Source organism: Lacerta agilis, chromosome 4, assembly GCF_009819535.1.
Source record: "Lacerta agilis isolate rLacAgi1 chromosome 4, rLacAgi1.pri, whole genome shotgun sequence".
Taxonomy (NCBI): Eukaryota; Metazoa; Chordata; class Lepidosauria; order Squamata; family Lacertidae; genus Lacerta; species Lacerta agilis.
The window spans coordinates 72590812-72712707 of NC_046315.1; the positions used below are offsets into that span (position 1 = coordinate 72590812).

At 41.6% G+C, this 121896-nt stretch overlaps 3 protein-coding genes across 5 annotated transcripts; 2 read left to right on the forward strand and 1 right to left on the reverse strand.

Moving 5' to 3' along the window:
- The first annotated feature begins 815 nt into the window (after positions 1 to 815).
- Positions 816 to 54234, forward strand: NPAS2 (neuronal PAS domain protein 2). Of its 2 annotated transcripts, none has more exons than XM_033147597.1 (20): positions 816 to 1272; positions 18166 to 18219; positions 22495 to 22643; positions 22939 to 23030; positions 26096 to 26185; positions 26510 to 26630; positions 27937 to 28050; positions 30735 to 30853; positions 32170 to 32252; positions 33684 to 33790; positions 39011 to 39158; positions 40829 to 40910; positions 43114 to 43255; positions 43679 to 43776; positions 44787 to 44933; positions 47911 to 48105; positions 48601 to 48788; positions 49827 to 49919; positions 50887 to 51064; positions 53756 to 54234. In XM_033147597.1, the coding sequence occupies exons 1-20, from the start codon at positions 941 to 943 to the stop codon at positions 53936 to 53938; spliced, it is 2715 nt and encodes a 904-aa protein (XP_033003488.1). In that variant the 5' UTR covers positions 816 to 940; the 3' UTR covers positions 53939 to 54234. The 2 variants fall into 2 exon arrangements, with proteins under 2 accessions (XP_033003488.1, XP_033003489.1); XM_033147598.1 differs by having other exon boundaries at positions 50887 to 51098; positions 53756 to 53858.
- Positions 54235 to 58013: 3779 nt separating this feature from the next.
- RPL31 (ribosomal protein L31) lies at positions 58014 to 63903 on the forward strand. Its single transcript, XM_033147601.1, has 5 exons — positions 58014 to 58128; positions 60316 to 60422; positions 62292 to 62417; positions 63363 to 63475; positions 63836 to 63903. The coding sequence occupies exons 2-5, from the start codon at positions 60316 to 60318 to the stop codon at positions 63865 to 63867; spliced, it is 378 nt and encodes a 125-aa protein (XP_033003492.1). The 5' UTR covers positions 58014 to 58128; the 3' UTR covers positions 63868 to 63903.
- A 221-nt stretch (positions 63904 to 64124) lies between these two features.
- On the reverse strand, positions 64125 to 121685 carry TBC1D8 (TBC1 domain family member 8). Of its 2 annotated transcripts, none has more exons than XM_033147600.1 (20): positions 121482 to 121685; positions 104498 to 104608; positions 97029 to 97147; positions 96130 to 96358; positions 90611 to 90851; positions 85440 to 85647; positions 83072 to 83266; positions 82031 to 82201; positions 79919 to 80069; positions 78877 to 79091; positions 77222 to 77339; positions 76233 to 76518; positions 75665 to 75794; positions 75359 to 75457; positions 74589 to 74657; positions 68397 to 68640; positions 67672 to 67737; positions 67216 to 67305; positions 66560 to 66660; positions 64125 to 65030 (listed from the first exon to the last, which is right to left on the reverse strand). In XM_033147600.1, the coding sequence occupies exons 1-20, from the start codon at positions 121606 to 121608 to the stop codon at positions 64581 to 64583; spliced, it is 3420 nt and encodes a 1139-aa protein (XP_033003491.1). In that variant the 5' UTR covers positions 121609 to 121685; the 3' UTR covers positions 64125 to 64580. The 2 variants fall into 2 exon arrangements, with proteins under 2 accessions (XP_033003491.1, XP_033003490.1); XM_033147599.1 differs by having other exon boundaries at positions 104453 to 104608.
- Positions 121686 to 121896: the final 211 nt, after the last annotated feature.

The window sequence follows — 121896 nt, forward strand, 5'->3', positions numbered from 1 at the left end:
ACCTTCCCTCCGGTCTTCCCATGTCTCCTCCTCTTCCTCCTAGACTCGGGTGGGGGGTGGGGGCAGGTCACGTATAATGTTTGCTAAAATATGTAGGTCAGTGGAACATTTCCTGCACTTGTGCAAAAACAAGAGGAGGGAGTGCTCTTTCTCTCTTCCCCCCCCCCCAGCTTTCTCTCTCTTTCTATCTCCCCACCCGCCTCCAAAAATCTAAGCCCACCCACTTTTTCCGAAAGTGTGGGAGGAAGGCTGGGTGCGAGCACGGGAGGCGGCGATCCGAGAGTCCCTTTCCACCTCCCTGACCCATTTTGCAGCTTGGCTCTCTGCTGCTGCTCACCGGCGACTCCCGCTCTCCTTTTGCTAGAGCCTGGTTTATTTCTCTCTCTCTCTCTCTCTCTCTCTCTCTCTCTCTCTCTCTCTCTCTCTCTCTCTCTCTCTCTCTCTCTCTCGAACAGCAGCAGCAGCAGTAGCAGGGACCTCCCCTGCTCCCCGCCCTACTAAAACGGGAAGCGCACGCTTCCTACTCTCACTGGAGACGCCGGCGAGGGAGCGCGAGCAGGTCTCCCCCGATGGTCTGAGGGGCGGCGGAAGCCGCCTAGCGGCGCCCCAGCAGCCCCCCCCCTCTCGGCTGAGAGCGGGCGCGGATGAGGCGCTGCTGGGGAGGATGCCCCGCTCTTGCCCCCGGGGCAGCAACTTCCCGCCCAGGGAGCCCTTGCTGCAGCTGGCGCGCTCGCAACTTCATGCCCCGAGAGAAGCCCGCGCTAGCAGCAGCAGCAGCAGCAGCAGCAGCTACCCAGGCGCCCTCCGTTTGCGTCTCCCTCTTCGGGAGGCTCCCGGTCGCTTTCGCGCCTTTGCCGAGCCGCTTTCCCCGCCAGTCTCGAGGCTGGGCCGGCGCTGAGGGGGAAGCGGGAGCCCGGCATGCGGAGTCTCCCGTCACACCATGAGATACAGCCGGCGGAGGTGCCACAACAGCAGAGACACCGCCGCTAGCAGCAGCAGCCCCGGTCGAGAAGTGGAGCCGCAGCCGCCTTCTCCCGCCGCTTTGGCGTGCGCCACGAAGACTTGGTCCGGAGACCTCTGGCACGAGTGGAAGAGCAGCAGAGGCGACGGCCCCGGGGAAAGTGGCCGTCGTAGCAAGGTCTGCAGCGGCGGCAACCCGCGCGCACAGGTCGCCACCGCGGACAGCAGCAGCAGCAGCTGCGACAGCAGCAGCAGCAGCATCTGGCGCGTGCTGGCTGCGCGCGCCCACCTCTCCCAGTACAGGCACTTCAGGTAAGCCCAAGCAGGTGGCGCCTGACACAGTGACACAGATAAACAGCAGGAGCAGCGGGTCACTCCGGCCGCCTCTTCGCGCGGTGAGCGTTGGGGGGCGCCCTCCCTTTCTTTCAGGGGGGCGCGCGCGCACAGGTGGCGGCAGCTCAAGTCAGGTGCAAGGGTATGGGAGGAGCTGGCCTGGCAACTTGGCCCCTCCGCCGCGCGCACTGAAATCGAGGGTCGTGCGTGAGACAGACACGCAGACAGAGAATAGCACCCAAAGCTGATAAAGATGCTTTGCCAAGTCAATGGTACAGGCAAATTGATGATGATAATTCTTGAGGGGTGCTGAGTCAGGCTAATTTTCACCAGTGGCTGTGAATTTGGTTGTGGTTTTTTCCTGGCAGCTGCAATTCAGATGTAATTCCCAGATTGGCCAGAACACACTTTGTATGAAATACAACTCTCTCTCTCTCTCATAATCATAAGATTAGCATTCAAATGGGTACACTGCATTAGATGATCTTCAGGGTACCTCCCAACTCTGCAGATCTATGTTCCACAAACAACGCAGTGAGACTGAGAGGCGATTTCAAAATGCAGTTGTGAAAATGTTCTGAGGCTGTGAGAGTTAATTTTGTGTGTGATGGTATTTTAAAAATAACACCTCGGTGTAATTTTTTAAGAAAGATCATCATAATACATACGTATATCTATTTATCTTTTTGTGATTCCCATATATTATCTCAGCAGACCTAACAGCAGTGCTGGAAGGTAGGCCAATATTGGTGTATCATGTTGTCAGTGGAAGGCTGAGACATGACCACTCAGTGATGCCACTTAGTCTGTGCAGGAAAAGAAGCGAAAAGGACACCAAGGACTCAGGCCAAAATAACGATTTGATAGACACTATCAAATACAAATGAGATGACGACGCTACTGGCTGAGGAAGAATACCAAAACAAGTCCTGGCGTTGTCATCTCATTTGTATTACAAACCTCAAGGAATAAAACTTACAAGAGACTTGAATAATTTATATCTATCAAATCGTTATTTTGGCCTGAGTCCTTGGTGTCCTTTTCACTTCTTTTCCTGCATTATTCTACCAAGAACTCCAATTTCTTCACTTAGTGAGTCTGTGGCAAAGATTACAGTTGAGGGAAGGACTTTTTGGTTCCTAAATCTTAGCTCTCATCGTACATTGACTCCTTGGAAGCTAAATAGTGCTTGGATCGCGGGTGGCACTGTGGTCTAAAACACTGAGCCTCTTGGCCTTGCTGATCAGAAGGTTGGCGGTTCAAATCGGGGTTAGCTCCTGTTGCTCTGTCCCAGCTCCTGCCAACCTTGCAGTTTGAAAGCACACCAGTGCAAGTAGATAAATAGGTACTGCTGTGCTGGGAAGGTAAACGGTGTTTCTGTGCACTCTGGTTTCTGTCATGGTGTTTCGTTGCGCCAGAAGCGGTTTAGTCATGCTAGCCAGATGACCCGGAAAGCTGTCTGTGGACAAACGCCAGCTCCCTTGGCCTGAAAGCGACATGAGCGCCCAAACCCATAGTCGCCTTTGATTGGACTTAACTGTCCAGGGGTCCTTAGTGCTTGGATCTATGACTGGCTCTGGAAATGGTGTGTTCTAAATAAAGGCTGTCTGTTTCATTTTGGCCTAGGCCTGTGTAATTGTTATGAAAAAATATATGTTAACATTGTTTCAGGGGGTTCATATTAAGGAATAAGGATCAATCCTTTCCAAAAGCAAATGGATCTCTGTTACTAAGAGACAATCCTGCATCACAGCAATGGATTTGGCCGAATTATGTTATTGTCCCATTGTGTCCCATTTTTGTCCCATTTTCAGATATGTGTGGTAAAAACATTTCCACCCATAGAGGACACCCTAAACATCCAACTGTTGGGGGTGGGGTTTGAAATGTGAGTAGTATTGACTTTGCATTACATTTACCAGTGAGAGTGCATTTGATATTCTAGAAATGCATTTTGGGTGTTGTAGATTCTGAGAATTCTATATTTCCAAAACAACATTTCTGAAAGGACGGTGCACATGCAATCTCATCTCTAGTTACTGTTTTGTAATAGATTGTTGGGTCTCTGGACCATAATAAAGATTGATGTTGTAGTTACTTGCTTATACTATGACAGTATGCAACTTTGCATTTTGTTGCATTTGCCTCTAACAGGGAAGGCTTTTTTTTTATAAGTACACCTGTCAATAAAATGATTCAGCTTATCAGTTACTCTGCCATTAAAACAAAAACAAAACAAAACCATCTTCATGTATTTTCAGCTCACGGTTGCTATAGCTTCTTGGCTACTTTGCTTATGCTTGAATAGCCAACAGGTTAAGCACTTACATTCTCCTCACTTCAGAAGCTTTGATGTAATTTGCTGTCATCAAGCAGAAACTGAGGGTCAGAGACAGAAGCTGTAGTCACAGAGGGGTTAAATACTGAGGCAGGTTGGGTGTGGGGCAAGGATTGAAAAAATGTCTTACAATATGCTTTACAGTACTGTAAAGTATATTTTAAGATATTTGTATAAGATAATGCTTAATAAGTTTTCCTTTAAAATTCATTTCATGTTGATATTTATTATATTGTTACATTGTAGGTAAGTCCACAGATATTACTAGTTTTTATTACAGTATTAGATTGTCTTGTCTATATGTATCTACATCCTTAGTGGCCCAAGAAAAACAAACAAAGGTTCCCATATGGAGGTAGAAAATAGCTGCAGACCATGAATAATTGAAAATAAATCCTATTTTATGTTTGGGATCACTATGCCAAAGTTAAAAGAAGCATTACAGTATTTCAGTGGTCTGGAGTTTTCTGTATGCTTTGTCAAAAAGGGAGAAAATATAACTGTTTTTTGCAATTCTCATATGTGTAACTTTGCAAAGTGCACATGTTTAGGTTTTAAAAGAAGTTCAGTTTGACAGAGCAATTGCAAAAGTCCTCTGTAACAGCTTGGTCTGAAAATATGCAGGTTGCTTATTATTTACACTGAACAGCCTTCAAATCTTTTTTTGTGAGCTTTAAAGAAAATCATCTCCTCCCTCATGTGATGTGTGTGGAAGACACAATGTAGCATGAACAGTTCTGTCTGCAATGCTTAAATTGATTCAGGCTCTGAAATTATTATTTTTAAACATTTTGTAACAAGATGAGTTAGACTCTAGATCAGGGGTCAGCAAACTTTTTCAGCAGGGGGCCGGTCCACTGTCCCTCAGACCTTGTGGGGGGGCCGGACTATATTTTGAAAAAATATATGAACGAATTCCTGTGCCCCCAAAATAACCCAGAGATGAATTTTAAATAAAAGCACATATTCTACTCATGTAAAAACACCAGGCAGGCCCCACAAATAACCCAGAGATGCATTTTAAATAAAAGGACACATTCTACTCATGTAAAAACACACTGATTCCCGAACCATCCACGGGCTGCATTTAGAAGGCGATTGGGCCGCATCCGGCCCCCGGACCTTAGTTTGGGGACCCCTGCTCTAGATGTGTATTTTGCTGCGTGAAGAGGGAAATAATTTAAATGACTTTTTAAAAGATAGTTAGAAATGTCTTCTATGCACTAGCTCATTGTAAATAGAACAGGTAGGAAAAAATTCTGCCTTCAGCACATATTCTGTGTAATATAACAGTTGTTTGTACTCTCACGTTTATTAAGGGCAGAGTTTACAGAGAGATCTGTGGTTCTTTGAAGTTCTGTGCCACACTAGATAGAATAATTATGCTTTAAATAATCATGCTTTTTTACATAGTGTGCTTTTGTAAATAGCAGTTTGTAGTTGTCTATAGGCCTACCTTCACGCGGACGCGGGTGGTGCTGTGGGTTAAACCACAGAGCCTAGGGCTTGCCGATCAGAAGGTCGGTAGTTCGAATCCCCGTGACGGGGTGAGCTCCCGTTGCTCGGTCCTTTCTCCTGCTAACCTAGCAGTTCGAAAGCACATCAAAGTGCAAGTAGATAAATATACCGTAGGTACCGCTCCGGCGGGAAGGTAAACGGCGTTTCCGAGTGCTGCTCTGGTTTCGCCAGAAGCGGCTTAGTCATGCTGGCCACATAACCCAGAAGCTGTACGCCGGCTCCCTCGGCCAATAAAGCAAGATTAGCGCCGCAACCCCAGAGTCGTCCGCGACTGGACCTAATGGTCAGGGGTCCCTTTACCTTTACCTTTATACCTTCACGCAGTAAGAGGCAAAGGGGATTCTCTATTCCTCTCTCGACAATTAGTGTTCCCACAGGTCTCTCCCCCCCCAAAAAAAACAGTTTTCACCCTCTTTAGAAAAAGAGAGTCTGGAAACCTATGTGCTGATTGATACACCGATGTACTTATGTATTGGTATATGGAAGTGACAAAGTTACTACCGGTACTGTACTGCTTCCCATTTTTACCCATTTCATTCATAAACAAGTTAAGTACTGTATGGCGAAGGAGAGTGGCACAGTGCTGCAACATCCGTAGGCCTGCTGCAGTAGGAGGAGATTGGAGAAAGTGCTCTCTGTGTACGCAGAGTTTGGGCTTGGGTTCAGCTGGCTTAGCTGAAACCTGTTCAGCCAAGACCAGGGTGTTCTGGTGGGATGGGACGCTGGGACACTTGCCACTACTCTAGATTCTGTTCATCTCAGTCACATCATCTAGCGGCCCTATTTAAAAGGCTTGTTTCCCCCCTGCCAGGCTCAGTTGGCAGTAGCCCTGTTGCTGAACAGAGTTTAGGGATATGGCTAGATTATACTGGCATAATTTAACCCCAGTGTAACTTGTGCTGGCTTCCTGTAATTTGGAGTGCTCTGCCAATCTGTTCCTTTCCTTACATCTAGTTGCACCTTGGTCAGGGACAGGGTTGGGAAACCTGATTTCCTCCAGAAGGTGTTGGACTATAGATCCCATCCAGTAATCAAGGATGATGGGATATGTAGTACAGTACAACATTCCTGGTCTTGGTGCAGTTTTATTTTGATACATAGTTTTGCATTGTTTGCTATCTCGGTTTTTTCTAGTTTTTTTTTATTTAAAGGAAATTGATCTGAATAGTGTTGTTGTACTTTTATTGTTTTTCTGTATAAGCCACATAGAGATTTTTTTATTACTGTATTTTTCCATGTATAAGACTAGGTTTCCCCCCTAAAAATAATGTAAAAAATTAGGGGGGGCATCTTATACACGGATATATCTTTTCCCATTTTCTTAAATCTGAGTTCCCAAAGATAGGGGCGTCTTATACATGGGGGCGTCTTATAGACAGAAAAATATGGTGTATAAAGAAGTATAATCTTTTATTAAAATAAATAATAAATATTGTTTGCTTTTGCTGTTTGCTTGCAGTACACAATTTGACCAAATTCGGCAGAAGCTATGGCCAGAAACAAACTTGGTGAGAGTGCTTTAGAAGAACACGATTGCTTGTCTAATGTTACTGTTTTGGAAGAGCTAAGAGTTTCAAGCTGAGAATAACGAGCCAACCAGGGACCTTGAGGTTCCTTACTGCATCACACATTGACTTGGTTTGCACACCTGTGTTTGGATAACATGAAACCCCAGTTTCCGGCTTAATTCCTGGAATGAGTGGGGCAGGAATGGAATAAGGGCTTTCCAAGCAGCATGCACCAGTATGATGCATGTTCACCTTAAACCACAATTGTTTTTTAACTATGGCTGAATGTGGCGTGTGAACAGAGCTGGTGAGATTTCCTGAGGATTCCGTATTTGCTACAAAGATTATTTTACTTAAAACTACATTGAAGTTAGTTGAAATTTCCTACTGAAGAGCTGGGAATATTTGGAATTCTTTGTTTAATTATTCGGCCAAGAGTTTTATTTGGTGAGCAGAAGCCTGAACAAGAAGACTAGTTAACATTTTGTGAAGTGCAGCAGCTGCAACATATGTCAGTTCATTGTTGTCATGGTAATATATTCAGTGGCATAGGAAGGGGGGTACGGTGGGTGTGGACAGCCCCTCGTGTCATTACTGGGGTGTGTGTGTGACAAAATGACAAAAATATGTGTTGGGTTTTTTTAATTAAAAAATTGGGCTCACGACTTTTTTTTTTGAAACAATAAATCCCGCACCCACCACACACCCCTTCCTACACCACTGGTAGCTAGGTGAGGCGGGGGGCACTGAGTGCCACACTGCAGGGCCTGCAGCATGCCAGAGCCACGTGTCTCTCCTGAGGGGGAGGCGGTGGGCGGACTGCCTGCAAGCTCCGCACTGCTTTTTCGAGCAGCACGGGGCTTGCGTTGGCCCACCGCCTCAGCTGCCCTACAGAGGCTCCACACAGCGCATCCTACCTTGGCTTGCCCCACCCCCATGGGCAGGTTGCCCTGCCCCCAGCTGCAGGATGTGCGTGCCGCCCCAGGCACCCGAGCGGCTAGCTACGCTGCTGAATACATTGGTCAGAAATCTGAAGGGGGTCAAGAATCTCCCTGTATCTCTGTTCTTTGTAAAAGGAAAAGTCCCACCTTGGATCTAAAATGGAAGAACAGATACGTACTTAGTTGGTTTTGTGTCTGCATAGAAACACACTTGAGCTGTTGATTTTTAAGCTGCTTTAAGTATTATATAAATATATATGCAAATGAAGGGCCAGTCTCTGTGTAATGCTGAGTCATGTTTATTTTGTGTTGTATTACAAAAAGCATCTGCGCATGCTGTTTGGAAGGATCTGTATTTCATTGGGAGTAGGTGGGGATTTTTTTAATAGGGCTGAGCTAAAGAAGAAGGGGGAGGGCTTTTGTGGGAGGTTGCAAGATTTTACAAAAGGCCATCCCTCTGCTCACCTTTTTGTTTATGATCTTAGCAATGGAATTGACCTTGCTGCACACTGCTGCTTGACTAATCTGACGGGTTTAATTCTTCCATATCCATTTCCATTTAGAAATAAATATATTATAGATCACATTCCCATTTATGTATATACAATTATATGATCAGTAATTTAAATTAAGGAAAAGTAGATATATTTTCATAATTGGACCTTTTATATCCTTAGAGGTTAATAGTAGTTGCTCCTCGAATAGGAGTGCATTTCTGTAGATGAGCATTAACAATATTCCTTCCTTGAAAGTGTTGAAGTTATAGAGGTCTAATGATTTCCTATTTCTTTAACGAATTCACATCAGTCTTATGAAAATTCATAGTGTAGAGTTCATGGATAAGCCGCAATGATATATCTCAGTAATGTTCATCTGAAAACTATCAAGATAATAATTCCCACTCGCAGAATAAAGAGCTCATAACCCAGCTCCTCTCAGCAACCAGAAACAACATAGACAGGCACTAGAGAGACCTGTCAGGAGTAAACATGGACCACTGGTATCACATTGTGTGTGAAACAGCCTTACTAAAAAAGTTAACTAATAGACTGAAGCTGACATGGGGACAAATAGAAGAGGACACCTTCACTATGGTTTGGCTCCTCTTTTTTCACATACACGGCCCAACAAGACAACAACAATAATCCACCCACAGCATACAAATCAATATGGCTAACTTGACCCCCCCCTCTATCTCACTGCAGCCAACTAAAGACAACCAACCATGCCCTAGACCCCCAAAACTCTTTCACTACCAAGGAAATATAACAAGCGAATAGAAAGAGAACCTACCCAAGTGATGCTGACACAAAACCCCACACATACACTAAAATGACATAAGTTTTACCACTCTACCCCCTACCACCCTATTTTCTTCCACAACCTTATAGATAGTAGTTACAATCTTTTACCTACTTACCTGGGAGTATGCCCCATTGGGCTCAGTGGGACTTAGTTATGAGTATACATAGATTAAGTATTTGGATATACAGTAAATATTTCCCATGTATTTTTCTCTACCTGGGATAATAACTTCACAGCAAATGAAGTCTGTAATTCTGACAGTAATTCTGAGGATAATGGGGAAGCATCCCAAAGGAGAAGAACATGAACATATTCATTCACACATCAAGCCTCACACCACAGGAATTCCCGATGTGATTTTTAAGGAACCTTAATTACTGTCTGTTGTTATCTTGACAGATGATCTCTTCGTAGTATTAAAAATACTTCTGAGTTGTAGGGAAAACCACTTCTTGCATTGAACCTGACATTTTTCTACAGAAATAGTAGTTTTGGCAATGCCTCCGCGCTATTTCATACTTTATTCAGGGCTCTCTGCTTTGGGACATAGACCTGAGATATTTCAAACTAAAAAAAGGGTGGTTGACATACGCATTGAAGTACCAGAGGTGAGCAGTGGCTCAATTTGTGTGCGTAAGTGTGCTTGGCAGGCTGTGTGCAGTGCGCTCAGACACATGGCGAGGCATGTGACTAGAATCTAGCCCCTCCATAAGAGGATCACAATGCCTAAGGGAAGTGCTTTTTTCCTAGAAAAATAGGTGCCGGTACTCACCGTGAAGTCGTTACAGTAAATGCCACACTTTTTAACAACAATAAAAAAGTGAAGGTACTGTGTACCTTTGAGTACCCCCTTTTAAAAAAAAAAAAAACCCCGCTGGCTAAGGGCACTATTGGAAATCTGTTATGTCATCATGTACTGTACAGTGGTACCTCTGGTTACGTACTTAATTCGTTCCGGAGGTTCTTAACCTGAAACTGTTCTTAACCTGAAGCACCACTTTAGCTAATGGGGCCTCCCGCTGCCGCTGCACCGCCAGAGCACGGTTTTTGTTCTTATCCTGAAGCAAAGTTCTTAACCTGAAGCGTTATTTCTAGGTTAGCGGAGTATGTAACCTGAAGTGTATGTAACCTGAAGCATATGTAACCCGAGGTACCACTGTATTTCCTCAAGGTTCCACTGTACGACTGTAGTGATAATGGGTCATGTTAATGTTCTTTTCCTGTTGTTGCACAGTCATTGCATCAAAGATTTCAGAGACACCTTTAGCAGTCAACAAAATTCCCATCCTTTGCCATAAAGGATGGAATGAAATCATCATCATCTTCATCATCATGTTTTATTATGTATACCCTGCCCTTCTGGCTGTATATAAAAAAATAGATTCCATAAATATCAGGCTAAATATATTAGTGTCAACAATCCCCCATCCCTTCTAGTAATTTAATTAATCTGTTTTTGAATTTTGTAAGATGATTTATAATAATAAAAGAACCATCCAATCACCCGAAATCTTATTAATCTACAAAACAGTAGTTGGGGCTCAATTTTTGTTCATTGGGAATTTGGCCCAATTATGAAGTTGAAAATTAATTAGATATTGCACAAGTGAACCCAGAGCAAAACCCAAAGATTTGTATAGATATATAAAGCCAATTTTGTGGTAGACACAATAACCCTTTCCTGCACAGTGATGACACCAACCCATCTCTGAGAAAACAAATGCTTCCTTATGCTGCTGTATGCAACCCAGTCGGATGGGCATGGTACAAATAAATAAAAATAATATTTAGTAGTAAGTGAGATAAGTTTGAGAGAATAGGGAAACATTGCAGGTCTGATGCAATGGCTCTTACAAATTCACTTTCTGCTGCTGTTTACAGACGAATAAAGGAATAAATATACTATACTAAAGAGATCATCCCATTTGATCCTGGCAGATAATGTGGTTCTACTAAAGCAGGTCACTGCACATTCTCACTTGCAGTTTCTTTGGGACAATGCAAACTTACTGTTGAATGAAAAAGTGCATTGCTGAATATGGCATCTAGAAGATGATATATGTCATTGTGGCAACTTCTATTATGCCTACTTTAGTACTCAGCTTTGTTTGTTTGTTTGTTTGTTTGTTTTAAAGGCACTTACATGGAACAGTAGCCTTACTTCACACATTTCAGTAGTTTGTGAAAGAATATCTAGGGCAGGACTACTGAAAACTTTCGTGTTGTTTTTCTAGGTGTAGACAAGGTTGAACCTACCACCCCGAATGAGCCAGTACTGCAGTTATTTCATGTGCCCCCCTCTTATTTTCTGCCTTTTGCAGAAGAGTTTTGTGAAGAATAAGGGTGATACCCAGTTCAATCGCACTTGCAGACCAACTGAAATTAATGGACTTCAGCCAGTTATGTCCATTGCTTTCAATGGGTCTACTCCTGAGTATGGTTTTTGTCTTGTGTCTTTTACACTTTAAGCCTGTGGACACGAACTGTCTTGCTTTTAATCTGTGTACAGCATTTAGTAAATGTTAGTGCTGTATAAAACCCTAATGTCTAATAATTAAGATAAAAATTAGGGATGGAGGAATCTGCAAATTTCATACAGTTTTTAAGAGAACTCTAGAAATCATTTTCCGTTTTTATTCTGCTGCTCGCTACCAAAATGCCAGCCACCATTTTCCAGGAGACTTTTTACTGCAGATCTGCATGAAATGCATTACTGTTGGGTTCCAGTTACAGGTAGGTAGCCATGTTGGTCTGCCATAGTCAAAACAAAATAAAAAATCAAAAAATCCTTCCAGTAGCACCTTAGAGACCAACTAAGTTTGTTCTTGGTATGAGCTTTTGTGTGCATGCACACTTCTTCAGATAGACACTTCTTCAGAGGGGTGTGTGTGTGTGTGTTTAAATGTGCAACCTCAGGATTACTCTTTTGTCTTCAACCTTTGTGGTACTACGTGATAACATGACTCACCTTCTTTGGCCTTCCACACAGCCACAAAACTTACACGCCTCAGTTTTTATTTCATTTCTCATTTGGTCACATAAACACCATCAGCACTATGTTGCAATTCCAAACAAGCCATTGCAGAGGGATGATATTTCTGTAGACAGAGCTCAGTAGACAAATTACTTAATGAATGATGGGAGAACTGGAACAGCTACTAAACCACCTGTACACACTCTTGCTAGGAGAAGAGAAATCTTTCTCATTCTATCAGCAAAAAACATGGAATGATATGCACATTCCATGACATTACTGGCAGTAGTCTACAAAGACAGGTCATTTCCTTTCTGCAGTGTTTGTTTATGGACTCATAATGACTATCCCAGTTATCTATCAAATGAAATGCATGTCACAACATATCTTGTGTTACCTTGAAATAATCAGTATCTCCAGCTGTGTCAGGAGTTTGATGGCATGCTTACAATATGCAAGTGTGAAGTGCTTTGCTACCAAAAGTCACAGGTATGCGCTTTCAGAAATTACATGTTATTAATACTTACTTTAATGCTTGTATTTTATTGTATTGCAGTTTGCATTTCACAGAATTCAAATTGTAATGCGAAGAAATGCAATATAAATAATCAAATAAGCAACTGAAATGCATTTAAAAACAAATCCACAGAGACGCCATGGACAGTGTTTGAAATTCCCCAGGTGCATTTTGCTACTGGCACGGGTCCAATTGCGACCACGTTGAGATTTCTTGGTGCCAAGGTTGGCAACCACAGTTTAAGAACCTCTACCTTAGTCCATAATGTATATCATTTCCATTGTGTGTGCTTCTCCTTCTTGCATACTGGGACAAGTGAATTGTTGTAAGAGCAAGCTGCAGTCAAGCAATGTAGTTGAATCATAGCATCGTAGTGTTGAAAGGGACCCCAAGTCCAACCCCTTGGTGAATAGATACTCTGTTCTGGTGAGCATAACCGACAGTTAAGGTGGCATTTGGCTTATATATCTAACACTACCACAAACCACTTGAATCAAGCGTGTGGACCATGGACCAGTTTTGGAACCCTGTGGTAGATAATCATAATTAGGAACCTCCTGCCCATGGGCCTAAGTCAGCCCTCTACAGGACCCAGTTTGACCCACAAGACAGTTTTCTGCAAAACATGCCCACTTGCCCACCTGTCCTCACATGTGACTACTACTACTACTACTACTAATAAAATTATTTATACCCCGCCCATCTGGCTGGGTTTCCCAGCCATTCTGGGTGGCTTCCAACAGAATATTAAAATACAATAGTCGATTAAAGATTTAAAGCTTTCCTAAACAGGGCTGCCTTCAGATGTCTTCTAAAAGCATGGTAGTTATTTTTCTCTTTGACATCTGGTGGGAGGGCATTCCACAGGAGCGGGTACCACTACCGAGAAAGCCCTCTGGTTCCCTATAACTTGGCTTCTCGCAGTGAGGAAACCGCCAGAAGGCCCTCAGCACTGGACCTCAGGGTCTGGGCAGAACGATCGGGTGGAGATTCTCCTTCACGTATACTGGACCGAGGCCATTTAGGACTTTAATGGTCAGCACCAACACTTTGAATTGTGCTTGGAAACATACTGGGAGCCAATGTAGGAATTTATGAGGGTGGAACATGAATTTAACAGGAAATGGGATCAATAGGCAGACTTTAAACTCGACTGGCTTGTTTGACATTAGAAATACACAGAGAAGAGACAATGATATCACTGAATGGAGAGAAGAAGGAGCGATACAGCAGAAAGTTTGAAGTAACTCATAGGCACCTTCATTATGTGAGAGAGATGCAGGCTAGGGTTTCGCCTTCTGGAATATAACGATTTCGTATGCAGTCTAGGCTTCCATTGTCCTCTAGTAGTTTGTGTTATCAGTTCAGTTCATTACAATTGCATCATCAAATAAACTCTTTCTTAGTTTCCCACAATTGCTTCCCACCCTCCGTGTTATATAGCCATTGGATGGGATAAACTAGTCAATATTGGGAGTTCCCCTGGTTCCTTCTAGAAGTGATGATCAGACCAGATCAGATTGTTAGAGGCCTGGGTGGAGCTTACTTTTGTTTCAGATCAAGAACGGTCAGAGGGCAGATGCCTAAAGAGAGGGTGAGTGTTGGTTTGGGGCAGGGGGAAGGGCCAGTCTAAATCTGGGGTAGTAGATCAGGGGCCTTCTAAATCAGGATTAGCCCTCCAGGTCTTGTTTGACCACAGATCTCATAATCCCTGACCATTGACTATGCTGGATAGGGCCGATGGAGTTGAACAAAATCTGGAAGACACTATGTTGGCCACCCTTGATCCAAATAACAGTTCCACGTCACTGATACTTCTCCAGGTATTATTACTACTCTTGGTGTTTTCACCCGATGGATATGGCAGTTGTTTACCAGTGAAAGGTGCCTTTTGGTAGTGGCATCTAGTTATCAATTTCCCTCCGAAGAAAACTGCCTGCTGGCGGCTCAGATGTTCTTTCAGTGCCAGGCAAGCACGTTTTTATTTCCCCAGGCATTTCAACTCTTCCTGAACCCTTACGAAACCTGCTTTTGCTCGTATGCTTCCCCAGTCTTTGATCTGGAGCTTAATTTTAAGCATGTATCATATTGTATTATATTATTCACTTTACTGTTTTCATCCTCTAAGCCTTCCTGAGAACAACTATAACAGTTATAGGGTGGCACATAAATAAATCTCTCTTCTCTTTTCTTCTCCTTTTCATAATCCAAACTTCATATTAGCTTTTCTTTTTGCAGTATAGTCAGACCTTACATTGCATTAGTTATCTCCAATAAGCTATACGAACTACAGAACTAGCTCCCACAGTCTGTATTATATCTACAAATCATCACTACTGATGATTCAGAGAAAGTGTACAAAAATCTACAGGGCAGTTGTGGGAGTTATTCATGTCATGTCAACTGCTTTCAGCTTCAAGCAGTTATTTTAAGACGCGTGCCCTTTGTATGTACAAAGTGCCACATTATAATTTTATTAACCTAGCAACAGAAGTTAACATCCATCCACAACCCACTGGCAATGTCTCTTGCATTGTTATACACCAGAGTTCACTGAAACAAAAGCACCTAACAGTGCCTTTTCATATTTTCATACAGTTTTTGAGAGAACTCTAGAAATCATTTCCCGTTTTTATTCTGCTGCTTGCTACCAAAATGCCAGCCACCATTTTCCAGGAGACTTTTTACTGCAGATCTGCATGAAATGTATTACTGTTGGGTTCCAGTTACAGGTAGGTAGCCATGTTGGTCTGCCATAGTAAAAATAAAATAAAAAAAATCCTTCCAGTAGCACCTTAGAGACCAACTAAGTTTGTTCTTGGTATGAGCTTTCGTGTGCATGTATCTGAAGATGTGTGCATGCACATGAAAGCTCATACCAAGAACAAACTTAGTTGGTCTCCAAGGTGCTACTGGAAGGATTTTTTATTTTTTATTTTATTATTGTTGGGTGTAAACTTTCAGCCAAACTGCTCTTGGGCGATTTACAGTGTGGCATTTGTTCTAGAAACCAAGAACCCAGCAGCACCCAATTATGAAAATCAAACAGGGACAAGATAGGGCGAAGACAGATGTAATACTAAGGAGAGAGAGGGAGAGCTCACAGCAGGTTCTTCAGTGTAACCACCTTCTGCTCCATTTCACAATTAAAATGGGAGACATACCTATCAGTGAACCTAGCGCTATTATAGCTATCAGCGTTGCCCTTCTCCCATGCTTCAAGTGGGTTACTGCTTTTTTGTATTTTTTATTTTTTGAAGCACTGCAAGTGCTTTTATCTATTCATTTGTAGATTTCTTTTTTAGGGAAATGGGAAACCTTTTTTTAATGCAAATTCTGGGGATTTCTGATGAGCTATTTTAGTGAAATCATGGCTGCTAGCCAATTAGCTCCATCCACAGCCAGCTCCTGCTGCAAACTTGCAGAACCATTTAAAATTTACTTTATTTGAGGAAAGGTTTGTTATTTAATTGAGCACAGTGAGTTCATTTCCAAATTGGCTCTACTGCTCTCAAAATGTTGTGACTGTTTGCACATGAATAGGTGGCAAAACGAAGGTTTTGTGAATGTATTGGAGATCGTTTGAATCTACTGTATTATACTTGGGCTCAATAGTGTAAATTATCTTAATAATCCAGATGGTTTTGCCTAGGGCTGCAGAATAGCTTAGTTCAGGTATCTGAGTCCCCATTTTTATTTAACTAAGTAATGGTGGCTTCCAGCATGGAGATGTTCCTCTTTGGCTGGGTGCACCCTCATCCAGTAGGTTCCATTACTGGTTTGGGAAGCAGTATACACACAACATTAGTTGCAATCCATACCTATCCTGTTTTCTATGCTCTAGTTTGATAGGAAATACTGTTTTGATGCAACCCCCCCTAAAAAAAAACCAGTTTCAAACTGAATAGAGAAAAAGAAAAATCTAGCTGTGTTTTAAGCAGGTAATGTGTAGACAGCCTTGGAAAATAGCCATATATGCACCCAGTACAGGGTTGTTCTCTTGAATTTGGTCATGGTTATTCCGTCATGCCCAGAAAATGCTGTAATCCTAACACGTGGTTGATCCCATGCCCATGATTCAGTTTATTTGGGTTTTCATCTTTCATAAGGTAGGGCAGAATGAAAGGATATGCATTGTTTTACCAACAAGTGGAGCGTCAGAAGTCAACCAGGAACCTGCAGGACCCGCATTCTGAACATGGAAAGTCCTCCTATTTCTCATCCTTTTACCAAACTTTGCCCATAAAATTTTAATCAGCTGTTATGTAGGCTTAACACATGCTTGTTTTTATTTGTTTATTTATTTTAAATCAGAACACCAGGTGCCACTTGTATTACAAGCTCATGAATGTGTGGAGCACATGCAACCTTTATAAAGCCATCTATGACGTATCTTTCTATGGTCCTTCAGTTAACTGCAGTCAGCTGAGAAAGAGAGATGACTGTGAGCAGACCATTACAATCGCATCATCAATTTATCACATGGAACAGTGTTGCTGAAGTGACCTACTTTTTCCTGTTTTGCGTTCAGAAGGCTAATCCTGTTTACCATTGCTGGGAGAGGGAACGGGCACACACCAAAGAGTTCTTTTGAGTTGTGCAGATGGCAGTCTTCACCGATGAATGTTCGTTTAAATTTGTTCTCTCTTTTTTTTCTATACCATTTATAAAGTTAAGTGCAGAGGGTTATCTCAGATGGCTGAAGCAGCCCATTTGTACAGGGCTTGCTTGCAGCAGAAGCATCCGTTCATAGATTTTGCACCATACTGTAACTTTATTTGAGAGAGAGTTCCCCAAACTATTGGGCAGGAAGGTGTAAGTAAGCAGACAAGCAGACTTCTATGCTTCTTCTGCTTCTTCTTTTTCCTCAGGGCTTAATTTTGCATCACTGATAAGGGATAGGCAGCAGCTTGATTTGCTACTGAAAAATATTCAGGGAGAGTGCAGTGGTCATTTAATAGCTCAAAACAATAGCAGTTATGGTGGATGTATTTATCGTGGATGTATTTATCGTGTTTTAAATATTCTATTGGGAGCCGCCCAGAGTGACTGGTGGGCAGGGTAATAATAATAATAATAATAATAATAATAATAATAATAATGGCAATAATAATAATTATTATTATTCCAGGCTGGTATAAAACACTGTTTCTGGCTTGTCTTAGGGCTTATCCACACTTCTGCTGCTTCTCCCACTCTTTAGTGCTCAATTGGAGCAAATGGCAATTCTGGTTTCCCCCCAGATTTATTCTGATTTAATGCTAAAGAGCGGCTTTTCCTGGGGAAATGAGTGGACCAAAGGGGAAACCTCTTAGAGCGTTACCTAGATGGTGCAGGTAAATCAGAAAACGACTCAATCACGTTCATGGTTTCTAGACACGGGGCAAGTGCCAGTTTTGGGAAGCCAAGGCTCACTAGCACCTCACTTTAAGTTAACCAGGAGCTTGTTCTTTCCTGGTGCTCAGGTGGCCTCACTCCTGCTGTGTTGCAAGCAGCTTTTGTGTTGGGACCCTTGAGAAGAAGCCAGCTGATGGGAATGCTTCAAGATGCTGATGCGGAGTCCCTCTGCACCCTGTTCGCTTGCAGAGGATTGCAGTCCAAATGTTGGCCAAAACAAGCAGAGAGAATGATGAATCATAGAGCCACTGGCTTAAAATACATTTAGGTGTCGTGATGAATTAAGTGAAGCAACAATGATTCTGTTTGAAACCTAACCTTTCTAGAAATCTAGTGGAAACATGTGCTAAAGCTACCCTGAATTCTTTCAACAGGAAAAGCTGCTTAGACAATCTAATGGATGAGGATGAAAAAGACAGGGCAAAGAGGTGAGTACCCTCATCCCTCTTCATCTCCTTTTCCTTCAATACTGAGAATTGTCAGCTTCTTGAGAGCCTAATTTTAATGCATAACAAAGCTATTTTACTCCCTCTCTCTCTCTCTCCCTCTCATTTGACCAAGCTAAGGAGAAAATAAAGCCTGGCGCAACATGAAAAACAGCTGAATCTCAAAACACACAATTCTTCTTGCCATTCTTTAAAAACAAAGGGCCATGGGAAGCCCTTCCCATGTCAAATGCTGCACTTGGTTCCCTTAAGAGAGACTAGAATCTGAAGTGAAACAGAGACACCCGCGGGCAATGTTCGTGCTTCACATAAAACACATCTTTCTAGTATTTTAAAAGCACCTACAAGAACAAACAAAGGAAAATGTTAAAAGGCAGGTTATCTGTGTGTTAATTATCTGAAAAACAGTACAGGGTAAATGGGATGCAGGTGCTTATTTTAAAACAGATTAAACTATCTTCCCTGCAATAGACTACGTCAGGCACTGCAGAATTGAGAAAGCAATCCTGGCCGTGAACAGCGGACAGGAACAGAACTGTGGACCTACCACTGTATCTTAAATCCCCACTGCTTCTGCCAGGCAGGATGGAAGCTGGCTGGGTGGCCCTTATTTTGCAGTTTTTTTGCTGCCCCGACTCCTCAGGATCCTCTCCAGCAGATCTTTTGCTGGCCCTGCTCTGTGCCTGCCACTGTGATGCCCCATTTCAGGGCCCTGTGGTGGCTACTGTGGCAGGAACACCACCAGGAGTAGCCTTTGCTCTGTGGCACTCTTTGCAGGTGCAGTGGGAGGGGGGACACTCCCGGTGGCAGAGCCTGGTGAAGGAAGGGGCACCTCCACCTCTTCCTAACCCCCTTCAACAGTACAGATATAAGGGGTTAGGAATGTTCTGCAGTACCAATCCAAATAACATCATTGTACTAGCCATTGGCCATGACAAATCTGAATCAAAAATAAATACACGTAAAGGGATGTCACGCCACAAATAATAGTCTCTATTTAGATCTCTGTGTCTCCCTTACAGTTCAGTGCTGTTTTGTCTGGGGTCTTCTTTCTGTTCTTTTTGGCCACCAGAGCAAAAAGGGCGGCTTTGTGAGTCGCTGAAGTGTTTACATTTCTAAGAAGCCAGATGTCAGGGCCTGGGCAGAGGAGGAGTGGTGGAGACCGCCTCCCCAGCTTGACCCTTCCAGGGAAGAGGAAGAGGGAGACAGTTTAGATTTGCAACAGGGGTTTGAGGGAGGTCAAAGACAGAGGGCACTTATCAGCACCCGTAGGAGAGACAATGTGATTGATGAATGAGGAAGTGGGAGAGATTGGGGGGGGGGGAACGACACCATTATCCAAGGGGCTGGGTTCTATAGCTTCTCTTTGTAAATACTGAATAAAAAGTGGACGGTAAGAAACATTTCCTTGTCTTTGTACGTTCCTGGGCAACTTGCCAGGAGTTGCTGGCAGCAGTCTAACACCGTAGGGCATTCTCTGCTGGGGAGAGACATCTTTCCTGTATGGGCGGTAGGCTGAGAAATCACCTCGTGGGTCCAGTGTATAGTGGGCAATATAGTAAATAGTGCAAGATGTCTTAGGATTGTCCTGTAAAAAAGGAGCCGTAAAAAAATCAATCATCATCATACAGCATCGTCATACTTAACATTTGTATAGAAATTTCGGGGAGGGGGGTCAATACACTGCACATGCATTATATAAGTGCAGTCCTTTCAACCCTCCTGTTATGTAAATCAGCATTATTGCCTCCTATATTGCAGATCTGACTGAATCCCACCTGCAAAATAGTGAAATACTGGATATGCCCTTAGTCTTTCCTCCCGTCTTTCCAATGGGTAGAGACAAAACTTCGTAGGAGGGCATCTAATATTTTAATGGGGATTGAGTTCTAAGCCCTAGGTGGGAGACAGGAGAAGGCTGAGGTTGCTCCAGCATAAAGGTTTTCAGAAAGTTGCTTACAGCAACAACATACAACAGCCAAGACAAACGTAATAAACAAGTATTGTTTAAGAGGTGATTCATCTCTTATGAGGAGAAAACTTAGGTGAGCTCCTGGTCAGGGTCAGACCAGAGGGGGAAATTAAAAGCTAGGGACACAGAAAATGCTCTCTGTATCGGGGGACATTACATATTTTATATTGTGCCTGAAACTGGCACAAGTATCCGGTATTACATGCGGATACAACAACACTGATAAATCCACACAAAGGAGATTGCTATCATCTCATTTGGGGTGCCCGAGGAAGTGTAAAAGATTGTTGAAATGAAAGGATATAATAACTGTCAGATCTGGCTGGCATCAGGAGTTCCACAGCAGCTGTTTGCTAGTAGTTTTCTCTCTCTTCCTGGACTCTTTCTCGTTTTTGTGAAAACAGGAGATTAATTGGCTTATACAGAGCCTTAGATTGCATCTGGTTTAGTTTTCACCACGATGCTTTTCTTTAATGAAAGAATTTCTAGCCTGGCCACTATTTGATTTAGCATCATCTCTTTTTTTAGTTTCTTTGTTCCCTGCAGCTTTCCTCTACTAATATAGGTCATGCTATTCTGCTGCTTAGATCAACTGTCTTTTTTTCTAATCTATGTGTTTTCAAGACACAGAAGCCCACTATTCCATATGAAAACAAGAGTGTGCTAGATAATGTGCCGAATATGGGGTGAATAAGTGCATTCCTTTAGAGTCGACAAGCAAGATTGGGTATAAATGGTACAGCTAGATACAGGAACTTGAATTCAGCTTTCTTTATTCATCCTTATTAACGCATGGACCTGAGCCTTTTCCTTTCTCTTGCAGTAATCAAATAAATTAAAAACACCCATTTGCCATTCTTTCTTACTGGAAATACTTCTTGTGCAGGACAGTACACCCTATCCTGTTGAATCCTGACAAGACAGAAGTACTGTTTTGGGGGGACGGGGTGGGCGGGTGAAGTACAGACCTCACCTAACACTCCCAAGTTTAAAAAGTGGTATGAGGTTTGGTTGTGTTAGCCCATGGGTAGGCGAACTAAGGCCCAGGGGCCGGATCCAGCCCAATCACCTTCTAAATCCGGCCCACGGACGGTCCAGGAATCAGCACGTTTTTACATGAGTAGAATGTGTCCTTTTATTTAAAATGCACCTCTGGGTTATTTGTGGGGCATAGGAATCCATTCATCCCCCCATACAAAAAAAATATAGTCCAGCCCCCCACAAGATCTGAGGGCCATTAGACTGGCCCCGTGCTGAAAAAGTTTGCTGACCCCTGTGTTACCCACTGAATGTAGTGGTCGAGCAACTTTGGCAGTAATATTATTCAGTGTAAATCTAGTGGTGTAGCGTCCAAATTTGTAGAGCAATCCAAACTATAGGAAGCCAGTATAATTTACGCTGGGGTAAATTTTGCCAGTGTGATTTATTCTTTCCAAGCTCTGTTCAGGAGTGGGGCTACCAACAGTGGAGCTAGCCTGAGCCTGGCAGACGGAAAACAGGTCTTTAAAATAGAGTTTTACTTGTGCCACTCTTTTTGCCAGTGGGTTGCTATGTCATGTAACAGCTGAACAGAGTTTGGAACAAAATAAAAAAAATTCCTTCCAGTAGCACCTTAGAGACCAACTAAGTTTGTTCTCCATATGGGCTTTCGTGTGCATGCACACTTCTTCAGATACACTGAAGGGTCTGGTGACTTCTGTTTCAGTGTATCTGAAGAAGTGTGCATGCACACGAAAGCTCATACCAAGAACAAACTTAGTTGGTCTCTAAGGTGCTACCGGAAGGATTTATTATTATTATTATTATTATTATTATTTGGTTTTGACTATGACAGACCAACATGGCTACCTACATGTAACTAGAGTTTGGAACAGGAATGGTCTCCTCCTGCCACCCCTCTTTTTCGGAACTTGCTTCAAGCTGAGCTGGCTGAGGATGGAGAACCTTGACCAGTGCACCTGTGGTTGAGATGGGGTAAAGAACGTAGGCTCAGCCAGAGATCTACTTATTCCATACCTCCCTCATCCTTGTGGTTTTGGGTTTGGGCTGCTCCCCAAGTTTATATTTTCCTTGTAGTACACTTCCTTTTGTGATCCCTGAGGAAAGACAGCATAGCTTTAGAAAATCTTACTTGTTGTAAAAATGAATATAAAACTACACAAAGAAGAACTCTTGTTTTATGTCAGCTTTCTTTGCTTTTCTTAGTGATGCACCGTAATGAGAAATAATTTTGAATAATCACGCTTGTGTGTGTGTGTCTATTAACAGTTTTCTCCTGTTCGTAGGGCTTCACGTAACAAGTCTGAGAAGAAGAGGCGTGACCAGTTCAATATCCTTATCAAGGAGCTCAGCTCAATGCTTCCAGGAAACACCCGCAAAATGGACAAAACTACAGTACTTGAAAAAGTCATTGGCTTTCTTCAGAAACACAGTGGTAGGTAACACAGCCATGCCCACTTATACATCCAATTACTGTCCTGGGTAATGGTGAGGCTTCTTCAAACAGTCCAAATTTCATGGTCAAAGTTTTCCAAGATAGATGACTCTCCGTTTCTGAAATTATATAGTTCCTCCAGTGGGTCTTTCCACAGACTTACAACCATCTGGAACTATTAACAGAAGTCATTTTCTCTTTTTTTTGCCTAAGAAAGTTCCAGTTTGCACCCCCCCCCCCCCCGTTTGGATAACATATTGGTCGATATATAACAGAAATGTTTTCATTTGTTTAGAATTCTCGACACAAACAGAGATTTGTAACACTCAGCAGGAGTGGAAGCCTTCCTTTCTCAGCAACGAAGAATTCACCCAGCTGATGTTAGAGGTGAAAAACTCAATTTTTGCAAAGTTGTGAACATGTGTGTTCCTCCAATGTAAACTGTGGCTACAGCCCTGGAAACCAGATAATTTTCACTTGCAGTTCTATAGGTCGATGGAGCTCACCAAGAGAGGAATGGGAATCAAAACCACAGCTTATTGCTTGTGATTACGGTACTTATGCCCATTCCCATTGCTTGGTTGCCTTCCTGGCAAGCAAACACAAGCTGGCTGTTGCAAAATTATTATTTTTTAATAGTTAAAATTTTGTTTTAATGTTGTGTACGTACAACCTGGGATCTTCTGGTGAAGGATGGATAATGATAATAATAGGCAACCCCACTAACTGGAAAGCAAGTGTACTGTAGGGAAAAATTCAAAAGGAGTTCACCTGGTGAAGTGTTGCAGTATCGCTGCTGCTTACTAAGAAAGAGAGGTTGAGGTACAAGGATGTAGAGAGGTCAGTGCACCAAAGGAAGCAGTAAACACTGCTCTGACCTCCCTGCCGCCTTGCCCCTTTCCCTCCCGGTAAGCAGCAGTGACCTCACTACCTCATCCGATCTAATTTAATGTCAAAAATAAAAATTCAAAGCTTGGAAAGCTATACCGCATGCTTACCGGCATTCAGTCTACTTTATATTTTCATACGAGGAAGAGATGGAACATTTTCAATGTAGCATGCACGCAACGATTTTGTGTTCCAAAATGCCTATAACACATTAGACTAGTCTTCTTATAATGGACATCCCGTTAATAATTTGAGGTGGTGGGTTCTTTTCCAGATTCACATAGATCCCACATTTTCAACGGGTCCAGTCTAAGCATGGCTATCTGGACACAACCCAGTGGCGTTTTAATATCAAAATGTCTGAAGGCCTATTGTTAGATACAGAGTAGATGTTCAGAGAATGTCTTTTCCAGGCCTAAGATGCCTCAGGGAAAATCCTGCTGAGGCATTCTCCCAGTGCCTTCCATACAGTACTGTTTATTTGCTTGCTTGCTTGCTTGCTTGTTTAATTTCTATACTCCCTTTATCCAAGAATCACAAGGCAGTTTACAATCTAACAACGCAAAAATAACAAATAAAAGCAATATCCCCCCACCCCAGTATAAAAGGCCATAGTTGGATAAGTTTGCCAAAGGCCTGGTTGAAAAGGAATGTTTTTGCCTGGTGTTCATATGAAACAAAGATATGAGCCTCCCTGGGCATTCCACAAGCAGGGAGCTACTGCAGAAGAGGCCCGTTCTCATGTTGCTGCGCTCCAGACCTCTTGTGGAAGAAGCACATGAAGAAGGGCCTCAGCTGACGATCATAGGGTCTGGATTAGTTCATATGGGGAGAGGCGGTTCTTGAGATATTGCAGTCATGAGCCAGTCTTTGTTGTGTGGTCTACATATGAAATACTAGTGAAATTATAAAACTGAATGTTCCATCATGGGGTATGAGTGTATTGATAGCAGTGAATTGAATTTCCTTGAATTAAAAACCAGGTAGTATACATTTCATATTGGTTTCTCTTACAATGATATTATTAGTTGCTAACATTTTCTGGAATTGCTCTTCTGTGTCTAAGCAAATTTTCTCCATCACTATGTTTGTTTGGCAAAAAAAAGGGGGGGGGGGTTCACCTGCTGAATTTCTGCTTGGCTCACAGCTTGGCTCACAGCTGTAACCAGCTTGCTTTTGTACAAATGAGGCAGTTTCAGCAGAGTTTTTGCAGAAAAGTGGGCCATCCTTCTGTTGCACGAACTGTTTGCAAACAAAGAAGTAAAAATAGTGTCATGTTTGGATACATTCCAATCAGATTCTTCCATAAAATCCTAATGAGAACCCATCTGCAAAATGTATAATGTATTAAAGATAAATTAAACCATTTACTCAAACGAATCTCCACTGTAACGAGCTCAAGATAGCTATCTCTGGAGGATTCTTTCTTCTCAAGATTTAAGTATTTCAAGAGTAGAAAATGTGTTATAGCCAAATGTGGACCATGAGTTAATTAATGTAGCTGTCAAAGGCATCTCACCTTCAGTTCTGGGAGAAGTGAGCATTTATGGCTCCAAAGAAAAACTTGGAAAAAGTGATACAAAAGAAGAAAGATGTTGACTGTTCTGCTGGGTGGTTGAGGAAGGAACGCTAAGTTGTTACATAGATTTTTTTGGTTATATTCAATTAGGGAATGAGTAAATGATGTAATGAAGCACTCTTTAGCTGTAATGAGGAGCTCTGAAAATGAAGGCAGTAAGTGTCCAGAGCAGGGGTCAGCAAACCTTTTCAGCAGGGGGCCGGTCCACTGTCCCTCAGACCCTGGGGGGGGGGACTATATTTTGAAGAAAAAAATGAACGAATTCCTATGCCCCACAAATAACCCAGAGATGCATTTTAAATAAAAGGACACATTCATGTAAAAACACACTAATTCCTGGACCGCCCGCAGGCCAGATTTAGAAGGCGATTGGGCCGGATCCAGCCCCTGGGCCTTAGTTTGCCTACCCATGGTCCAGAGGCTGCATCGAATTAATTTCTTGGGCCACTTTTGTGCATCCTACAGATTCTGACTGGAATTGTTTCTCTCTCTCTCTCTCTCTCTCTCTCTCTCTCTCTATATATATATATATATATAGTTAAGGGTTTAGTTGTGGTAGTGGCAGAAGCAGTTTAAAAATGCAAAAAAAATGAAATAAAATCTGGGAACACAGAGGCAAGGAAAAAAGAGGAGGGGAGAACGATAAAGCTACCAGTGATAAAATTTCAATTGGTTCTTAGTATGAATAACACCCTTTCCCATGACTTTTCTTCAACATATTTCTTTTCTTGAGAGTCAAGTGTGTAGCTGTGCCACCAGACATACCAGCTCCGTTTGTAACAGCTTCAAGTGCTGAAGGGCAATTTAACCCAGGCTCTTAGGAGACAAAAAAAATCCTGTCTGATCTCTGAGAGCTTCCGTGGAGCTACAAAGTTGAAATAAGGAAATATTTTGTGTGAAAGGATTCAGCTGAAAGGTGTGAACCCCTAGTTTTCACCAAACAATACTCCCACCCATACTATTTCTTTCTTATTCTTTCCACCAGGCAATAGATGGATTTGTAATAGCTGTTACAACAGATGGAAGCATTGTGTATGTTTCTGACAGTATCACACCTCTTCTTGGACATTTACCCGTGAGTAGCTCTTGTGGTTCCATATTGAGGATCTCTGAATGAGGGTTCCTCTTACGCAACAAAGGGGTCTGGCTGTGAGTACAGCTAATATATAACCCTAGAACTGCATGCCTAACGTAACATTTGAGAATTAAGAATGCAGTCTTCTTATACATACCTGCTCAGAAAGGAACCTTCCTGAGTTCCATGGGATTGTCAGGCCAAGATGAACTGCATGGTTTTGTAGATTTGCATTTTATTTATTTTTAATTGTGAAATGATGGCAAAGAATAGGAATACCATATTTTGGTCATTTCTGTAATGGACACTTTTGTTACTTAACAGTCTGACGTGATGGATCAGAACCTGTTGAATTTCCTCCCAGAGCAAGAACATTCAGACATTTATAAAATATTATCATCTCACATGCTACTGATGGATAGTGTCTCATCAGAGTACTTAAAATGTGAGTATTACTTCTACTGCGTTCATGGGACAAAAATTAACAGGGCAGTAATAGTATCCAACTAATAGGTTTGGTCAGTGCAAGGATTTATGCTAGTGCAACAGAACTTTCCCCAACTTCTTCCTCCCCTGCTCAGATCTGCTGTGGATTGTTGCAGGAATCTCTAGAACTGATTTAGGGGGTGCACAAGGAGAGGAGAGGAGGGGAAGTTCTGTTGCACAAGCATAAACCCTTGCCCTGACATGTTAGTTGGATCCAACCCATTGGCTCTTAGATTTATTTATCTCTTAATGGTCTGTGCATTACACTTTAAAGAATGCTTTGCTTGCAGTGACATTACATATGTTTTTGGGAAAGGATAGTTCATGTATTATATTTCATTTTGAAGCTAAGGGAACCAGTCCATAGAGAATTATTCTTCTATACAATTTAAAATCTATAATAATTGTGCTTATTGTACTAACAAATGGGACTGTTCGCAGCTATGTTAATAATGAATTGTTGAATCTTCAGGAAAATTGTTATTTTAATTGGATATACATATAAGGAGACTTTAATCAGATCCTGTTTAGTCATCTGTTCATAAATTATTATTATTATTATTACACATGAGAACTTGTGGAATTTTTTGCATATTGGTTTTAAAATCACAGAACTATTAAAAGGGCAGGCATGGGAGAAGGATCAGGGATTACTAGTTGATAGGATAGATTCATTTCAATCAATTCTATCTATGGTTAACCTGTTTTAAAGACTAACAAAATCATAATGGTATAAGCTTCCATAGCCTACAGTCCACATCATCATATGCATGGTGCCACAAGACTCTCTTCTTCCTTTTGCTGCAGTGTACCAGTGCAGCTGTCCCCTTAAGAAACTGTTTTAATTTAAAAAGATTTCCCCCAAAAAATAAATAAATAAATAATAATTTTGTTATGCAAGAAAAGGAAAAGAGATGACAATAAAAATTGCAGTGTGAAGTTGATTTTTTGCATTGGATTGCTTGCAATCACATATATATTAAGCTTGCGTGATTTATTTCATGGAATGGCACTGAAAAATGGGATTAAGAGTTAAACTCAATCCCTGGCTTTAAGTATGCATGAGAAATACCTATTTATAGTTCTGAGCAGCCTAGGTTTATGCAAAAATTCATCCAGCAGACTGTGGGCCTTTGTGACTACAGACAGCATTGTTGAATTCATTGTGGTTCTTCCACTTGCCTCATTATGTGAATCTCATTGTGTTTAGTTTACAAATAACATTTATTTTGTCTTTTCTGACATGTGTTTTTTAAAAATTCCAGCTGACGAAGATTTGGAATTTTGCTGTCATCTTCTGAGGGGAAGTCTGAACCCAAAGGAATTTCCAACATATGAATATATAAAATTTGTAGGGAACTTTCTGTCTTACAGTCATGGTAAGTCTCCGCTACTCTGTAACTATAACCAGTGACTAAATAAATGTATATATATAAGGGGTTGAGCGTTCTGTGTGTGTGCATGTGTGCATGCGCATCCCCAACATTGACAAGAGCAATTTCAGACAGAATGACAGCAGCCAGTTGCTTAGACCACAATACCAAGCATTGAACTAGGTGGGACTTACTTATGAGTAAATATGGTTATGACTGGACTGCAAAGCTGCAGTTCTAAGCAAACCCAGAGCACTTCATCCATTTTCTTGTGTAATGAATGTGACTGTTTTACGCTTACTTGTGCAAGGTCCATCCATGCACCTTCCTTCAAAGATCCACCTCTGTTGCAAGTACGTAACACTCCCGTGGAATATAGTCGCAACATTTTCATTCTAGTAAAACGAAGTAGTCCTTCCACATAGCACATTAATTGCTAGTGTGTTGTGTGTAGTAATATGGTTGCGCAGGTGTCAGAGGCATTTCTTATTTCCTGTGGTGAGCAACACAATTTCCCCAACCTGTCCCTGTGCCATTTTGGTTGTTGTTTAATTTTAAAATTCTCTTGGTGCTGCATGTTCACATGTAGCTGCTGTGCAGGAGCACTTATCCAATGATTTCTTTTCTTGCACCAAACAGCAGCAAAGCTGATCATCCACTGCAGACATAGCCAACACGGTGCCCTCCAGATGTTGAGGGACTCCCAAGTCCTATCAGTCCCAGCCAGCGTGGTCTGTGCTCAGGGATGACGAGAGATGAACTCAACATCTGGAGGACACTATATTGGTTACTGCAGAACCACAGCAATGCTCAGCCATTTTATTTAGCTTTATTTGGGGTTCTTTTTAACGGTCTGGAAATTATTCATTCCCCTTATCTTAAGCTGGAGCATGCAGCTAGCCACATTTTAAAAAGCCAGCAATAGCATATCTTTCTTCCCCACAGTCGGTCTTTCCTTTCCACACTTGAATGCGCACTCCATAGCACGAGATATTTCTCTAATGTCGCTGAAAATGAATGTTAGCACAAAGTCTAAGGTGAGGCTTAGCATTCTCTGGAAAGGCCCATTGAGAGAATTTAAAATGTTGCTGCATTCAGTTAGGAATGGTTTAAGCTTCTCTGTCGATGGGTACCATAGAAACATAGAATTGCAGTGTTGGAAGTTCTATACTATGCAGGATTCGGTCCCTTGTCTCGGTCAGTTATAGTTTACATAGCAAGTAAAAAATTCCATCCTATCAAAGTATTCTTTACTGCAAGCTGGATTAACTTTGCAAAAAAATCCTTATTAAATTGAGCTTTAGGATAGTTTATGGTTATTTCCCTCTCTTTAGCATAATGTTTGCGAAGCCATAAGAAGCTAGTGCTATAAAGGTAGGGGATTTGATCCTGCATTCTTCATGTGACTCTGAATTTACCAATATAAAAGGACCATCTTATCTGATGCGCCAATGCAGAAACCCTTTTTAGCCATTGCATAAATGTTTAAAAGCATCTTTGTGATGCACAGGTGAAAATGGGCACAATGGCGACGCAACAGCAAATACATAACTGCATTTTTATGCAGATGCATTTCTGCATGAGAAGCGATATCTATTTGGCTGGGTGTCTCTGTGAATTGAGCCTTTTTTCTTCAGTCTTAGGAACATGGAAAAATGAATTAAGATGTGAAATAATAGGTACTGTTATTTGATGAAATAGATGCTGAATTCAACGAGGAAACAAATGGAATATAATTTCTGCATGAAAACAAGTGTTTTAAAAACTATATCCTCTAGGGTTTCTTTTATGTAACCTTTTGCTTTCAGGCTAGCAGCCAGAATCTCGTGCTGTGCTTTTTCCAGAAGTGTACAACTCAGAGTGTAGGTAGCCGATTGCACATTTCAATACTCATGGGCAGGGCAGAAAATATATCTGCACACAGCTAGCCTGCAATAAAGGAGGTAAATATCAGCCGGAATTGGATAGACCAGGAAAAACAGAATCGTATTCCACAGCACCGAAGGTGCTGCATTTCCCTAATAAGGAAGTGGAAGCTTCTCTGAGAATGGAATGAGATGCCATGGTCACACATTTGTGTTCAAATCTGTGCTGTGCTGAAAACCTATAAAGCTAGGAGAGATTTTCCTTGTGGGGGGAGGACTGAGTCTGAGGGGAATAGTGATCTCTATCTCTTCTTGCTACTTCTGTCTATCCCAACCCCTCCCATCTCTCTTGAGGGGGTTCAGCATCTCCTCCCACCTACTGCTTCTCACTTGACATCGTTCTCCAGCCCATCTGCTTTACTGCTGTTCATCAATGACCAATTTTTAAAGACACAATGTATTGGCAGGGAGGGGGTAGTCAACTAAGGTTCACTCAAGAGTAGACCCATTGAAATGAATGAATGAAGACTATTTGTTAGGTCCATTTATTTCAGAAAGCCTACACTGAGTAAAGCTTAGTTGAACACCCTCCAGCTTCCTTTCTGGCTTGACTTTAAGTTATGAATTATTATTTTTTTAATTCAGTTAATTCATTAAAAAATAATACATACACATGCACATATCGGTAGATACCCTTAAAAGCATTGCCCAGACACATACCTCTCTGAGTGATACCAAGTATTGGCGCATTTCTATATGTATAAAATAATGGGAGCTAAATACACTAAAAGGCACAACTCTTTGTCTTGCACTTTTCTTATCCAGTGCCTATATCTGCTTGTAATGGCTTTGATGGTGCTGTTCCAAGAGGTTACAGAACACCACTAGGAAAACAAGTCTGCTTTGTCGCTACTGTTCGACTGGCAACACCTCAGTTTCTAAAGGCAAGTGTGTATGTCTTAGAGTCTGTTAAAAGTCTTTGTAGTTGTATCAGTCCTTCCAGTCCCTTATCTTCCCACTCATGAGTGTGTACAAGGCATTTAGGGATAGGCAGAGCCTCCTCTCTGTGTATATGGTGGCTTCTCCCAAAGCCATGGCTTGCATAGCAGGGACATACATGGTAGCATAACGGAATGGCCATTGGTAAGGTGTTCAGTATTTCTGAAGGTACATCAGTACAAAAAGCAGCAGGGATGCACCTTGAGGCTCCGTGAGGCAATGCATGCAACTTTTCAAGTCAACTGTCAGCAGGCATCTTGCAGATAATAATGCAGGCATCTTGCTGAAGCTAAAATCAGGTATCATTGGACCGGAGCCTGAATGGGAGGCTACTTGGAAAATTCCCCTGTACAGCGTTTTTAGTTCAATGACAGAAGAAAGGGAGAATATAAATGTTCTAAGTAAATAAGTTGTCAGAAATATCTCTTTGAGATTGCCGCCACCACACCACACCACCGCTGCCAGTAAGTCAGCAGATATCTGATCCTAGTCAATTTGATACTTATCCAAAACATCTGCCCATGTATGCAGAACTAGGGATGGAATGCAGTTGTTGTCTCATATCTGCAAAAGCAATCTGAGGGGCTTTCTTAGTGGAATAAAATGGGACAATGCACACGTTACATTACTTCAAGAGCAAGCCTCCCTGTGGAGAGTGATCTCTGCCACAGGAGTAATGTTTAGGAGTGCTTATCATAGGATTTGTCATCCTCTTGTTCAGTCTCCAAATATATGCCAAAAATTGCTGGGTCTAGGGACTCTCAACAATATCAGATTCTGTGTTAAGTAAGTTCTTTTAATTTTAGCTGGAGAGGACTCCACTCAACAGAAAGAGGTGGTCTTCATCAGTATCCATTTAGCTGTAAAATTTTTCCAAAACAATTAATAGAATAATAGAAATTTAGAGTTGGATGGGACCCTGAGGTTCAACTAGTCCAACCCCCTGCAACACAAGAATATGCAGCTGTCCCCATACAGGGATTGAACCTACAACCTTGGTGTTATCAGCACCATGCTCTTACTAACTGAGCTATTCAGGCTGAACTATATTAGGAATGAAAACATTTAATCTATTTGTCATTAGGTCCAGGATAAGTAGCCCAGCACCAGTTAAAACTAATAAACTGGATGGAGTTGATATTTAGCTGTTAGACAGAGATATTTAATTTTCTTTTTTATTCCTTTCACAAGTTGTTTAAAAAAAAGCTAATTAAATGGTGATAAAGGTACTACAGTCACTCAGAATTTTATTCTAATACAGGAAATGTGCATCGTTGAAGAACCTTTAGAGGAATTCACTTCAAGACACAGTTTGGAGTGGAAATTTTTGTTTCTGGATCCCAGGTTGGTTAAAAAAGAAGGCGACTATACTTGATGTTTTCTTAGACAATTTACTACTGTTTATTTATCGTATTTATTTGAAATTACTTAATTGTCCTTCATCAGAGGATCACGGGGCAGTGTTCAAAAGTGTGAGAATGATTCACACACAATATATTTATGCAATGGGTGACATATGACAACATCTGCCTGACTGCACAGTGTGGCTTCAGATTTCTCTTCTGTACCATCCAGCCTTCTGTGTTGCCCCCAAAATGTGTTCCATATAGTTGTGTTGGATCTCTCCCAATAATATATTTAAACTAACAGACTTGACAAGCAACAAAATCCAGACCAGGCAAAAACAACAACCCATAATACTAAAGGGGGAAAAAATACTGTACTCTACCGTCTTCATGTTTCCGTTGTTACGGTGCAGTAGCATGTATCTCTCCATCCACATATCTGTGGTAAAAATGTTAAACATAGTTAGATTCAGCTATTTTCTTCAGGTACCCTTTCCCCGTGTTATTCCTTACTATTATGAAGAGTTATCTTGCTTTAATGGGTTTTAAGCTTCAAACACTTTAAAAACTCATTGCAACATTTTCCCCAAACCACTGTAGCAGCGCTTGGAAGTTTTTATTGCTACATGGCATTTCAATCTAAACAACAACAACCTGCAGGATATTTGTTCCTATCGCTTAGATGATGATGATGATGAAATAATAATAATAATAATAATAATAATAATAATAAGCCACTCTGGGCCACTCTGGGCGGCTTCCAACAAAAGATTAAAATACAATAATTCATCAAATATTAAAAACCTCCCTTCAGATGTTTTCTAAAAGTCAGATGGTTGTTATCTTCTTGACATCTGATGGGAGGGCATTCCACCGGGCGGGCGCCACTACCGAGAAGGCCCCCTGCCTGGTTCCCTGTAACTTTGCTTCTCGCAGCGAGGGAACCACCAGAAGGCCCTCGGAGCTGGACCTCAGTGTCCGGGTTGAACGATGGGGGTGTAGACGCTCCTTCAGGTATACTGGGTCGAGGCCGTTTATGAGAGGCCAAATATGAGATACATATTTGGAGGCCTGTCAACATACTGTGCACAGTTGTGAATTAACCAGTCCTGTTGCTCTACAGAGTGAACTTGTGTAAACCTTCCTGTTTTATTTCTACCTTTCATTCTACCTTTCTGCTTTCCTTCATTTATTTTAAGCACTTGATTTAAAAATGGTGAGTTGTGCACAAGAGGTTTTCCCTCCCTGCTGAGTTCCAGTAATACGAAGCAGCCCCAAATAGTCTGTTGCCCTGCTTATTGATTGTTTTAGTGCCTAAGTGGAGTAACTTCCAGAGTTTTTGGGGTGGGCAGAGAGAACAAGGGTTGAGCACTGCTGATGATATTTTCAATGCCTAAAATAAAATCATTTGCATTTTACCGTGATACAGAGCACCACCGATTATAGGATATTTGCCTTTTGAAGTGCTGGGTACTTCTGGATACGATTACTATCATATAGATGACCTACAGCTCTTGGCACGGTGCCACGAACACTGTGAGTATGACATTACCTACAGTAATGGGAATTCAGTTTGTTTCCATGTGATGGCAAAGATAGGAATAAAAATCTGAAGATGTTGGGTTGCATCCAACTCAACTAAACCATTGGTTTTAGCAATGGAGCTCCCCATCCGTCTCTACACACACACACACACACAAAAAGAGAGAGAGAGAGAGCCTGCTGGTGATACTAGTAAACCTGTTAGTGAATTATATTCATTTTTGGTTAAGATTTACAGTACAGATGGGTAAAATGTGGACTTCCAGATCTTGGTGGACTACCCAGCATCCGCCATATTTGATGATTGGCTAGGGCTGATGGGGGTTGAAATCCAACAGTATCTGGAGGTGGAGGGCCCTAACCTCTACCTTTAATTTAACACTTAAATGCCCATATTCTAGAGTTCAGAGAGTATTATGAGTCCCTGTCAGGGAAAAAGGCAGGATATAAATAAATTGTTGTTGTAGTAATTTGAGGCTAGCCATTTGTGTAATGCAAACTGATTTTGTCTACATTTAATTCTTCATGTGGATTGACTTGCTTAACTCCTCATTGGATATGAAATCTTGGGAGGCAGAGTTGTCAAAATAGTAAAGGGTAAAGGGAACCCCTGACCATTAGGTCCAGTCGTGTCCGACTCTGGGGTTGCGGCGCTCATCTCGCGTTACTGGCCGAGGGAGCCAGCATACAGCTTCTGGGTTGTGTGGCCAGCATGACAAAGCCGCTTCTGGTGAACCAGAGCAGCGCACGGAAACGCCTTTTACCTTCCCACTGGAGCGGTACCTATTTATCTACTTGCACTTTGACATGCTTTTGAACCGCTAGGGGGGCAGGAGCTGGGACCGAGCAATGGCAGCTCACCCCATTGCGGGGATTCGAACCACTGACCTTCTGATCAGCAAGCCCTAGGCTCTGTGGTTTAACCCACAGCGCCACCTGCATCCGTCAAAATAGTACAAATATCCAATACTACTCAACAACTGCTAATTAGGCGAAGCTGAAGTACAGTATTAAATTAAAACCTCGAATGACTTAACACAAATCAAATCTAATATTGCTTCCATGTCGGTTGTTTGTCTGTAAGTGTCCTGCTACTCTCATGAATGGCACTGTTCAAAATTAATTTTCAGCTTTCTGGTGGAGAATACAAAGTTAAGTTCATCTATCAGAGCATTACTGATTGCTGTCAAATGAGATTAATCTGGGATAAGACAAGCCAATATATCTTGAATACATTTGGTCACAGATTATGGTGCTGATGAGAGTCCAACTAAATTAATTTAAGCTACGCTGTCATAGAAAGTTCAAAGTCTTTAAATATTAAATCATTTTCTTTTGCTAACTTCTTTTATTAATAAGACACTTCAGTCCTGTCTGAATAAACCATCAGTGGTGTCTGATGCCCATTGGGACATGTAGGGCAAAAGGCAGAGAGGCTATCTGGCAAGAGGGGCCAGAGCCAATGACAGATGTGTCAGACAGCGGTTACGACCGAGCCGAAACGGCAACTCCCTTGGTCGTATCTCCGGAACACATCCAGGCTTGCCTCCGACGGTGATTAACGATCTAAGCCTTTGCATGAGGCTTCAGGCATGTTCTCCCATACTCTCAGAGTAAGCACACAGCGGAATCAGCCAGAAATATGTACTACATTGCTACTTTATTTCTAACTATAAAGGACGGAATAGAAATCATGTCTGCTCTCTGTGAGAGACAGTCCAAAGAAAAACAACAACTGGGAGCAAGGAACAGGAAACCAGTAATATCAACATCCCGTCTCCCGTGTGACTTCCAGCAGTCTGGTGCTGGAATGTCAATAGAGTCTTGTGACTCCCAATAACTGCACAGTGGAAGAAACAGAAACCTAACAAGATGAAGCCAACTTAATCTACATTTGTACCCATCCTCTTCTCTGCTGAGTTCTACAACTATAACTGAGACTAAGAAAGGTGAAGCTGACAGCCAGGACCATCCCATGGACTGGTTATAAGTATAAAGGCAAACAGGGGGCTGGGGGCTGGCTAAGGGCAGACAAAAATTTGTCACCATAATGGACCAGCTTCCTCTATCATGCTGCTGCAACCTTTGTATCTCTCACTTAGGTTGTGACATTACATTATTATTACTACTATTATATTATTTGTAGCAATAGTAAATGTAAAGGTACCCCTGACCATTAGGTCCAGTCGCGGACGACTCTGGGGTTGCGGCGCTCATCTTGCTCTATAGGCCGAGGGAGCTGGCGTTTGTCCGCAGACAGCTTCCAGGTCATGTGGTCAACATGACTAAGCCGCTTCTGGAGAACCAGAGCAGCACATGGAAACGCCATTTACTTTCCCGCCGGTGTGGTATCTATTTATGTACTTGCACTTTGATGTGCTTTTGAACTGCTAGGTGGGCAGGAGCAGGGACCAAACAATGGGAGCTCACCCCATTGCAGGGATTCGAACCGCCAACCTTCTGATCGGCAAGCCCTAGGCTCTTTGGTTTAGACCACACTGCCACCCTAAATTTGCTTAGGCCCTGTGTAAAACATAAGAAACAACACCATGCTTTCTCTCAGTCATACAGTTATAAAGAAAGACATGGAACATTTCACAGGGGAAAGAAAGAAAAGTAAAATCAGTTGTGCTGAACCAGTGTGAATTGCTGCCAAGTGTCTCTTTCTCCCTTAGAAAATATCCCATACAGAGCAGCTATCGATTGATGGGTTTCCTTGAGGGGGGAAGCTGGGTTTCCTGGATGGGAGGTGTGCCACAGTGAAGAAAAGGACCTTCAGTTCTGGCACTTTCCCAATTCATATTTGTTCAACATCCTTGGGTTGACCCAGATTTGTGTTGTCTCTGCCTGAACGAATCCATGTCAGCTGGAGAGTTAACAATGCTAAACATACCGGTGTATTGGGAAGCTGTCGTGTATAACCCGTTTCTCCTTCTCCCCATATTTGATGGGCTATCACATAGGTGATGGACCCAATTTGTTTACTGTTGCTCCATAGCCTAGGACCCAAACCAATGGCTTCAGATTTCAAGAAAAGGGTTTCATCTAAGCATTAAGAACTTCTTGATGGCACATGCTGTTCAACAATCCAACAAACACACCTCAGAGGTTTTTAAGTGGAGGCTAGAGAGGCACTTATCAGGAATACTGTATAGTGGATCTCATGCTTCTGCAAAAGTTGGAATTGACCTTTGAGATCCCTTCAAACACCGTGATTCCATATGTGCTCTGTTTGTCCATCTTAGCACCTCATTGCACCTACTCTGGTGATCAGTGTTGTTGTTGTTCAGTCGTTCAGTTGTGTCCGACTCTTCGTGACCCCATGGACCAGAGCACGCCAGGCACGCCTATCCTTCACTGCCTCCCGCAGTTTGGCCAAACTCATGTTAGTAGCTTCGAGAACACTGTCCAACCATCTCATCCTCTGTCGTCCCCTTCTCCTTGTGCCCTCCATCTTTCCCAACATCAGGGTCTTTTCTAGGGAGTCTTCTCTTCTCATGAGGTGGCCAAAGTACTGGAGCCTCAACTTCAGGATCTGTCCTTCTAGTGAGCACTCAGGGCTGATTTCTTTGAGAATGGATAGGTTTGATCTTCTTGCAGTCCATGGGACTCTCAAGAGTCTCCTCCAGCACCATAATTCAAAAGCATCAATTCTTTGGCGATCAGCCTTCTTTATGGTCCAGCTCTCACTTCCATACATTACTACTGGGAAAACCATAGCTTTAACTATACGGACCTTTGTCAGCAAGGTGATGTCTTTGCTTTTTAAGATGTTGTCTAGGTTTGTCATTGCTTTTCTCCCAAGAAGCAGGCGTCTTCTAATTTCGTGACTGCTGTCACCATCTGCAGTGATCATGGAACCCAAGAAAGTGAAATCTCTCACTGCCTCCATTTCTTCCCCTTCTATTTGCCAGGAGGTGATGGGACCAGTGGCCATGATCTTAGTTTTTTTGATGTTGAGCTTCAGACCATATTTAGCGCTCTCCTCTTTCACCCTCATTAAAAGGTTCTTTAATTCCTCCTCACTTTCTGCCATCAGGGTAGTATCATCAGCATATCTGAGGTTGTTGATATTTTTTCCGGCAATCTTAATTCCGGTTGGGGATTCATCCAGTCCAGCCTTTCGCATGATGAATTCTGCATATAAGTTAAATAAGCAGGGAGACAATATACAGCCTTGTCGTACTCCTTTCCCAATTTTGAACCAATCAGTTGTTCCATATCCAGTTCTAACTGTAGCTTCTTGTCCCACATAGAGATTTCTCAGGAGACAAATGAGGTGATCCGGCACTCCCATTTCTTTAAGAACTTGCCATAGTTTGCTGTGGTCGACACAGTCAAATGCTTAGTCAATGAAGCAGAAGTAGATGTTTTTCTGGAACTCTCTAGCTTCCTCCATAATCCAGCGCATGTTTGCAATTTGGTCTCTGGTTCCTCTGCCCCTTCGAAATCCAGCTTGCACTTCTGGGAGTTCTCGGTCCACATACTGCTTAAGCCTGCCTTGTAGAATTTTAAGCATAACCTTGCTAGCGTGTGAAATGAGTGCAATTGTGCGGTAGTTGGAGCATTCTTTGGCACTGCCCTTCTTTGGGATTGGGATGTAGACTGATCTTCTCCAATCCTCTGGCCACTGCTGAGTTTTCCAAACTTGCTGGCATAGCAAGCAAAATATAACATATAGCATAGCAAGCAAAATATAACACATTTTAACCAGAACATTTTATATGTATTTTGTTTGTATGTTTGTTTCTCTCTCATTGTTACTGTACAAGAATGGAATTTCCACTGCAGAAGTACTAAAATTCCTTAATCCCTTTAACTCTTTCTTCTTAAGTGAATTATCAGGATTCCAAATTCTATTCTCTTTTTATTTCTTCAAATATCCTTCAGTATTCTCAGGTAATATACCTGTGAATAATTTAGGAATGAATCCATTTTATAGAGTTTGTGGCAAAATTCTCTTCTCGGATCAGCATCTTGGAGGATTTAATCACACACCCTAAATGGTACATTTTTTAGCACCTAGTGTAATTGTAACCAATGGAAAATATGCTCCCACATGCATTCTTGCTGCTGTCTCCTGTACCAAACGAAGTTTCTGAAGCTCCTCTTAAGAAAGCTCCATGTAGATCAGCTAAAATCATTTTTTGAAAGGATGTTTTTCAGATCCTGAATTCTTTGATGCACTGTGCATTTTTTTGTGTCCACAAATAGTGATGCAGTTTGGCAAAGGGAAGTCTTGCTGCTACCGGTTTCTGACCAAAGGACAGCAGTGGATCTGGCTGCAAACACATTACTATATCACCTATCACCAGTGGAACTCCAAACCAGAATTCATCGTATGCACCCACACGGTTGTGAGGTATGGAGAAATTGAGTGGCGTTGCTGTTGTGCCGATCGGTAGAGTCTTCATTGCAGGACAAGAGCAAATAAAAGCTTGGTTAAGAGATGCACATAGGAAAATAAGGAGCAGTGGTTGTTCTGTCACATGGGAAAGGAACATCCAATATGTTATGAGCTAGGGGAAATTTTTAATGAGCTCAGTGCAAGAATAAATTCATTCTTTCTACTGTGCTAGCTGTAAATCTCACTTACGAAGATGTTTGTGAGCTGACTGCATATATAACACAATCTTGCTACGGCAAAGGCTGTGTGAAGCTGACCAGTGTGTTGATTGGCCAACTCTGTAGCATGCCACCCTCATCTTTTTCTTAGTCTGCAAAGGTGAACATTGCCAGTGCCGCCACGCAAGATAATGTCGCACAAATGTCTTGCTCCACGGAGATATCTGCATACCGTTGCATTACATGCAGCCACCACAACATTTCTTGCATGTGCTAATGGAGTCTTTGAGGATATGTATAATTCATCAGGGCCCTAGTTTGGTTCTGTGGTAGTTAATCTAACTTTTAAGGGCAGTCTTAAAGATTTTGAGCATGCTGGGTGCAGTGCAATAAAACTACTCATGGGTCACAGGGAGTACAGTGGTACCTTGGTAGTTGAACGGCTTAAACAAATCGGCTCCCCAACACGTGGTTGTTCGGTTTGCGAATGTTTTTCGGAAGCCAAACGTCCAATGTGGCTTCCATGGCTTCCGATTGAGTGCTGGAAGCTCCTGCAGCCAATCAGAAGCCGCGTCTTGGTTTTTGAACCATTTCGGGAGTCGAGCGGACTTCTGGAATGGATTAAATTTGAGAACCAAGGTACCACTGTAGTTAGACTGAGGTCATCTTGCTGAGGTGCTTGCTTCATTGATGAACACTCTTGTCTGGAAATAAGGCATATGCTTTACGATACAATCAATTGTTATCCAGCCAGATTGTCCCTTTCATGCAAGGACTTCTGCTTGAAAATTGGATTTTATCCCCCCTGTGCACCCTCCAAATCTATTCAAGGATGGACGCGGGAAGTGGAGACAGAGGGAAAGTTCAGTTGTGCAAGCAGAAGACTTTGTACAGACAATATGACTTTGTTGGAAACAGCCCAATATTTTGTTACAAACATTAATTCTGTATTGGCATGCTAATTGGACTCTAGAGAAATACTCTGATTACAATCGTATACCTGCTAATTTGGGAGGTAGAACGATTTCATGCATTATACATAAGCCTTTCTACTATTGCTAATCTGTACTTAGGGTGTGGTAGGGACAAGGCTTATCTTGAGAACATGTACCAAAATTGTATACAAGGTTGCAAATACATGGGGTTTTTTTTGCGTGTACACGTGAACTTTTTGCGTGTACGTATGAAGAGCATCATATGTAAAGCCATGGAACCTAGGCTCAAGTAATTATATGATTACAGATAATGTTTTCTTTTTGTTTTGAAAAACGGGTAAAAAATGGGCAGAAGCTAAACATAAAATGTAATCCATTACATTATTATACAGATTTGGATTATATGACCTGTGGATTTTAACTGCAAATAATTTCTTGAGTTAATCATGTAATAAACTTCCAGTTGCATTTAATAGTGCTTTCAGAATAGTGGAATGGAATGTAGATCTCCACAGAAAATAATAATGTTCAGTTATGCAGATGTTCGAGTGGAAAGGCGACGGAATATGATTTTGGAAAATGCACCTTCAGAGATAATCTCTTCAGTACTAAAGGTATGCTAAAATGGCTGTTTTCAGAGGTTTTTCTTTCTGTTTTCTATTTTATTCAGCTCATATGTCGGTAATCACTGACCTTGTCATTATTTAAGTAGTATAGGTCTCTATATTTTTATGTGAACTTAACGTAATGATGTAAGACATGGTTGGGAATACATTCCAGTTCTATTTTCCAGAATACTATTGCAGAAATGAGGGAATGGTAGCATGCAAAATAAGAGATATCCATTATGACCTTTGGGACAATCGTGCCTCTGACAGGGAATAACTTTTTAAATGTAACGGGTAGGATGCATATGGTGACTTTAGCTACTGTGTTCAGATGGTAATAATGTGTATTGATTTGACCACTAATATTGTCCCATATAGATGAACCTGGGGTTTTCTTTATGTCTTCCATTTCCTGTTCCTCACCATGGTCACTGCCTGCTAGGTTCACTGTCCCTTAGTTTATAAGGTGATGAGTAATCTCAGATAAGCCTACTTTCCACCTGATTTATGTTGAGGGTGTTCTTGATTGGTTGCATGTGGTGTTCTTACGCAAAAAAAAATTCCAATCCCTGTGTCAATACGAAGGCTACTGCAGTTGTGCAAATGCATACCTCTCTTGATTTTTGAAGGACCAATCACGGTAGGTGACAGACAAGCAAACCCCCTGCCCACATAATCTCATAGTTGAGTATAAAATTGAAAGAATATGTGAATTTGATACTAGAGCATATAGGAAGAAGCAGGCAATGAAAGGCAGATGCATTATAAGCCAGGAATTAAGAATCATTTCTTTTGAAGTTCTCTGGGGATTGGCCTGGGCTCATTCCTGGGTACATAGCTTCCTGCCTATTAAAGCAGATTATACAGTAGCTGCATCTAAGGACTGAGTTCTTGTGATTTTCACTGCTTAATGAAGTTAATAACTGAGTCTTTTATGAGTATCTTACAGAAAACTACTTGAAGCTTCTGTTGCTCAGAAACGTGGATACAAAAGGCCAGGCTAGATGTGACATTAAACACTGCATTGCATACTGAAGACTGTAAAAAATGGGTGCACTTTAACCATATGATACATGGAATTAAAACTGCAATTCTAGACACACATTATTATTATTATTATTATTATTATTATTATTATTATTATTATTATTATTACAATTTATGAATCACTTCACATGAAACGATCTCAAATCAATTAACAAGGAAGACATAAAATCCTAAAAGATACACTAAAAACAGTTTCAAATCCATAGCTGTCAACTTTCCCCCCTTTTTGCGGGAAATTCCCTTATTCCAGCGCCGTTTCCCACTGCAAAAAAAGGGAAGGTTGACAGCTATCGCCGTTTCCCAATGCAAGAAAAAGGAAGGTTGACAGCTATGTTCAAATCCAGTACAGTGGTACCTCGGGTTACATACGCTTTAGGTTACATACGCTTCAGGTTACATACTCTGCTAACCCAGAAATAACGCTTCAGGTTAAGAACTTTGCTTCAGGATAAGAACAGAAATTGTGCTCTAGCGGCACAGTGGCAGCGGGAGGCCCCATTAGCTAAAGTGGTGCTTCAGGTTAAGAACAGTTTCAGGTTAAGAACAGACCTCCAGAACGAATTAAGTTCTTAACCCGAGGTACCACTGTATTTGGATAAGCAACTCCACACAAAAGGCTTGTGGGGAAAGGAAGGTCTTCAGTAGGCTCTGAAAAGACAATAGACAAGGCACTTGGGTGATATGTAACAGCAGGGAGTTCCAAAGGCCAGGTGCTGCCGCATTAAAGGCATGATTCAGACATTGTGTGGAGCAGACCACCTGATGAAATTGCATCTATGCAATGCTGTCCTGCACAGGTTGAGGCAATCTTTTATGTATCCTTGTTCTGAGCTGCACAGGGCATTATACACCAGTAACAGCACCTTCAATTTAGCCTGGCAGCTAATTGGCAGCCAGTGCAATTCTTTCAGAAAAAGAGAAACATGGTGGCGGTATTCTGCCCCAATGAACAGTTGAGCTCCCTGGGAATTTCTAGGGAGTCGTTCCCATCGAACACAAATGCGCTTAACTTCTGAGTAAGTGTGTTTATAGGGTTGTGCTGCGCATAGCTAATACCGAAAAAGACCTCTCCCTCTCAATGAACCCAAATGATTTATAACCAAACTCATTTGTAAGTTCGCAACTTTCAAAAACGTTTAGGATGTTTGCTTTGCTTTTTAAGGACAGTGGATCAGAACTGGATCCTCAACAGCACTTTAACGCACTTGAATTAGGCACGTCAATCCTCAACACCAGTCGGACTCTTTCTGTATCCTCTCAGGGCTCACACAAATCTTTGCCTACATCCTTGCCTGACACAGCATGTAAGTTATTATTATTTATTAAATTTGTATACTGCCCTTCAGATGTGGTCTCTATGCAGGTGCTACTTTGAAACTGAGAATTTTATACTGTTATACTGCCAGTATAAGCCGGAATGGTATGGAAAGAGTAACGCAGGCCTGCACACGTGGATCATGACCAACAGAAAGGATAATTCTAACACAACAGGGCTTTGTCTTATTTGAAACATTTATTACCTGCTAGTTATTGGAGTGCAATTTCAGAGCGAGTTACAACATCAACTCCCATCTGCTCCAGCAAGAGCTGTAGTCCAGAACTAGAGGGTGCAGGTTGACAAAAGCAGGTGCATTATTCCAGTGATCCAGCCTTTTTGTATACTTTAATAGTAACTTTTAACAACTCTGTTCTAAATGGTTATTTAGTAAATTAATGTTATTTTATAGCCACAAGAACAAAGCTCATCCCAGAGTCTCCCTCCCTGCAAAGAAGTCCTACTATGCAGGAGGACTTGCAGAGATCTAGCCAACCTGCCGCTGCTCAGGTAAGGTGGGGGGAAAAAGTTCCAGAAACATTAAAAAAAGTTCCATGAAATAGATTGGGACACAGGTGTGTACCAAACTGACGGAGAACAGGAGCTTTAAATTGGTTTTAAGTTAGTGAGAGTAAAACAATTTTTTGTTTTCACTTAATTGAATTGGGAGGCATAGCAAACTAAAACTTTTCCATTCATACTGGCATGACATGACCCTCTTGAGCTTGCTCAGGAGTGTCTAGATGAATCAAGGCCTTTTCTTTTCTATGTCTAGGAAGTCCTCTCTGCCACTGGTTCCCCTGAAGTTAGAGACAATCAAAAAAATTGGCAAAACACTTGTATGGAGGGGAAGGTACACACACACACACACACACACACACACACACTCTGGGGTTATCATTATCAGAGATAGGTACTCTAACTCTTCTGCCCAGGCTCTTTTTTTCTAGCTATCAAGGAATGTTTACTGAAGCCTCCTCCTTTCACACTCTTGTATTATTTTGACCACAGGTGGACTGCACTTGTGGTCAAAGAGATATTAGTGCTGTAACACCAGTAATCAGTATGTGCTTATCTTGCGAATGATGGGAATTGTTAAGAGAATATATTAATTATATTTAATCCTCTAGAGACCCCCGTGTGTGGTTTAAAAACAAAAGAAAAATGGCTGGTGCCTGTTTTTAAAACAGAGCCCCAGTAGCAGAGTATTAAACCCCATCATTATGCATATTAATGAAGCATAGGAATAGGTTATTAAACCTTCTTTAATTCCATTCAGCTGCGTGAAGCTGCTGACCCCCCATTTTGCCACTTTTTCAGTGAAACACTACAGACTACAAAGTAAGTTAAAAATGCTTTACTTACAGCTTCTAGGTCTCGGGCATGCATCGTTCCTTATGCAAGAGCATTAATATAATGCAGGTAACAATATTCTTAGAAATACAGCAAAGCAACCTCATGGAACAAAAGTTACCGTACTTACTAGAAAAGTAACTCTGCTCTTTGTTTTCTTGTTTCAGCTCTCATCCCAGTTTAACATGTTCCAAACGATCAAAGACCAGCTTGAGCAGAGGACACGAATACTGCAAGCCAATATTCAGTGGCAGCAGGAAGAGCTGCAGAAAATCCAGGAGCAGCTGTGCATCGTGCAGGATTCCAACATACAGGTTAGCGGGAGAACATATTTTTCAGACAAATTACTCTTGATTCAGTGAGTAGCAGAATTCTTGAGCAGAATTCCAGGCTCAAATCATCTTGATGCACCATAGGCCACTGCACAGAGGAGGGTTTCCAGCATCCAGCAGTCCAGCTTACACACCTGCTTCTTCAAGGGGCATTTTGCTTACTTCCAATTTCGGAACCTTGCTGGGGCCACAAAAAGCGAATTAAGGGGCTATATTTGGCATGTAGCAGAAAAGCAGCCTGGCAATATTGTTAAAAGGAAATAATATGGGTAAAACCGAGCCTTACAGGGAAAATGTCACCTTCACTAGTTTGTTAGAAACGGTATCTTTGAAATAAATGTCTCATAGCTATAAATTTAGCGTGGCATCCTTGCTTCCGATACATTGTAAAAATAATTGCTGTTGATAAGAGCTTCCTGGTTTGATCAACGCAGATGGGTTAAAATGTGTGGTTTCTATAGAACAGCTTTCTCCCGTTGTCTCCCTAATATGATGCTGTCTGTTTCTAGATGCAAGAGGTGTTGTGCTTTCATGTCTTTTGCTTCTTTCATGAGAATACTAATGAGACTGCCAATTAGAAGAGATTAGTAATACTCTTCTCAAGTCTTGACACCCTGTAAAAGTAGTCATGAGATTCTGCGGTGGTGTTATCTACTTAGACTTGCTTACGATGTTGAAGGGGGTGAGGGGGCGGGATCATTTCTATTCAGTGGTATTTCAGTTCTTCTTTAGTGGTCCAGTCATGAGAGGATGGTAAGAATATTGGGCAAAGCTGCTATGAATGAAATAATTTCTGTGTTGGCACTTTGGTGGTGTAATAATAATAATAATAATAATAATAATAATAATAATAATAATAGTTTTTTTATTATTTATACCTCGCCCATCTGGCTGGGTTTCCCCAGCCACTCTGGGCGGCTTCCAACAGAATGTTAAAATACAATAATCTATTAAACATTTTCTGAGGAGAAAGGTTTTGACACTAACACTCTTGAGGTGCCTGACTGTCAGTTTTTTGCAGGAGAGGTTCAAGTGCATTTAGTCTTGCACAATAGACATGGGTTAGTGCAACAAGTGCACTTAAAGAAAGCAATGGACTGTTTGCTGTTAGGAGAGTGACTGGGAAATGCATTGAAAAGTGTGGAGTGAATGAATGAGAGTAATGGGAAGGTTTATAAACACCCCACAAGCAAATCACAATGAAATCTCATTATCATATGATTGGTTGGAGGCAATCTGTTGCAGTACAGAAATTAAAAAGCATGACTCCTATTACAGTGGAACCTCGGTTTTTGAACGTAACCTGTTCTGGAAGACCGTTCGACTTCTGAAACGTTCGAAAACTGAAAGCGGCAGCCTCAATACAATAGGGAAACTCAAAACAGAAGCCGTGTGGCACATTCCGCTTCCAAAAATTGTTTGAAAACCAAAGCAGTTACTTCCGGGTTTTCGGCGTTCAGAAGCCGAAATGTTCAACTTCCGAGATGCTCAAAACCCGAGGTTCCAGTGTACTTACATTACGTTTGTAGCTCATGGGATCATCGCAGGGGGCAGCAAACCTTTTCAGCTGGGGGCCGGTCCACTGTCCCTCAGATCTTGTGGGGAGCCAGATTATATTTTGGAGGAAAAAAATGAACAAATTCCTATGCCCCACAAATAACTCAGAGGTGCATTTTAAATAAAAGCACACATTGTACTCATGTAAAAACATGCTGATTCCTGGACCGTCCACAGGCAGGATTTAGAAGGCAATCGGGCCGGATCTGGCCCCTGGGCCTTAGTTTGCCTACCCATGATGTACTGAGGCAACAATCTCACACTTAGTATTAGGGTCTTTGCACAAACTTTCTCTCTCTCTCTCTCTCTCTCTCTCTCTCTCTCTCTCTCTCTCTCGTGCTTCATTTCTATGGGTTCTCATATTCTGTATTTCTATTTGTTTTTCAACATTTGTGTGTTGCTAGATAGCTAGAATTCCTCAAGTTAAAGCCTCATGCTTTATATTTTTCTTGTTCTATTACCTTGAAGTTTTTCTGGAAAGAGGCACAATCCATCCTGTTTTCAAAGCTGGCAAAAGGAAGTTGTATTTTCAGAAAAAAGTATAAGGATATGATTGTTGGAGGCTGTACATTACAACCAAACTACTTATTGGTAGAATTCTAGAGTTCCAGTGGAAGCTTTGTCTAGCTTGGGGTGAGATGGGGATAATGTTAGCAGAAAAGTGTGTGCGCTTAACCCCTTTCCTGATAATGACTATTCTCCCCTATGGGGTTTCACACACATTTTCCCATCTGGAATCCCATGGAGAGGGAAGTGGAAGAAAACAATTAAGCAGAAAAACTGGGGACAGGGAAGAGTTTACCACCAGCAGCCATCACTTCTCTGCTCTTATTAGCTCCCTCCGAAAGCTCATCTCCCAGAAACCAAGTGTTAATTGCAATTTAGTAACATGGGTTCGCTTGTAATGTCCAGTTTGACCTTCAAATATTTGCAAGAATTAGACATGTATGCCAGAGGTTTCTGAGTGAATAGGATGACGAATTTATTCTGTTCCTGAATAGTGGATTTGATTTTCTAAACAGTGTCAGTCCTTCCACAGCTGGTTTAAGGTGCATCGCACACGTAATATTTGAGCAATTCTTATCCAATGCTTGATTTGGAAAGAGTTGACATGCGACATTCCCTGTAGAAACTTCTCTGACAGCCCCAGATGTGTGAAAGGTGGCTGTGCTTTTGCAGTTGTGTGGGAAATGGACTCTCTGTGTACTCACAAGCAACTTCACACAGTCTTCTAGCATTAAAAGCATTTTCAGCAACTGAGGCCTGGATCAAGTTGAGCTCCCTAATGATACACATTTATAAGCGTCAAGATATGACATCTTGAAATTGGAACTGTGAATGTATTTCTTCCATTGATTTGCCTAACGAGGAAATTGAAAAAGGAACCACCTTTCTCTTCCAGATGTTTTTACAGCAGCCAACAGCATCTCTGAATTTCAGCGGCATGCAGCAGCCAGAACCTCAGGAGAAGCCAGCGGTTGAGTCTCAGCAGCAAGTTATGTTGAGGCCTCCGAGGCCTCGTCTCCAAGGGCAGATTGCGGCTCCTCAAGCAACAGACCATCAAATGTTAGGAGAAGAAAATGTGTTATCAAACCAGGTAAGCAGACCTGCAATGGTCTTACATCGATCTTTTTGTGGAAAAAATGTTCTCTTCTTTAAACATTACTTTAAGTCTTAGGTTCATCTTCAGTCCTACCTCTTTTGATTCTTCATTTAGTTCTTCCAGCATTTCTTGTAGTTCTTGTTTGCCTTTAGGTATTACGGCAATATTGCCTGCCCTTTCACTCTTTCCAGTAAGCTTTGTGTGAATCTGTGTGTTTGTTCTAGCTATCACCATTCTTGTAAAAAAAAAAAAAAAACTTTAAAAAGGGTAAATTACCAGACCTACATTCAGTGAATATGAATTTATTTCCCTACTTATCGTTCATTGCCACACTTTACATAATTACACCTTTATGAGAGGACGGAATGAACTAAATTTGGATCAAATTGGGCAAAAAAATTATCACAACTTAATTCTATGTGTTTTTACAATATACCCAAAGCTTTTGGTTATTGTTTCTGTGGGTCCTGTTATTTTTAATTGTTCTAGGATCATAAATCAGCAAGAGCCTCACAAGGAATGCAGGATAGCTGTCAAACTTCCAGAAGCTTAACCTCACAGTTTAGCAATGCCTCTGTGCTCCCACAGTCTTTGAGCAGAGCTCCACCTGATGCCATTCTACAGGATAACAGCCACCAGCAGAGCACTCCAGATTTCAGTAATGATCGACAACTGAGGTAAAATAATTGTAGTAACCTGCTTTTTTAATAAAATAAAAAGTTGAAGAATTAAATACTATTTTTTACAATGGCACTATTTAAATTTGCCTTAGTTTATACCTTGAACATTAAGAATATACTCCATTTTATCAAGTTACAACACTAGATTATTAGTAAGCTTGAAAGAAAAAAAAGAGGAATATGGTGCTGTTATTATTTATTCAATTTCATACTCACCCTTTACCACAAGGTTCCAGGGTTGGGTTACAGAAATGTAAAATTCAATATTAAAAACAGTATCAGAATAGGGATGGAGCAAACAGACTTGTGTGTTGTTTTCTCTAAATGATGTTAGCGCTATGTATTTGCCTTAAAAAGATATTGTTTACTTCTTTGTTCTGTTTTGAAAAACTTTTTAAACTGGTGCCTGGAAAGAAAATGCAAAGAAAATATAAGTAGCTTGAAATAGAAAACATGTCCATGTAGGAAACATAATGTGAATGGGAGCGGGGGGATGGGACCTTACATCTCCACACAAGGTTAGCTGCCATTTCAAACTACCTGGAGCAGAAGAAAGCATGTAAAGCCTACTTTGTGTTCTGGACTGGCAAACTGAATGGAAGCTCTAATAGCCCAATGCTCCCTAGATATCATCAGAATGCAGGATTGTCATAGAAGATGGCTGTTACTTGAGGCAGGAACATCCACCGCATCACAGGTTGAGAGCATGAAAACGTTACAGTCAAGCGCTGTGGCAGATAATCTACTACAGGGAATTTCAGTGATCTTTATTTGCCAACCACAGTATGTAGCTCCAATCGTAAGAAGAATGAAACTCCTTGTATAAGAATTGCCACATTTGATAATAACTCCTGAGCTACCCCCCCTTTTTTTTACTACAACTAATTACACTCTATCCCGGAGCCTACTGCAGATTTAACTCTATTGGCTTCTGAGCATGCAACTTCCTCACACGTAAAAAATCCTTGCGACCCTTTCAGTATCTGCAGGTTAGTGTCATTCTTCACTGACATTATTTAATTTCCTGTTTCCTAGACTGTTACTCAGTCAGCCTATTCAGCCAATGATGCCTGGTTCCTGCCATGCGAGGCAGACAACAGATGTTGATGTGACTGGACACGAAGCTAAGTATGTAGCGTGTTACTGGAGGCAGGGGTAGGAAGGAAAGGTTTGAAACTATACTGAGAAATGCCACTTAGATGGAGGTGGTAGAATGGCAACTGGTCCAGAGGTAGTACTTGGGTTAAGCAGTCTATGTCAGAGATGGAATAAAGGTGGCTCCATATTTTGAAAATCCAGATGTTGTCCTGCCATATCTTTTCTGGCCCACTGCCAAGCTCCCGCAATTGCACAGTTTTTCAGATCCCAGTTGCCCCAGTACATTGTTTCTCTCGTGCATCATGCAATGCTATTTTTCTAGAAAAAGAGGTGCCAGAACTCGCCATGAACAGCACCCTTGTTCTCTTCGAACGGCAATGGCACCTACCTGAGAGGTGCCGGAACTGAGTTCCAGTGAGTTCTGGCTGGAAAAATGCCCTGCCATCATGTACTGGGGTTCTGTCATACCAGCTGGAGAACCCTAGGGACCAGGTTTGGTGAAAGTGTTACAATCAAGGAAATCTGCAGCCTGCTACTTGAAAAATAATCTTGCTGATATTGTATCAGAAATTTCTAATTTATCTCGTATGGCTGCTTCTTTGGTTTTAACCCATAAACTCACCATTTCTAGAGATGCCTCCACATATTCTCAACCCTCTGGGTCACCTCAATAGCAGCACCTAAAACAAAAATGCTAAGTTGCATCAGCCTCTGATCAGCTCCTTCCTTCTCCCACACTGCCCCACCCCAGGTCAGCCTTCTGCACTTCCCAGATGCCACTAGGTATGCACAATATATATGCCCAGGAGTTATATGTAGTAATGAATGTGCTTGGCTTTTTCAATGCATCTTTCAACAGTCGGCATATCTGCACAGTCCTCGAGTCAGCTGCACCTGCTATTTCTCCCAACCGTTGTCCATAATAAATTGCAGTATGACACCAGTGTTTTAGTCACAAATTCTTGGCTGCAAAACTTAGGACTTTTTCTTTGAATAGATACTTTCAAAGCCTACAAGCGTTCCAAAGTTTGGAAGAGCAAACCTCTGGAAGCAGTACAGCTGTAGTGCTGATGGGACAAGCAGTGTTGCATCCTGGGTTCTCTGCAGCACAGCCATCTCAGGCTCCAACTTTGCAACCTATGCATCAGCAACAGCAGCAACAATGCTACCTTCAGGTGGGCTGCAACAGAACTGACAGTACCTAAATGGGTAAGCCGCCCTGAAAGTTTTTTTCCCAGCTGAAGGGGCGGCATACAGGCTTGTTATAACTAAATTGTGTAGTTATTCATAAAGTAATAAAAGACCCTCACATTATTTTAAGAATGGCAGAAGAAATATGACATGGTTGTTTATAAAACTTTTTTTTATTAGGAATGTAAAAACAAAAAGATACAAGAACTCACAATGAAAACACAGGAAGTACATAAACAACAAAAATATTTCTTCAGTTGTTATCTATATCAGATGTCCAACTGATTTATTAATGTTCTCAAACCACAGCTAGCACTTCTAGACGTACATTTTTTGGGGGGTGTAGTGCAGCTCTAATATCATATGAACGGAGTCCACAGTGTCAAACATTTTGTTTGCTTTATTTCTTTAAATACCCTCTGTAAATTAGTCCATAGTTGTCTATGTTGCAGTCTAATGTTAGGTCTCATGTTCCCAAATAAAGTAACCATAGGCAGGAATAGGAACACAGGAAGCTCGCTGCCTGAGGTTGGACTTTTGGTCCATCTAGCTCAGTATACCGGTATTCTGTGACTCCCCAAGATTTCAGGTGGCAGGGATCATCTGCACAGAAAGCAGATGCTAGACCACTGAACATTAACAAATGGAGCCTCATAACCAATAATCACTATACAAAACTCTTAGTGACTCCCAACTCAGGCCCAGAATACACTGGAGTGTCTTGGCATATTACCAAGGATGTCTTAAAATCCTACCTGAATATTCTATCCATTCTGTTTCCTTACCAATATAAGTCCGAAGCACAGCTGACTCTAAAGTCTATATAATTCTATGTGCCTTTTAAATATGATGGAGGAACTCAGACTCCCAGTCAATAATATCCTCTGCTCTGGATACATTTCCCAGTTGACGGTGCTCCTCATTTGGAATATCACCGAGGAAGTTAGGTTTCAGGAGATTGTGGCTTCTGTGTATTGAAAACATCTGCTCACATTTTATGCACGTCAATATGTGATCTGGAGCAGACACATTTAATTATGCTGGAAACTTTGCATTGGGACACCAGGTTCTAAATCTAACTCTAGCACAATGCGAGTGTCTGGTGTATTTCCTTTTGTTTTATGGATCCTGCTAATTTCCTTGTTCCTTTTGTTTTTTCCTTTTGCAACACAAAAGCTCCCTGAATAATTATTGTATTGTCATTGACTGCTTTTGGCTTTATGGCCAGTAACTTCCCTTTTAAAAAACAAACAGCCATCATGCCTCCCACTAAAATGGTAAACATGAACTGTGGCAATAAGATAAAATGGAGGGTCTTCTGGGGAAAAGGCGGGGTATAAATGAATAAATAAATAATTGCACAAGCCCAAATATACCCACTATAGGAATACAAAACATGCCCACAACAGAAGGCTGTTGACAGTAAGAGGCCATCAGCCAAAGACAGTTTATATAACAAATTTGAATACTACTACAGTCCTAAATTTCTTCACTTTGAATTAAGTTAAGCCCCATTGAACTCAGTGGGACATATTTCTGAATAAACATACTTAGGATTGTGCTGCAAGTATTTTCATATGCGCCCATGACAAACATGATTGTGATGAAACCATTGAAAGAGAAAGTGGAATTAATGAACATTGCCAATGGAGGACAGAAAAGGAAGCCCAATTATTGGACAAAATGAGCAGGGAAAATCCACTTGCATTTTGTGATTGACTAAACTTCTGACAACTAGAGCTTATCAAAAAGTTCTCGTTCACATAAATCAAGGGCCACCAACCTTTTCAGACCAGTGGCCACACTTCAAAAATATGGGCCTGCTATGGACCCGGGACACAATGACTGCTATGGGAGTGCAGTATAACACAACATGGCAGCCATGGAGGCATGGCATGGCGCAAAACTAGAGAGAGTACAGTCATTGCTGTTTCCCATCCTCCCTCCACAGACTACCTCTCATTTGCTACAGGAAGTCACCTATGTCCTCCTGGTCCTGATTGCAGAGATCACACAATACCAATGTTCCACAAACATAAGAGTTCATGACAACAGGGAGCATTCTGCAGTACCAGAAAAAAATATACAAAGGGACCATCACATTCACTCTTTCTCACACACACAGTCCACACACCCACCTCTCTCTCTCTCTCTCTCTCTCTCTCTCTCACACACACACACACACACACCACTTGACCATTGCCATTTCCCAAGAATTGTTTTTTTTCTAACAATATAAAATCCAAAAAACATACAAGCTTTGCAATCCTTGGCATAAATGGGACCAAGCTTCATTCATTGACTTAGCTAACCTCATTTTAAGTGTTCTGCAAACTACTGATCTTAGTGCACCAGCAACAGTTCCATAGTAAAGTTTTTTTTATATAAACAGAGGGCACTTCTCAGTAGTGGTGCCCACCTTGTGAAATGTCCTCCCATCACATGTTAAGGAGATGAGGAATTATGAAACATTTAGGAAACATCTGAAGGCAGCCCTATATAGGGAATATTTTTTTTAAGGTATAATGTTTTACTGTGTTTTTATATATGCTGGAAGCTGCCCAGATTGGCAGATGGGTGGGGTACAAATAAATTATTATTATTAATTAACAGAACTACTGTTTTTGATCTGCTAAACCATTATTTGACGGCATCCAAATTTGTTTCACATATAGGTAGAGTCTGCAGGACCTTTGCACAGTGAGCAGGCAGATTCTTTGCTCTTGCCTTCCTACCCTCGACAGGAAGAAAGCGTAGAGTACCATCATATGCAGTCACAGCAACAGCAACAACAACCTGCTGCCAGGAGGACTGTTGGTTTGCCTGAATCCTCAAACAGGCAACAACATCTGCAGTAACAATCAGTACACATTTAGCTTTATTGAATCGTGGGTGACTGGGCAGGAGGGAAGCCAGCATTTGCATATGTGTTCATTTCAGAGTTTTGTGATGTAAAGAGATTACCAAGCACAGACCTTGGTGGATAGTGCAATAGGAAAGGAACGGGAATTATTTTGCAGATGTTTGCACTATTTTGTGACTACATTATGTATGTTAATACTAATACATACCATCATGTGCAAACTGGTATGTGTTGGTAGACGATTCTTTTGACTATTTTGACCAGAAAGTGTTCTGGCTATTCCAAAAAAAAGTGGATACGAGTTACTTGGCCTTCACTATTTTGATCTTTTGAATATGAAAAGCACTGGTTCAGAGAAAATCTATTGAGAGAATGAGAGATTATTTTTATTAATATTATTATTATTTTGCACAACTGCACAAAAGGCATAACCTAGCACTTTCGGTAAATAAAAGTTTGTTCTGGTGGCCAGATAAGCACTTCCAGTGAGAGAGAGAACATGATGTCCTTTATTTAAATAAAAAGCACCCTGCAGTTTATAGACCTTGGACTCATAACCTGAAAGTATTAAACTTGTTACCTCTCCCTCTTGCTATTTCTAATGTTTCAAAGAAATTACACTGGACATTTTCCTATTTACTTAGTGAACTACAACTGTAAACAGTGAACCGAAGCACAATCATGCAGCTATTATTCCAATGTACTGTATATTCTGGCGTATAAGACTACTTTTTAATCCAGGAAAATCTTCCCAAAAGGCAGGGGTCGCCTTATACGCCGGGTGGAGAATCTGCGGTCGAGTATATGACAAACCCTGTATTTTAACTGGGAAAGTTGGGGGTTGTCTTATACGCCCAGTCGTCTTATATGCCGGAAAATACGGACTAGTCATGCTCTTTAAACACTTTGAAGAGAATCTTTTCTACAAACTGAACAGCCCCCTCACAACTGTTCATAGAACAAACACCTGAAGAATATGCACTGTGTTACAGCCCATTAAGTGGAAAAATGCTGCAACTATATTACATATCTTTCATTGTTACATTTAGGTTTGACTTTTCCTCCAAAGCGTTGCACTTTTGTATGCTTTACGTTGATGTTTCTAAAAAAAGATTTTATGTAATTCTTCAATAAGTAGCGTATAAAAAAGTTGTTGTAAACAAAACCCCAACCTTGACCTATTTCTATATAAAATAAAATTATATGGGATTATGTGAACATTATTTTGTTTACGAAAGACCAGCTCATTTCACAAACGAAAAGCTTTCCCCCCCTCCGTGCTTTTTTGTGAGTTAATAGTTTGTAAAAACAAACAAACTGAAATATAGAAATATAGCTTCAGGCCTTCCTTTAGCTTGGAAATATGGGTGCCTGCAGAGAGCTGTTAATAAAGCACCCTTTGCACCAGGCTTGTGTGAAACAAATGACTAGCCTGATGTGGGCTTTTTGCTAACCCTTCCTTTTCATTTTTCATTGTTTTACAGTCTGTTGACATGTTGATATTTGATGGGTAGGGTCTGTTGCAGTGCTTATTTATGCAACAGTTTATGAAGTATTGAGCATGTGGTATGGTGCTTGGTGGACAGAAGTATCTTGTTACTACAGGGAACTTACTGCAGCATACATACTGCTATGGGATGTGGGTGGCGCTGTGGTCTAAACCAGTGTTTTTCAACCACTGTTCCGCGGCACACTAGTGTGCCGCGAGATGTTGCCTGGTGTGCCGTGGGAAAAATTACTTTATATATAGTCAATATAGGCACAGAGTTAATTTTTTTAACATTTTCTAATGGTGTGCCTCGTGATTTTTTTCATGAAACAAGTGTGCCTTTGCCCAACAAAGGTTGAAAAACACTGGTCTAAACCACTGCCAATCAGAAGGTCAGCTGTTCAAATCCACTTGATAGGAGTGAGCTCCTGTTGCTCTGTCTCAGCTTCTGTCAACCTAGCAGTTCGAAAGCACTCCAGTGCAAGTAGGTAAATAGGTATCGCTCCAGTGGGAAGGTAAATGGCATTTCCGTGTACTCTGGCTTCAGTCATGGTGTTCCATTGCGCCAGAAGCGGTTTGGTCATGCTGGCCACATGACCCGGAAAGTTGCCTGTGGACAAACGCCAACGTCCTAGGCCCGAAGCAAGATGAGTTCCACACCCCATAGTTTCCTTTGACTGGACTTTTAACCATCCAGGGGAACCTTTACCTGTTTACTTTTAGTTACATACCACTTTTGTCCATAGCCTCTTCACATGCAGTGACAATTTTACTACATCGCTGGCTACTGCAAATGGTACATGAGGCTGTATGCAATGCATTCTGCAGTAAAACACTATTTTGTAAAGTTATAATTAGTTACTTTTACATGTGTATGCTTTGTTGGGGCTGGTGGAGCAATCAATTTTGCCGCTTAGTATAGGTAATTTTGAATTGCATTGCCTGATCGCAACAATTGATCCCAATGTAGAGATTGTGCATGCTATTTCAAACCACTGAGTTTGATAGGGTCTGGAGAAGCATCACAATTTGGATGTGCATTTCTGTTTCTATCAGTCCCTTGAGAAAGATATGACTGCAAGCACACACCTGGGAGGAAAGAATTGTATTCCTGCTTTAAACAGTCCTCTAGGAATAACAAGCAATTGTACTCAGCAAAAGATGAAGAGCTGATGTCTACACCTTTAATCTAGAATTTGGCTCCCTCTCAAGCAAGTTTATAGGGCTGAAAAGCAGTTATCACACATTGGAACCTTGATAACAAAGTCTCAAAACATCTAAAAGTCAAACAGATGTATTGAGGACTGAGCTTCTGTAGGTCAGAGCCAATTTCTGATGTAAGATTGTTGCTCTTGGTTCCAGAGATCCTGGCTGCAGCTCTAAAGATGCTTAATAAAAGTAAAGATTCCAAAGTTGTGTGTTAGTTTAGAGAGGGGCATAAGTGGACCTTTTAAAAAGTAAGCTTCTTGGGTTCTACCAAAGTCTACTGGGGTGGCTAATTACCTGTGGTTTTACAAATCTTGCTGGATTGCAAATCCCACAATTCCTGGCTATTGACAATGCTGACGCGGATGTAGATTGTGAGTCCATCAACATTTGGAGGAGTACAGGTTTAGCCACCCCTGGTTTACTTAGAAGCATGCACACAGACATTATTCAAAGGGAACAAATTCAGCCCAGGCTACAGTTGACAAGCATGTGGGGGAGTCCCAGATGTATAACTGTTCTGAAATCAAGGTCCCATTCTTCAGTCCTGACTTCAGTAAAGAGGAGATTGGCAATATACTGGGCTGCCAATCCAATTGCAAGGAAGCTGCTTGACCACTGTTACAGGAGTTGGAAAAGAAAGTGGGCTGGGAGATGGGCTACTGGTATGGAGACTGGATAAGCAGGTGTTTCCATCCACCGTCATGATACCAGAATCAGTGTGTCTATGATTTTAAGAAAGATGGGAGATTCAGGACAGACCAAAGTTGTTTCTTCACACAGCACAAGCACTAGGGCAGCTAAGGTTAAACACGTGGACGAAGCTGATCACGATGATGCCTCCAGTGTATGCCTCTGAATATCAGTGATTGGGCTTTATAAAAACAGGAGTGGGGGCCTGTTCTGCTCATATCTTGGCATAGGATTCCCATAGGTACCCGATTGCACCACAAAAATGCACACACACCAAAATATTGGACCGCAGTGTGGGAATAACGGCAGCCGACTGCAATTGCCTACACTGCAAAGTTGACGTGAGCCGCTCTGTGCCCTAGTTTGCAATTTGGGGGTGTTCATGATAACCACGGTAATCACGCCAAACAACAAAAGCGCCGTGATTTTTAAAATCACATTTATCACAGGCAGTAGAGATCCTTTATGCCTTTATGATGTTGCATCACCGCCGCCACCAAACCATTAAGACTCCATTAAGCAGCTGCCACCCTCTAAGCAAAATGTGCGCGGGCCGGGAAGGGAACCACTTTTTAAAAGCGTCACCAGCTCCTCCTCCTCCTCCTCCACAGTGCCCGCCATAGAGACGGTCCAACCTCCCGCCGCTATCCCCTCTGGGAGCGCCGCTTAGCAACTGGTGATTCCTGACCCGGAAGCGCTCCTCGTATTTCCATTCGCCGTCTCTATGGCTGTTCCGGGTTCCTTGGTTTCCTCCCATAAGCCCCCGCGCCTTCCTTTCTGGTCTGGTCCTGAGCAGGGTAAGTAGCTCTGTTTGGAGCGGTTCTTGTTATCCGAAGCCATCCGCTTCTGTGGGCCTCGCAATGGCGAGAGCCCGGGTTGGGTGGCTGTCTGGGGCGAGGAGGAGTATCGGGAGACGGGCATTTCTGGGCCTGGCCTTGAAGTCTCGCCTGGCGGGATTGAGATTCCTTCCCTCCCCCGCCGCTGCCGCCGTGGCTCCAGCCTGGCTTAGGCCTGATGAGTGAAAAGGCAGTGAGGACTAAAGCCAGAGGACTCGGAGGGAAGGAAAGCGGTCTAGAAGGACTTTTTTTGAGCATACGTGTGGTAATGGGCATGGGGACATTTGTTTGCAGCCTCAAAAGCCAACTGAAACAAAATCCGGCAATTCTAACCATATTTATTATTAGTGAAAATTGGGGGCAGGAGTTTTCGTCTTTAGTGTTAATTAACATTTTGTGAGGAAGCAGTAGTTTGGTACCGGTTGTGCGTATGGCGCTGAATCATGTTTCAGTGCTGTATTCTTACAACTTGCAGTACTATAGTCTTACAAAGGTGGGGTCTTCAACAGAATTATTAGTTTGTATCTTCTGGCAGAGTTTGAGCCGTGCCTCCCTTCAGGAAACTCAACGTGTAAGGAGCTCATACTGGGCTTTCTACTCCAAGACTGCTGTGTGGCATAAGATAACTTAAAGTTGCTGCTGTGCTATAAATTATTTGTGTCTGTGTGTGTGTACACACGCACACCCCAGTTTTATGTTTCCCCCCTAAAGTGCTACGCTGCAACAGCTATTCCACTTTGGTTCTGTTTGTGGCCTTCACATAAACCACCTGCTTGGCCACTATGAGAGCAGCATGTTGATCTATATGGGCCTTTGGCCTGATCCAGCAGAGCTCATTTTAGCATTCTATCTGACACTGAGCATTCTTGGATTACTGGTTGTGCTTTTCCCTCATGGGCTGTATTTTTTGGGGGTGTAGGAGGGTCCCCCCTTGTCCCTAAATCACGCCATTGTGACTCTAATCCTGTTGGCACTTTCCTGCTGTTAGTGGAACTAGAGCATAGAGAAGAGGAGAGCAAAGGCAGGGAGTAGATGGCACAAAGGAAGAATCGGGAAGGAAGAATATTTCCATTCACAATGCTGGAGTTGCAAGCGTACTTTCAGATTGTGGCACGAGTTTGAAAGTATATCTGTATTTTCTTCTGTCTTTTTTTTAATGACCACATTAGATGCTCAGATCCTGATTGCAGATTTTCCACAGGCATCTGGTCAGAACAGGATACTGGACTAGATGGGCTATCTGCATGATCAGACAGGGCTGTTCTGTTAAAAAACCTTTTGGAGATTCAGCAGTCAGCTGCTTGTTCTGTAGTAAAGTAATTTTAGCAACTATGGACTCTCAATATGACATGGAGGCTGGTAGAAAATAAGACACTGGCATTAATAAACTGGAAGCTTTAGGGGATTTGTGCAGTGGTGGTGAAGAGTGTGAGCCAGGCTGAATTTTATGAACTCAAGTTGGTGGCCTAAGGTAAGCCACTATTTCTGAATCCTCCCACAGCTGAAGAATGATCATAGTCACCTGGCTCGCAAAGCTTATGTTAGCATTAATGGGGTAGTCTATGTGAAGTCCTTTGACATGCTACAAGCATTGCGTATAAATAGTAGGTATTAGCAGAGCTGGTTTCACTTCTGTGGAGGTATTTGTTACCTGTGCAGGTACTGTGTTCTTGCACATGAATGGTCAGAGACAAGAGTCATGGATGAGAGGGACTCCTTTATATGATTAGGATCACAGGGTGGTTAGCAATATAGAAACACAAAAATACATAACAGTAACAATCAAAAACAATCCCCCAACAGTTTTAAAGACCATGGATTGTTTAATTAGCCAGAGGCCTGGAAGAATAATAATGTATTTGCCTGTCATCTAAATATTAATAGCATGTCAGAGAACACAAGGAGACCATGCTTTTCAAAAGTCTTTTTAGAATTTTAGTCAACAACTAAAATTGTGGCTTTACATACTACCCTAAAAACTAGGCCGTCTATTCCAGAAGGATGAAATGCTGAACTCAGAGCCTCTGCATTTGGCAGATGTCTGTTTCCTGACATTTTTGCTCCTATCATTGCTTTGTGGAGCTACTATTTAAGAAATAATGATGATGATAGTATGTCATATTGTATTCTGTGTTTTGACATGTGCAGATGGCTCCTGCAAAGAAAGGTAGTGAAAAGAAGAAAGGACGATCAGCCATCAATGAGGTGGTTACTCGGGAATATACTATAAACATTCACAAAAGGATCCATGGCGTGTAAGTGGCAGTTCTTATTTTTTGTTCCTTCATTTTTTGAAAATGTGTTACACTGTTGTTCAGTGCAGAAATCGGTCCAAGTAACTATATCCTCAAACATTACTTTGGAGTTAAAAGCTTTATCTTGTTAGAAGTACCATACTGATTGTTCCCTTTAAAGAATCAGTTGTACTACAGAATATCTCACATTCTGTTGTAAGCCAAAAGGGTTACAGGTGATCCTTAAGGCCCTTTTATATTCATGTGCAAAGGAAAATTCAGCTGTACCAGATTTCAAGTTAAACAACCAAAAGTGTACTGATTGGAGTTAGAAATAGTTACCTAATATTATAGTTTACAGAAATTGTAATCACAGGTTTTAAAGAAAGCATTTGATTGTGAAAATAAGTATGAATACTTCTTTGCTGAAAAACAGCAAAACCTGAAAGAGTTACCTCGAGTTAAGAACTTTGCCCCAGGATGAGAATGGAAATCGTGTGCCGGCTGTGCAGCAGCAGCAAAAGACCCCATTAGCGAAAGCACGCCTCTAGTTAATAACAGTTTCAGGTTAAGAACGGACCTCCGGAACGAAATAAGTTCGTAACTAGAGGTACCACTGTATGTAATATATATAGTGTTTGGACCTCCCTTCAATGTTCCAAGATGTGTGATTGATTGTTTGGGGACGAACAGACAAGTAAAAAGCCTGGTAGAAAACACCTACAGCCAATAAGTAAATGCTTATAATGAGGTGTTGCAAATGCTTGGCTAAATAACATAAATATGTTGACACTGCTATTGTAATTAAACTCACTGGTATCCTGGCTTTGGGTTTAGGATGCAAGATCACTGTTAAATTCAAGACACATTGGATAACTTGTGTAATATTGGCACTATGAATGAGGGGGGAAATAGTCTCTCTCGGGTGTACTGTTGATGTACAATGGAACAGGTTTAGCGTTCTTCCTGTTTATAATGGGAGGTATTTGGAGTTCATGCTCTAGTCACAAATCTGAACAGGAAAAAACATTAGCTTAATTTCTGTACATCCATGCATGAGTTGTGGTGAAGCTGATTGAATCTTTCTGTGCTTTCATCTCATCTCTGGCTGAGCTGGCCTAGTTTGTGTTTGAAGTATAGTTAATGGAGTGTGGAAGAGCAAAATTTTTGCAGACGTCAGTTCTTAGCTTGTGACTTTCCTGAAAAATCTTCCAAACAGCAGGCCCAGAATGAGCTGGGTATTAGAAGGCAAATAAGGAGATCCTAAAATTTATGATTCATCAGAAACTCAAATTTTGCCTTTGTAAGCCCAATTATCATTGCTGAACCTCCTCAAATTACTTCTAGGCTTTTTCAGAAAATGTAACAAATGGCATAAAAAAGAAAAAAGCCTAGCTTTCTCCACCAGCCCATCTTGGTAAATAGTGGTTTTATGCAGGTTTTATACACTATAGGTGCGGATGAGGCACTTTCTTCACAAGGGACCCATTCCCTTCTAGGAGCTGCATGCTGATAGTGGTGAGATCAAAATCAGAAGTGGCAGAGCAAGAGATGCAACTTGCCTTTGAAGGGCAGGGAACATTCCAGCCACACAAAACCCAGGCTGTTGTATACGTGCACACATCCACCCTACTCCTCTCACAGGGTTAGGACTCATTCTAGTCAGGTGAAAGCACTTGAGGAGCAAGAAAGATAGGGGAGTATGGCTCAAGGAGAGTCCTGAGTCCATAGACAGGCTTGGATAGCCACATTTGGCCCTGTTCCTGAGGTTCCTCATCCCTAGCGCATGCTATTCAGATGCTGAAGTCTAGGCACAAACGGGTTCCTGGGGTTTAGGAGCAGTGTTTTGTTTTTTTCATTTTGCCTACTGGATATTTTCTGTATTCTCAGGGGCTTCAAGAAGCGGGCTCCTCGTGCTCTCAAGGAGATCCGTAAATTTGCAATGAAGGAGATGGGGACTCCTGATGTACGCATTGACACCCGCTTGAACAAGGCTGTCTGGGCAAAAGGAGTAAGGTATCTTGACGAACTTTTTTTTTTTAGTGCGGAGGGACGTTACTACTGTACAGTAGTACACATGTGCATAGGATATGGTGTTAAGACATTACATTGTATATTGGTGCAATATTTCAAAAACACCATTTGCCAGTCATCTTAGTGGTGGTTCAGATACATCTAGGCACTGCTGCTATTTCTATTTTTATTTAATATCCACTTTGGCATTGAGACATGTGACAAGTTACTGGGGGGATTAGCAAAGGATTGGTAGCTGCATTTCTATGCTGAGCACAGAAGAGAGAATTATTACCCTTCTCTGTCATGCCAGCCCCCACTCAACTGCATGGGATTTCTATCCATCTATTGGTACCAGGCCAAAGCTTAAATAAAAGGCTGGTATCATAGTACTATAATTAATTGGAATAATGTTGCTTTGTTACCTAGGATTATGATTCTCAAATCCCTTGAAGAAACAGCTAGTATTTGAACTGTGGTTCCAAGTATATTCTCTGGGCTGAGCATTCCATATTTTCCTGGAGAATTGCTTCACACTGGAGCAATCTTCATTCTTAAATGGATTATGGAACTAATGCTGCTTTTAGAATATACTGCTTCTGGGCTAACAGGATATGTGACAAGAGTAGGTCTGATCCAGGGGTAGCCACAGTGGTGCCTTCCAGATGAAGCTGCACTCAACTAGCATCTTCAGCCAGCATGGCCAATAGTTGAGTTCTTTTTTTAGAACTAACAGATTCATACTGCTTATAAATCATTGTGTTAACTTATAAAAATAAAAAATTGCTTTTCTTGCCCCTTGCACATGAAGAACAGCCTTGAAGGGAAAATTGTTAAATGTTAGGATTGCAGAACTGGAAATAGGTGGAGGTAAATGTTGGGGTTGAAATATGCAAAAAACAACCATGCTTTCATTGTATCGCAACTGTGCTTTCACCCTTTTTATAGGAATGTTCCTTACCGTATCCGTGTGCGTTTATCCAGAAAACGCAATGAAGATGAGGATTCGCCTAATAAATTGTATACACTGGTCACGTATGTGCCAGTTACAACTTTCAAAAGTAAGTCTCTCTCTCTCTCTCTCCCCCCCCCCCCCCCGATTGTAGAACAACAAGGAGGGTTGCTGCCCTGAACTGTATTTCTCACAATGTCAGAAATATTTTAAAGTCTGTGTGGCTGTTCGCCATTTGTTGTCCCTACCCTGATGAAAGGATCTATCTGCAGAACAGGGAGGGGAGGCAATTTGTAGCATTTCCTCTCTCAAAATCTCCAGAGAGTTGGGGACCTCTGGACTTTTGGGAACCTGCAGGAAGGGAAATTGCCTTCCTTCCCCATTCCACACTATAATCTAAAATTAATGCATGCTGAATCTGGATTGTGTATTCAACTTTTAACTAACGCAACTTCCTCCTTCTTTACAGGCCTACAGACTGTTAATGTGGATGAAAACTAATCTTTCATTACAATAAAAATGTTATGACATTACTTTGCTCAAGTCTCTTTTAACATCTAGATATAAGGCGATTCAGGTTGCTTTGGCTCCCAAACTGGCTGGCTAAATATTTCTTCACAAAGATCCTTAGGATGTGAAATTAAATCTGTGGTCTTCTGTTGACTGCAACTCCTGTCAGCCTAAGACAGCAATATGGAAATGTGGAAGAGTGAGTGACTGCAGATTAATTTTGAAGGTGAAGGTGCTATTTGAAAAGAAAAAGTTACAAAGGCATTTTTATTGAAATGTGCACACACAGAGACATGAAAAGCACAGTCCATGTACACTGAACATTCAGCAAGACATACAAATCTTGATGTCTTGATTTGTATATATTAATATATTAATGGTTTCAATTACCAGCATTGAAACAAGTATTCGGTATTAGTGCAAAAAAGGCAACTATACATAAAAACCTGCAGTCGGTAGCCAGATGACACTTTCAAACCAGGAGTTCAGCTTTTTGTCTTTGAAATATTAACACATCTGCAGCAGTATCTTCAAAGGGAAAATGGCCTTTTCTTCCTAAATTACATTCAAGAAAACAAATTTCAAAACCACATAAAATGTGTTTTGGTTTTAAAGCTCTTCAACTGAAAATGTATCAAAATAGTCCAAAAAACTTAATGTTGCAAGATGCGCTTTGGTGTAACATGAACTGCCTGGGAGATTTGCTATGGTACACTTAAAGGTTCAGTCTCGCCTCGTGATGATTGGCTGGTGCCATTTGTTTTGAAGGTATATTGAGCTACCCTTGCATTCTCCAGTTTTAATTTCAGGTCTAAGGATTTTTCAAAGAAGTTGACGAGTGACTGTTCAGTTAATAGTGAAGCCAAGATATGTTCAAATGAAACAATCCAATCCCCATCAGTTATTGGTAAAGACTCTGTATTCTTTGGGGTCTTCACAGTGTCAGTAAAAACCACATCTTGATCAGAGGTAGATGCCTCAGTCTGGAAGTCCTCAGTAAAGTCATCTGAGCCTGAACTGCTGCTTCTCTGACCCACTTCTCCAATCTGGAGTAACAAAGTAGTCACTGTGGCAATGGCTTGATACAACTCGTTCTCCTCTGGGTCTTCATGAAACATGCTGTACAAGGTCTTGCAGAACTGGATGAACTCTCGCTGAAAAACATGACATGCATTTTGTTTGTTGCCTGCAGTCTTAAAAATGGAAAGACTTTAATAGATAACTAATACTACCTGCCTGCAAGGGAAAGGAATTAACATGCACATTTATAATCCTCAAAGCAATTACACAAACTTTGCTTATATGGTTCACAAACAGGCAGTTTTTAGCTGTTAATCGGTTCTCTAGCAGTTTTTTGGGGAACCAAGATGGAGCAAGTACAGTGGTACCTCGGGTTACATACGCTTCAGGTTACAAACTCCGCTAACCCAGAAATAACTGCTTCAGGATAAGAACAGAAATCGTGCTCTGGCGGCGCAGCGGCAGCAGGAGGCCCCATTAGCTGAAGTGGTGCTTCAGGTTAAGAACAGTTTCAGGTTAAGAATGGACCTCCGGAATGAATTAAGTACATAACCAGAGGTACCACTGTACTAGAATGTCACTTCCTCGGAAATCCCTGTTTAATGTTTCTGGGAGTAACTGTTGAAACAGGCACACCGTGGTAACTCGCAGAGTAAACTCCATTGCTAATGCTATGCAGAGTGCTACAAGATACATGGCAAACAATGACTGGCACTTTTCAGGAATTCTCACAAGTCTAGCTAAGACATTTCTTATACAGGAGGCAACCATTTTCTGTGGGGTTCTGTTCCTGGTGTGCCCTGCCCCCATTATGCCCTATTCTAGGTCCAAAAGGACCTGCATATCAATTGGACATACCTAAAATGGTATGGTAACAGAAGTCATTTAATTTATCGGCCTCCCCCAAAAGATACTTCATTAGCCCACTTCATGTGTTAAAGCGAAGGACAGCTATACAGCTGAGGGGCCCTGACATTGTGTACCTCCCCAAATTGAACATGGGACAGTGGAAGAAGGTTAGCCTAGATGCGTAGGTTTCTGTGGAATTGAATTGGACTGCACTAGGACCAGAGTGCAAGCCTCCAAGGAAAGGTTTCTCTTCAGACATCCATTCTCACTGTATGTTGGGTCAGGGAGCGGCCTGTATTACTGCAGTTGGTTCCAGTTTTGATATGGTGACATCTAGTTTTAACTGGTCAGTGTGGGGGGGCAGGGAGAAGAACCACTGTCTCCACACACCCCACCACTGCCAGATGTTTGTCAACAGGTTTCCCACCCCTGAACATACATTTTGTCCAAATAAACCAACAGTGGGCGCTTGGGTTGCAAACGCGATCCGTGCGGGAGGCACGTTTGCAACCCACAGCATTCGCAACTCGCGCATGCGTGTGACGCAATTTGGCGCTTCTGTGCATGTGCAAGCACCAAGACCCAGAAGTAACCCGTTCCTGTACTTCCGAGTTTGGCGCAGAGCGCAACCCGAAAATACATAACCCGCAGCGGCCGTAACATGAGGTATGACTCTGTAATGAGTTGCAACATTACATGTTTACTCCACACAGAAAGATAGGTGACCAAATGCAGAAGTGGCTTAGGCAGACCGATAGATGCTTATGTTGTCAAAACTGAGAGAACTGCATCTTGACATCTCATCATGTCTTACCTGGCACATTTTTGGCAGCTCTTTTTCAGCCTTGGCATCTTTTTCTTTGGCTAAGTCCTTCAGCATCTGCTTCAATTGTTTCTGATAATCTATGGTGTCACCTGGAGAGCAGGATATAAATGACATTACAATCCATTTCAACAAATGAGGAAGGAAAATGCAAATAAAATGAATTTAAGGAGCTTTGGTGAATCGGACCAAAGTCTAGTCTAACATCCTGTTTCCTACAGTGTCCAGCCAGGTGCCTCTTGTGAAGCTCAAAATACAGGATGGGGGTGGGGTTGATAGGTTCTCCAGGAACAAGCCCAGTGGCTTACTGCCTCTGAACCTGCAGATATCATGTGTAGGATGTAGCCATCAGTCACTGACAGTTTGCTTTGTTGTTTAGTTGCTTAGTCGTGTTCGACTCTTCGTGACCCCATGGGCAGAGCACGCCAGGCACTCCTGTCTTCCACTGCCTCCCACAGTTTGGTCAGACTCATGTTGGTAGCCCCGAGAACACTGTCCAACCATCTTGTCCTCTGTCGTCCCCTTCTTTTAAGCCCCTTTTAAAACCGTCCAAGGTGGTGGTCATTAACACAGGCAATGAATTGCATATGTTAAGTTGGGGCAAGGTAAGGGGAAGCAGATACCCATTTGCAAACCAGATCACTTACCATTTGATTTTCCAATTACTAACGGCCTTGAAGTTGACAACAAAGGATTCTTCAGTGGTGATTGGCTGTCCCTGTCTTTTTCTGTGAGGGCTACAAAAAAGACCATTGTTGATCACAAAATGTTTATTTTAGGCGTAACAGTTCCTTGTGTGTCCTACATTTCTCCTTGTTTTCAGTTGTGGCCCCTAGGGTTGAGGGAGAGGCTCAAAGGCCTCACTGCTCATGCCAACTTCATACAAACATTTTGGACCCACCATGAACAGCCAGTTATAGGAGGAATGTTACTGGTTCATATAAGGGGAGGACAAGTGGTGCCACAGGAAGAAACTGCAGGATATCAAAGCTGAGTCGCTACGTATACAACTGCACTTTAAACACACTGGCTTTCCATAATATAACAAAAATAGGATGATGCAAGCAGTATGAAAAGGGAGGGGGCTCCTGTAAGATTCTTACCAGGAGGAATGTGCAGCTTGTACAACAGTTTTATCTTTTCATTCATTTCTCCATTGTACATAATATCTGTGTGAGGAAGAAAGTGTATCAGAGGCTTGACCTTCACACTTGAAGCACAAAGGAATAAAACTCTTTATGTGAGAAACAATCGTAGAAAAAGTATCTGCAGACGATTTGGTTTAGAACCTAATCTACGTGCTTGATGCTTGTGTAAATATCAAAAGTCATATAACTGAACTGTGGGCAGGAAGGCACTTGATTAAGAATGCCTATTGTCCCCGGGTTGCATCTCAAAAGCCTCCCGAGACTTTCAGATAGAAAGGTAATAACATAAAGGCCTCATGCTGAAAAACAAAGCAACACTTGCAGATTTTAGAGACCAACCCAAGCCACCTGTAAGGGAAGCTACTTCCTATCCTTTGGCCAGGCTAAGATTTTAATGGTTCCAGAAGCACTAAGGGATTCAAAAAGGGGACTGTTAAATTAATGTAAGTCTTGTGGGAAAGCATATTTGAAGCTTCCACTGTTTCTTTGTACACAACAGCATAAAATCTCAGGACCCATTGCAAGAGTGTCACAAAAAGTTGTGTGACCTGGAAGAATCCTAAAAAGAGACAAATTACCAGGAACACACACACCACATGATACTCTGTCATCCTGACTGGTGTACACCTGCACACCCGCTTCTGAGAAGTTCCCAATGGCAGTTGCATCGACTTATTTACCTAAGCAGCCAGCGAAAGCTTTGAATTCAATGAGATGGTCCATGTTTTCATCCAAAAGCCGGAATGTCCTTTCTGCTAGAACTTCAGTATGTTCACCACATGTCCAGGGTGAAACTAGTTTATACAGGTTAGTGAACTGCCGAGAGTCAATTCTGTATTGCTCTGCATAAGGTCTGCTTGGATTGTGGCGCTGAATTACAACTGCACTATTCCATTCCCAGTAGCAGCTTATTAGATGTTCTTTCTAAGGAGAATTTTTAAAAAAATAATGAAACATTAGAGGGGGAAAGACCCAGATACAGTTACAAAATCTAGACATATAACAATGAATCTGCAGGCACTATTGAATATGGCCCTTGCTTTCGCACAGTAACTAAATTCCAGTATGTTTTCTACATGCACCCCTCTCAATCCAGCCAAGTAGGAGGCATTTTCACCACCCAAGAATACATTCCATCCACAAAAGCAGCCAAGAAGGGGGCAGAGCAGACTATGGCCTGCTGAGAGTCGCTAAGGTTGGGCAGAGGAGAGCTGAATATGGGACTTCTGGGCCTGTGTTCTCCCATCCAACTTACCCTATACCTTAAAAAAAAGACATTGACAGGGAAAAGGAGCACATTCAAAGGCTCCTTTAGAACAGGATGTTCTACACACACACACACACTTTTTACATCTTTGAAAAAACTACCAAGGATAAAAAGGAAATAACAAGACAGCATTGTCTGATTGATTTCTAAGTTCTATCCATAAGCTTAGATACAGTGGTACCCCGCAAGACGAATGCCTCGCACAACGAAAAACTCGCAAAACGAGAGGGTTTTGCGAGTTTTTAGTTGACTCGCGAGACGAATTCGCCTATGCCTGTTTTTCGCAAGACGAATTCGTCTGGCGAGGTACCACTGTAAGCCGGCTTACCTTTTCGCTCCGGTCGGGAGGGGTGTTGTCCGCGTCCGCCATTTTGGATCGACTGTGCATGTCTGCGCATGTCCAGACATGCGCAGTCGATCCAAAATGGCAGACGCGGACAACATCCCTCCCGACCGCAGCGAAAAGGCAAGCCCTCCTGGAGCCGCGCGGCGCCGCGTTGCCGGTCGGGAGGGGGCCGTGGGATCGTGCCCGATGTCGGGTATGATCCCACGGCCCCCTCCCTCCATCCCGGAGCCGCACCGCCGCGTTTTAAGACTGCAACGATCGCTGCAGTCTTAAAACGCGGCGGCGCGGAGCTCCGATGCCGGTCGGGAGGGGGCCGTGGGATCATGCCCGATGTCGGGCATGATCCCACGGCCCCCTCCCTCCCTCCCGGAGCCGCGCCGCCGCGTTTTAAGACTGCAACGATCGCTGCAGTCTTAAAACGCGGCGGCGCGGAGCTCCGATGCCGGTCGGGAGGGGGCCGTGGGATCGTGCCCGATGTCGGGCATGATCCCACGGCCCCCTCCCTCCCTCCCGGAGCCGTGGCGCCGTGTTTTAAGACTTAAGCGAGCGAACAGCAGCGCAGCTGTTCGCTCACTGTAGTCTTAAAACGCGGCTTGGCTTGGCTCCGGTGCCGGTCGGGAGGGGCCCCCGGACTTTTCCCCCATAGGAACGCATTAATTAAATTTTAATGCGTTCCTATGGGAAAAGTGTTGTGATATTATGACATGACGAGCTGCGAACGCTGCAGCAAGGTCACAAGACTCAAGAGTCATGTTTCCTCTCTGTGGGAATTACACTGGACATACCAGCTCCCACACATGTGATGTCATTGTATTTTACTATTGTACTTTCTCCTTTCTGTTTTGCATCAGGAAATGCAAGACGCATTAAGACACAGCTCTGAATTATGAGCTGCTACGCAGAGACATTCTGCTCTAATTCTACAATAAAGTAGATCTTAGCCAAATGGCTGTTGTGTGTGTTGTTTTCAAGCTGGGAACAACCGCATATTACAATTGTGCCCCTGGACTCCAGAAGCCAGAGGGCACGGAAGCTTCGTCCGCCTTGGGGGTCAGTCTCTCAACTTGCCCCCGCGGGAAGTTTTCATAACATTGGTAGCAGTTGGCTGGTTTCCGAAGACATCGGACCTCTGATGACTTCTGCCTGATGTTTATCTGCCGGCAAAGAAAGCAGCCTTAAACTGCGTGCTTCGTTCCGGGGGAGTTTTTTCGTGCTGAAGACGGCCGTTTCCCACTGTGAGAAGACGCGTTAATTGACTGTGAGTAGTACCGGACTGATTTACGAGGCAATAAACCTCAGAAGGCTAGGTTTGTTTGCTTAATTTGCTTTCTGAATACAGAGAGTAAAAAGCCTGCTTTTTCGCCACAATGGCAAAGGATAGCAAGCAGAGCAGCAGCTCCCTTTGTCCACTTCTCACTGATGAAAATTATCAGACATGGCGTATTAAAATGGAAGCTGTGCTTACCAGGCAGAATTTGCTTGATGTGGTCACAAATGCCCCTCCACCTTTCCCAGGCCCTCGATGGCTGAACAGGGACAATCAGGCGAAGGCGACCATTGTTTTGCATCTTGACCAATCCCAGTTAATACACATCAGGGATTTGCTTCACGCTAATGATTATTGGGTTGTTTTGCAAAATGAACATTTGAGGATAGCAGCAGGGAGTTCCATGCTGCATTTCCAACGTCTCACCAACCTTAGGTTAAAGGAGGGAGACAATTTGCGTTCGCATCTTAACCATATGAAAGAATTGCGAAGTGAACTCGCACAACGCAACGTGCAATTAAACGAAGATGTATTTTGTTTCATGGTTTTGAATAGCCTCCATGCCGGTTATAGTGCTATTGCATCACAGCTAGGTGCCCTGGATGCTCAAAACTTAACCGTTGCCAGAGTCTTCTCAACTTTGCTAAATGAGCAAGATCGTTGTGCTGCTCAAAATGAGGCTAATGGAAGGGGGAGTGAAGCGTCCTCTACCCCTCCTAGTGGTCCAATAGAGCATGTGCAAGCTCTTAAAGTCATACGCTGCACAAACTGTGGAATGAGAGGACACAGTTTCCAGACCTGCAGAAAGCCCAAGAAAGGATCTACCCAACAAGCCGGTGGATCTACAGGCAAGGCGCAAGCCAAAGTCTACAAAGGGCGCACAGTGGCATTGCTTACACAAGGCGTGCAGGAGCAGGATGACATTGACATTGACCTGGCTTTTGTTATTGACTCAGCTGCCAGTCACCACATGACCGCAAACAAGCGTTTATTTAAGACTTTTAAGAGGCTGGACTCCACCGTGTCGCAGGTGAGTGGAACACACCTGAAATCGACTGGAGTTGGAACTGTTTATCTTCAGAGTCTCCAGCTATCTATAAGCAACGTTCTCTATGTGCCAGAAATTGCCTACAACCTGCTAAGTGTACCGCAGCTTACCGAGAAGGACTGCGAGCTCAGACTGCGCAAAGGACTGTGTACAATTTTTAAAGATGGAGAAGCTATCTTTACAGCTCAGAAGAACAAAGATGGACTGTTTTTACTGTCTTTTGATTCAACTGACTGTTGTTATGATGTTGTTGACTCTTATTTTGCAGGTGCTGCTAAGTCCAAGGAGACTACCAAACAGCCACGCAGAGAAAAGGTCACAAAATGTTTCCAGCAGGTTTCTGCTGATGTAATAGGACTTTTGCCACAATCTAGAGGCGGAGCTACCTGTTATTTATTGCTGTCTGACCATTTCTCTAAATTTTCTTGGATTTACACTATGAAAAGTCCGCAGCAAGTCTTGGCCAAGTTCACTGAATTTTGTGCTAAGATAGATTTCATGCATGATGGCAAAATTGAATGTTTGTATACTAATCAATTACCAGTGTTTGATTCACAGGAGTTCCAAGAGTTCCTAAGTCAACATTGCATTCAGCACAAAGTTGCTGTCAGTCAATCATCATGGAACAAAGATTTGTGTGTTAAAATTAACACAATACTACGTGAGGGTATGCAGGCGCAATTGCTAAGTGCAAAGCTGTCTGAACAGAATTGGGCTGAAAGCCTATCTGCCTTCACATATGCATGGGTCAGGAGTGTTCCAAAAGGAATGGAATGCTCACCTTATGAGATACTGTTTAACAGAAAGCCTTCTGTTAAGCATCTTAAGGTTTTTGGTTCTCAGATGTGGGTGGAATCACTTGAAGGTGCAACCATCCAAGGCATTTTTATGGGCTATGAGAAAGGTCAATACAGAATTCTATTGCCTTCCTCAAACACAGTAATTCTTACTCAGGAGGTAGAACCTACTGTAAAGCCGGAGACAAAGATTCTCCAAAGCTTTCCCATTGATGTCAATACATATGAGGATACTGACACCAGCAGTAGCAGTGCAAGCTCAACCACGACTAGTTCCGACACAGGCGAAACTGTCATTGAGAGAGGAGCTCATGATAGTACCAGGCCATCAACAGATGATGATGTGCTAGGATCTTTAGAGCCACTGTTTACAATTGGTAAAGTTTCTCCAAAAAGTCCTGTTCAGGAGAAACTCAGTAAAGAAGATCTACACCTTGTGCGTAGATCTGAGAGAGTAACAAAGGGTCAGGCGCCCAAACGTTACTCCAAAGAGTTTGCAATCTCAGCTGTTGCAAATGTAGCTGTAGTTTGCACTCAAGACAGAGACACTCAGGCTCACTTCACAGGTGTGAAAAAGCCACCACAACAGGTTGCAAAGTTCAACACTGTTTCTGCCAACACACACAGAGCAAGTGCTCTGGTCCCCTGGAGAGTTGGATATCAAAGGCTTCAACTGGTAGAACCAGTCTCAGAGAGTTCCAAGGGTGGAACAAAGACATCAGATTCATACTGTGTATATGATAACTGTTTGTTTACTTCTGTTAATAATGCCTTAACTTTCGCCGCTCTCACATTGTCTAATATCGGGGGAGGATGTTGTGATATTATGACATGACGAGCTGCGAACGCTGCAGCAAGGTCACAAGACTCAAGAGTCATGTTTCCTCTCTGTGGGAATTACACTGGACATACCAGCTCCCACACATGTGATGTCATTGTATTTTACTATTGTACTTTCTCCTTTCTGTTTTGCATCAGGAAATGCAAGACGCATTAAGACACAGCTCTGAATTATGAGCTGCTACGCAGAGACATTCTGCTCTAATTCTACAATAAAGTAGATCTTAGCCAAATGGCTGTTGTGTGTGTTGTTTTCAAGCTGGGAACAACCGCATATTACAATTGTGCCCCTGGACTCCAGAAGCCAGAGGGCACGGAAGCTTCGTCCGCCTTGGGGGTCAGTCTCTCAACTTGCCCCCGCGGGAAGTTTTCATAACAATAGCAAGACGAATTCGTCTGGCGAGGTACCACTGTAAGCCGGCTTACCTTTTCGCTCCGGTCGGGAGGGGTGTTGTCCGCGTCCGCCATTTTGGATCGACTGTGCATGTCTGCGCATGTCCAGACATGCGCAGTCGATCCAAAATGGCAGACGCGGACAACATCCCTCCCGACCGCAGCGAAAAGGCAAGCCCTCCTGGAGCCGCGCGGCGCCGCGTTGCCGGTCGGGAGGGGGCCGTGGGATCGTGCCCGATGTCGGGTATGATCCCACGGCCCCCTCCCTCCATCCCGGAGCCGCACCGCCGCGTTTTAAGACTGCAACGATCGCTGCAGTCTTAAAACGCGGCGGCGCGGAGCTCCGATGCCGGTCGGGAGGGGGCCGTGGGATCATGCCCGATGTCGGGCATGATCCCACGGCCCCCTCCCTCCCTCCCGGAGCCGCGCCGCCGCGTTTTAAGACTGCAACGATCGCTGCAGTCTTAAAACGCGGTGGCGCGGAGCTCCGATGCCGGTCGGGAGGGGGCCGTGGGATCGTGCCCGATGTCGGGCATGATCCCACGGCCCCCTCCCTCCCTCCCGGAGCCGTGGCGCCGTGTTTTAAGACTGAAGCGAGCGAACAGCAGCGCAGCTGTTCGCTCACTGTAGTCTTAAAACGCGGCTTGGCTTGGCTCCGGTGCCGGTCGGGAGGGGCCCCCGGACTTTTCCCCCATAGGAACGCATTAATTAAATTTTAATGCGTTCCTATGGGAAAAGGTGCCTCGCAAGACGAAATTTCCGCAAGACGAAAAGTCTTGCGGAACGAATTAATTTCGTCTTGCGGGGTACCACTGTATAGATCTCTAGACAGACCTTGAGTATGGCTAATACAGGATATAACCATACAATATTCTTTTCTGGGATTACATGCATTTTTTCAGTGTTTTGTATACCTTAAACAAGCCATACAGTTCTTCCAAGTCTTCTGGAGCAATGGAGACATCTGGGATGACAACTCTAAGCTTAAGAGAAAACAGGAGTGAGCCTAGTGGCAACCTGGCATAGCTGCTGGCAATATCACTTTTCACAGCAACTTGGTATAGTCAAAATCTGGAATGATTAGGTATTCCACCTTTCTTGTGTGTTACCTTCTTGTCTTGTTTTAGAATCATAATCCTGACACCTGTTTTATCAAGTCATCTCCTGTCTATACATCTCATGCCCACCCACCACTAAGTATCAACAACTTTCTGCTACATGGCAGAAAAACAGGGAATGAGAGATAAATCTATTGCTGTCCTCCAGTGCAAAGATGCATAGACCTTTCAGTTTCCAGCAAGGTGTCTGCCGCTTGCTGGACTAAATTGCCCACAACCAGAGCTACCAAGTTAACCTGCCAATATTTTGCCCTTGCCCTATCTGTGAGGCAGAGAAGCACTTTCCCTTTTGGACAAGAAACAGAAATAACAAATCTCAAGTGGCTTAACTCCTCTCCTTCTACAGCTTTAAAGCAGAGACATTTCGTATGGATTGTGCCATTCACAATCCTGAACAGCTCTGTATTTTTAGGTGTCACATTTTTCTCCTTTTAAAAATCAAAATTAATTGTTAGGTAGATTTTCACATGTTTCAATCTATGAGCACTGTAGAAAGCCCTGCTTATGGCATGTGCCTACCACAATTTTAAAATAAATGAAACATTCTAACTTTTGAGCATTCTCACCACGTTCTGTTTAGTGGTTTCTTCGTGGCTTTGCAGAACACGGATCCTGTGTTTGTAGCGCATGTGCTCAATCTGCTCCACAGAATGGTCTCCAAATTTCTAAAATACAAGAATTGATTTTTGCTTCAGTCTGCATCTCAGTGTACATTTTAAAATATATAATATAGTCAGTGTGTTTAAACCAGAACATAAACCATATTCACCATAGTTGTGCTCTCTGTATTTTGACTCAAGTTAACATAAAACTGATATTTAAACACTTAGTGAGTTTCCAACCAGAACTTTGAACTACCATTTCACTGTTACCTCATAAGAATCCCGAATTAGGTCTGCTATTTCTGTTATAGGACAGGGCTCTATATCATCACTGAAAAAGGCATGCTGGTTGCCAATCAGGGGCAAAGGGCTTTCCTCATTCTTAACATGGTCTAAAAACCTGAAATAAATAAAGAAAAAACATTTAAATCCACTTTCTGTTAATGCAGTCTATTACACTGAGAGGAAAGCAGTCCTAGATTTCACTTCTCATTTTTTAAATAAACACCTATTGAACCAGATGTTCTCCGCCTAGAAGCTGTTCCCAGGTGATCATATCCCTTTATGAAGCCAGGAACTGCAATTTTTTTTTGCTTTAGGGAAGAAATTAAAAGTAGCAACGACTTATCAAGTTTCTGGAATATGTGGTTCTTTCCTTTGAAAATAACTACTAAAAAGCATAGTAGGGAGGCAAGCATTGTCATTAAATGTTCGGAACAAGTTTCTCTGTATCATTTTATTACTGTTAAATAAACAATCTTTTTTCTTTCTTTCTTTTTGGAAGCAGCAGTGTTAGCGTTGCAGCACTGAAACATACCGGTAGTAGTCAGAACAATACCTGCTCAGAATCATCAAGGCATGTCCATCATCTTTGCTGTTGCACAGTTCTACAGCATTGGCTTCAAGGATAGCCAAGCCAAACTGGAAAATGGCTTTGATCCCATCAAAGAAGAAACAGTCGACAACATTAACAGCACTTTCTAGGGGCATGATACTGAGAAAGAGAGTGAGGAACCACGACAGGGAAACAGAAGCCAGTGTGGAAAGGTCTTTCATATGTTCAGCCAGTTCTGGCAGCCGCTCCTTGATTAGCTCTTCGAATATAGACTGATCCACCTGAGCACCTAGAAATCACAGCAGATAACATTAGCCAAGGTTGAAATAAATAAATTCCTTTAGCTTTATAATTTAATACAATTATTTTATGAATTCAAGCCTCATTCCTCCTCTTAACAGATCACAATACTGAGTTATTGAATGGTTTCAAAGCTTCTTAAAAGGGGGGTGGGGAAAGCATCTGCAACACCCTTTGGGGAGCATCTATGAAATAATTATATGGCCAAACTTAACACTTCAATATAAAAAGTGCAATAAAATGTAAGTACTATCTGAAACGACTGTCAAAAGAAAGTGGCAACAGGGGATTGATGCAATAAAAATAGAGCACAGAGTATTTCCCTCCGCTACACATACAATACGCAACCTAATCTCAACTATGAAAAATAAGCCATGGAGCCGTTTTTATACTTCCCAACATAAAGAATCCAAGGCCCATATAAAAACTTCAAGAGAAGAAAGGGTTTAATATAGAACAGAGTTTATGTCACCAAATTCAGTTAATAGAATATCTACAGGAGGGGTTGGGAACCTGTCCAGTTTTTGTTGCTGGATAAAAACTCCAATTATCCCTGAATATTGGCTATGGGGACTGGAGTCCAACAACGTCTAGAGTACCAAAGTTTCTCAAGCCCTGATATACAGCGTGTTGACTGTTTTATTTCCCTAGGAATCAGTAAAGAGAGTAAGAAGCGAACAGGAGACTCTCACCTATCACCCGGTGATTAAAGTAATCTGGAAGCATCCTCTCGCACACAGCAACGAGCAACCAAAATGCTTCTTCCTCTTTGGCATACAGCAACAAAACAGAGGCTAAGATATTCATGGACTGTTAGAAAGTCAAAGAAGAAAATTTTAGTTGCCGCGACACCTTTTTAAAACATGTAATGAGAGCTTTAAAAAAATCATTACAACTGAGGTTAAATAACCCATGGGAAGGTTATGTACAGACATTTCCCCATCCAATTTGAAACCATACTGGACCCCGGTTAGCTTTGGAAAGGTGCTAGCAGCTTTATTGCTGCACCACTAGGAGCACAAAACTTATGGATATAGCTTTCAACCTACATAGCGAGGGACTTCTGCTAATTTAGAGTTTGTATAATAACGTAGGCGTAATGAAACAACAAAAGCTTGCTCCAGAACTGAGTTCTCATTCTTTCACTATAAGCTTCTGAAAGTGACAAAAATATGGTGTGGGTCTCTCCAACTATAACCCAAGACAAAATATCTCAAGGCGAGGGGTCTTAGTTCAGCAACAGCACACCTGCTTTCTAGCATCTCCATTTAACTGATCTCAGGACACAGAGCTGAGAAAAACCTTTGCTCAAAGCTACCTACAAACAGAAAGAGCTCACAGAAGCTGAGAGGCATTTTATAGTTAGTTTCCCTGATGGCCACATTGCTAATGAAGAGAAATACCATATTTTTCACTCCATAAGACACACTTTTTTCCTCCTGAAAAGTAAGAGGAAATGTCTGTGCATCTTATGGAGCGAATGCATGGTCCCTGGAGCCGAATTGCCTAGGGGCCAAAAGCAGATCGTGCTCTTTTTTTACAAAGAGAGAAGGGGGTGTTGAAAGGAAGCCACTGAACAGCTGTTCAGCAAGTGATCGGGAGAGAAATAAGGCTCCCTTTCCAGCCCCAGCCCCTTGCCCAGGCCTCCATTGTTGAATGCAGAGGGAGGCTGTTTGTTTCCCCAGTGACATGTGACTGGCTGATTAGATTATCTGTCTGGAAACTGTAGAAATGGCTGTAGGACTAGAAGCTGCAGAACTGTGAGTTGAACCCCATAAAATTGGGGCTTTTCCTCTTTGAAAAAAAAGCTGCACCACTTTCAGCTGATCCTCAAAAAAGCAGGGCTTTTCCCTTTGCAAAAAAGCTGCACCACTTTCAGCTGATCCTAAAAAGGCAGGGCTTTTCCCTTTGCAAAAAAAGCTGCACCACTTTCAGCTGATCCTCAAAAAAACAGGGCTTTCCCCCTTTCCTCCTCTCAAAACTAGGTGCGTCTTATGTTTGGGTCAAAACAAAATCGAAAATTCTTTCTAGTAGCACCTTAGAGACCAACTGAGTTTGTTCCTGGTATGAGCTTTCGTGTGCATGCACACTTCTTCAGATATGTTTGGGTGCCTCTTATGGAGCAAAAAATACGGTAAATGAAGCACAGCACAGTGGAACCATCAACTTGGACAGAGAGTAAGCTGGCCAATTACACTTCACATAGAAAGTGAGGCTGGGGAAACAGTGAGACAGAAGCTGTCGCCTTTTCTACTGACCACCCACCTGCCTTACTGCATCTCCCTGAAGCCTGTGATTTTCAAAGGAGTTCATCTGCAAATTGGTGGCATAACGGATCTTTCTTTACCTGGCAGTACCCAATTTTGGGGTTTCTGTGTGCGTAAGCTGTCAAAACTCTCCTCAATGCAGCTATGCCCGTTTCACTCTGGAAGGCAGGGTGCTCAGGTAACGAGCGATGCAAGTCACGTTCTATTTCCTCTGTTGCTATGCAACACATGCCCATGGACACCTCTACTAAGTTTTCATAGTAACCAGGGTGGGTATACAAATCTGTTGCAGCATCTGAAGGAGAGAAAAAGCAAGAATTGAAGATTAGTTATGAATCCAAATATAATCTTATATAAAAATATGCTATTTGTCAAAGGAACAACTACGTGAAACTAGATTCTGAATATACAACATATTCCTAAATCAAAATTACTCTGGGGCACACAACTACATTTTTGTAATATGAAACACTGTGCAGAAGAAGGAACGTGAGTTTGAAAACACTTCAATAACCTAACTTGCTATATATGATAAAATTTACTAATTTACATAAATACGGGGCCAGCAGTATAGGATTGTCTGTCCTAAATCCCATTTGAATTTGAAGGATTTAATTGTGCAAGTGTTGCATATCTGAATCACAAACACTGTATCAGAGATTATCTTATTCCAACAGTCCTGCATTTAGCTTGTAGCAAAGGAAATGGCACAGGAAGTCTTAAGCTTCTCATTTCAATTTTTTTGTGCCAAGCATAACATCTGAGCAATGTCTGCTGATATAAACGCTATTATTTTGGTATAAAGCCCTTTATTACTTACCATTTGTATGAAACAAATTGGTATAATTTAATTACCTATAGTCCTAAGTAGCTAGCAGCGAAACATTTCTCTCTCTATGGGCTATACCCATTAAAATTAATGGACAGGACTAACCTAGTAGTTTAACTCTGAGAATAACTTAGATGGATACATTTTGTGCTTTAAAATCACCAGGTTCTTTTCCATTACTAGAAAATTAAATGGGGCCATAGATCTAGTCCACTTCCCTTTCTCTCTTGCTTCTTTCCATGGTGAAATACCTGGTCAGGTTTCTTGGAAAAGTCACACCGCAGAATTCTCACCTGAGAAAAACAGCCACAGTTTGCCTCGTAAAGATTCTGGAATTCCCATAGCAACCAGTTTCCTGATTTTTTCTGTTCGGAACATACACACAGTTCTGCCATACTCATCAAAGTGATCATTCCACAGGCTCTCTTTGATTTGCTCCCTAGACTGAAAGCCAAGAGAGGAATGTTAAATCCATCATATTTATACAAGCCATGATGCAATGGAATAGCCTCTTGTTCAGAGAAAGCTATTTGTTTGTAGTGATGGACAATGCAACAAAAATAAGACTACAGAATGCTATTACAGTCCTGTATATTGCTCAATATCTATGCAGCTCCAAAGCAGCAGGAAGACGGCTGCAAATATGAATATTATCTGGAAAGCCTTATGCAAGCCATTATCTAGTTATGCAACAGGGAAGCAGAAAATTAGGAAATGCCTAATTTCCTTTAATATTTATATCCTGCTTTTTTCTTCTAACAAGAAGTCTAGAACAGCTGGCAAAAAGTGCTAAATCATCAATTTTAAATATCAAAATTACAATCAATACAGGCAAATCATAGAATTGTAGAGTTGAAAGGGATCACAAGGGTCATCTAGTCCGGCCCCCTGCAATGTGGGAATTTTTTGCCCCAAATGGGGCTTGAACTCATGACCTTGAGATTAAGAGTCTCATGCTTTACTGACTGAACTATCATTCTAAACAATAAAAAACAGTTCAGTACAATAGCACAGGGAAAGTGAATATGTGATCCTCCAGATGCTCATGAATTCCAACCACATCTGGAGGGCCACAAGTTCTCCATCCCAGCCATACCAGATTCACGATAACAAACTAACATATTACTATTATTATTATTATTAGTAGTAGTAGTAGTAGTAGTAGCAATTTCAATAGCCAGACAGGGGGCCTTCTTGGTAGTGGCACCTGCCCTGTGGAACGCCCTCTCATCAGATGTCAAGGAAATAAGCAACTATCTTACTTTTAAAAGACATCTGAAGGCAGCCCTGTTTAGGGGAGTTTTGTGATTTTAATATTCGGTTGGGAGCAGCCCAGAGTGGCTGGGGAAACCCAGCCAGATGGGCAGGGTATTATTATTATTATTATTATTATTATTATTATTCCACCCTTCATCACAAGATTTCAGGGCAGTTCATAGGATACAAATACAAGGTAAAGCTGCTTTACTAAAGCCCAAGTAAAACAAAAAATAATAACTATCCCTCCGACAAACACATTGAAAAGGCTGTAGAATATTACAAATACAAAATACAAGTTAACATTATCAAACTTAAGAACAATTTATACAAAACACAACAGTAACATATCAATATTCAACTAACTAAACATTTCATGCCATCACAAACCATCATATACAATTACGATGAAATGCACCAAAAGAAAATTCAGAGCATCACACAGTCTCTTGTGACTATTTCCTACATTACATTTTTAAGACGCTATAATATAAGCTTTTGTAACAACTCATTATCATATTCTCAACATAATCTGCATCTGTTTTGAGGAGGTATTAATTCAATCCTATGGCACAACTTAGAAAACCATTTCTACAACTTCGATTTCAAAATGAAGAAATGGTTCTTGCTCCAAACTATAGCATTTCCTATGTACTATAGGAAGTATATACGGTACTATATATGCTACAAACAAAGGAACAGGCTAAGGAGAATAGATTGCAGAAGGAAAGGAAAGAAGTCATTAATGTAAACAAAAGGAAGGTCTCAGTCCTATAGTTCAGACAGACGTTTCTCTCTATATCTCTGAAGAATTTCAGAATACCACCTCCCCAAAAAATCATTAAGATGCAAGGTTCATCATCAACAACTACTATTAGATTTCTATTAGATTTCTATACCGCCCTTCATCCAAGGATCACAATATGAACCCACAAAAATATAACATAGTAGCAAACAGAAGCAATAACCCACCCACCCCGTTTAAAAGGCCATAGATTGTTTAATCAGACAAAGGCTTGGGGGAAGAGGAACGTTTTTGCCTGGTACCTAAATATATGTAATATTAATAGCATGTCAGATAATGCAAGGAGAGACTGTGAACAAGCTTTTCAAAAGTCCCCAATAACGAAAATTGTGGTTTTACATACCATCCTAAAATCCAGACCATCTATTCCAGAAGGATGAAACGCTGAACTCAGGGCCTCTGCATTCAGCAGATGTCTACTGCTTCTGTCATTTTCGCTCCCGTTATTGCTTTGTGAAGCTATTATCCCCAAGTTCCCAAGTTCATAATCGCCATGTGTTGAATGAGAATTTTGCTGTGAAAGTAAAGGGGGTGAGGGAAACAAACAGAATCTGTTTGAAAGCTTTATTGTGTAGATCCAATAACAACAACTAAACATCTACTAAGCTTGTTTATCAACTGACTTTATTTTTTTTGCTTTGGAATAAGAAGCACCTGGAGCCAGCTGAAAGCACATTAATAAAAGATCCCATGAACTGCCTCCAATCAATACACAACATCAATAGCAAGTAAAAGGTATCTGAAGAAGTGGGCATGCACACGAAAGCTCATACCAAGAACAAACTTAGTTGCTCTCTAAGGTGCTACTGGAAGGATTTTTTTATTTTTTATTTTGTTTTGACTATGGCAGACCAACACGGCTACCTACCTGTAAGTAAAAGGAATTTAATCATCTAGTAAACACAAGCCTGTCATGCCATCTCTTTAGATATATATTTCAACTATGCTCACTACACTTTTTTGCTCTTCTACTCTATTAGGCAAATTAGATGTGAAACTAATTATGTAGATGATGAAAATATAACCTAAGGAGTGTTACAGTTTTAAATTTACACAGCACTATAGGAAGTGCACATACAGGACTAAGCAGATGTAATGAACTCAACTACCAACTTTTCTTCCTTATATCTTCAAAATATATCATCCTCTTTCCTCTAGCTAGAAGTGGATTGCAAATTGGGGTGGTCCTCCAGCTTTTTCCCTACGAGACCTGCATTTCTTATCTCTGCAGCCACATCAGGAAAGGGAGTATGTTTAAATTATTGTTACACCTTATCTTTAAAAAATGAACCCATTTGTAACACCAGTAAGCCTTTCTTCTAGTTTAAAAGGTACTAGCAAAATATACTGAGCATACAGCTGGAACAGGTTAGACATTTAATACCATCTCTTTGCTTTTCAAATTTCTATGGAGCGATGCGTTGCTAGCCTTCACTTTCTTTAATCTTAGAAGCAGATTCTCCACCAGGGTATCTCTGTCCTTCAGCTCAATGAACTGAAAGGCTGTCTTGCTTTTTATGCTAATAATGATGGGATTGGGAAGAAGGCTAGTGTCCTCCATCTTCTCAATACTAGCCACCTGTTAAAAAAAATGAACACAATATAATAAATAGAATAGAATAGAATAGAATAGAATAGAATAGAATAGAATAGAATAGAATATATATTCACATCAGAGATCTGCCCCAATGCCAATAAAATTGAAAACCTAGTATAAGGTACAGAAGAAACAGCAAACAAGTCTGTGCTCTTTGTTAATGGGTCGGGGAATGTAGGGGTGGAAACAAGAAAAACCAGTCTGAGGTAACTATTTTTTATTTTGAAAATCCTGTGCTGTACATTTTCCCATGTCAAGAACCCCTCTAACTCAATATGCTTTTTATTTTTGAAGTAAACCAGACAGGATCTGGTTACAGGTAGGTAGCCGTGTTTGTCTGCCATAGGGCCATTCCATGAAAAATGAGCCTGATAAGAATGCTAGATGAGCGCTGGACTTTGGTGAGGAAGATTCCAAACGTGCAGTCTAACCATTTTTTTAAAAGCTAAAGACAAAAGAAGTTTAGTTTATGGACCTTCTTTTCAAAAGTCCACCCACGGAGTCTTCACAGAAGTGTTCAAGTTAAAAGTTTTCTGATGATTGTTCCACCCATGACAGCATTTTTTCCTTAATTTTGTATCGTTAAATTTCTTAAACTTAATTTCTGATTGCATAGTTGTAACCAATAAACATTGATTTAAACAGATATGCTGAGTTTATCATTGATTCACCTCCCAACTCACAGAGTTTTTCCATAAATCAAACTTATCTCAAGCTCCATGTCCTTTTTTTGTCCCACCCGTGACAATACTTCAACATTTAATAAAATTGTCAAAAATATCTATAAAAATAATAATAAAAATAGTAAAATGCTCAGTATCTTATTAAGAACATAGTTTAAATTTTGGTTGTTAATTTTTATGTATATTTACATTGTTACACATGTGTGAATACCAAAAAACATGGTCCAAGTATCCCACCCGTGACAATGGAATGGCCCCATAGTCAAAACTAAATAAAAAATGAAAAAAAATCCTTCCAGTAGCACCTTAGAGACCAACTAAGTTTGTTCCTGGTATGAGCTTTTGTGTGCATGCACACGAAAGCTCATACCAAGAACAAACCTAGTTGGTCTCTAAGGTGCTAATGGAAGGATTTTTTTTTAATTGTTCAGGCAGGATCTGGTTGCCTTTAACATCACCAGTGTGAGAGTCAGTGTGGCGTAGTGGCTAGAGTTACTGGACCTAGGCTACGAGAGACCAGGGTTTGAATCCTCATTCGGCCATGAGGTTCACTGGGTCAACCTTGGGCCAGTCACAGTTGCTCAACCTCACAGGGTTGTTGTGAGGATAAAATGGAGAGTGGGGGGAAGTTGTATACGCCACCTTGGGCTCTTTGGAGAATAGGTGGGATATAAATAAATAGGTGGGATATAAATAGAATAAACAAATAATGTTCAAACTTGAACGTCTATGCTTTTCTTCAGGTAGTCTGTGATAAACTTTTATGATGGGGAACACCAAGGTCTGCATCCAAAGTACCATCATACTGGTTCCATTGCCCAAGAGATATTTAGACATAACAACAAACCCTTTTTTTTAAAACCCAGAAAAGGATGACAAATAATTTGATTCTGCAAAAGGTTCTGCCTCTCAAAGGACAAAAGAACCCACTTGCCTAAGTACTCAGGAGTGCCTGAAGTAGCTCTTTATAGGTGTCAGGATCTAAGCAAGATTGTTTACCAGACTCCAAAGGTGCAAACCAGAAGAACTCCCTACCTTCATCCCGGCAAGTAGATTTTAGAAATCCCACTTCAACACATAAGCATGCATGGAAAGGGTAGGGAAAATTCATTGTGAACATAGCAGACTGGCTAAAGATTGTTAGAGTGTAACTGGTTTGAATTAAAAATTTCTACAGCATTTTCACATTATCTGGTGGCAAGGTTTGTTGTGAACACATTTTAGAGAGCTGCACATCCATGATTAATACTGCTCAGTTGAGAGAAGCCAATTTACTTTTTAATTGGCAACCCTGGACTGATTGTTAAGTACCACATAACTGCTCAACATTACCTGAAGCATATGTGCAATGAGTTGTTGAACAGCTTAGGATAAACAAATAGATAGAACTATTCTCACATTTAAGTATCTTTTTAAGCAGAAAGGTGGCTCGTTATAATAATTATGGATTTTAAAAGTGACAAAAGACTAACCTCTACAAGTGGAATTAGAACATTACAGCAGCCATCTTCTTTGCTAGCAAAACAGATATAGCTATCTGAGGCAAACATCCTTCCAGCTGTGTGACAGCGGCTAAAGGGAGTCCACAGGGAACAATCTGCAACTTCGTGCAGCCTTTCCTTCTTTGGTAACCTGAAGAAAGCTCTGAAGTACTCATTCCGTGCTCTGAACTCAAGATCTCTTTTAAAAGAAGCAACAGAACAAAATGTTTTTCAAAGGCTGAAACTTAAAGCAACTTGTTTTACTTCCTTATTTAACAAAATAAAATTGCAGCAGGCCAATTCACATGTCATGGTAATCCATAGGCTCAACAACAGATTCCTTACCATGAGCAAGAAAGCACGTCGATAACCATGGCTCAAATCTCACTTCCCACCCCCCTTCTCCCCGTGATGTACCCAGAGGAAGCAAACCAGAGGCTTAACATTACATATGAACCAGCCCTCATGGTTTGTTTCTACCAAAGAATGAATCTTTGCTTCCTTTTGTGGTTGGTTTGGCGAGAGATAAGCCACGAGCGCTGGTTGGCACTTAACACCATCCTAGTGTTCTGGGAGGAGAGGCGCGGCACAATTTGAGCAGCATGTATTAGCACACTTTGCTCATTCACGGCAAGCTGTTGTTTGTTGAGTCTTATGTCCTGAGTAAAAGTGGTTTTTTAAAAAATCGTTACCATTAAGCTTCAGCTTCAACAGGCTAATGGCATTTTGCCTGCCTTTGGAAGATTCTCACTGGCATATTCACTGCAGCGGCAAATGAGATCCATTTCTATTAGCCAGGATTTGAATAACCTCAGGTTGTATTCAACGCTGCACGTGGGGTGTTCCACTCACGAAACTAGAGTTCCCCTTCACCTCCTCTCCCCACGCACCTGCAAAATCTGCCTCAAGGGTTCCCATGTGATTAAGCAGGCACATATGCGTATGCACACAAACCCCTCACCCTATATAAGCAACACAAGTATGGTATGGGTGCCTATGAATATACCAGTTTATCACTTAGGTTCTACAGTTCTCTTCATAGCACATTATTTTTTTCTTCAAAACAGTTCGCTTTAAGGAAGAAATAGCTTCCCTCTCTGTTCAGTAAAAGAATGCAAAGTGTGGGCTAAAGAATCTAAGGAGTGCCTTCTGGCATCTGTGCTTCATTTGACAACAGAAATCCATCAACTCCCTCTGCTCAAGTAGTTTTAAGAATTTAGAATGCCTTTTTCATTTGTGGCAGCAGCTTAATAAAACAGCTTGGTGGGCCATTTTGCTTAGTACAGAGGACAGTGTTGCAACCATTTCAAAATCCAGAACAGATCCGGTTGCCATATTTTAAACAGTGAAAACTCACACATATTTATTTATTTGCCAAAGTTGTTTAGCTTTTGGGGCAAAAGCACAAAAAATGCTGTTTTTGAGCTACCTTTATGGAAAAATGGCAAAAATGGCACTGCCGACATGGGCTGCCATACGTCTGGATTTTCACGGACATTTTCCCGATTTCTGCCCAGACACTGCTGCCGACTGTAGTATTCCAGATATGTCTGGGAAAATGTGGACATATGGCAGCCATAGAACAGACTAGCTGGGCTTCTGAAGCAAGTTAGAAAGTTTTTATTTTGTTTAAAGACAAACAACAGAAAACTGTACTCAAAGAAAGAAAAGATTGTGTTTACAGTCAAAGTTTCCTCACAAGAAAAAAAAATCACCTGACAAAGTCATCTAACAATCTGCTAGTATGACTAAGTGCTGCATTGGCTCAGCACAAAATTATTTTTCCATTCTGACCAAAACAGAGTTGAATCAGTGATAACATCTCCAGTTCATTTTGTAGAAGCCTCTTTGCCAGTATCTATATGAAGAGAGGGTGAACTACTATCCCACAAAACAGTTTCTAAAATGCTTGTTCTTGGAAAGACAACAGATATCACAGTATACTTGATACGATCACTGTATATATTAAGCTTTAAATATGTATATGAAATACACCTATATAGTACTTTTTTTAAAAATTTAGGGCTTTTTTAGCAGAGTTGAGCTGTTAGACACCACTCATGCTCAGTGTAAATGAAGAAATTTTGTTACACTTTACAGGAGAGTTGTGATGACTTCCCATTTTTTAAATTCTATTTCGTGCATTTAGCAGTAGGCATTGAACAAGGGGGAAATACAGAGAATAGTTGACCAAAACATTTACTATCATTGACTGCTGAGTTTCTAAAGAATAGCACAAACTAAAGTGTAGCACAACACAAACTAGAGCCTTGCACTGGGGGGGGGGGCATTTCCAAAGGGCTCTCAGTATTTCAGAAACACATGGGCCCTACATCTGTTGGGAAGGCATCCCTCCATTTGCGCTGAATTGCGTAGGTGTGCACAGCACTTCTGAAGTGCAGCATGGCTGCAGAGATTATCTCTTTCCTTGCTCTTCAAGTCAAACTTGATGGTGATGGAACTTGCAGTGTGCCATGGAATGATGTGTAAGGGGCTTTGGTGGGAAGGGGAAATCAGAAAAAATCAGAGACGACTTCTTGCATAAGTGGAAGTGCCTTCCACTCACACAAGAAGTGAACACCTCTGTATTTAAGGCAATGCTTTTAAAAAGACTTCATGTGGTTCAATATGAGAGAGACCTGCTCTATTATAAGGAATGTGCTTATTTTTGTACTCTTTGAAAAAGCTGGACCAGCTGGAAATGTGTTGGGCCAACAGAATGAAGTAATCCTTTATAGCAACTTAATTCCATAATTCTTCATCCACTCTGTAAACTTTTGCTTGACATTTCCTTCTAAGCAAGAAATCAATTTGAAAGCTTTAAGTATGGTCCCACACAACAGCTATAAAGAAAGAAAATGTGTTGGACTGCAAAGAGCAAACAAAACAGAATAATAATCCTCAGTACTAAAATGTTTAAGAACCACAGGTATGTGACATAAATAGCGTAACATATATTCTGAAATAGCGTAACAAGAATTCTGAAGTTTAAGATGGCATTTTGTTTAATGCCATATAAACAAAGAAATTCATGCTGCTGATTTCCAAAACAATTCTAACTTATTCTGAACACAGAATTTCAAGGGGAAAAGGTAGACTTTGGAGAAAGTCCAGCTGTGCCACCAAACTGCTACTTTTAATACAGGACTCCTTAGAGTGTGGTTGCCTACTGCACTAATTATACACACTAAGAAAATCCAGGCAAGATTATAAGAAAACAGCTGCTCAATCACGCAATTCAAACCAGAAAATGTTCATTATAAGTTGCAATATCACATAATGTAGCAAAATAAAATACACAAGCAATATCACATATGCAGCAAAATATAATACACAATGTTTTTGTGCTTTCCGCATTCTGGGCAAACAGTCACACAGAGTCCATTAATAAGAGGACGTTTTAAAACACTCATATTAAGAAGATCTTATGTCTGGGTACCATTGAAAGCATTTCGGGGCATTTATAATAAAGAGCTTTTGTGGTTATGTAATACTTCAATCTTTGCTTTTGGGAACAAATGCTGGTTAATTCTTCTGTAATTCACTGCCTGAGCATTTTCCTTTATTAACCTAGGGGTGGGGAACCTGTGGCCCTCCAGATTTTGATCGACCACAACTCCCATCATCCTTGGCCATTGGTCATGCTGGCTGCGGCTGATGGGCGTTCGGAGTTTAGCAATCTCTGGAGGGTCGCAGGTTCTCCATCTCTGCTTTAGCAAAAGTTGGCTGGAAATCTCATCTCTTCCCAAATGATGAACCACAGGGAAACACACAACTGGAATAGATCCAGACATATCCAACTGCAAATGGAACCGCTGTTTCCATTCGCGGATGGGACCCTGATTCAGTGGAGGTTGTTGCAGATGGAAGTGGGAGGAGGCATTTTCTAGCACCCTCCTTCCCCCTCCAAATCCATGTGCCATTTATCCACTTTGTTCTGAAGCATAGCTGTTGACCCTCCCTGCTGTTCCCCACTGCTATAATAAGGGAATTTCCCGCAAAAAAGGGAAAGGTTGACAGCTATGTACTGAAGGGTCGTCAAACCATCCAAAGCAGATCTGGTGAGGCATCTGGGGTTGGGGGAAGGAAGAGTTGCTGAAAATTGTCTCCCCACTCTTCTGTCCCAGGGTGCATGCAATCAGTAGAGTTCTGCCAAAGCAAGCCTGGATTCAACTCAATATATTTGTTTCTTTTTCTTTCTTTCTTTTTAAAGGAAAATGTACCAGCAAGGCAAGATATTATACTACATAATGGGGAAAATGTGTTTGCTTTGATGGGGGTATCTTTGAAGGTGACTCGGAAACTACAACTAATGCATGCAGCTGCTAGACTGGGAGTGGCTGCCGGGACCTACACTGGCTCCCAGTACATTTACAAGCACAATTCAAAGTGTTGGTGGCCTTTAAAGCCCTTAATGGCTTTGGACCTGCATACCTGAAGGAGTATCTCCACTCCCATCGTTCAGCCCAGACACTGAGGTCCAGCTCCGAGGGTCTTCTGCTGGTTCCCTCACTGCGAGAAGTGAGGTTACAGGGAACCAGGCAGACGGCCTTCTCGGTAGTAGTGTTCGCCCTGTGGAACGCCCTCCCATCAGATTATTAAGGAAATAAACAACTATCTGACTTTTTGAAGGCAGCCCTGTATAATGGTTGATGTTTTACTGTGTTTTAATGTGTTGGAAACTGCCCAGAGTGGCTGGGGCAACCCAGTGAGATGGACAGCATATAAATAAATTATTACTATTATTTTTACTGTTATTATTGCTTTAAAAAAATGCAGAGTGTGAAGTTGTACAACAAGGCATTACTCAGCACAGATCTTGCACAAATTAAGACTCCCTTTTAATCCAATAATGCTGGCATGTGGCCTCCAGGACATTGCCCACAACAGAATGTGACCCTTGGGCTGAAAAAGCTTGTGTGTCTTCCTGCATTACAGAAAAATGCTAAAGATGTGACTGGTTCTGAATAATACCACAAGGGTCACAGGACTTACTTGATTGAAGTTATTTTTGTATTTTGTTCCCCGCCCTTTCCCAGATAGTGTTGCTCTTTATTTAGACTTCATGATACAAAGGTAGTGGCTGGGGCGGCGGCGCGGAATACTACTTAAAATATGAGACCCCTTCAACAAAAAGCAACAAAAACGATGTCACTATTTACCTCTTGGTGATCAGAGTAGGATCTTGCAAACCTGGATCCAGTTCAAAGACCTCATTATCCAGTAGCCTGCGGAGAGTTACATCTGCCAACTGTTCCATTATCCTGAATGCTTCATCAATATTAAGGAACATAGAGAAATCACGTTCTTTACTTTGAGTGGTGATGCGGATAATGTCAGTCATCAAGATATTGGAGGTTCTTTCCAACTTCTGGACATCAACCCAGGGAATGATAAGTTTTACTGCCACCATGGAAACACAAAAAGATCTATTGAAGTAAACATCAGAATCCAGCAATTTATGTCTCCTACACATACATACATACACAGTTTCTCCACATATCTTCTTTGAAGTAAATTTATGCTGGATTCAGTGATACTTCGTTCCAAGTTAAGTATATATAAGATTGCAGCAATAACAACAACAAGAACAACAACAATGTTATTATTTATACCCTGCCCATCTGGCTGGGTTTCCCCAGCCACTCTGGGCGGCTTACAACATATCTAAAAACATAATAAAAACATCAATCCTTAAAAATGTCCTTAAACAGGGCTTCCCTAAAGGAAGTAAAAGCTCACTTTCGTTTATTCTAAAGGGTCAGTAAAGCAGTATTAATCCAAGCAGGCCATATGCAGATTACTCCATGGGAGGGCTGGCAGACTTATGATGCGGTAGTCACCTCAGGCACCAGATCAAGGCCTGAGTAGTATGCTGCTCTGCAGCCGTGCCATCTCCTCTGCCACAAGCTCCAACCACTGTGTGCCACTCCACCATGCCAGGGCTTCCCTGGGCTGCCTCCAAGCGGCAACAGTGGAAAAGGAAGAGGCAGCAGGTGGTGGGGAGCTGATGAAGCGACTGACAAGGCACCGGGGGCTTTTGCTTCAAGTGGCAAGATGTCCTGCTCCAGCCTTGCTCCATGGCGATTAAATCTGAAGCCCCTGTAGGCAGAATTTTAGGTAACTTTATACAATGTAGTTAAAAAGCTAAAATGGGCCATAGGTGCGGACAGAAGGGTGTTGCAATGCACAAAAATCCATTCTGTTTCTGGTGAACCCATGTTAAGGATAGGCTTAGAATGTGAAAGGCTGCTTTGGTAAATGAGGAGAAATGATAACAAAAACATCTGCAAGGACTAACTGTACTTCTGTCAAAAACCATGGATGCATTGATTTATCTTTCAGGAGATTTAATCAACAGCAATGCAAATTGCATGATTCCTTATAGTCACAAGGCTTGAGCATGATACAAAGATATATTCTTTAGCTTAATAAGGATAATGAATCCTCTGTGGCAAGTCTGTGCAAAGCTGCCATAAGATAAAACGAGGGACAACGTCCATCATACAAATTTGGCTACAATCACAATCATAGTTTTTAAAATGTATGCAGTAATGTTTCTTACCTTAAAAACTTAGGAGATATAGTTAAATGAGTTTTACAAACAGTTTTGAACTAGAAAAGAGTGAGCAAGCCCCAGGTCACCTCATATAAACCCAGAAATTATATGTCTCAGGCTTGGAAGGTGATCCCATCCCCTTACCACCAGTCCTGCTCCTTTTCCTAAAATCAACATACTAATTTTTGACATCAAATTTAGAGTGAGTTTTCCCCCTTATCTATACATTCTTGAGAAGGAGAAATTACAGCTGATCATATATAAAATTGACTTCTGGGATAATTCTTTTAATTTATTTTGATAGTAACAGACAGTGCTTTTTCAGGGGGGGGATGCAGGGGTACCCATACCCCTAAACATTTTGTGAATCTAAGTTTGGCCTCATTGAGGGTCAGTCTTTCAATATATGTAGGAAAATAAGAGTACCCCTAAACATTTTTTTTAGAAAAAAAGCACTGGTAACAGATACAAAATGTATTCATATATTTTTAGTTTACCCTCTCTTTAAGTCTTTAAATGTAGGACAACAATTTTAACTACAAAACAACAATAGGAAATTAAGAATATAATGTTTCTAACCATGAATTGTAACCAAGGTTTCTTCTTGGTTTACACAGCTTGTGGTTTGTCTGGATTCAAACAAACCACAAACCCATATTCAGACAATAAGCCTTAGCTCACAGCAGTACGACCAGAAGAGCAAAACAGCCACAATTTCCTTCCCAGGAACCCACAACTTGTGTCTTCATGAGAAGCCATAGTTTGGTCTAGTGATACATGTGACTGAGCCTCAATTTACAAGGATGAGCAGAAAGTTCCCTGATGGTTTGCTGTGTGTGTATACATGTGTGCATGTAGACAGAAACACGTGCACAAGTGTGTGTACATACACACACATCCCAGTACAAAGAAATCTGCTGCACATCCTCAGATACAAAGCATCGATCCAAATAAAAAAGTCTTATATCCTTTCCAAAAGATACTCGGTTCACAGTGCAAAATTGCTCTTATAAATGAATACACAGGTACAGAAAGAGAAACAAGTAGAACATTCGTGTGGACTGTACTGTACAGACAGAGAGCCAGCAGCTTTTCTCATAATCACAGCTGCTGGGAAAGTTGTTATAAAATACTATTAAAAAGGAAATTATTGGGCTGTGATGATCAGCCTCTGCCCCCAGCCTCCTGTAAGTACCAAGTGCTGGCGCAGGTCTCTGAAACTTCAAAGAATGGAGCTGCTGCCCTCTCCCTGCAGTTGGGTCTTTGGTGGGATTTTTCTTTTACAGTCTGTAATCTTTGTAGCAATGAGGACTAGAAACCTGCTTTTCATTTATCTATATTGAGGGGCTGGGGAAACCCAGCCAGATGGGCAGGTATAAATAATAAATTTTTGTTGTTTGCAATTTTTGTTTTATATACATATACTTGTCCTTTTTTAAGGAAATGGTGGTGTATAAGTATTTTTAAGCATGTAACCCTGATCCCACTCCTAAATACACAAACATGCATGCATATAACTATACAAAATTTCAAGCTAGTGTAGTGCATTTTGGGAAGCGGTGGGACATACACAGATGAGGTGGAAGTGGGGCTTTATTTTGGAGGGGAGAAGGTATTTAGGCCAGTATATGCCCCAATCCTATTCAAAAGCGCTAAAAAAAGAAAAAAGGCAATTCTTTCCTTACTCCTCTTTGATTCACAAGCATTCTTTTTTGCTTTAATCACGTTTTAATGACTTTACAAATATGCTTGCTTGACATTTTTAAAAACTGGAACAGACAAATGCATGGAGGATAAGTCTACCAAAGGTTACTAGCCATGACAGATAGTTTCTATCTTCACTGTCAGAGGCAGTATGCTTTTGAATACCAGTTGCTAGGAATTGCAAGTGGGTTATGTGGGTTCCCATAAGCATCTGGTTAGCCAGTGTGAGAAAACAATGCTGGACTTATATATATATATATATATATATATATACACACCCTGCCCATCTGTCTGGGTTTCCCCAGCCACTCTGGGTAGCTTCCAACAGAATATTAAAATACAATAGTCTATTAAACATTAAAAGCTTCCCTAAACAGGGCTTCCTTCAGATGTCTTCTAAAAGTCTGGTAGTTGTTTTTCTCTTTGACATCTGGTGGGAGCGTGTTCCACAGGGCGGGTGCCACTACCAAGAAGACCCTCTGCCTGGTTCCCTGTAACTTGGCTTCTCACAGCGGGGGAACTGCCAGAAAGGCCTCGGCACTGGACCTCAGTGTCCGGGCAGAATGATGGGGGGTGGAGACGCTCCTTCAGGTATACTGGACCAAGGCAGTTTAGGGCTTTAAAGGTCAGCACCAACACTTTGAATTGTGCTTGGAAATGTACTGGGAGCCAATGTAGGTCTTTCAAGACCAGTGTTATGTGGTCTTGGCGGGCGCTCCCAGTCACCAGCCTAGCTGCCGCATTCTGGATTAGTTGTAATTTCCGGGTAACCTTCAAAGGTAGCCCCACATACAGGGCATTGCAGTAATCCAAGCGAGAGGTAACTAGAACATGCACCACTCTGGCGAGACCGTCCATGAGCAGGTAGGGTCTCAGCCTGCGTACCAGATGGAGCTGATAAACAGCTGCCCTGGACACAGAATTAACCTGAGCCTCCATGGACGGCTGTGAGTCCAAAATGACTCCCAGGCTGCGCACCTGGTCCTTCAGGGGCACAGTTACCCCATTCAGGACCAGGAAGTCCTCCACATCTGCCCGCCTCCGGTCCCCCAAAAACAGTACTTCTGTCTTGTCAGGATTCAACCTCAATCTGTTAGCCGCCATCCATCCTCCAACCGCCTCAAGACACTCACACAGGACCTTCACCGCCTTCACTGGTTCTGATTTGTAAGAGAGGTAGAGCTGGTTATCATCCACATACTGATGAACACCCAGCCCAAACCCCCTGATGATATCTCCCAGCGGCTGCATGTACCATATTTTTCGCTCCATAGGGTGCACCAGACCATAGGGCGCACCTCGTTTTTAGAGGAGGAAAGAAGATTTTTTTTCTGGTTTTCCTCCTCTAAAAGCCCTGTTTTTTTGAGGATCAGCTGAAAGTTTTGCAGCTTTTTTGCAAAGGAAAAAGCCCCGTTTTTTTGAGGATCAGCTAAAAGTTTTGCAGCTTTTTTGCAAAGGGAAAAGCCCTGTTTTTTTGAGGATCAGCTAAAAGTTTTGCAGCTTTTTTGCAAAGGGAAAAACCCTGGTTTTTTGAGGATCAGCTAAAAGTTTTGCAGCTTTTTTAGCAAAGGGGGAAAAGCAAAGCTCCTTTTACAAAGGGGGGAAAGCAAAGACAAAAAGCCACATTTTTATGGGGTTCAACTCACATTTCTGCAGCTTCTAAAGGAAAGGGAGCCTTTTCTACAGTTTCCAGGCAGATAATCTAATCAGCCAGTCACATGTGGCTGGGGAAACAAACAACCTCCCTCTGCAGCACATTCAACAATGGAGGCCTGGGCAAGAGGGCGGGGCTGAAAGGGAGCCGGGACTCTTATCTCTCTCCCGATCTCATGCTGATCAGCTGCTGAGCAGGGGCCTTTCAACACCTCCTTTTCTCTTTGTAAAATAAATAGCACAATCTGGTTTTGGCCCCTGGGCAATTCAGCTCCAGGGACCACAATTTGCTCCATAAGACGCACAGACATTTCCCCTTACTTTTTAGGAGGAAAAAAGTGTGTCTTATGGAGCGAAAAATACGGTAGATGTTGAAAAGCATGGGAGAAGAGGACAGAACACTGAGGCACCCCACAAGTGAGAGCCCAGGGGTCTGAACACTCATCCCCCTTTCTGAACACGACCCAGGAGGAAGGAGCGAAACCACTGTATAACAGTGCCCCCAGCTAGATGGGCCTTTGGTCTGATCCAGCACAGCTACTATTATATTCTTGTCCTGAACTCCCAAAGTTAGAGCAGGTTACAAATCCAAATAAATGGTCTCTTATGAAAATGTGCCTACTTAAAATAAAGCTGGTCATCTCTGATTTAGCCAAAGGATGAAACAACTACACTTTTTAACTTCTTCCTTAGGGAAACTAATTCAGCAGTTTGAAAAGCAAGCGTACAAATCAGTGAGATGAGTTATTGCAGGCTCATACTTACATTCCTTGCCGAGAAAGAAGGAATAGAAACAGAGGTGATTGATGCTGAGATAAAGCCATCCCTGCCGAGGAACTTTGCCCTTCCAGCAGCAGCATGAGTAAAAGGTTATCAGTTTCTCTGCCTCGGGGAAGTTAAATCTGGTCTCAAATTTCACTAGTGCTTCTCTGAACTTCTCAGGCTCCTCTTCCTGCTCAGCTAGCTTACTGCTGGTTTCTTCTGCTATTAATGCCTAAGTCAATGGCAAATTAATGCATTAGAGGAGAAACTGAAGTGACCACATGCAACTTAATAGTTACAAGCAACCAAATGATTTACAAGATTTGCTGTTCAACTTAATAGCTTACATTACATATTTAATAGCAACTAATAAATTAAAACTTTGTATTTGTATAGTGCTTTAAAGCAGGGGTGGTTAATTTTTGGCAACCCCACTGTTGGTGGACTTCAACTCCCATCATCCCCGAGTACTGACTGGGCATGATGGGAGAAGGAGTACAACAACATGCGAGGACAACAAGTTCCCCATCCTTTAGAACAGGGTTGTCCCAACTCAGGTCTCCAGCTGTTTTCGGACTACAACTCTCACCACCCCCAACTACTAGGACCAATGGTCAGGGATGATGGGAATTGTAATCCAAAAACAGCTGGAGACCCAAGTTTGGGAAACCCTGTTTGGGAAACATTCAAGGTGCAATTTCAACCATCCTGAAATGTAAGTTGGTATTATTATCATAACAATCAAGAATGCAAAGCCACAATTCCTTAAGCGTAGAGTCTGATCATACACCAAATGGCTAATATGTTTCTGCTCTAAGAAATACCCTAGGGGAATAGATGTCTCTGCTCCTCAATACCCTATTTTGCCCATTATAAAACAAGTGGAAAGAATGAAGGCCTACCTTTATTTTACCTCTGACAAAACTAACAATATCTTCTTTATTATCAAATACAGACAAGGTGTGGAGTAGGTTTTGTTCCAGCCACTCCCAGTGATGATTTATTTCCTCAGTTGTGGCACCTGACATAAGAAAGAAAGAGAGGGGAGAACTGAGCAAGATACCAAATGTGGTGAGGAAAGTTTTCAAATTCAAAAGGAAAAATAACACAAAAGTATATTAAAAGTGAGTGTTGTACAAACAAATTCAGACCAATCCAAGAATTTGCAGTAACGTACAAACTTTAGTAACAAACTGGCCATGACTTTTTCTGTTTTAGTATCTCTAGTTTAATGCCTGCTTCAATAGCCCTTTGTAGATGTATACCACTACTTAAGGCAATTGGGGCAGCAGAACCTGTTATTTCACTTTTGAAGGTAGTCCCAGTTATAGTGAATTACTGTGGTATTTCTTCCGTTATTGTGACCTTTCATTACTGTGGTATTTTTTAAGCAGCAATATTAAAGCACTGAAATATTTACCTGACTACCCAATCCATCAGGTAGACATAATTAAGGGATAACTTCCTCATAAGGACATTTTGAAGATGAAGCAACTTGGGTTATCTGACACCTGCCAAATCAGACCAAAAGCCTATCCTACTCCAGCATCCTGTTCCTCACTGTGGCCAGCCAGATGCCGCTGGGAATCTCACAAGCAAGACATGAAGGCAACAGCCCTTTCCTGATGCTGCTCCCCAGCAACAGTCAGAGCAAAGCATTGCTGAGGTGCTCTCTGCTGAGTTGACTCCAGATTCTTATTTACTGAAGTCTGGTCTATGGCTGTGGCAGATTGAAGGACAGGACAGACATATAATATTATACTGCAAAAAGGAACGGGCACTGAATACCATTTTGAGTGCTCGCCACATGATTATTGGAACGCCACGCGAAGCCTCCCCACAAGTAAATGCAAACAAAACTAGCACGTTAGGAAGCAATGTTATAGCCTGGGTCACTTTGTGTTGTGCTCATTTTCTACTTCCAAGGATATTTTCACATAGGGGAGCATTCTGCAATGGTACAGTCCACTCTACCACCACATTCTGCTATATGGGTAGGAAGGCCTTCCTACCCATACGGCAAGTAGAAAATGAGTACAACACGAAGTGACCCAGACAGAGACAGAGAGAGATAGAAAATGAATGCAAGAGCAAGATTACTACAAAGCAAACAACCATCCACCTACTTGCAGAAAATAAGTACAGTGGGATACAAACACCTAAAGTACTGTGTTGTGAATTAGCTGGATTACAGGAAGAGGAGGAAGTAACAGTCACCCTTTCCAGACCATTACCCCAAGTGACAGAGGAAAAAGAGAACATCTGAGGATGGTAGGGCAACAGGTAAACATAATCAGACCCAAGTACTGCAACCATTAAAGATAGTTAAATATTTTTTCCACTTTCCTCTGGTAGGTTTCCCACAGAGAATGCCAATTGCAAGGGAAACTTTCCAAGAGTTCACTTCCTCAACAGGAAGACCTCGTGATGGATCTTGATAAACACTATTAATCAAGATAACTCCTGCTCAAACACATGCACACACACACAAAAATTAGTATTAAAAATGGCATTTGATAGCTTTTTTTTTTTTTAAAAAAAAAAAAGCTTGCATAGCATTGTTAGAAGCTGTGGAGCTATATCTGCCCAATGTTGAACAAAACAAACAGAACTGCTGGCCTCTTACAACAGCTTTATGTGAAAGAGAAGAGATGGAAGCAGAAAGCTTTCCCTATGAAGTATTTATACATGTATTGATTATGCTTTTATTCCTTAGTACGGGGAATAATAAGTGGTAGGTAGGAAGGCCCTTATACAAAATGGGGAATAGGAAAGAAGACTTTCGAGAAACAACAGTGACATATGGGCTAAGGTGTTTAAATTGACTGATAGATTATAGTTATATGCTTAATTTTACAACCAATTGGTTTGGAATTGTTTCATTTGTTGGTTACACGTTTCTGTATGTTGTAACTTGCCCCAAGATTGATTTATGATGAAGGAGGGACATTAATTTTATAAATAAACAACATCTGCATGCTACCACTGCCAGAGTCAAGTCTCTTTTCGCTTTCATTATGAGAGAAATTTCAACCACTTCTCTTTGTCCAGATTTTTACTTTGTTCCTCTTTCTATTCCCTATGTAGTTTTCAAATCAAACAGTCGAATTAATCATTTTGGATTTCTACCCACCCACCCTTCTATCTCACTATACAAGATAAGGAGGGGGGAGAGATTAATTTCTACCTGCAATATAGCATTCAAGATTACAAGCTGAAAATTGCAATTATTTTGGCATTACAATCATTGTGGTATTCCACAGAGTAGGTTTGCAGAAACAGAGGTTGAGAATCATTAAACGGTTCCAGGATGTACAAAATTCAAACTTTTCTATTTCAACTGTATCTAAAGTTGTGTGGCAAATCTCATTATGCTAACAATACTGTAGCAGCGTTGTTAGAGATGAGAACTATAAGACAGCAAAAAAGGAAGATACATAACTGCATCATTACATTGGTCCAAGGAGGAGGAAAGGATGAAGGAGCAGTACAAGTAAGCAGGGTGGGCAACTGACATCTACATAATTATTTGCAGGGCTGACCTCATCTTGCCTCTTACAGTACATTCTAAAGTAAGGCAAAGATACCAGAATGCAAGATACACATGTATTATGTCAGTTATAAAAACATCACGTATAACTAACTCATCATGTAACCCTTAAAAATACTTGAACAGTAATAAGAGGCATGGATTCTTTCTGGCTTACCACTTATATTTTAAAGGAAAAGTGCTTTCTGCACATATGTACCCTTCATCACCAACACAGTGACATATCTAAACCAAGCACAAAAAAATCTAGTCACTTGCAGTGAACACAAGAGACAATCGGTGCTTTTGCCCTTCACTTTCTGCAAGAAGGTCAAAGAAGCAGTATACAAAAATCAATTCTCCTGGTTGAGAGAGAGAGAGAGAGTCCACCTGTTGTTTTCCTGACTGCTATTGTCAAGCCTAGAAATGCCGTTTCAATGCTGCTGGTGGCAGCATGCAATGGCAAGCAAATTTAAATAATTTATGACCCAACTCCACACTATCTCACGAACCTCTCTTTATGTAGCCATAAAATTGCTTCAGCTGCACACTTATGATCGATACAACATTGATCCTATAAATATAAATTAGTATCCCACTAGCTATATAAATTAACTTATCATAATCTTCTGCAGTGAAAAGGACTTGATTTTCAAGCTCTAGTGAGGAGAAAGAAAGGACAGGAGACTGATTCAAAGAGGGTGCTGTAATGCAGCATAGGAAGCTACACACTTTAGGGAGAGGGAACGCAAGTATACAAACTGTGGCTGTTTACACGGCACTGTAAACCAGCCAGGGTTGCTGGTTTACTATGCATGAGCTGTGTTCTGGTACGTGCTGCCTAATTGCTCCCACTTTACTCCTACTCTGTTGCAAGCTGTGGGAACTGGAAAGTGTCAACTGAGCCTGGATTTCAATTGCGTCTGTGCCTGGGATTTTAGTTCTAAACCATGATAAGCCAGAAGTCCTTGTCTATAGTGATGTGAACAACATCCTTGAACAACAGACAAGGGAACCAAACATTATTAATGTTGCTTTCAAATAAGAAACTGAACAACAGACAAGGGAACCAAACATTATTAAAGTTGCTTTCAAGTAAGAAACTGAATCATGCCAATAGCAAATATGGCAAGGCAAGGAATCCTCTTAAACCCAAAGGAAGCAGTAAAATTCCCTACAGCCTTAAACTACATTCTGCTAGTCAAAGGGCTTGAGTAGCTTGAAGAGAAGGAAAATCGGAGTATACTTAACTCACTTTCTCCATTTTAACATATGACAAATAACAAGAATGGGTTGTATCCCATGCTGTTGATTCACTTGCACAACAGATTTTCATTTGTACAATGAACTTCCCCCTGCAGCCCCCTACACATCCTCAGAATCTGCTTCAGAGCATTGGGGGAACCCTACAGAGTAGCTTCTGTGGGTGCACAGGGACAGAATAGGGCAGTGATGGCGAACCTTTTTGAGCCCGAGTGCCCAAACTGCAGCGGAAAACCAACTTTTTTATTTCAAAGTGCCAACACTGCAATTAAACCTGAATATCGAGGTTTTTAGTTAGAAAAAAACAGTTGTCCAAACATTTGCAGTCTTAAAAGTAAAAGTAAAACACAATAACAAGTTTTCAATGTTACAGTTTTTTATTGAAAAAAACCCATAAACTCTACATGTGCATGTATTTTAGACAAAGGGATACTCAACTTGTAATAATGATTATATGCCAGACTGACATTGTATGGAACAAGCCTTGTTGTTGTTCAGTCGTTCAGTTGTGTCCGACTCTTCGTGACCCCATGGACCAGAGCACGCCAGGCACGCCTATCCTTCACTGCCTCTCGTAGTTTGGCCAAACTCATGTTAGTAGCTTCGAGAACACTGTCCAACCATCTCATCCTCTGTCGTCCCCTTCTCCTTGTGCCCTCCATCTTTCCCAACATCAGGGTCTTTTCTAGGGAGTCTTCTCTTCTCATGAGGTGGCCAAAGTACTGTAGCCTCAACATCAGGATCTGTCCTTCTAGTGAGCACTCAGGGCTGATTTCTTTAAGAATGGATAGGTTTGATCTTCTTGCAGTCCATGGGACTCTCAAGAGTCTACTCCAGCACCATAATTCAAAAGCATCAATTCTTTGGCGATCAGCCTTCTTTATGGTCCAGCTCCCCCTTCCATACATCACTACTGGGAAAACTATAGCTTTAACTATACGGACCTTTGTCGGCAAGGTGATGTCTCTGCTTTTTAAGATGCTGTCTAGGTTTGTCATTGCTTTTCTCCCAAGAAGCAGGCGTCTTCTAATTTCGTGACTGCTGTCACCATCTGCAGTGATCATGGAGCCCAAGAAAGTAAAATCTCTCATTGCCTCCATTTCTTCCCCTTCTATTTGCCAGGAGGTGATATTTAGATAGTTTGTTACTATTTCAACTTTGATTCAGACTGAAACAATATGCATATGATCAGGATGTCAAGTACTGATAGAGCCCAGTTCTGAACACTGCATCTGAAATTGTGTCCAAATGGTATTTGTGGATCTTCGTGAACAGATGGAGACACAGGCAGAAGTAGAACATTGACAGAATTTTTATATCGAATAAATAAATGGATCACTATAACAGAATATGTGCTAAAATTAAGCTGCTGGTCAGGCAGATATATGTGTTAGCATAGTGGAAATAACTCATCTTATGCACAGTCTCTGAATAGCAGTAACAGATAGAGATTATAGTGCTGCTCCAAAAGGTTTTCTTTTTCTTTTTCCTTACAAGCATTTCTAGGGGCAAGCAAGATGTGATGTTAAATGTGTCTTTGCATCCAGTGTGCTGGCTTGCTGTTATTGTTTTAAATGCAAATAGCATCAATTGGGGCAGTTGATAATAATCAGGGCCACAGCAGATGGAGAGTTCAACCCTTTCCACACCTGTTGTGGTCCTTATGAAAACCACCCCTTTGAAATTGCTATTTGCATTGGTAGGAAATGCAAATGTTAACACGGGAGGCTCTCTCCAAAGCAAATTAGCAATTGACCTCAGAAGAGCAACAGTCCTTAGGGCTGCAGCATGGGAGGAAATGGTTAAATTGCCTCTCCGTGCCTGCTGTGTCCTTCATAAATATCCCTTTTGCCCCCAGCAAGAAGAGATGTTTTTACAATGCAAACCCACATCCCATCAGGAGAATATGCAATGCGGAGGGGAGAAAAGAAAAGAAAAGTGGAGTGGAGAAGGCTGAAGGAAATATATCTGGGGCTGGGGTGGAAGAAATGGAAAGGACGCAAAGAGGAGTAGGAAAGGAGGAAGGGAAAGGGACAGAAAGCGAACGAGAATCAGGAGGAGGCTGAAGGAGACCAGCAGCGCAAAAGGAAGGGAATATGAGTAGTGAGGGGAGAGAAAAAGGGCGAGAAGGGGCGAAGGTGCCCGAGGGAGGGGCAACAGAGAGAGAGAGAGAGAGAGAGAGAGAGAGAGAGAGAGAGACGGCCGGGTGCGGATGGAGGGAGGGAGGCAGGGAGGCGCGAGAGGGAAGAGCGAAGCCGCGCGGCTCCCCCCCCCCGCTCGCAGCGCTCAAAAGGAGGGCTTCCCCCTCACCCGCCGCCCGCCGCCCCTGGCCCAGCCCCCGCTGCTGTTACCTCGTCGTCGTCGCCGCCTCGTGTCGAATCCTTCGCAGCAGCCAGCAGCAGCAGCAGCCAAACACCACTGGGACAGGCGCCAAGGAGGGAAATTGCTGCTGTCTGCTGCTGCGCCTGCGCTGGCAGGACGCATGAGCAGAGCAGCGCGGCGGCGCCATTTCCCCGCCCCTGGCGTGCCAGCAGAGAGAGCTCTGCGTGCCAGCTGTGGCACGCGTGCCACGGGTTCGCCATCACTGGAATAGGGAGAGGAAGTCCTGTGGTGCAAATGCAACTAACTCCATGTGTGCAGTGTTAAGATGCAACTCAGTGCCTTCTGAGCATATGTTACTTGTGTCAAACTTAAAACTGCTACTCTGAAAACCAAGAACATTCTGCACCACTTCTAAAAGAATCCTAAGAATATGCTCTGTGTGAAAGGTGATGTGGGTTCTACCAAAATCCAATATGTAGCCCAGGCATAGGCAAATTTTGCCCTCCAGATGTTTTGGAACTACAATTCCTATCATCCCTGACCACTGGTCCTGTTAACTAGGGATCATGGGAGTTGTAGTCCCAAAACACCTAGATGGCCAAGTTTGACTATGCCTGATGTAGCCCTTTCTGCTTGGATCTGATTAGCCTTCAAGAAGTACCAATGACTTATGGATATAAAGGGATTTCCAGAATACTTTCAAGGCCAGAGATAATCTATTTTACAATAATAACACTCATTCAGAAAATATATAAAGCACGATACACTAAAGCAGCCAATTTACTATAGAAGCCCCATGTAATGCATCTGTTGCTAGGCTGTACCATTTCAGATTGTAGGGAGGGTCTGAATGTTTAAATATTATCAATATAAACTATTCCCCGCCCATGTATAGGAACTTACAATATCAGGAAGAAGATTATAAAGCTCCCCCCCTCCTTTAACTGTTTCAGCAGCTCCCAGGATACAGAAATGTGTGTGCTCCAGTATGAAAAGCCACACTGCTTCCCGCAACTGAAAGCTTTGGACACTTCTAATGTTGTGTCAACAAGCATTTATATTACCCGTACATGGAAGTTACAAATTATATTTTGGTTGTTAAATAAGCACTTATGCACACTGCTGTGTTATTGATTTGAGTTACCTTCAGCTTCTTTGACATGCAAACCACAGCATGCTCAGACTTTAGTTTTTGTCTGGTATGCAACTCACCAATGGCTATGGCCCAGTAAACTTCTGATCCATTCAATAACTCACCACAAGCTATGGCAGAGTAAATAGGTGATCCTGGAACTTGAAGCAAAATTCGAAATGGAGCGACACGGGCATTAGAATCGAGCACAGCATCCAAAGCACCTACCAGACGACCTAAACAAATATACAAAGGAAAGGAAAACATGTTTTAAAAACAGAATATTCATTCATTCATTCTCAATCTAACCTTTTAAAATGAAAATTGCATACTGCTCCTTCAAAATTGACTGACCTAAGAGAAATATGGGCAGAAAGAGTAATAAAAGAAAGCAAAACAAAAAAAAAGGTGTGGTAAGTTTACAAGGCAACACCTGATTTAAAAATTTGATCAGTTTGATAAATTCTGAAATTCACAGTACTCTTTAGTCAGAACACTTAAACCTTGATTATTATTATTTTTTAAAATAGCTCTCATTGAAGATAACAATTGGCTCTTGAGATGCATTAGTTCCAAGACATCACTATTGGCCTGTTAAACTACTGTCAAGTCCGAAACTCCAATTCTCTCTACAGCATATGCCCAAGACTGAGTCTCATAGCCACATGCGCACACTAGGTATTTTTGTTGGGATTCAGACGTGCAAGTCAACACGTTTGATGCTTACAAGCCATTGTACTGATCCCCACTGGCCCACACAGCAAACCAAAGTATCTCATCATGGACAGAACAGAGGAATGTTTCAAACTCCCATGTAACATGTTGCCTCCCTCCCCCCTTACCCACTGAGATTATGCCTTCTGCTTCTGGTTTGATAGTAAACCACCAGACAGGTCTTTAATTTCAGTGGGAATTACTTTCAAGCAAATGTCTGGAAGACTACAACCAGAGATGTGACAAAAATGACAAATCGTATCAAAACACATGTACTAGCATAGGATGGGGAACAAAAACCTACCTCACTGCAGAACACACAGCTAAAAGGATTAACTGTGGTTTTATTTTTATTATTATTACAATAATTAGAAACCAGTTAATTGTCAAAAGTAGTATTCTTTGCACCCCTCAAAGCGTTATAGCACCCTGTTGTGGGAAATCAAATGCCAGGCAGGCAGCCACTGTAAATCGACAGGCAGGACAGGCATAAGTTGTATCAGTACCTCAGTCTTATAACTGATCTTATAACTTGGACACAAGGATGCAGATTTGACAAGTATCAAAACTGAATTCATCATGGAAAGTCACACATCTACCTACACTTCTTGTTTTTTATTGCATTTAATTCCTCTTCCTCCTCCTGAATGACTGGACTCTGCAGTCAGTTCCTCATTTTATTTTACTTCAAACTAACCTTTCCATCTCTGGTTAAAACACATAAAACCTTCTGTGTAAAAGGAATTCTACAGTCAACAGAATCTGTGTTTCTGCATACTTGTTTTATTTTTTCCCATTTCCCATTGTATAAATTTTAGAAATTGAGAATGATTTTGACATGGTGGCACTTCCCCTGAACCTTCCACCACATTAAATCTAAGGTGTAAAGAATCATGTGGACAGGACAGTAATAATATATTTTGCAGGAAGCTGCCCAGAGATGGTCGGGGTATAATAATAATAATAATAATAATAATGTCAGAAAAAATAATTTCTGAATTGGCCCTTTACCCAAAAGAATTGTGCTTGTTTTTGTAGGACATGCAGCACAATCATATATACATGTATACTCAGAGATAAGTCAGAATCCAGTGAGGCATATTCCCTCATATGTATGTGTACGATTGCAGTCTTAGGCTTGCAACTAATGAAGCAATCACAGAAGGACAACTTCCTCCCTATTGTAGCCCTCAGAAGGGGCCTGTAAAGTGAGACAGAAAGAAGGGCTGGATAATTTCCCTTGCATGATCCACTGCATAAGCACTACAATGGATAATGTGCTTCATACATTTACAGCCCAATCCTACACGTTTATTTAGAAGCCCTACGGGAGTGTTTCTGAAATACTGGGCTTGGGACCAGCAAGTGGGCCACTTTCAGGTGGGCACCAGTGCCACAAACCACCCACTGCCTGCTCATTTCCTCACCCCATATGCTGGCCGTGCCATGGTCTTCTGGTTGGATTGAGGCCATCACCAGCAACTGCCCACATGCTGAATAAAAGTGGCCAAAGGACAAGAAAAGCTCAGTTGGAGGGGAAAGAGCCAAATCAGATGCTGAAGGAAATTAGATAGAGGCTAACAACAACAATGTGGGACTAGAAGGGAAGGATAGAAGAACGAAAGCTGTTATGGTGGAGTTAAGAGACTGTAAAAAGAATGGTTTTGTTTTGAGGTATATGGAACAAATCAAGTATGAAAGGATAAGGGGAGAAGTGACAGGAGATGAGAAAAAATACTTTTAAGTGGCATGTGGACAGAGGGAAAATATAAAATTAAACACATTTTTCACTTAAAGTCTCTGGATCTTCAAATTCTGCCTAAAATGGAGAGGCTGAATCATGATACCTACACAACTAATGCCTGTGCTTTGCCTGAAGAAAACTGAACTATGAAATTCTATCTCCTTGCCACAAAGAAATCGCAATTGCTAAAGAGAGATTAGATATCAGTGATGCCAGTAATTACCAGCTGATCAGGAAAAACTCAGCTTCCATCCACCACCATTTTGTTATTGGCACAACCCCAGCCTTATACTTCATGAATTTGTCTAATCCTTTTCTAAAGCCATCTAAGTTGGTGGCCATCACCACTTCTTGTGGAAGAGAATTCCATAGTTAAACTGTGTGCTGTGTGAAAGTCTTGTTCCTGGTCAGTCACCACCAGTTCAGACCCCATGAGCATATATGTAAAATTTAGATACCGGTAAATATTTTTGCCCCCCAATTGCAATATTTTACACTTGTTTACACTGAGTTGCATTTGCCATTTTAATGCCCATTCACAATCCCTTTTTAAAAATCACCCATAACATTTTGATAACATCAGCAAACTTGGCTACCTCACTGCGAACCCCTTTATAGTCTAAAACAGTCTCAAGACAAATCTAAAAAATATATAGTATAAACACCGACAACTGGGAAACACTGGCCTGCGAGAGCTACAGTTGGAGAACAGCCATTACCAAAGGTGTCATGGACTTTGAAGACACTCGAACTCAGAAGGGAGAAACGTGCTAAAAGGAAGGCACGCTTGGCAAATCCACACCATGAACAACTCCCGCCCAGGAACCAATGTCCCCACTGTGGAAGGATGTGTGGGTCCAGAATCTTACTCGGCTACGAGTGATAAGAAGAAGAAGAAGAAGAAGAAGAAGAAGAAGAAGAAGAAGAAGAAGAAGAAGAAGAAGGTCTAAACCATTTAGGAACAAGTTAAAAAGCACTGGTCCCAATACCTATCCTTGGGGACTCTGCCTTCAACATCCCTCCATTTGGAGAACTGGCCATTTATTCTGCCCTGCTTCCTTTTTTCTTAACCAGTTACTAATCCACAAGAGGACCTCTCCCCTTTTCCCATGCCTGCTAAAGTTGACTAAGGAGACTTCAAGTACAATGAGACACATTCACAACTGCACATTTGTCTTGTTTCATTAAACTGAACTTTAAAGTTCAGTTTTAACTGGCTTGGAGTCTAAAAGGCAACAGAAAATCTAGAAATCTCTGTCTCACACCATTTTACACAAGACACCTGGTTGATGTATTGTGATGTTTAAAGTATTGCCAAACCACCAAGGATTTGGACACCTTAGTAACAATGTTGGGAAATATATATTTGGTTACTCCATCTGCACAATTCCAGTAATGTATTTCCAGTTACTCAGCAGCAGCAGCTCTGGGACTTCACATGCACCTGTTTAAAGACTTGATCTACTTCATTGTCCTCATTTACATCTGGAATATTAATGGAAATTGAAAATACAAGAAATCCTCTAAAGCAAGACTGACACAAGTTTTTCTCCTTAGATATCCTGTATTTCCAAACCTAAAAAACCCCCTAGTATTTGAAGCAGCAACATCTGTACACATTTTGCATTATCAAAATCATGCAAACCATACTGTGTGTGCACATTAAATATCTATACATAAACTTACAGGCAAGAGAAGGCTATTTACAGACCTTGCCATCGCACAGACAGCCTCTGCTTTACAAGGAGCTGCATGTAATCTGATATGCTACATAACTGCCTGATTAGGTCTGCTTACATTTTTTAAGCTTCTGTGCTAGAAAGCTGTGGCTGCAAGCAGAGGGTGGGGAGCATACGTGCAGCCAAAGGGACTACAGAAAAGACTTTACAACCTGAAAAAGGAGACAATGCGTGTACTTTTGTAAACCAAGAAAATCTTTTATTTTTTTGTTTTAAGAGACTAAAAAACAGTTGAAGAAATCTTTGAAGTTTGAGCTGATACAGTAAAGAGACTGAGCTACCAATAAGGAAATCCCGAGTTCAATTTGCGCTTCTGTTTCCTTAGGTGGCCTTGGGCAGGTTACTCTCTCACAGCCTCCGCCCCCCATTTGCCATATGGGGGATAATAATACTTATTAGACTTATTTCAAGGATTGCAGTTAGATAATATAGTTTACAAATATTCAAATTGCCAAGCTTTATTATTATTTCTACTTCAGCCACACACTGCTGAACAGGCAAAGGTCTTATGTGTGTCTGTTTTAGTAACATGATTCTTCAGCTATGTGAAGCAGCAGGGACTTCAAAGACATTGAAACACCATGTGCACTTATTCCCATAAATACGATCTTCTAAGAATTCAGCCATTAAAGTGCTGGTGGAAATATGGCTTTAACGTATCTCTTCTGGGGGGGGAAAGCGATGAGAACACTTGACATTTTATTTGAAAAAATTCTAGAAGTGTAATGATATTAGTCCATTTCAAATAACAAAAAACTGCACAGCCTGCTACATTAAATATTTTACATTCAATTTAATCTCAGTTACATAAACACACACTCCAATGGACGAAGGGATACAGATTGTGATAATCATATTAGTTGGATAAGATGTCATTAATTTTTTATTCAGCTTTCAAACAGCTTTCTGCAGTTTGAAAAGTATCTTTCCTCATATTTCTTATCCTATGTAGTTAGAAAGTATCATAAGACCATTATAGTTCATAAATATGACAATCACACATTATTGTATAATTAATTGCATACATGGACATCAGTATAAAATTATACTTGAGATTTTAAAGTTCCCAAACCCAAATGAAGTTCCCAGTCCTCCAGTAATAAAATTGTCCTCTTCAAACAGCTACCCAACCTCATATTACTGGTAGCTAACCACATTTAATCTACAAAACCTTGCTTTGTCAAATTCTCCATAGGCAGTATCAAGTATGCTTTACTATTTTAATGCAAGATTTATTTTAAAGGAAAAGCAGCTCAAATTGTGTGGTTTCTCTATATAGAGGAGATCATTAACAAGCCTTCTTTCTTCCACTGCAGACAACAACTACCTACATTTGAACCATGGTCAAGGTAGCTGCAGCACTCACATATTCTTGCATTTTGACGTGGTGCTCACTTTAGCCGGGGTTTCAACATACTCATGATAAAGCAGTCATGGAGACATTTTATCTTGAGTAGCAGAGAGGTATTTCAACATTGCCATTCAACTCACTTTAGCAAAGTACTTGTTGTTTAGAAAAAGAACAATTTAGTGCTTGGATTATAGGGGGCAAGGTAGGGGAATCATTAATAAATCTCACAAACTCACTGACTGTGGTGAAAAACTAAAACCTCCACCCAATAGCCTGGTGAAAGAGAAACAGATCACTCCATTTCATCTGCCAATTCAGTTGGCTTCTTTGGCAACGGCAGAGGAAGAAAAGCCCCTTCCCTTTGTAACCAACACAGAAATGCAGTAGGCTGGTGGAGAAGAATGGATCTCTCATCCCAGTCCTCTTGGGAAAAGGCAATGAAAAAAAATCAGCCCACCAACCAGCTGTGGCTAAGAGGGATTTTCCTCCTCTGTAGCCAGTATGGAAATGGGCTGAGAGCCTCTTAGCATGATAACCAATTTCTTTTGGAGGATAGTAACTTTTGTGGGCTTAATTACAAGAGGGGATATCCCAAAGGAAGGGATACTCCTGTCATCTGTGCACTGGCACAGTTGACACATGTGACAAACTGATTACAGTATATCATTGCTCACCATAAGCAAATTGCATGTTCAATCCAATAGCAAGCAGTCTCACCCCAAGCAGTGGTGAGAACCAGTGTTGGTACAGTGGTTAAGAGAATCAGATTAGGACTTGGGAGACCAGGGTTCAATTCCCCACTTGGCCATGAAGCTCGCTGGGTGAACTTGGGCCAGTCATTGCCTCTCAGCATAACCTACCTCACAGGATTGTTGTGAAGATTAAATGAGGAGCGAGGGAACTGTGTAAGACACTTTGAGCTCCATGGAGAAAAGGGTGGGATATAAATGCAACAAATAATTAAAATAAGTAAACTGAATGGCAGTCTGACTCTGATCTCAGTTTCAACTAGAAGACATCTGAATAGTTTATGCAAAAGGTATCGCAAAATCATAGAACTGTAGAGTTGGAAGGAACCTCAAGGGTCATCTAAAGCATCCATGAAAGATTTCAGCTAAAGCATCCATGACAAATGGCCACCCAACCTCTACTTTAAACCCTCCAAGGAAGGAGAGTCCACAACTTCCTGAGGGAGACCATTCCCCTATCAAACAGCTCTTACTGTCAGAAAGCTCTTTCTGATGTTTAGTCAGAATCTCCTTTTCTTGTAACTTGAAGTCATTGGTCTGATTCCTACCCTCCAGACCAAGAGAAAACAAACTTGTTCCCTCTTCCATGTGATGGCCCTTGAAATATTTGAAGATGGCTATCATATCTCCTTTGTCTCCTCTTTTCCTGGCTAAACTAATATCCTGCTATTGGTTTTGTAATACGGTAACTGTACTTGTGCCTTACTCATCCTACCTTGGCATATCCATGCATTTTGAAAGCAAGTTCATTTTTAAAATGATATTCAAGATAAGCAACTATATGAAATGCGTAACTGAGAGAGAAAAATGAGAGAATGTAAAGAGGTTTCAGGGTTACAAAGGAACTCAAAACTCAGAATCAGCACAAAATCTTGTAGTCTTCAGCCCCAGTCTTTCCAATGCCACACAGTGAATTCAGAAAACCTGTTTAACCAGCTCCCTTAGTCTTTACCTTACAAAAGACAATACCCTGAAGAGCCTGGGCCAAGGGGTGTGTGTTGGGGGTGGGGTGGGCAGCCACTATGACGAAAGTTTTAATAGGATCTAGGACTTACAGATGTTTTAAAAGTCCTCACAACACTTTTTCTAAGGACCAGTAATAGCACTGTTTTCAATTTAAGTTTGTGCTGTCATACTTGGATATCCTATGGTAAAAAGCTGAAGATAGGTTGGTCCTTTCACCTGGCATTTTGTCACCATGCTCACAATATGAAATACCAATGAAACCTGCAATGAAATATTGAATTATGCATACGCATAGTGAACTAGCCATGTCCACTTCCAGGATACTTCACCATCCAACTCCCATTTCCCCTCATCCCACTGGTTTTCCATTCACACATGCACACTCATACACCAAACTACTCCACATTCTGAGCAGAGCTTGGGATTCACTATGTCTAATTGGGGTGGTTAACCCTGTTGGCTCCACAGGCCAGGTGCTTATCAGGATTGGCCTAACAGATCAAATTTGACAAGTGGGTGGGGCCACTCATTGTGTGATTTCAAAACACCTTGCAAGGCACTGCTAAAAGGGTTTCTTCCCTCATGTTAGGTGGTGTTCTTGTGGATCCCCTGCTAAAATAATGGTAAAAACCCCTCTCATTTAGCAGGAGATTCTGACACCCCCCCCATCAAGAATGGGTATACTTCAGAAACTATGCTTACAAATAACTTTGGAGCATTCGTGGCTTTTCAAAATATTAAACCTGTCCATTACTGGAATTCAGAGATGAGAAAATTTTCCTTAACCACTCTCTGATTTGTATCTTTAACGGTAACATCTTAAGAGTTAATACTTAATAGGATCGCCTGTTTTCCTTCACACCTCCACCTGAAGTTGATAACTTATGAAGTACTGTATAGCTGGGGTGCAAATTATAATACTTTGTCATCGGCCAAGGCAGCAGTAAGAAACACAGATAACTATTTGGAAGGATACCAAAATTTCTCATGTAATTTTTATTGGTTTTAGTTTACATGAAGTGATAATTTTATTTCTGCCCTATCATTTCTCACACACTTTATCTTGATGCTAACAAAATACTTAAATTAGAACTTTGGAAGTTACTAAGTGTTTTGAAAACTCAGGATAGTTTCAATTGCAGGTTTATCCAATTTGGGAATAGGAATAACCAGGATAAGTTGCTGGGAGAGACCAGCAGATTTGGAGTGATACTTTGCTACTTTAAATAAATTCTGTGTCTATGACTTTGGTTTCAAAGCCAGGGAGATCACAGAGGTAGTGACTATTATTTCTTTTTTATGAAAGAGGTACATCTCCCTTGGGAGTGCCCTGTTGTTGTCATGTAGGAGCTCAGAGATGCTTACCGTAGTTACACCATAGTGACAAAGCCAATCTTCCTCTGCCTTGGAATGGGGATCTTCCCTACAGTTGTGCTGGGCTCTCAGGTTGCCTTGCATAGCTTCTTCTGCGGAATACATTGAACAAGCAATTTGTGGCTCACCTAATTTGGACCTAAGTTGTTTTTTAAATGTGGAAGTCTTATCCTAATGCTTCATATCCTATACACTTGTAAAAAGCTGACACGTCTAAAAAGTGAAGTTTGCTTTTTAAAAAAAAATTCTGGCATTTGGGTTCTCATCGCTCCCTCCCTCCTTCTATCCATGGAAAGGCCTTCTTGGTAGTGGCGCCCACCCTCCCATCAGATGTCAAGGAAATAAACAAATATCTGACTTACAGAAGACATCTAAAGGCAGCTCTGTTTAGGGAAGTTTTTAATGTTTGAAGATTTATTGTTTTTAGTCATCTGTTGGGAGCCGCCCAGAGTGGCTGGGGTATAAATAAAATTATTAATTATTATTATTATTATTATTATTATTTGCTGTGATTCTCTACATATGAGACCTTTTTCACATTTAGCCTGGAAATATTGGGGCTACAACTTCTGTCTTCAGAAAGTTGCTAAGACTGTTTAGAATTAACATTTTGAAAAGCCATGAATGCTCCAAAGTTATTTGTAAGCATAGTTTTCTGTGATGAAAGGAAATTTAAAGCTTTTGAAAAGGGTCATTGATAAGAAATTAGGACCATACTTAAATATTTTAATCAATTTTTACCAATAGTATCACATTGTCCTCCCTCGTATAATAACTTCATAAAAATAGTAGTACCAGTAAGTTGTAACTAAGTTTTTGATATTTTGAAACACAAAGAAAACAGAACAATACAGGTTAGTCTGTAATAATGCATTTTGATAGCTACAAATCACTGTAGCACCAACTTGGAAATGACATAATTACAGAATATAATTTGGGAAAGGGTAAGGAAAGGAAAAAATGAAGCAGAAGCACTAAGAAAAGGAAACCACAATGGAAGGCAACTCTCAAGGAAGAACAAAATTACTCTATCAAAATCAAGATAATAAAAAAGCCCAACACTTTTCAATATGTTACCTGGGAGCAACAAGAGCTGACATTCCAAAATAAGGATAAAACCCTTTCTAAAAGCAATGTCTCCCAGATAACCTTCTTTGAAGGAATGATATAAGATTTTATTGAAATGTGTTGGATTTTTAAAATAATGTTGATTCTGGTAGAATAACATTTCCCATGTTGCTGCAGCTTATTTGAGGCTTGTCTCTTTTTTGTGATAACTAGGTGCACAAACCTGAAAGTCAAGAACTGGGATTTAAGTCAATTTATACCCACTAACTTCACATGGACTAACTAACATGTTGATCAGCATCACAGAATAAAGGCTGCTTCTAGACTGGTGGCTCCTAGCTCTACTCACTACCAAATTATTGCTCTTCCACTGTAAGCTGCAAATGGAACTGCAGTTTACTTTCCAAGCTGGCATCACACCTAACCCCTGTGACGGGTACTTCATCACCCCAATTTTTAAATCAATATTTTAATTAGACCTAAAATACTTTTATGCCTATTTCATTTTATGAAAGAAAGGTAGATACCACCATAACGGTTATGAAGTTCTCATCTCTCCTCCCATGCGTTCCCCTGAAAGCAGCATCTCTGTCTGGAATTTTCCAATTTCGCATATTCTAATCTCACAACACCTTTTAATGTGTTTGGTATCAAAATACCTTTCCTTTGCTGGCAGCAAGATTGCTTCCAACAGCACAATCCTACACATGTCTACTTGGAAATGTGCACCATTGGGTTCAATGGAGTTTATATCATATTATAAAATTGAAGCCTAATTGTTCTGGATGCAGAGAAATGTCCCTAAGGATCTTATTTCTGCTTGAAGTGGGTGGGGAATGACTTCTTATACTTCTTATATTGACTTGAGATTTAATTAGACAGAACAATTGTTTGAGAGTGGACTAGACCATTTGTCAAATTCTTCTCTTTAAAATGAGATATACCAGTGGCACTAAAACTATTACTCTTTGAGTTGAATGAGTGATAGACAGACAGACAGGCAGGCAGAGATGCAAAGGACAAAGTTCCTTGACCTTTAATACCTTTGTAGAAGGTACCGTATTTTTGTAGGTGTGGCTTTTTACAACTGCAAAACAGGCTCAACCAGCAAAAAACCCTCCTTTTGTGCTACTATTAAAAACATAGAAGTCTGATCTTCCTTTACATATAGTCACCCTAAAGAGAGGTGAAAAACCAGGCATATGGTAAAAAATAGTGAAGTGGAATTAAATGTGGGTCTTGGAACTGAGAAGTTGGAGTCTCCTTCTTTGGAGAAGTTGGAGTCTCCTTTGGAGGGCTTTAAGCGGAGGCTTGACAGCCATCTGTGAGGAATGCTTTGATGGTGTTTCCTGCTTGGCAGGGGGTTGGACTGGATGGCCCTTGTGGTCTCTTCCAACTCTATGATTCTAAGTTGAAGACTATAAGGCTAAATTACTATTTATAATCAACAGTTTGGGTGTGGAGAATCTTGACATTGTGTAATGATCAGTATTAGATTTTATCTGTGGAACTGTTTCCATTGCTAAGGACATGCCTATGATAATAAAAAAGGAAATAAATTCCCTAAAGGTTCAGTTGAAATAAAAGGCACATGCTATAAATAGACATTTTTACATAAGAAAAATTTATAAACCTAAATAAAACTAGAAACATTAGCCATTAAGGAAGTACAGTATAGGAAGACTATCAAAAGATTTGGGCCAAATTACTAAATCACCATGTTATTCTGAACTTAAACTTATGGAGTGATCAGGTGACAAGATCCTCCCTGAGACTGCAAAACTAGTGAGTACATAAACAAAATTTACAAGGGGGGAGGCTTTCATTATTTATTTATGGCTGGGATTCATGTTAACCTTTTATTGATTTCTAGTATTATGATGATTAAAAATAATATGTTTTTGTTCTATTTATCTATACCTTCACAGTTAAATTTAGATTTAAGCAGCACAAGTGGGACATACTTCTGAGTAAATGCACATAATTGTGCTGCTAATTACTCTAACTTTTGTATTAAAAAATGCCATAAAATTAATATTATGTACTCTTTTTCACAGTGAACGCCAAAGATGGAAAATATTTTTGTTCTAGAACACTACCATTGTTTTGTTTATTTGACTCTTATTTTGAGAATGTTTTCTTTCTAGGACAGAAAACGAACAGAAAATAAAAGGGCAATTTGATAAGACAAAGCTAAAACCCACTTGGACTGCCTAAGGCAACCCATATAGTAGACATTTAGCTTCCATAAAAACCGCAAAAAGTACAATCTACCAAAGCAACTTTATTTTTCAACTTCACACCTGGGAAGGTCTGCCCCTTGGGCTCAGTGGCACAGTCATAATGTTTGTGAATGTCAGCTATTAAGATACCGGTACTTGGTTGGGGCCTAACTCTAGCAGCTGGGAGACTATTTTTAGATCTGAAAATTAATCTCTCTTAACACAGCAATTAAAAGGGGCAAATGGAAAAGAGAGAACAAACAACCAATCCCATGTATATTCCATGGGAGAACAAAAGAACATGGTGAAATACGGAGACCAGTAGAAAACTCCCCAGATAGGTTATGCAAAGGCATAGCTTTGAAAGTGAGATACTGGGAGCACTGGTAGGTAAAGGTTCAATAGTAAAGTTCAACAAGTAAAAAAGGTCCAGTCTGACTCATGCATGGCTTATGAGACTTCTAATGCGAAACACCATTTCATCAAAAATGTGTCTCAAAATTCTACAAATGTGATACGCTTTACCCATTTAAATGCATGTGGACTGTTGTTTCTTATTTCTACATTAAGTGTCCTTTGTTTCTACATTTCATTTCTTCACTAACACAGCAAGTAAACCCAATATAATGTTATCAAAACCACAGAGTGCCATATACTTTTTATTATGAAACACATACACATCACGTTGAATGCCTCTGGAAAACCAGTTTTGATGCTTAAATTCTAACAACTCAAAATTAAGGGCGTGAGTCAGTCAAAGATAAAAACTGTTAAGCACAACGCATTTCAGACCACACCTAAGTAACGGATTGGAGACTCTCATCAACCCTGAACATTAGCCAAGCCAAGCTGATGCTGATGAAAGCTGAGGCCCAAAAATATCTGAAAGGGCCAAAGCTTCCCCAACCCCGATTTAAGTACAGTGGTACCTCGGGTGAATAATTTAATTTGTTCTGGAGGTCTGTTCTTAACCTGAAACTGTTCTTAACCTGAAGCACTACTTTATCTAATGGGACCTCCTGCTGCTGCTGCACTGCCAGAGCACAATTTCTGTTCTTATCCTGAAGCAAAGTTCTTAACCTGAAGCGTTACTTCTGGGTTAGCGGAGTATGTAACCTGAAGCGTATGTAACCTGAGGTACCACTGTACACCCAACCATCCTATATGCACACTATTCTTGTTTTTTTATGGTATAAAAAGCAAGGGAAAGGAGTAGGAGATCTGGAGCTCCTAGGCTGCCTCCTTATAACACCAGTTGGAGAAAATAGTGGTGGTAGGGATGGTATTTTGGCCTTTTCTTTAGGGGAGGGGGAAAAGAGTTATGGGAGGCTTTGTTGGAAAAGGAAATACAGTATTTAGCTCTGGGAAGGAAATAGATTTAGAGTGGAATCTGGCCAACCAGATGTCTCTGGAAGCTCACAAGTAAGAGCAGGCAAAGGAACTTCCCTTTTGATTGTCTCTAGTATTCAGATGTATACTGCATGTGGAGAGAGATTCCATTTAGCTATCACAGGTAATAAGCATTAATAAGACTTATTTTCCAAGAATCTCTGTTCATTTTGTAAAGCCTTCTTAGGCTGTGGACATTACCATACCCCAAGGCAGTGAATTCCATTAGTTAAATTATGTGTGAAGTGCAGCTTACTGGTAATTTCATGCATCTGATGGAGCAGATTGTGGTCCAGGAGCAATTCAGAGCATGGCCTGCAGTAAATGTTGGGTTGGGAATGGGTACAGAACATTAAGTTTAGGGGTTTGGTACTCAGACCCCAACTATGGGCGGTATTTAACTAAGTGTAATTCAGAATAGATATATTGAAATCAATGGACTTAATTTAGTCAGGTTCATTAATTTCAATGGGTCCACTCTACGAGTAAAAATTAGCTTAATGTCACCCTATGTTCTGTAGTCAGTATATGCTTAAGAGGCTTGTCTCTCAGGCCTGACTGCTTGCCTTCTGTAAGTGTGTTGTTTTGTTAGTCTGAAAAGCAAATGTGAGGTCAAAGGTATAGCCAATAGCATTTAGGGCCCAGACAGTATCTTCTATTCTATTTTGTGACCTTAAGTAAGGCACTTGCTTTCATCTTGTTCAACATTCTAGACAGACTCAGGCCACTGGTGCATCTATTTTGGTATTATCTACCTCCCAGACTGTGATTCGTGGACCACCAGTGGTATGCTGCATATCCATATTGATTTCTACATTTTTATTGTTTCTTTTTAAATATTGCGTTTTATCGCATTACAATTTGAATTCCATGGAATGTCAATGTCAATGCAATAAATTACAATATGTAAGATATAAAAGCAGCAATAAAAATACTATTTAAAATCATCTGGTGCAGCACATTACAACTGCTGCAACAGACAGAAAAATCATCAAGTGGTCCACTGAGACCATCAGCAATTTTCAAGAGGAAAATAACAGAATCCTAGAATTGTAGAGTTGGAAAAGTGTGGAAACCACTAGTCTATGCCAGTAGTCTTCAATATTTTCAGACCTGGCACTCACCTTTAACCCAAACATGCATTTGGAGCTCATTTCTCAATTTTTTACCATGTATCTGTATGCTGGAAGTGCTGTGTTGCAGCCCATCTGAGATCAGATTGCAACCCAGTAGTGCACTCTGACCCACCAAGTGGACACCAATAGTCTGACTGGCAGCGGCTCTCTGGGGTTCAGATAGGGCTCATTCACCAATTCTACCCTGGAGATGCTGGGGATTGAAGCTGCAACTTTCTGCATGCAAAGCAGATACTCTACCACTGAGCTATAGGCCCAGATGTTGTAGGACAGATTGGACTTCTAGCATTCCCACATTTTGAAAGCACCAACTGCATGTTCAGTGTGATTTAATTGCATTACAGGCGGGACCTGCACTGGGCCATAAAAGTTATTATTAACAACTGTTGCTTTAAAAAAAATAACAAAATGATCTGCACTGCTTATTATTACAAGTACAGTGGTACCTTCGGTTAAGAAAAACCCTGTTTACAAACTATTTGGTTTACAAACTCCGCAAAACTGGAAGTAGTGTCCCGGTTTGCAAACTTTACCTTGGTCTAAGAATGGAATCCGAACGGTGGAAGGGCACTGGTGGTGGGAGGTCACATTAGAGAAAGTGCGCCTCAGTTTAAGAACGGTTTCGGTTTAAGAACGGACTTCCAGAACCGATTAAGTTTGTAAACCAAGGTACCACTGTACTCAAATGTGAAGAAAGTCCCAGAAGCGTAATTGCTTGGTCTCCTGAAAAAGTTGTACTGGCACTTCAAGGTTAGAAATACTTATCTAGCCTGATTGCTACACAGGCATTCTGTACTGGAATTGTGCCTGTGGTTACCCAATAGTGGAAAATCTAAGGGACTTTCAGAAGGAAAGCCAGTAGGCCATTATCTTCCAAAGCACCAATATATTAACAGAAATGTCAACATAATTAAACATACCAGCACAGTTTATATTATTAGCCTAAATAATTACAGCAGAAATGTACTCCTGAATGAATTCACCAGAAGTTTTATGAGTGTCTTACAGTGCAATCCAATTACAGGTAGGTAGCTGTGTTGGTCTGCCATAGTCGAAACAAAATAAAAAATAAAAAATCCTTCCAGTAGCACCTTAGAGACCAACTAAGTTTGTTATTGGTATGAGCTTTCATGTGCATGCACACTTCTTCAGATACCAATCCAATGCAATCCAATGTTTGTCTGCTCAGAAGTAAGTTCCAATTGGGATAAAGGGAACTTACTATTCACTTGAAAATGGACAGGACTGAAGCCTTACTGTTTATCAACACGTGTGGCCCTCCAAATTCTGTTGGGACTCACAACTCTCATCAAGCCCTAGGCATCTCTGCCTAGGTCAGGGATGACAGGAGCTGTAGACTCACAATGTCTAGTTGACTCTAGAGGGGCACGGCTTTCCCATCCCTGATTTACACACTCAAGGTGCTTATTCTAAACAATAATTAAGACTTCTGGGGCACTCATTTCACTCTCCAACTTACGATTCCCCCCCCCCCAATTTCCCAAATAATCTTCCATATGAAAATGTGTCCTTCATATTTTGTTTTTACTACAGTATTTGCCTTCTTTATTATGCCACCATTAAATTAGCTCAAATAAAACAATGCTTATTAGCTTATTTATGGGCATCATTGTGTTCTAAATACCAAATGCAGCACTGTTTAGTTTAAAGCCTTATGCACAATATATACAACCCTGCTTTTCCATATGGAGAGTCCTAAATGCAGATCTCTTTGCAAAATGTCACGTATTTTTGTTTCTAGCCGCCGTCTGTCTTAAATATAGCCTTCCATTGCCTTCTTATTCTACATATCTTATCTTGGCAAACTGGTAAAATCCAGCATCTCATGGGCTCAGGCTAAGCTCTTCCACGTTTTTCCTCTCTATCGGATTTCCTCCTTTCTCCCCCCACCATTAACAACAGCTGCCGCAGGCACCTGAACAAAAAACTCGAGTTGAAAACAATGGAGTTGTTCAGAAGACAGAAACCTCTTATCATACGCCAAGAGGCTTAGCAAAAAAACAAAACAAAATATGGGCAAGGGGAGCTTCTATCTGCACACAGGTTACAGCTCCTTCCTCTACTCCACAGTGACTTTTTCCAACTACTGTATAAGGTGTGGGGGAAAGTGATTATTTGCAATGCACAACCGGGGAGGGGGGGCAGAGGTAAGAGTTCAGGTTGTCCCTGAACAAATAGCCTGGTTTCTCTCCCCCCCCCCCGTCCATCTCGTTTCCCCCACCTCAGGGTGCAGGGCAGCAGCAAAAGCCCCTCCACCCAGTCCATCAAGGCAGGGGGTGCCCCCTCACACTATGGGAGTTACTTCCTCCTCTTCCTCAGCCCCGCCGCATCCCGACCAAGGAGTCGAAAGACGACAGAAGTATAAAAGAAAAGCAACAAAGAGAGAGAGAGAGTCCCCACTTTCGGGGACGTCTGGAGAGGGATCCTCCTGGAGGCTAATAATAATATCGCGGCCACGACAGACCCACTCCTTTCCCCCCGGAGGGGTTGGAAAGGCAAAGGGCGGCTCGTACTTCCACGCCTGCCGACCTGTAGACTAGCTTTCCCGGCGGGGCTCGCCTCCCGCCCTCGGCCCGCTTCCAGCTCTTAATATGGGGTCCGGGTCGCCCCGGCCAAGCCCCTTTCCCGCCGTTTACCGGTGAAGCGCCCGCCGCCGCTTCCGTGGCCCCGCCGCCGCTGCAGCACGAAGTAGCCGCTGCTCTTCTGCGTGACCCACAGCTTCAGGGCGTTTTTCAGCAGCACCTCCTCGGGCTTCAGCCACATCTTGACGCCGGCCAAACCCCCTCCGCCGCCAGGGGTCACATCGCCCGCTCCGCCGCCGCCGCGGGACCCCGCCGCCCGTCAACTCGCCGTCGCCGGCGGCAAGGCGAAGGGGGCGCCCTCCGCCAACGCCCGCCCTGCGGGGAGGAGCTCGCCGCTGGGCCCGAGAGCCTTCTCCTCCTCCCGGGGGAGCTGCTGCTGCGGCGGCGGCGGCGGCTGTTGCCTGAAGCGAAGGGCGCCCTCGTCCTCCTCCTGCTGCTGCCTCAGAGGAGTTTCTCCTCAGAAACAGGA

Excerpts from the sequence above, each read along its gene's own strand:
- TBC1D8 (XM_033147599.1), bottom strand. The coding sequence starts at position 121,608 with ATGTGGCTGAAGCCCGAGGAGGTGCTGCTGAAAAACGCCCTGAAGCTG. Across the intron at positions 76,519-77,221 it reads CTTTAATCACCGGGTGATAG|GTGCTCAGGTGGATCAGTCT; the intron begins GTGAGAGTCTCC and ends TGTGATTTCTAG. Across the intron at positions 68,641-74,588 it reads AACTGTATGGCTTGTTTAAG|AAAGAACATCTAATAAGCTG; the intron begins GTATACAAAACA and ends AATTCTCCTTAG.
- NPAS2 (XM_033147597.1), top strand. The coding sequence starts at position 941 with ATGAGATACAGCCGGCGGAGGTGCCACAACAGCAGAGACACCGCCGCT. Across the intron at positions 28,051-30,734 it reads CTTTCTGTCTTACAGTCATG|TGCCTATATCTGCTTGTAAT; the intron begins GTAAGTCTCCGC and ends TTTCTTATCCAG. Across the intron at positions 51,065-53,755 it reads AGCAACAATGCTACCTTCAG|GTAGAGTCTGCAGGACCTTT; the intron begins GTGGGCTGCAAC and ends TTTCACATATAG.
- RPL31 (XM_033147601.1), top strand. The coding sequence starts at position 60,316 with ATGGCTCCTGCAAAGAAAGGTAGTGAAAAGAAGAAAGGACGATCAGCC. Across the intron at positions 60,423-62,291 it reads CACAAAAGGATCCATGGCGT|GGGCTTCAAGAAGCGGGCTC; the intron begins GTAAGTGGCAGT and ends CTGTATTCTCAG. Across the intron at positions 63,476-63,835 it reads GCCAGTTACAACTTTCAAAA|GCCTACAGACTGTTAATGTG; the intron begins GTAAGTCTCTCT and ends CCTTCTTTACAG.